This window comes from Plecotus auritus, assembly GCF_963455305.1.
Source record: "Plecotus auritus genome assembly, chromosome: 4".
NCBI classification, from domain to species: Eukaryota; Metazoa; Chordata; class Mammalia; order Chiroptera; family Vespertilionidae; genus Plecotus; species Plecotus auritus.
Genome location: NC_137775.1, coordinates 165,910,746 through 166,054,924, shown reverse-complemented (window position 1 = coordinate 166,054,924; position 144,179 = coordinate 165,910,746). Strand labels below are relative to the sequence as shown.

General features: G+C 40.5%; 2 protein-coding genes and 1 long non-coding RNA gene across 3 annotated transcripts in view; 1 reads left to right on the top strand and 2 right to left on the bottom strand.

The window, feature by feature from the left end:
• The window catches only part of LOC308247273, a 33,637-nt gene extending 2,108 nt beyond the window's left edge, over positions 1 to 31,529 (bottom strand). The window contains exons 1-4 of the long non-coding RNA XR_013960477.1: positions 31,314 to 31,529; positions 29,868 to 30,304; positions 2,370 to 2,508; positions 1,545 to 1,682 (exon numbers count right to left, since the gene is read on the bottom strand). This is a non-coding gene — a long non-coding RNA (uncharacterized lncRNA). The remainder of the gene's footprint in view (positions 1 to 1,544; positions 1,683 to 2,369; positions 2,509 to 29,867; positions 30,305 to 31,313) is intronic.
• PDK4 (pyruvate dehydrogenase kinase 4) lies at positions 31,017 to 43,643 on the top strand. Its single transcript, XM_080666149.1, has 11 exons — positions 31,017 to 31,549; positions 32,545 to 32,686; positions 34,111 to 34,182; positions 34,333 to 34,517; positions 34,691 to 34,777; positions 35,219 to 35,296; positions 37,116 to 37,192; positions 38,995 to 39,093; positions 39,293 to 39,403; positions 39,701 to 39,814; positions 41,245 to 43,643. Exons 1-11 carry the CDS (start codon positions 31,420 to 31,422, stop codon positions 41,386 to 41,388), a joined length of 1,239 nt encoding a protein of 412 aa, XP_080522275.1. The 5' UTR covers positions 31,017 to 31,419; the 3' UTR covers positions 41,389 to 43,643.
• A 29,947-nt stretch (positions 43,644 to 73,590) lies between these two features.
• ASB4 (ankyrin repeat and SOCS box containing 4) lies at positions 73,591 to 142,732 on the bottom strand. Its single transcript, XM_080663209.1, has 5 exons — positions 142,448 to 142,732; positions 131,825 to 132,124; positions 93,694 to 94,184; positions 75,909 to 76,022; positions 73,591 to 75,701 (listed from the first exon to the last, which is right to left on the bottom strand). Exons 1-5 carry the CDS (start codon positions 142,632 to 142,634, stop codon positions 75,513 to 75,515), a joined length of 1,281 nt encoding a protein of 426 aa, XP_080519335.1. The 5' UTR covers positions 142,635 to 142,732; the 3' UTR covers positions 73,591 to 75,512.
• Between the last annotated feature and the right edge of the window lie 1,447 nt (positions 142,733 to 144,179).

Sequence of the window (144,179 nt, the reverse complement as noted above, 5' to 3'; positions counted from 1 at the left end):
CCAGGTTGAGGGCTTGATCCCTCAGTCCCAAAGCCTACACCATCTAGGTCCAAGGGGACCCTTGGAGATTCACTAAAACTCTAAATCTCAGTTCCAAATTACTAGAAGAGAGGATCCAAGTGTCTCAGCTTTGGTCAGGTGTCAGCTCTGATCATTTTAGCAATGGTAAAGGTAGAGGGGTCAGGTATAACAAACAAAGCGGCAGAAACCACTACTGTGGACAGAGAATGAAAGGAATCCAAAGGAATGTCATAGGCTAGGCAGGAACCCTAACAGATGTCCATCACATATTTTCAGAAAAGATATGTTTTGGGCAAAATAGATACAAGAAAAGAATTCCAGGCAGAGGAAAGAACTGAAGCAAAGCCAACAAGTGTGGGTCCTATCTGGATACATATATATATATATATATATATATATATATATATATATATCTCCTATCTGGATACACACACACACACACACACACACTGAGTGGCCAGATTATTATGATCTCTGAACGCATAATAATCTGGCCACTCAGTGTGTGTGTGTGTGTGTGTGTGTGTGTGTGTGTATGTATATATATTAGAGGCCCGGTGCATGAATTCATGCATGGGTGGGGTCCGGCCAGCCTGGCCAGGGGGAGGGGACATGGGCGGTTGGCCGGCCTGACTGCTGGTCGAACTCCTGGTCAAGGGGACAATTTGCATATTAGCCTTTTATTATATAGGATATACAGAGTGGCCAGATTATTATGCATTCAGAGATCATAATAACCTGGCCACTCAGTATATATATATACATATATATATATATATATATATATATATATATATATATATAGAGAGAGAGAGAGAGAGAGAGAGAGAGAGAGAGAGAGAGAGAGAGAGATGGATAGATATATAGATGGATAGATATATAGATATATAGATATAGATATATAGATATATAGATATGATTTCATTTAGCTTGCAGGGCAAAGGTGAGGGAGTGCAATGCCAAATAAGATTGGACACAGAGATTCTATGACCTTTAGATCAAATCCCACTCTTCATCTTTGCCCCCTGGTTTAAGCAACCAGGTTTCTGTTTGTCCTTTTCTGATGTGTTCTGAACTGGTGGATTGCTTCTTAGAGGATTTGAAAACCAACCTGTTCAGACCTGTCTGCAAAAGCTTAGGGAGGTAAAGTAGTGAAAGGTTTATATGAGCACCCAATCTGTCTCCTACTTAAGATTGTACAAGAGAACAATTAATATCCTAAATCCTAAATTTAACTAGTTTCATAATTATTTTTCCAAGTGGAGTTCTACCCCCGTTTATAATTAAGAAGTGTGGATGAAAAAAGGCCACATGCTAACCTGACTAACTCAGGGAAGACGTGTGTGACAGCCTTGCAAACTCAAGAGACCTAAGTAACCACAAAAGATGGTCTGAAATGAAAGCCTTTTAATTAAAAAGCAGTTTATAGTGGGTAGTCATGTCCTAGGCCAGTATCTTCCCTGACAAAGATCAACTTCCATCTTTGCTGAGCCTATTGCCTTTTTGCATCTAACATAACATACCTGTGGAATGTCAGGGTAACTTGTAACTTCCCTTTTTCCGGATGGAGCACAGCAAATGGCACCAGGGTGCAGACCACAAATTCCCTCATTGTTATTGTTATCGTGCTAGTTGTTGACTGTTAACTATCCTGTACCCACCTGTGTAAAGGAAACACGTGTATCATTTTACTTTTTACCCAATCCCAGAGGTTTCCCCACTTTGCCTTCTCCTGTCTCCCTAATCTATCACCAGTGGATTTCATGTGACCCACTTACGTCCCCTCCTTTGATTGTAGTGTATAAAACAAGCTGGAAAACTGCCATTCTCCAGAGCACTATCTCAATACCTTGAGATTCTGCTTTTAGGCAATTGTCGATAGTTTGGCTCAGATAAACTCACAAAAGTTCTTTACAGGTTTGAATGTTGTTGTTGATGTTTTAGTGTGTTTTTTTGTGTGTGTTTTTTGTTTGTTTGTTTTTACGTTAACAGAAGCATGTAAAGTATTTGTGAGAGAAAAGGTGACTTTTTTTCAAGTGTCCAGTATAATATCAAATCCTAAATGCCATTGCTTGACAGAGGATGTGACTTTATAAGAGTGCAGGAAAATTTCCTGGGAAAATATCAGGGTAAAAATATATCAAGATTCTTTGACAAAACAAATAAAAATGGATAAATAACTCAAGGTAGTTATTTGAAAAGATGAAAAGACACTAATAAACAATATTAGGAATAAAATAGATGTTTCAAAGATTAAAAAGACAGTAAGTAGGCATTATGAATAACTTTATGTGATGCATTCGAAAACTCAGATGAAATGGATAAACCTCTAAAAAAATATGACTTACCAAATTTAGTTAGGGAGAAATGGGAAATATAAACAGTCATATCACCATAAAGGAAATTGAATCAGAAGTTTAAAATCTTCCTACAGAAAAGCAAAGTCCAGAAGACTATTTCCAGCAAATAGTCAGGGAAGAAGTAAGTCTGCAAACATAGAAGAAAAAATAATGTCAATTTTATACAACCTATCTTGGTGTATAGAAGAATAGCCCTACCTTCCTTTATTAGGTGAGTATGACTTTGATACAAAATCCCATGTAACATGAGAACAAAATCACAGATCAATCTGGCTCAGGATCACAAATACAAAAGTTAGAATATTAACAACTGCAATCCAGAAGTCTGTGCGTGTATGTTATGATATGCATCACTTGGTTGATCCCAGGAGTGCAAGTTTGATTTTACATAAGAAATCAATTAAATTAATTTCTAAAATAAAATTTTAAGAGTAAAAATTTTTATTTCAACATAAATTTCAGCAAAATAAAAACTTTAAAAGATATTTATAATAACATCAGAATTAGAAAATATCTAAGAATAACTATAAGAATTGTTCAAGAAATTTATGAAAAAAGTATAAAACTTTATAGAAATACAAAGATAACATAAATATACATCATTTATATGCATAAAAAGACTTGCTACCAGAGAAACACCAATTCTTTCCAAACTGATTGATAATTTTAATGATATTCCCATCTAAATTCTAACAGGCATTTGTGATACTTGACAAGCTGATTTAAAAATGTATATGGAAGAGCAAAGGGCCAAGAAGAAGAAAAAGAGGTACTTAGTTTACCACCCATCTTAGAATTATTCTAAAAGCATAATAATTATGGCAGAGGGGTCTTGTCAAATGAAACAGAATAGAAAGTTTAATAGCCGATCTACTCATATGTGGATCTTTGATATATGACAAGAAGTATATAGCAGGTCATTGAAGAAATAATGTACTTTTCAAGAAATTATTATGAACACTTGGGTATCCACAGATGAAGAAAAAATTCCTCATCACACATTGCACTTAAAAATCATTAAAGCTTTAGATGAGAAAGACAAAAAGCTAATGATATATGACCTCCATGTAGGTAAGAATTTCTTAAAACAAACAAAAAAAAACATAAAGGAAAATGTTAAATTCTCTAATTTCATTCAAAAGCTATAAAAATAATTAAAATAAAATATAGAAACTGAGAAAAGATATTTTAACTCAAAAACCTGAAGCAGATTAATATCCAATATATGTTTAAATCAAAACAAAACCTCCTGCAAATCAATTAAAAAGAAAACAATTCAATAATAAAAGGCAAAATCTTGAATATGAACATTATAAATAATCATAAGTGGCAATAAATATAGGGAAAGATGCTCAACTTTATTAGAAATGATGAAGTGTAAATTCAAAGTACAGTGAACTGATATCACACCCACAATGGGAATCAGTCTGGCAACATTACATGCTGGTGAGAATGTGGGAAAGGATAGATTTTATACTGCTGATAGGAGTATCCTGTAGTTGCTCTAACCATTTAGAACACAGTTTGTCTTATTCTACTAAAATTAAAGATGTGTATACCCTATGACCCAGTAATTCACTCCTGGGAACCCATGCACATATGCACCAAGAAAAATACCCAAGAATGTGCATAGTAGAACTATTGATTATCTCAACAAGTTCTGAACAACCCAAATGCCCATCAACAATAGGAAAGATAAATAAATTGCTTGTTACTATAGTGGATTGCTATGTACTTGTGAAATTTAATTAATTTTTAAAAATTCATGAAGTTTTAAAAAATTTTGATAAAAATATATATGGCATGATCATATATATATATATATATATATATATATATATATATATGTTTAAATCAAAACAAAACCTCCTGCATATATATATAAAGCTGTTTGCAGATTCAAGTAAAAGGTAATATTATGATGGGGAGAAATGAAATTATAAACACAAAATGCTGAATCATAGTTATTTGAGAAAGGAAATGGAATATGATGAGAAAGGGACACACAAGAAACATAAACATTCTTGGCAATGTTCTGTTTCTGGTCTAATCAGTGGATAAGTGAATATTTACTGTATTTATCCTCAATAACTTCTACATATTCCTTACATATTTTTATATTTACTGAACACCACACTTTAAAAACTCTTAAAAACTGTTTGAGTATATCAACCACAGTAACAACTTTTTCTGAGAGAGTCTGTGTCCTGGTCCAAGGATTCAACCAGCCAAAGTCTGCAGCAATAAAATTCCAAATGCAAAAATCAATGCATAAAAATGTTGTAGCCTGTCACACCCAGTCACCTCATCTAATTTCTCTTGTTTTAAATCTTATTTTGCCAACCCATCTCCCAATTATGAATTTAACATCCCACATGGATTTGCCCACAGGGAGAAAGGGTACCGATCAACAAACATGAGTCACCAGAGAGCTTGACAGCTCCATTCCTCGCTGTAATTTAAAGCTTGCATTCTGGCTGATATTTCAAGTTCTATAAGCACCCTCAGGGGACAATGTATGCCTGCCGAAGAGAAGATGGGAAGATGAATCATTCCAAGGACAAGTGGAGGGAGAAGCAGAGAAGGAGGCAGAAAAGCAGAAGGGAAGAACTGCCATCCAAAGCCACAATTCAGATCTCATTACATGAGACTTTATTATTAAAGGGCACTTAAGCTGATTGCAAGCTGAAATTTGAGTGTTGACAAAGCAAGTAGACGACTTATGAAGTATAAAGTAGCAAGTGTACTTTATTCTTTACAAAGCAAATATACAACTTGTAAAGCAGTAAATACCATTGTGGAAAGCAGCATCCTGTAGTAGAAAAAACAAAAGTTTCTAGAGTTGAATTTGACTCAAATTTTGGCTTGCTCCCTGATGAGGAAGTCTGTCTTAATATATCCGCCTGTATATAAAGATAAGATACTATACGGCAGCTCTTCTCACAGGGAGGCCATTTGGTAAAATGGAGGAGCTTGGATTTTGATGTTAGAACCCACCTTAATTCTGGCTTCCCTACCTTCTGGATATATGATCCTCCAAGACTCATTTTTCTCATCTATAAAATGGGGTGATGAGACCTATCTTGGGGATGTCATGAGACTCTGAGGTAATAAGTTCACTTAGGAAATGTTCAACAAAAGTGACATAATATTATTGTTACTGGATGTTGATTCTGTTTAAAAAGCAAGATCAGAGATGGCTAAGAATGAAGGCAGAGAGACTCTGGGACAAGAAGAAAATGTAGGTATAGCAAAAGGCCACTGTCATTAGCTGAGGCAGGTGGCAGAGAGGAGTAGCCGTCAATGGCCACCTGGGGCTGGCTAGGGTGAAGTAAGGAGGAAGTGCCAAACAAGAAGGAAACTGACCTTGGATTGGTCTGGTCCTTGGCATCAGTGACTCTAACATGGGGACTTCTACGCAAGGACAGATCTCCATTCACTGGAAAGGAGGACAGGAAAAAGTAGAACAGCCAGTTGATCCCAGAGAAACTTGGGGAGAGATGGGGAATCAGGATAAGGACTCTGCCTCAGATGTAACTGAGGGGCTGGTAAGATGGGGATCGAGATGGTGAAAGTGTGGCATAAGTCATAGTATATTTAGTCTAATTCAAAGCAAGAGACCACAGTATCACAACAAGGCTGGCAACACAGAGCTGTATTGCCGTATGATGTAATGACTATGTCGTTACTAGGTGATAGGAATCTTCCAGCTCCATTACAACCATATGGGATCACTGTCTATATTCGGTCTGTTGACCAAACATGTTGTTATGCAGTTCATGATTGTAATTATTCTCTCCTCTGCGAAAGGAATGTTCAGGAGCTCTGTGTTGACCTGGGGCACGATGTCTGGGGAATTCATGCTGGCAAGGGGATGAAGCATTGCTTAACCTGGGGCTACAGTATGTAGAGCAGAGGGGAAAGTTCTGGGAGACAGCAGGTTGGACAAAAGCTAGCAGCTGGCCTGCCACACCCTCCAGGCAGAGTCCTCGGCATTAGGACAGAAAGCAGGTTTGAAACTGAGGGTAATGCTTGTGTTAGCAAAGGTTTCTACAGATGGTATTTAATAGAACTTGGGGTGAAAACGTGAGGAATAAGACATGAAGGGAAACAATCAAAGTCACAGAATGTGCTTGATACCTCAATGCAGGGGTCTACAAGTCTCAGTTGCAAAATGAGGGGGCTTTATCTGTAAAGAGCCGGGCACATCCCAGCTTCAGAATGGCAGGGATTGGCAATAAGGGCCCACAGTGGATTTGATGCTTGAAGCGTGCTCCAATCCCAAACCCACACTCCTCAGCTTGAGCCAGTTCTCTACCAGTTATTAGGAATGACTATGCAAAATGCTATTGACGAAGATGGCTGCCCCCGAGTTCCTGGCTATGCTGGAGTTTGGTGTTTGAAGAATAAAAATAAATTTCCTGAAAGAGTTCTGTAGAAAACAGTGTGTCATTTCAAAGTATTATTAAGACTTTTATTGTTGACTTGGAAAATCACTTTGAAGGAAATACAATTGAATTCCTTGAATAGAAAACTAATCCAATTTCAGCATAACTTTTTCAAGAACATTTTTCTTCCTACTTTACCTCTCACTGAGGAGCTCAGAAATGTTCTAACACAGTAAATATTTCTTTGCAGCTGCATAGGTTTACTTCTTAACTTTAATTAACTTCAACTCATGCATTATGGTTTGAAATACAGATTGTCGCTTGGCTTAAATATGATCCCCTCCTCAGGACACCAAAGAGTGCTTACATTTGATAAGGACAGATAGTTCTTTCTGATTTCACTCATAATCTCTTTGATTAATCATAAGCATTGCCCAAAATCATCTCCATGCTTTTGAGCATTAATAACAAAGATCTGCTTTCCCCAATTGCCCTTTAACTTGAGAAAAACTAAAGCCTCTCAAATTATACTCCCCACACCAGGGGTAAGGGACTTATTTCATCATTAGTTCCAGTGGGGAGCAAATTCTTGGGCAAATAACTGAACTTTCTAATCCCAATGTAAAAGGTTTAATGTCTGAGTTCCTAATTCAAGACTTTAACGATACTGTTCGTGGTTCTTCTACTTACCATTTCTTTTACTTGGCTAAATACTCAATTTAGTCTAAAATGTCTATTTATTTCACTGCACATGACATTGTATTTTCTGGTGCTTGGTTCTCTCCAATAAACTGGGGCCGGGGGAAGGAAGTCCTTATGTCTTTCCTCTGTTCTAGCTTGGAGAGGAGCGTTAAAAATCCTCCATTAAAAAAATCTATTTCCACCAGCCTTAGCCTCTGAGTCCATCTCAAACCTTGATATTTCTGTGGAATATTCCTTAGGCTTCAAACTAGCTCCAAGCCTATTTTGAAGAATTGAACTTTTGTTTATGTATGAGGAAAATAAAATTGCCTTTTTTTTAAAAGTAGACACCCTGGAGCTATGTTCTGAATGAGTAGCAGAATTTATCACTTTTATTTGGGAAGATTTGTTTTGGGGTCTTATTGTTATTCTGTTAAAGAACTGCCTGTGGACTAGACTGAAAGAAATAGACCGAGGAAAAAGCAGGAGCTACAAATGGTGTTGCATAATGAAATTACAGGGATTTTTGAATTGCCCTAGAAATATGAGGACCCCCACATTTCGGGACGTCAGGAAATGTGAAGAAGTGGGCAGGTGGGAAATTGCAGAGCTCAGCAACCAGAGGCATTTGCGAGTGAAGAAAACGATGGCCCCTAATGGGTCCCTCAGTGTAAGGATTGGCCAAGCTCTTTACGAATAGTGAAGTCAGCCATCCAGCTAGCATCTTCAACTGTGCTTTGACCCCTTTATTATCCCCCAATTTTTATTAAAATCTTGTGACAAATAGCAACTTTGTGGAGGAGCTGCTTTGGGGACTGAGGAAAACGGTGGTTTGTGCACATTTGGTGCAAATATGAAGAAAGAAGAGGTCAGATAGCAAGTAAGCAGAGTGGCAAAACATGTACAGGTGACTGAGGCAGGGCCAGGAGAAGAAATTATGAGGGACAGATGACAAATAGCAACCAGAAGAATGTCTACATCTCCCATCCCAGGAGCCTCACAAAGTTTATAGGAGAGTAGCTACATGGCGTGGGGGATGTAGTGGATATAGGACATGCACCCAGACTCCGATATTGATGACCTGTTAATGTAAATGTCTTTTTCCTTTTTTAAAAAGTCAATATCACTTCACCTTCTGGTGATATTTATTTGCAAAACCCTCATTGCCATGCTCCTTATGGTTTACTTCTTCAATCCAAAGGAATTAGTTATTCTCTGCTAGTCCAACTCATAAAAGACACCAACAAAATAACTTTGCTCTATTTTACATCTTATAAAGTATCTAAACATTCTTATGAGAGAGAACATGTAGAATTAAATTGATTTCTGGCTATTTCATTAGCCACTCTCCTCCTTAACTCTACTCCTTTCAAAAATGGAAGCCAGGACAACGTTATGACTCTCTGTATCCAGATGATGTAAAACGAGGGTGAACTTTAAAAAATGCCACAACTTGCACCTCACAGACACTGGATTCTTTGCTGATAAGTCCAGAATCACCTTCTGTATTCTTAATACCAGACCCCCAGCAGCCACTATGAGGCAGCTAGAATGCACGCAAGATGTAGTGGACTCCTCCTATGCCCTGTGTCTTCTTCTTGGCTCATCTTTTACCGCAGACATTGCCACAGCCAGCACCTCTGGTCACAGGTGCATCTTGATAGCACTTCGCATTAGCTTCATCATTTATCTCTTCCTTTCTCACCTATTGCTTTTCTGCTACCCCTTGAAGGACTCTAGGAATCTGTCACACTCCCTCACAATTGCAGCCTGGAAGCATAAGTGAGTTAATACCCACAGGGCAACTCTTTTTTTTAAATGTCTAAAATTTTACATGTCTCTTTTCCCCACCCCCTGAGTGACATCCCCCCCCCCACCCGCCCTGTGCCATTCACACCCGTGAGGGCAAGACCCCACTGTCCCAGTGTCTGTGTCCATTGGTTATGCTAATATGCATGCATACAAGTGCTCTCTACCTGCCCCTGCCCCCCTCCACACAGATACCTCCACTGTCATTTGTCTCTGGATGTATTTTTGCTCATCAGTTTATGTTGATCACTCTATCTCACATATGAGTGAGATCATTGACCAATGGGGGAATGGGTCAAGTGCCAAATACCCCCTTTTCCATGCTCTGAGTGGTGCACTCTGAGGCACAGTCTACACTGCTTGTCAGAGAATCCCAGTTGCCCACAGTGGTGACCAAGTCAAGAATGCACCCTGTGCTGGCTTTGCCTCCTTCCCTCTCCACTACCCTCTGCTCCTGTTCCCTGGGACCACTTCCCAAAATGAACTACCTACATCCAAGCCCTCATTTTTTGAGGGGAAAACCAGCCTAAGTAAACTGTGCATTACCTAGTGAAACAACAGTTCGTTTTATATATAAAAGTAGAGGCCGGATGCACAAAAATTCATGCAAGAGTAGGCCTTCCTTCCCCCGGCTGCCAGCACCAGCTTCCCTCCGGCCCCTCTGGCAGGCACCCAGGACCCAGACGCCTTCCCTCCCGGCCCCCTTTGTTTGGATGAATGTCCGGTCTAATTAGCATATTACCCTTTTATTATTATAGGTAATTTAATTTTTATTTTGTTGTGCTTCTTTCATAGTCTTTCTTTCAAGAATTCCAGAGAGGATTTAAACATATGGTATGACAAATTGTCCTTTATACCTCTTCTTTGCCTGACATAAAACATTGTCATGCCAATTAATTTACTCTCTAATTAATTTCTTTCACATTTGCATTTTCAAAAATAATCCAGAGATGTTTAAAATAGTTGCCCTTGGTTTTGTTGCCGATGATTTAAAGTAAGTAGAACTTTCCACTTATCTATAATAATATAAGTGTAATATGCTAGTTAGACCAGACAGCTGAACGACCTTCTGGACATCCTCCTGGACAACCTTCCAGATGAAGCCGGGGCTGCGAGGGCCAGTTGAGGCAGGCGAGGTTGCGAGGGACAAGCCCCTTGCACAAATTTCGTGCACGGGACCTCTAGTCTTTTAATATTATTTTAGATCTGGCTTTACATTTATTCTTACTTAGTATGTTGACTTATTTTTACACTTGACACTTGTTTTTATGGGTTGTCCAAGATGGTTTTGATAGAACGTGTCCAGTTTACTGGAGTTGTCCCTGCCCTCTTAGAAATGCTGGCTGTTAATGCATGTCCTGTTCTCCTTATGCTTTAAATAAAAAAGGGAGAGTCTTGGATACCTTGGAACAATAAGACTTAGGTTTGTTCTCTGCTATGGCTGCCAAGTTTCTGGAAGTCCATGGAAATGCGAGTTAGAAGGTCAAAAGTAAATAATTATGATATAACCTCGGTAGCCAATTTACATTGCCTTACTATAAAATGTAATTTTATATGATGTAAAATTACACTGTAAAATTGTAATGTAAATCTAAATGTTAATGTCAATGTAAAAACTAATATCTATAACATTCCAATTCCAAATCTTAATATTAAAATATTGCCCTTCCCATCTGACCAGTGAAGGGAAGAATTCCAGTGACTTATATTTGTACTAGAGGCCCGGTTCACGAAATTCATGCCCTCGGGGGTCCCTCAGCCCAGCCTGTGCCCTCTCACAGTCTGGGAGCCCTTGGGGAATGTCCGACTGATGGCTAAAGATGGCAGTTGCACATCTTTAGCACTGCCGCGGAGGCGGGAGAGGCTCCTGCTGCTGCGCTCACCAGCCGTGAGCCCAGCTTCTGGCTGAGTGATGCTCCCCCTGTGGGAGCACACTGACCACCAGGGGGCAGCTCCTGCATTGAGCATCTGACCCCTGGTGGGGAGTGCGCATCATACCGACTGGTCGTTCCGCCGTTGGGCCAAAACCAGCTCTCTGACATCAGTCCCGATCGGCCAGACCCCAGCAGCTAGCTAACCTACTGATCAGAGCATCTGCCCCCTGGTAGTCAGTGCATGTCATAGCAAGTGGTTGAGCGGCCTTAGCATATCATTAGCTTATTACGCTTTGATTGGTTGAATGGACGACCGGATACTTATTAGGCTTTTATTATATAGGATTAGGCTTTTATTATATAGGATTCTATATAGCATATTAGGCTTTTATTATATAGGATTCTATACACACACTGAGGATCCAGGGATTATCAGGTGCCTAGAGCACAGCATTCTACCAGTTCTCTAAGCCCCTTTCCTCCTACTCCTTTTTCTTGCTTTTCCTTTTGGTGTTTTCTTCCCCCTACACCCTCTTCGAGTCATACCATGCACTCAGCAACAATTCCAATTCTTACTCTCAGTTCATATATATTATAGCCTGAATTATAGTGTATCAAGTTATTTCCATACATAAACACAGTGCTTTCCAATAAACTTTTCTCTGTTCCATTATACCTTGACTATGGGTAACTTAGTCAACCACTCTAAAAAACACAGTGAAAATCTCTCTATAAGGGAGAATTTGAGTATAAATAACATGGTTGGAAATGACTTCCGTCCTCTGACCAGCTCCTTCTCATTCAGGGAAAGTAAAACGTATTTGGATAGAAGAAGAACAGGGAAATAGCAGACCATCTCAAGCCATTTGGGGAAAGCAGAGAGAGGAAAATGGATCCCTGAATCCTGAATATTCTCCTGGCCTAAAATGGGCAACTAACTGGGAAAATTCAACATTTCAAACTTCAACAGGTACTCGGCAGTTGTGGATGGCACACTTGGACCCTGGAACTGATGGCATATCATGAATCATTCAATAAAAATGATCCTACACTTTATAGGACTGGATTTTCAGGCCTCACTTATATTATGGTGGGGGTTTATATAAATATAGAATGAGTTTTAAAGCCCTTTAATACATCATCTAATTGGATTTTCAAAATAACTTCCCCTTTTACCAGTAAAAGAGAAACACAGACACCTCTGAAGAAAGTAAGGGACTTCACAAATTAGTAGCAAGAGTTGGAACCCCTACCAGTTTTGATAACAACTATACTGATTTTTCCTGGACAGCATGCTTCCTTCCTCAGGAGACTTCATCAAGACTAGATAACAGAAACTTGTTTTTCCTCCAAAACACTTACTTGGATCAACACTCAATTAATTATCTCATGTTTCACCTGGCTTATGTCCACATGTTTCAGAAATGACGTGGAGCTGGGCCTTCCTATGGGTGGTCTACAATTGCAAGCTGGGTCTAAAAAAAACCCGGCAGTTTGGTAAATTCAATCAAGCAAGCAGTCATTTCAGTGAAATATATAGAATTTTTGTGATAGCATCAAAGTGGAAAGTGGGTAAAAACTGATTCTGTAGGGATCCACTGGCTAAGATATGGAATAATAACAATAACAGATGCTTGCTTACTATAATCCAGGTGCTATGCTAAACACATCATATAATTTAATCTCAACTGGAAACAGTTTTATAAATCTATTTTTGTCTTTTTCATCATAAATGAATACTTTTGGCCCTAGCCAGTTTGTCTCTGTGGATAGAGTGCTGGCCTGCCAACTAAAGGGTCTCGTGTTGGATTCTGGTCAAGGGCACGTACCTCGGTTGCAAGCTCAATCCCTGGCCCTGATCAGGATGCAACCAACTGATTTGTCTCTCTCACATTGATTTTTCTCTCTGTCTCTCCCCTCCCTTCCACTTCCTTTAAAGAAAAAAAATCAATGGAAAAATATCCTCTGGTGAGGATTAACAACAACAAAAAGAATACTTTTGCGTTGATGATGAAATAGCTAACTTAAAAACAAACCCTCTGGGCTTTGATGCCTACTACCTGTTGTAATGAATAGATGTGAATAATTAGGACTAAAACTCCCAGTATTATTGCCATGTAGAAGAAAAAGAGCCACAGAAATGGCTGTGACATTTAATTTAGTATTAACTTCTTAAACAAATATTGCAACATTTGTTTTCTCCATTTGTCTACCCCAGCGATTTTCAAGAATTATTAAAATATGTAATACCTGACTATTTAGTTAGGGGCACTGACCTCTTTTTTTTCTTAGATAGTCAAATAAAAAAAAAATGACAATGGCCAACATAACAATAGCCATCGGTGTAAATGCCCTTTCGTGAGCCATAGATATATTGGTCATATAGTAGAGTTGCATCTTATTGTTCACATCAAATAATAAGGGTATGTCAGATTGGTTAATTCTTGGTACCAGCAATCCTTATACACAAGTACTAGAGGCCCGGTGCATGAAAATTCATGAACTGGAGTGGGGGGATCCCTCAGTCCAGCCTGCCCCCTCTCACAGTCTGGGAGCCCTCAGAGGTGGGAGGCGACCCGGCGATCAGGGGAAGGCGATGCCCCCATCCTACCTCTGCTGCTGCCACTGCCAGCACAGCAAGCCTTGGGCAGCCGCTATCCGAGGCTTGTCTGCACCTCAGGCCAGCCCTGGGTGGCTGGGGGACTGAGGGGACTGGGCACTGTGGAGGCAGGCACCCTGGCGGGGCTGAGGGTACTGGGCGCTGCCATCTTGTGTCTGTGGGCACCGCCATCTTTGAGAGTGGGGCAGTTAATTAGCATATTCCCTTATTGGCTGTGGGTGCTGCCATCTTTGAGGGCAGGGCAGTCAATTAGCATATTCCCTCCTTATTGGCTGTGGGCACTGTCATCTTTTGCGACAGTGTGAGGGTCAATTAACATATTCCATCTTTACTAGATAAGATAGGCACCAGATTTTTTTTAAAAGTTGCTTTAGATAAAAAAGGGTAGGTAAATTCTATTATTATTTTTGTAACTCAACCAGAATTATACCTATTTTTGTCAGATTGGCAAAAATAAAATTTTTGATGTGCCACAGAATTTTAGTAATTACTTTATGTGTGCCATGAGATGAAAAAGGTTGAAAATCACTGGTCTACCTTGTGGGTGTAAGTGAATGTCTGTTACTTGTTAATGTTCTATACTGGCTACTTCTCACAGGACAGAAAATACTTATATGTCTTTCAGGAAACACCCTGTTCGTAGCTATAGCAAGTTTCACTATGATAATCCAGTGTGATTTGCCTGCCTGTGCATTGCTTTCCTTGTGTTCTCACAAGTAACTTCAATCTATCTTCTAGATATTGGAGAAGTTTCAGTCTTAAGGTTAATTTAGCATCATTCTTTGATGAGGACTTTTATACTTAATCCCAAAGGCACATAGTCTGTTGGTATGATCAAAAAGAGGGTTGGAGAACCAGAAGAAAAACATCGTCTATCAAATGACAGATTATATGTTGGCATTTTGACCATCGGCAGCCTGGGTTTGAATCCTCTTTCTGCCATTTATTAACTGTGTGACCTTAAACGTTTTACCTGTCTTCTCTAAGCTTTAATTTTCTCATCTTATAATGAAAATAAGCCCTGGCTGGTGTTGCTCAGTTGGTTGGGCATCATCCCGTGCACCAAAAGGTTGCCAGTTCGATTCCTGGTTAGGGCACATGCCCAAGTTTCAGGCTTGATTCTCAATACTGGGCATGCAGGAGGCAGCCAATTGATGTTTCTCACATCAGCATTTCTCTGTCTCTCTCTCTAAAAATCAATTTAGAAATTTAAATAAATAAATAAAATGAAGACAAGAACAGTGTCTCTTTCATAGGGTCAGTATGAGGGTTCAGGAAAATAAAACACATAGATATGTTAGCATAGTACCTGGCACATAATAAGAGTTTAATAGCTACTAGTTATTAGGACAGAAATGTCTCCCTCCTCCACTTCTTTGATACACAACTTTAGCCAAGTTATTCGCCTCTGTAATCTCTGATTTCATAAGGAAATACACTAGACCTACACAGGAACTTTAATAAAAGGAACCTTTTTACCTCATTCTACAGAATATACCTGATTTCCATAACTATTCTCTTTCTTTTAAAGAAAGTTACTAAACTTAGGCCCTGCCCACAGGCCAGAGCTCCCCTCTGCACCTTGCTCCTCTCCAACATGGCAAAAATGCCCAGCCCTACAGATTAAGATTTCTTAATCTTATTGGTGGCATGGCATTAACTTGCCATGAGGCCTTTAGCCATTCCCAGAAGTCTATCTAAGGAGCCCTTAGAGATGGCCTCCAGCCTACCCACTTCCTTTCATCTTCCCAATGATCATCATCTCCTCACAGATTACACAAATCCTGAGCCCAGTGTACCCACCACCCCATGCAGACACCCTCCTGCTGGTGGTACTAAAACATATTTTTGAAAGTCATACCAATAAAAAATAAAGTTACTAAACTTAATATATTAAAAATAATGCTTTTCAGAGTAATCAAATGTATAAGAGCAGTGAAAATGGTCTTTCTAAGCAGCCACATTTGCACATCTCTGGATTGTTTAGAAAAACTGGAATTCTTTAAGAGTTTGCATCCATATTTTCTTTTCTTTTGTAAATTATAGTTGACATCTTATGAGTTTTGGGTGTACAACATAGTTATTCGACATTTATATGCTGCAACTAAGAAAATAATGTTGATAAGCATATGTCAATGTCATTTTATTAAAATGATTGAATTTAAATGTGAATTTCAAAGCAAATAAATACCAGTGATTTAGTTCTCCAGGTCATTTATCAAGATGGAGTGTTCCAAGCCATTTATGATTCAGATGGAATGTTGGAACAGAGACCAGTGCACCGTAACAAAAAAGATAGATGAAAATCTCAGAGGATGACTGTTGACCTAATCCAAACAAAATATCTTCTGGTTCCACTGGCAGTTGCCAAGTCTCAGTAGAGAGCTAAGAATAAATATAGCACAGGAGTGGAAAGGGGTCTGCTTGTCTTTCTGTTTGTGACTGTTCAAGCGGATGAGTGATCGGACTCTGAGCTGATCTCTGCCAACTACAAGGAAGCCATCAGATCACTGACGTCAATGCTCAGAAGGTGGTATGCTATGAAACCAGTCGTCCCCCACAAGATAAAAGGGAAAAAGTAAACAGTGTGACCTGCAGAAGAGAATCAGGCTTGAGGCGATGAGTCAGGTCATTGAGCCAGGAATAATACTTAACTATACCAATAGTCACCATCCAGTGAGGCCCTGCTTGGACACCTGTGGGTTTTCCTGAGAGGAAATTGCATGGGAACTTGGTGGATGGTGTGAAGAGGCATTTAGCAGTTTAATATTCATAGCAGGAGAGTAATGACCCATGTATTATCTAAGTCTCTGAGTGAGGTACATTGTATAATTTACAGGAGACCTGTTTTCTCCAAAGTCTGGTCAAGAGTTGGCCATTTCATCTCATATTCAATCTATATATTGAAAATACTATGATTTTTTTAAAAGGCAAAAATCCACATTTAATAGTTGGCAGTGACTCTAGATTAGATGTAACTAACCACCACAACACTGATATACTGACTACATTATCTGCTCTTCACTTAGGGTCTAGCAGTCAGTGAGGGAATCACTCCTACTAGGAATAGAGAACAGGGAATGGGGATGAGAAGAGTGAAGTGTAAGACCTGGAGAATGGAGAGAGGGGGCAAAACTCATTCTGAGATTATTCATTGCTAGTGTATAGAAATACAATTTATTTTTTCATATTGATCTTATATCCTGCAGTCTTTCATTTGTGTGACCTCAAAGCAAGAAGGGAGAGGGAGAAATAGAAATACCAATGATGAGAGAAAATCATTGATTTGCTGCCTCCTGCACACCCCTCACTGGGGACGGAGCCAGCAACTCAGGCATGTGCCCTGATGGGGAATCGAACCGTGATCTCCTGGTACATAGGTCAATGCTCAACCACTGGGCCACACCAGCTGGGCTTCATACTCATTTTTAAAAAGATTATAAAACAATACTATATATGTAGCTACTGTGTTTATATATTTATACATGTTTTGTGGGTATTTTTGACAGGGGACAAGGCTACTGTCTATATAGATGTACCTGTACGTAAAAAGAAATTTAGAAGAGCAGAGACCACTTACAGTGATTATATCTGAGTGGTTGAATTTTGAGTGGTTTCTAAAAATCATTTTCTGTATCATATTTTAAACTTTTGTTATTGAAGCATAACACAAAGAAAAGGTGAAAAACATAAATGCACAGGTCAATTAATTATCACATGTAACTACCCATGTAATTACCAACCAACAGCCCCTCATGCCCCTTCCTACATGCCTCAGACCTAGACTTTTAGCACTAAAGTTTAGTTTTGCTGAATTTGATATTGATGGAATCATAGAATATGTACAGCCTGGGTTTAACTTCTTTCACAATGCCTCTTTTTGTCAATTGGGTCTTGTTTTGGTGGTGGTTGAAGCAGCAAAATTGTCCCAATTCTTATCCGTATTATCCGTACAAATTATTTGCAAATAACATTATTTTTTTTGTCAGATCATTCATATAGGTACACATGTTAGCCTCACAGAACTCAATGAAGCAAGTATTCCTGTCATCATTATCCTCAGTTTTTGAGGTAAGAAAACAGAGGTACAGGGTGATTAGGCAAGTTTCCCATAGTCTTAAAATGAATTATAGGTGGAGATGGAATAGGGTTCCAGACTCCCACCTCTGAGTCTAGACCCCTTACCACCATGCACAGCTACAGCCTCTCACATATTCAGAATAGAGCCTGACCCTCTAAGGCAGTGGTTCTCAACCTTTCTAATGCCACGACGCTTTAATACAGTTCCTCATGTTGTGGTGACCCCCAACCATAAAACTATTTTCGTTGCTACTTCATAACTGTAATGTTGCTACTGTTAATGAATCGTAATGTAAATATCTGTGTTTTCCGATGGTCTTAGGTGACCCTGCTAGTGATTCTCAACCTGTGGGTCGCGACCCACATGTTGAGAACCACTGCTGTAGAGGCTAAGACCATCGGAAAAAAAGTCTACCATGCACCATCCACTATTAATTAAAAGTCTACCATGTACCATCCACTATTCTTACTACCTACTATCCTGAAATAAATAAAACAGACATGGCCCAGCCTGCTTGACACTTACAGACTAGAAAACTATGGTCATTTGCAAACAAAAGAATCCCAAGTGCAATAAATATTGAACACATGCAGTGAACCTGGCCCAAATTAAGAGGTAAATGTTGATCAATGAATCCATGTTTGAATGAATAAACAAATGAAGAGATGGATTGACTGACCTTTAAGATTTTATAGCTCTGAGATTCTTACCATAGCAGGATAATTAAAATATTTTTCTAATACCCATTTTCTATTGCTATATTGCTGTGAGTGAAAATGTCGAGGAAGAATTAGGCTAAATCTGTCAGTCAAAAATCTTCATAAGAAAATCAATTAAGTAGCTCAAATCACTTCTGTACTTTCAGAAAAAAAAGGCAACTGCCTGATGATAATTTTAATTGAATTCAGAAGCTATTACCTACAAGAACCTTTAATTTATTCTTACCCAGTCAATCGAAAACAATTTAAGCAAAGCAAAGTCTGTTTTCTTCTAAGTTGCAACTGAGCTGAGAGCTGTCATGCCAAGTTTCACCCAGTGTGAATTTCAGCAGCTGAATGACAAACACCAGTAAAAGAAACCCTTTTCTAGAATGCCAGCAGGACAGCTTTAACCAAGTTTATGCTACTAGGCAACAATCTGAGAAAACCAATGTTCTGCTGCTAATTGCCCATCTAAAAGGCTAGAGAGAAAAATTACAGAAAGATGCACTCTTCTTAATAATTCCCCCATTACCCCATCCTGAATTATCTCTTACCCATGAAAGGGTGTAATAGAAGTTTCAGAGAACCCAAATGCTCATTAAAGTGGGGAAAGAAAGATTGCCTCCCTAAAGGAAGAGGGCTAGACGATTCTATACAAATACCTTACCCTCAGTATAGTATTTTTAAAAACTAGCTTCTTTTAAAAAGTGGTCTTAATGTTTGCTTATAGCACTAGTGGAGATCTATCATTTAGCAGATCAATTCACAAAATTAGAGATTGGAAAGCTAGGCAGTCATGGAGCTATCACAACCATAGCCCCAAAATATTCACTGGCATGGTTTTACTACACTTACTCTACCTGTCCTGAAAGATGCTCTGTGAAGAAAAAGTATCTGTGGGTCAGTAGGTTGTAGAAAGACTCAGCCTATCTATCTATTCACATTATACATTAGCATAAATATGGTTCTGAAAGTCCTGTGGCAAATAAATATTTATTTATGCCACCCTTTCTTAAGTTATTTGGTCACGGGATACCTAGCAGAACACGGTTTGGGAATTGCTTAATTAGCTGATCAATGTCACTGTGAAGAAAAGTTTCTTAGAATTTTTAATCATCAGCCGAAACTGGTTTGGCTCAGTGGATAGAGCATCAGCCTGCGGACTGAAGGGTCCCGGGTTCAATTCTGGTCAAGGGCATGTACCTTGGTTGTGGGCACATCCCCAGTGGGAGGTGTGCAGGAGGCAGCTGATCAATGTTTCTCTCTCATCGATGTTTCTAGCTCTCTATCCCTCTCCCATCCTCTCTGTAAAATATCAATAAAATATATTTATAAAAAAGAATTTTTAATCATCAATATTTATTTTAAATCACAGAGGAGTGATTCAGTATGTAGCATTTTTTCACATGTATTTGAGCCTGGTACTCTTTTTTTCAACTGCATCTTGCAAAATTGGTGTTATATTCCATTTCCTTTCGAAACCAGTTTTTAAGGGTTCTTCCAAAGAGCTGGATCCTTGATTCTATTCTTATAAACAACTTGGTCAAGTGGCAAAAGAGGATTGTCAATTTTTCAGATGACACAAACTAAAAAAAATAAATAAATAAAAAATTAAAAAAAAAAGATAGACAATGCTATAGAATTTTAATTTATTAAGAACAGGATAGGCAAGTTTGATGAGATTAAAAAGAACTCCATTTGCTTTGAAAATTCAATAGTTAAATGTATATGTTTTGTGTGGGACAGTGGAGAGCAGGCTTTGGAGTTTTAGTTGACAATAAGCTCAACCAGAAATATAAGGTTGCAGCATTAAAAGGCAATGCAACCCTAGTCTACACTATGTTAAGAGAATGGTGTCAAGAACAGTAAGAAGTAAGGGGACCATTAAGTACCACTGTAGATTTACAAGATGGTGAGAGGTCTGGGAATGATGGCAAAAGAAGAACACCTAAAGTCTGGGGAAAAGCATACACAAGCGTAAAGGCAGTTGCCTCTAAAATATGTGGGAAAATTTCATGGCATGTCACTCAGGCATCTTGACTGCTAGCGTCTAGCCTATTTTTAAAAGCTCTGATGGTGCCTAAGCAGTACTATCTTAATCAGAATGAAATGTTGTTCACAAACCCCTCAGGATGTGGGAGGATCGAGCTCAGAAAGGATGAAGGGAGCTCCCTGAGACAAGCAGCCAAAAGCCCTGCAGAAGTCACTATAAGTGACCAGCACCTGCCCCCATGTTCCTGGAGTTACAACACTTACTCAAGATACAAAACCCCATTTGAGAACAGTCAAGAAGAAGTCGGACCAAAATCACGTGGCCAGCCCTGGCAGGATTTATTTTTAGTTCTTCCAGAGATCAAAACAAGTAGTGATGAGATGTCCATTGGTCCGGGACACTGTAAGGATGTCCCTACTTGGAGAAGGAGTTTATATGACATGAACTCTTAGCAAAGATTCCTTGTCAGTGTGAAAAAGGCAACATTACTCATTCAGTGAGAACTTCAAATCAGTGATGGACAAATGAGATTTTAGAAGTAGAATGCACCTTACAGGTCATCTGCAACAACAATTAATCTTTATTGACATAGAAAGAGCAAATGATTTTTTTTTCAGGTTCTGTCGATGAGTCAATCTCAAAAGAAACACAGAACCCAGGGTCTTCATGCCTTCAACCTATCCTTCTCTGTTATAAAATACTGCTTCCCTTTTCAACTGAACATGCTCACTTCGTGGTAGAAATAGAAAATTTATTGAGATCCCCAAATCACATTAGTGTGAACACAGAACGGTATGGTCATGTGGGGAAGGGGAGAAGTTGATGGGGGAGGTAGAGACAAGATGAAAAATCTGTCCAAACCAAAATGAATTTATTTTTCTGATGTGACCTCTAATTTACCAACATGTCCTTGGTTTTGATGCTGACCTTTTCTGGTAATTAAAGTTTGAGTGTTTAAAGAAAAACAATGTCTTTGACTACTGCAGCCCTTAGGAAAATGTCACTGTGAAGGCAAATTATTTTTCATCTGCTTAGTAAACTTTTCGACTGATGAAAAATCAATACTTCACCAATTCTCTTTTCAGGTGTTATTCGTCTGGTATGTCTCCTATGCCACCTGGAAACAACAGTTTAAACACTGTTTTAATGAGAAAAAATTGCCCTTGGCTGGCCTGATATCCTCTTAAATGAATTTGTAGCTGACACCTGACTGATAAGATGTTTGCTTGAAACATTTTCTGAAGGACAAATCCATTATTTGTTGCCACTTTTTCTAAGGTCCATAGAGAAATTAGCCTTAATTATTCCTTTGGTTGCCAGAAGATAGCAAATCCTCCTTTCTTGAGAAAGAAGGATAAACACTACCAGTCACTGAAAGCAATTCTTTCATAAATCAAAATGTTGAAACTAGTAGATTAAACCACTAGACAGCTTTCTCTAAAGGAAAGGGCACATTATATTAATTCTTCCTCCTTGATGTAAAGGCAAATGAATAATAAGGGTTTCCTTAATCATTGTGTCAAGATATCAAGATAAAATGAGGAAACCTCAGTCATTTTGAGACTCTGGGCAAAAGTAGATTAATAATAATAATAATTAATAATACAATAATACAACTGTAAACCTCCTTTTGCCCACCCCTGTGTGTCTGTGGCCTCTCACTTCCTTTCAAATTGATGCTCCCATCCTAAAACATAGTGTCCATTAACAGCCAAGGAAGTAGCCTAACCCAGAAGCACTAATTTAAAAGAAAATCAAGATAAAAATAAAAATAAAATGAGGAAGAAAGGATGTCAATTAAGGGAAAGAGAAGCCACCAGAAAATTGGAGTCCCTCATCACTGTTACTATTCCCTCCATAGAATTTCTGGGTTTGCTCTTAAATAGAAACTCAGTGATCCTCTATTCTTTTGCTCAGCATCCTCAGTGGAGACGCCCCTTCTCCTCAGAGTCTGAGTCCTACCATTTGTCTGATTCTAGACATTGTTAGTGACAGCCCATTTGCCACCCTCTGATAACACAGGTCAGAAGGGTTTCATGGCTCCTTCTTTGCTAGCTCAGTTTTCTTCAAGTGGGCAAGATTCCATCAGACTTGTAAGCAAGCAACTTCTTTCTCATTAGAATTTTACCATTATTCACATTGGGATGTTTGTTGGTCATGACCACCCTTCACATCCCTGAAGTTTCAAGAGGAAATACTCCTACTGAACCAATTCTGGGAACCATCTGGGCGCAATAATGTTTACACAGCACATTTCGAAATAATATCATGGCAGGCTTCCCAATTCACAGTCACAACATCCGGTGGAATCAGCAAAACTGTTTACAAAGCCACTGGCCACTTTGAATTAGAACAATGCTGTGGGAGCTCAGGGCAGCAAAGCATTTATTTCTAGAATCTAGAATAGTGACCCTCTTACATCATGATCCAGATTCATCTGAAACAAAAGTCTGACTCCTTCCAAAAATTATCACTCAGCACCAGCATGCTTTTTTTCCTTCTCTATTCTGTCTCATTTTAATGCTGTCTGTGACCCATTAAACTGATTTCATGACCCATTAGCCCAAGACCCATAATCTAGAAAGCACTGCTCTAGAACATGGAGAATTTCTGTCTTAAACTGGAGTCATTTGAAACATCCATGTTGTAAAGATTCTGAAGTAATTCTGTTCTTTAGACCCACCTGCCTGAGATGCTCTATAAAAATTACGATGCCTGGGTCCCTAACTAGAGATTCTTATTGAACTGGTACCAAACACAAGTCATTGGTAAGAGCGCTCCAGGTAATTCTAACGTATGGCCAGAATTAAGAACCATTGCTGCAATTGAGATGATCATGTGATTTTTGTCTTCCAATTTGTTTATGTGATGTATCACATTTATTGATTTGCAAATTTTGTACCAGCCTTGCATCCCTGGAATAAATCCCACTTGGTCATGGTGCATGATCTTTTTAATGAATTGCTGAATTCAATTTGCTAATATTTTGTGGAGGATTTTAGCATCTATGTTGAACAGGGATATTGGCCTGTAATTCTCTTTCTTTGTAGTGTCTTTATCTGGTTTTGGAATTAGTCTAATGCTAGCCTCGTACAAAGAGCTTAGAAGTGTTCCTTCCTCTTAGATTTTTTTGGAAGAACAAAGTTGGAGAAATCATACCAGATATCAAGTTATACTACAATGCCACTGTATTCAAAGCCTGGTACTGGCACAAGAACAGGAATATAGATCAATGAACAAAACAGAGACCCCAGAAACTGACCCAAGCCATTATGCTCCATTAATATTTGACAAAGGAGGCAAGAGAATACAATGGAGTAGATAGTCTCTTCAATAAATGGTGTTGGGAAAACTGGACAGGTACATACACAAAAAATGAAACTAGATCACCAACTTACACCATATACAAGAATAAACTCAAAATGGATAAAAGACCTAAATGTAAGTTGTGAAACCATAAAAATCTTAGAAGAAACCATAGGCAGCAAAATCTCAGACATCTCTCATAGCAATATGTTTACTGATACAGCTCCTAGGGCAAAGGAGACTAAGAAGAAAATAAACAAATGGGACTACATCAAAATAAAAAGCTTCTGCACAGCAAAAGAAACCATCAAAAAAGTGAAAAGAGAGTCCACTCTATAGAACATATTTTCCAATGATACATCTGATAAGGAGTTAATTTCCAAAATATATAAGGAACTCATACAACTTAACAAAAGGAAGACAAACCCAATAAAAAAATGGGCAAAGGAACAAAAATTGACACCTCTCCAAAGTGGACATACAGATGGCCAAGAGACATGAAAAAATGCTCAAAGTCACTAATCATCTGAGAGATGCAAAGGTCAAAACAACGAGGTATTACCTCACACCTGTCAGAATGGCTATCATCAACAAATTAACAAACAACAAGTGCTGGTGAGGATGTGGAGAAAAGGGAATCCTAGTACACTGCTGGTGGGAATGCAGACTGGTGCAGCCACTGTGGAAAACAGTATGGAGTTTCCACAAAAAATTAAAAATGGAACTCCCATTTGACCCAGTAATCCCACTTCTATGAATACATCCTAAGAAACCTAAGACACTGCCGAAACCGGTTTGGCTCAGTGGATAGAGCATTGGCTTGCGGACTGAAAGGTCCCAGGTTCGATTCCAGTCAAGGGCACGTACCTTGGTTGCGGGCACATCCCGAGTGGGAGGTGTGCACGAGGCAGCTGATTGATGTTTCTCTCTCATCGATGTTTCTAACTCTCTATCCCTCTCCCTTCCTCTCTGTAAAAAATCAATAAAATATTAAAAAAAAACAGAAACCTGAAACACCAATCAGAAAGAATATATGCACCCCTAAGTTCATAGCAGCACAATTTAAAATAGCTAAGATTTAGAAGCATCAAGTACCCATCAGCAGATGAGTGGATAAAAAGAACAGTGGTACATTTACACAATGGAATACTATGCAACAGTAAAAAAGAACTCTTACCATTTGCAACAGCATGGATGGGCCTGGAGAGCATTTTGCTAAGCGAAATAAGCCAGGCAGAGAAAGATAGGTATCACATGATCTCACTCATATGTGGAATCTAAATGAACACAATAAACTGTTGAACAAAATAGATCCAGAGACATAGAACCATGAACAGACGGATGAATTTCAGAGGGAAGTGGGAGTAAGGGAGAGAGATTTACCAGGGAATTTATATACATATATGCATAGCCCATGGACACAGACAATAGGTGGCAAAGGCTTGGGAGGGGTGGGTGCCGGGAGGAGGGGGTCAATGTGGGGAAAAAACAGCAACAATAAAAAACAAAGCGGACATCTGTAATACTTTCAACAATAAAGATAAATTTAAAAATAAATAAATAAAACTGTCAGTTAATTTAAAGAAGAAAAGAAAAAGGACCATTGCTGTAGTCTAGAGACACTAATAGCAAACCATCTAGTTCCTTTACTGCAATACACTTTTTAAAAGAATCTCTTCTTGTAAAGCTGTTTTCCATAACATAAATTTTCCAGTCACCAGGTTGTTTATCACGGAGCCATAGTCAGTACAGGATGATCTTTAAAGCACTTTATGATCTGTTTTTCCACTTGAGCAGCAGAATTCCTAAAGGCCCGGAAACCCTCAGGCTTGGCCTCTTGCCTTGGACACAGCCTGGCTTATTATAGAGCTGGGTAATCACAGAGCTGCCTCTGGTCTGTGTGACCTTTCCCCTAGTGAGCTTTATTTCCATGAACAGAAACCACAGGTCTGAGAGCTCCTGGGTGGAAAAGAGACCGCTTCATAGCAATGACCCTTCACCTACTAAACTTCCCCTCCTTGGCTCCACCTCCAGGCAGTGCGGCCCAGCTGTGGGTGTGGGACTGACCTTTCACTCACTTTGCCTGGCCAAGCCCAGCATCTACTTAGCTCTTACAAGACGAGCTAAGTTTCTTCCTTCCAACACAATGTTGATGAAAACTGTGCGAGAGAGAATCATTGTATTGTTATTTTTAACCAAGAAGTGAATCTATGAATTAGTGCCATCGCAAAGGAAAACAGCCCTTTATTCCCAGACACAGTGCATGTTGAGGTGCCTCTTTGTTGAAAAAAAGAGGTGGGCAAATCCTACCATAAAAGGGGTGAAGAAAGAACACAGAAGGGGAGCCCCACACGTTTCCTCTTTGGACTCAACACCAACTACCAAGTGACAGCCAGGCCCTTCTCATCAATTAAGAACATAAACATGTTACCAAACTCAGCAATGTCAGATCCTCAAGTTTATTTTCAAAATGGAAGGAGTAAGCGGGGGAAGAAGTGTCTTTTTTTTGTTATTACTGTAAAACCTAAAGATAGTCTAGTTTTCTCTCTAAGTCTCACTGTTGCCCTATGTATGAGGGGAGCCCGGGGGGGTGGGGGGGGGCGGCGCAAAAAAATCAGTGTTCTTGAAGAAACAAGCTGTTGAGTTCCCAGCATCTTTTTGGTTTGTTTTTAAACTCAGCTTCACACAGTGGCCTGGTTTTGGCCAAGAAGAGGAGTAGGCATTCTGAGTTCTAAAGTGTCTGTAAGGCTAAGAAACAAATCTTAGACTTCCCCAGCCTCAGAGGAGTGTGCCAAAGATCTATGTGGAATCTGAAGAGTAGCTGTGTGATTTAGGGGACTTCATGGTCCTTTGCCTCAGTTTTCCCTCTGCAAGTGGGAGCGTTGGATTGAATGAATGACTTTCCTATTTGCTGGTAACGGTCTCACTAAAGGCAGTTCAGGGGATAATATGGAGGTTTGGACCTGCAGCCCAAGAAAAACAGGAGTTTGCATCTCCCAAACCGGATTCACTGACTCACTGATCTCCAGAGTGCTTATGTTGAGAAGAATCCTGAGGCCAAACCAGACGGAACAGGAGAGGATGTTACCATCTGTTGGTGGTGGCGCCAGCCACAGCTGGAGAGGAACCAATCACTTGCACAACATGTACTTGCTGAAACTAGTGTTTTCAAACAAACAGAAGATTTTAGTGTAACATCAGTGTATCTGCCCTTTTATTGCTAAGCATATGGACAAACTGAGCATTGCACATTCTAATAGGCTAGTATGCATGTGTCGATTGAATTCACCAGACAGTAAGGGATGTTTGCACTAGTATAAGTGACTAAATTTTTCTATTTTTAAGTGGATATTCAGTGGGATGGAAATACAGTTTGACCACCCCCTGCACTGGGTTAAGCAAAGAAATCACCAAAGGAAGTAACCTCTAAAATTGCCTTCCAGATGACCTGGTGCCTGACTGTGTTTTTTATTATATAGAACACCAGAAAAGGTTGTCTAGGGCAGCCAGTCAGTGTTATACAAACGAAGGCTGGACTTGAGCAAAATTTGGAATTTTCAAAGTAAGGGATTTCTATTTGGAGTGTGTGTGTGTGTGTGTGTGTGTGTGTGTGTGTGTGTTCAGGAGGAAAAGAAATGTTCCACTTGGTGATAATCTCAGGAAATCTAGGCAATGATCAGCAATCAGAGAACAGGTAAAAGCCACAGAACTGTTTCAGCTGACAGGTAGCTCAATGTCAGTCTCCAGAAGACAAAGGCAGGAATGATAAGGAAGAGAAAGACCTGATTTCGGGCTCCTCAGGTCTGGAGTCTCCAAGCTTCTTGGTATGCCCAGAGGGGTTACAAACAGAAGGCAGAAGAGCAACTGACCCACTTCCCTGTCCTGATTCTGCCTTACAATTTGGTCAAAAGCCTGTTTTGAATAGATATCTGCCAGATTCTTCTGCCTGTTCTTTTGCTACATCTATTTTCATTTTAACTTTTGGAAAAAAAACATTTATTTTCCTTATAAATAAGAAGTTATACATGTTTAATTCTTTAACATTTGGAAAAGCATAAAAAAGCAAATATAAATACTGATAATTTTACCACCCAAAATTACCACTATGAACATTCTTGGCATTTTCTTTCTACATATGTTATGCATATGTTTGTGCATATAATATTCAAATTATTAACCATATGTGTTTCCTGGCAATATTTCCTATAAAGCCATGACCCCCTCCCTCATTTGAGCAGCTAGATTATGACCCACAGAAGAAGCCAAAAGTGTTTACACAAGTTTGGGAAATCTGAGAAACTGAGATATAGGTTTTCTGTTTACTCAGATCCATGAAACTTACTTACAGTTCTATGACCCATACACTAACCCCCTCTTAGGGTTCATATGAGCTATTGTCAAGTTTCCTTTAACTTTTATTCTCACCCTCACCCCCAAAACCAGAGAACTCTTCTAGTTTGAGAAGTAAGGTGGCAACCTTGATGTGTATATTAACATATATTTTTAATTGCTTCGCTGAAATACGTTCCTACAGGTGGAAAAGTTGAATAGGTATCTCTTTAAGGGTCTAGATGTATTTTATCAAATTGCAAATGCCCAGCCCTCTGGCAAAAATGCGACTGGCATTTTTAAAACTCTACCAGTGGCCTTATGCTACTAGATTTTGCCAGGCAAGCTGGGTAGAATTCATTTAACACTAGGCACGCATGCCCCTGAAAATTTCAGAAATTGGGTGCCTCTAGCAGAGATGCTGCATAAATTGGGTGCCTCTAGCAGAGATGCTGCATTGAGCACTGTGTACAGGGGGGAAGCTTTAGTACTCCCCCCTGACCATTAGCACCAAATCATTTGATAGTCCTCTCATGTTTACCTTTACTCAAATGAATGCACAGATTTGTCCATACCCATTGCCCCCAAATAACTCCCTTTGCTTTATTTCTGTAGCAACTGGATCACCTCCAAGATCTGTGGCCAGCCTGAAAATATATCTCTTCCTGGTCACACGCTAATCATGGCACAGGTTTCCCCCGCTACCCAAAAGTAGAGCATTTTTTTGAAAGCTGAAGTGGCATAAAGCAAAGAAGCAATTACTGTTAACTTATATGGAAAAATCTTTAAGAGTTCCCATACCCCAAAATAGCCTACCAAATCCACTTCATGACATCCAGTTTTACGCTAAGCATAACACCCTTATAAGCTCTCTTAGGTTTTTCTGGCACCTTAGGACACATCTTCCTTGCAGATGTACAAAATAAATTAAGGTTAAGCACAGATGTTCACAGACACAGTTCAGAGTGATGGCAGCTTGATGCTGAGATGCTTAAGTGTAGTTTCTGGGGAAATTGCTCCGGGTACGTGCTGCCTCTATACAGCTTGCTAGGGAGCAGACACGGAATGCTATTTTTGCTTTTCCCTTTTTCTCATAAAAGTGAAAATCCTCTTCAGATTTCTTTCCGTTAGAGAAAACAGGTACAGGTCTTTCATAAAAACAAAGTGACGTAAGACGAACTTTCGGAAAGCAGGGGATATCAGTAATACATAGTGTTTTAGCCAACTGGGTAAACCATTTGACCTGCTCTTCCAGTCCAGCTACCATACATGTTGCCAATTATAACAATAGTTGCCATCACGGGAATGACATTAAAGAATGGAGCTCACAGTGAGAGTAACCTGATATTAGTGGATGGGATGACATGGAGACACAAGTTTGGTGACGGACCGGAGTTCACATTTAGCCCTTAGCCATCTCTGTGAACATCATAAGACTTCACCTGACCTTTAATCATCACCCAACACACAGGGCAATAGTGCTGGGTAAGCCAGGCCAAGAACTCAATGGGGTTTTCCTAAAGTAGAACTCCTATAATGTATCATTTCCACTGTCTTTCCTCTGCAGATTAAAGAGTATAATTCTTTATAATAAATATTTTTGCCTACTCCAGATCCCATACACATGGCAAGAAAAAGCAAATGCATACTTTTCTATTACTTCTGTTCTTAGGATGTAATCCAGGAAAAAGAAGGGATTTTTACCTTTACTTTCCTCATCCAAGAGAGCTTTATTTAGTCTTCTGGCTCCTGGAACACATTTTTTTTTTCTTTATCATGCTGTACAAATATGTCACAAAGGATTCAGAATACAAAAATATAAATCATAGCAGTATCAAGTCCCTTCTCCAAGTGGAGGTGCAATTTGGAACTTCCCCCATGTTTCCCAAGCTTGAACAGTAGGAATCACAAAGATGTATTCAGCATAGTCCCAACCCTAATGTCTTTCAGGGGGTGGGGTCCAGGCTGGAGCAAGCGGTGTGTCGCAGTCGGTTGAGCATGGTGTTCCATTACTCTAGAGGTCTCTAGTTTGATTCCCAGTCAGTGTACATCCTACCTGATCCCCTGTGGGGGCGTGCAGGAGACAGGTGTTGGATGGTGATGGTTCTCGCTCATCAATGTTTCTCTCTCTTCTGTTCTCTCTAAAATCAATTTAAAAACTTTTTTAAAAAGAACATAAATAACTGCAATATAATGTTGCAAGCGACAAAGGCCATATTTGGAAGGGCGGGGAGAAACAATCAGGGAAGATCTCATAGTTTGTGCTGGGCATTTAAGGCTAGAAAAGAATGTTTTGGGCAAAGATTTGGATTCAGGACATTTCATACAGGGGAACAGAGCCAGCAAATTCCTGATGGGAGAAAGAAAAGGGGAGTCAAACTGACAAAGTGATTCCTTTTTATGTTGTTTTTAATCAACAGAGTTAAACCTAATGGGGAGAAACAAATTAATGGCCTTTTATTGCCGCAAGGAAGTTCATGTATTTTGGCAGCTTCTCAAGCCTCAGCTAAAAGCACTTCCAGTTCCAGACTCGTGCTGTTCTCTTGCTGGAAGAACTCTTTAGGTTGCTTAGACCTATCGCTGTCCAATGGCAGAGGAGCCCATACTTTTGAACGCAGCTCACTGGCTACTGTAAAAGCCCGCTCTGAGCAAGAACCAATGAGCTCCCAGAACCCAGATTCTTGGAAATAGTTTCTGGCTAGGAATGCGTGACATTGAGACAGCCTTGCACTTGTAAACAAGGACGAGTCTGGGCAGGCCTCCAGCCCACGCGATCCGGGGCACTGTCCCAAGTGGCTGATCTCGAGCCTGCTTACCTCCAGATGCCCACGTAGCCTTCCCCCTGCCCCTCACAGCCTGGGGCACCTGCGCCAGGCCACTCCGCGGGGACTCCGCAGGGCACCGACCCAAAGTTCTTTTTCTAAGCGGATTGGCCCGGTCCCAGGCCCGGGACACGGCTCCAAGTCCCCGTGACTCCTCCCCTTTGGGGTTGGGGGGGCCGTCCCGGGAAACAAATAAAACCGCCCGAGGAGGAGCCGGTGGTGGCAAGACGAGCTCTAGAGTCTCAAGCCACTGCTTCTCTGATTCACTCCTCTGCTCCGAAACCCCCGATCTTCAGCCCACACCCGGTGCACCAGCCGGCTCGCTCACCTGCGCTCTCGCCCGACGCGCCCGGCCGCTCCTAGGTCCCAGGCTCTGCCCCTCGCAGCCTTCGTGCTCAAGCCAGCCCAGCCCCCCAGACCCGGTGGGCATCAGGATGAAGGCGGTCCGCTTCGTGATGCGCGGCGCCAGCACGCTGAGCCGCGCCAGCCTGGTCCCCCGCGAGGTCGAGCATTTCTCCCGGTACAGCCCGTCCCCGCTGTCCATGAAGCAGCTGCTGGACTTCGGTGAGCGTGGACTCAGGGCTGGGGCGGGTTGGGGCGGTGGTGGGGGGTAGCTGGGGAGCTGCCTGAACTTTAAGTCCGGGTGCTGGGAGGACTGGTCTCACTACTTAAAAACAACTTGGGGCCCCTTTTCCTGCTGCCCCCTCACCCCCTCGCCTGCGCACCTTGCCTTTTCTACATCTGGCTTCTTTCTGACAGGTTGTACCTGCCTACAGGTAGAGGCCACTTGCAGCTTCGCTGATGCTGGATGTTTTGAGCTCCTCTTTCCTCTTCTATCCGCACAAAGCTTCCGTCAAAATACTTTTTGCTTTCAGTCAACATTTAACAATGAATGAGGAACTTTCACAGTACTTCTTGGAGAAGGGTCCTAATATTATAAAATAGCCTCAAATTAATTGAGATTTTATCCCTTAGTCACCCTCCACAGGGTACATCTCTGCGTTCCGAACAAATTTCTTTATCAAATTAAAGTTTGTCATATATTTGCATTACTGCTGAAAATATTTACCGACTTTCTGCAATAACCTTACAAGGAAAATGTCAAGGATTTAAATGTGGTATTATTTATTATTAGTCTGGAAACATCAGGACGTCCACCCCACCCCCTTATCTCCCACTCCAATTCTATATCTAGAACTCTGAACATTGTGGTGTTGACTGAACGCTGCATTCTTTTATGAATATTAAGAGCTGTGGGATAGTCGGACTTCGTGGAAGTGAATCCTCTTCCAAAACTAAACAATAATTCTCATATTGATTACTTTAAAACTAGAAAAAGACCAGAAGGTCTTTTTTGAATTATTTATAAACAGTATAAGAATTATTTACTGTTTATAAATAATGAAATTTTTGAATTATTTATAAACAGTAAATGAAATGAGGGTGAAATATAATTTTATAATATATGTGTATATTTAATATTGTATAGTTAATGCTATTCAAATATATCATTTAGTCATACTCATTTCCAAATGCTAAATAAGTGTTATTTATTACAGGTTCGGAAAATGCATGTGAAAGAACTTCTTTTGCATTTTTGAGACAAGAATTACCTGTGAGGCTTGCCAATATCCTGAAGGAAATTGATATCCTCCCTGATCGATTAGTAAATACCTCTTCAGTGCAGTTAGTTAAAAGCTGGTAAGTAGTGAACCATTCTGAAACGGTCTCTAGTTTTAAAACAGTTATCTAAGTATGAATTCTTATAATATATTAACATCATAGTTGAAAACAGGTGATCTGAATAGTAATACTTTTGAAATATGTAAAGAATTGTTTAATAATTTAAAGTAAGTTATCATAAGGGCAGTTATAAAGTGATAAAAGCAGAAACAGACATTTTTATCGTGAAAAAGATTCTTTCACAATATAATTTTTACTTTCAGAAGAAATATGAAAACGAATTGACAGTTACCACTTGTTTTGTATTTTAAGTAATAAAAAACAGTTTGATCCTGTGAAAGGAATCCTATCCTAGTAGATATGAATGACTACTATTCAGAGAGGGCCTACTCTTTTTTATTTACAAACCAATTAACAGAGCAGGCTCTGAGTTCAAATCCTGCTTCTGCCTTTTCCTCATTGTGGAATTCTTGGCAAGTGTCTTAAATTCTCTAGGCCTCGATTCCCCCATTTTTATTGAGGAGAATAAAGCATATGCCTCAGAGGGATATTTGAGTGTAATTAAACGAGGTAATCCATTAAAAAGCACTTAGAAAAATAGCACACAGCCAGCACTCAGTGTCTATTATCATCTCATTTTATAAATAAGGATGTTGAGGCTCAGAGAGGGTAGATAACCCAAAGGAGCAGATTTTCAGAGAATAGAGCCAGGATATGCACTGAGGCAGATATGCATCAGAGCCTCACGCTAATCACAGAATACACAGCTTTTTGTTCATTGAATCAAGAAAAATATATATTTCCCTACCTGGTTTTGCTCAGTGGATAGAGTGTTGCCTGCAGACCAAAGGGTCCCAGGTTCAATTCCAGTCAAGGGTACATGCTCGGGTCGCAGGCTCGAGCCCCAGTAGGGGGCATGCAGGAGGCAGCCCATCCATGATTCTCTTTCATCATTGATGTTTCCAACTCTTGCTCCCTTCCTCTCTGAAATCAATAAAAAATATATTTTTAAAAAATATGTATTATATGTCCATTAAACAAACACAATCTAAAACACATATTCAATCCATAGTATTTATTGTGTTCAAAACTTCTAGTCACTTATGAATGGAGTAGGAAAAAAATACGAAATCTCTCTTTAAAAGTTGTTTTTAAATCCTTTTGCTATTAAAAATAATCCAACAGTTGCCAAACAAAACAAAACTGAATATTGATCTGGAATACTTAAAAAATATATAAATTTTACCTTAGATAGTTAAGAGTTAAAGTTGTACCCCCCCCCCCCCTTTCTTCAGAGATATTGTTTTCCAAATGTCCTGGAGATTTTAATTTTAAACATAATACTCTCTCTTTTCAAATTATTTGAAAAAGCTACTATATTTTCAGCCACTTGTATCTGACTATTCAATTTAAAATCTTAAAGCACACCTGTCACTTTACAGGTACATCCAGAGCCTGATGGATTTGGTGGAATTCCATGAGAAAAGTCCAGAAGACCAGAAAGCATTAGCAGAGTAAGTTCTCTGCCTTAAATAAGTGTCTAAAACTTTGACTATTTCCAGACATACTCCTCTAATAAGTGATATGTACACTTATAATCTAAAATATATAAGTGACAGAACCTTATTTGAACTTTCACTAAATATAAATGTGTTTTGCCTTAGATTTGTAGATGCTCTCATCAAAGTTCGGAATAGACACCATAATGTAGTTCCTACAATGGCACAAGGAATCATAGAATATAAAGATGGCTGTGCATTTGACCCAGTCACCAATCAAAATCTTCAGTATTTCTTGGATCGATTTTACATGAACCGTATTTCTACCCGGATGCTAATGAACCAACACAGTAAGTTCATGATTATTCATGATATACAGACTTGAGGGCAGACTATAAGCCATACTCTAACGTGATGTTTTACTATTTGGTGGGTCACATTCTTTGTCAGTGGTGTTCTAATCATGATTGTCCTGGTTTTTATATAATATTATATAATGTTTTTTGTATTTATTTTTCAACAGTTCTTTTATTTAGTGACTCAGAGTCAGCAAACCCAACCCACATTGGAAGCATTGATCCAAACTGTGATGTAGCAGCGGTGGTCGAAGGTACTTTCTAGATTTCTTCATTTCCTTTATTGCAAATGTACACTCTATGATTGACATATGGTTGAGGTGACTCTATGAATGAATTTATATTCAGAGTTTACCCTTTATATTCTTATAAGTACTGTCATGGAGGTCCGTTGCTTTTGAGGGTCAGGGGTTTAAACACTCATTTACAGTATTATAAAAAAAATCCAAATATCAGTGGTTAATGTATATATTGCATTTGATCTCTGACGTGTGCATATTCCTGTTGTTGTAGCTATATCTTAAACAGTGTCATAATTCTTTCTTTAATAAAATATTAACAAGGTCCTTTTGTATACAAACATTGCACTCTAATGAATATTTTAGGTTAAGGGTAGTGTACACAGTGAAGATCACTTGACAATTGTACTTGGCAGAAATTCATTTCATCATTATGAAAAAAACCTTCTATTCCAGATGCTTATGAGTGTTCCAAGATGCTTTGTGACCAGTATTATTTAACATCTCCTGAATTAAAACTCACACAAGTGAACGGTAAGCTATAAATAAAATACAGTTTAATCTATGGAAAATTCACTGTTCTCCCAGTATGAGTAATACTGTAAATACAGAGCAACTTGTTGTGTTCCATTTTCCCCTTCTGAACATGCCTAGAGTTTGTACACTTCTTTTTTGAAGCTAAGGTTCTCTTTATCTCAACTGGAAAGTTCCCATTGAGCACATTCAGTTGCTACTAATAATTCATAAAGAAGAATAGTTTGAACCAACAGTTTGGAATATAGAGTAGCAACTTAGTTCTAAGATCAAAGAAAGATTGCTCACTATAGAAAAGGGGGGATAGGAGACTAGATCTGGGAGGCACCACTTGGTAGTGGAGATGCCCTCCTAATTCTAATAAGGTTACTCATAAGGCCTGGAAACAGAAATAATTTAAATTGCACTTAAAAAAATAGGGCAGTAATAGAAGGACAAATACTGCATGATCCTACTTACATGAAATATTTAAAATATCGCAAACTCAGAGAAGCAGAGAGTGGAATGATGGTTGCTAGAGGCTGGGGGGCAGGGAAAAATAGGGAGTCACTATTCAATGGGTATAAAATTTCAGTTATGCAAGATGAATAACTTCTAGAAATCTGCTGTACAATGCCTTGCTTATAGTTAACAATACTATACTGTACACCTAAATACTGAAGAAGGTAGCTCTCATGTTAAATGTTCTTACCAAAAGAGTTTTAAATTATACGATAAATATATACCAGTTTTGGAAGCAGAGCACACTTTATTTAGTAGCTTCAACTGTAGGGAGTACCTGAAAAAATAATAGTCTTCCCACATTGACTGAAATGATTGCATGAGGAATGCAAGGCATTATTTTTATTCTATTCCATAGTTGCTTCTCAAAACATGACAGTAAGTAACATTCTCCTTTCAATTCAAAGTAGACATCTTTTCCAAGTAATAGTTACAATGTTTGTTGGTGGTGAGAGTGAAAATCAAGTTGCTCAAATTCTGGGTAGCCTAATTCATGGGTTGGAGTTATGCAAATGTAATTGATTGCTAGACTAAAAATAGAAGTACAAATAAAGATTGAAAAATGTCTCTAAGCATTAATAGCATTGTTGCATAACTTGTAGATAAATTGCTTGAACTGTTTGATAAAATAAAGATGGCATTGAGTCAGACCTTGTGTTTTCTGATTCAAACTTTGCCAAGGCCTGGCAAACCAAAGAATAATTCTTTTATTTTTCTTTTCAAACAATATGATGAAGTTTTTGTTTCTCTGTTTTCTTTAGTCTCTTGGTGAAATTTGAGCATATTTAGTCTATAAGATTTAATGTTTGGATGATAAAAATGAAGAATAATCAGAAGTGTTATTTCCCCATGTATCATTGAGAAATTTTCCATGTGTTATTTCAATTTCAAAATATGAAGATTATAGCTAGCATCAATTTTGATGTTATACTACAGACAAATTAATTTTTTCTTCCTTACAATACATATAACTTTAATTCTGAAATTGTCCAGTACAAAACTTTTGAAAATAGAAACAAATAAGCCATATAATCTAATTTATAGCACCCCTGCTGAACATTTCATCTGCTTTATACATTTGTAAAGAAATGCAAAACTTAATTTTAGAGCTCTAGGTAGCAACTGTAATAGCATATTGAAAATAAGCCAGTTGTGTTTTCAGATTAAGAAGGAAGGTTCTAAGGTAGGATTTTGGAGTGAGGAGGATGGGGAGTATTCCAATCCGGTTTTAAGTCTGAAATATTAGTTAAATAGATATGGAAGTTTATTTTAATGAAAGATTTATTTACCAATTCTAATGAGTTTAATTTTCTTCTAGGAAAATCTCCAGGCCAACCGATTCACATCGTGTACGTTCCTTCTCATCTTCACCATATGCTTTTTGAACTATTCAAGGTATGACTTCACAATGATTGCAATTTTGTTTTGTTTTTAATGTTCTTTATCATTTCTGACTAAACAGGAGCATCACTATCTTCTCCCAAGCAAGCTTCTGTGCTCCTAACAGGAGGTTACAGTTAATGTTTGAAAGGGTACACAGAGTTCCTTGTAGTATCAGCATGTATTTGAGAATGTACAATATGATTCATGATGTCTCAAGGGCTCCCTAGTCCCATTATTTGTTCAGGTGTCCAACAAAGCACTATTCATTCATGCATTCATTAAGAAAGTTCATGGGGTGAATGCTTCACGGAATGAGGCCTTGTTTCTCCCACCCCCACAGGCTGGTCCAATTCCAAATCCACAGGTTCAGGTTCAGAATTACCATAAGTGGCAGGATCTCAATCTGAGTCAGAGGACAGTCCTAGTCCATTCCTTCAGTGATCTACTTTAATGTGCATATGAATCACCTGGTGGTTTTGTTAAAATGCAAATACTGATTCAGGGGGTCTGGGCTGGGGCCTGAGATTCTGAATTTCTAGTACGCTAACAGGTGTTGCTGCTGGTCCACAGTCCGCGCTTCATGGCAAGATTGGAGGGCAGTGCTTCTTAACCTTCCCTGTGCTTTAGAATCACCTGGAGGGCTTGTGAAAACAGATCCTTAGGCTCTGTCCCAGAGAGAGATTTTGATTCTCTAGGTCTGAGAATCTGCATTGCTATCCAGCTCTCAGAAGATGCAGATGTTACTGGTCTGGGGTAGCCAGGTGCTGGAATCAAATCCTGTCCTGGGTTCTAAGACCAAACTACAACTTGGTACTTACACCAAAAGATAGGAAACACTTTGCGATGCTTCTTCCAAGAGTCCTCTGGACTGCAGAGGAGGAGGCCTGAAAAATGTGAAATTTGCTTCTAATTCTGATATAACTCTTCCCAAAACATACTATTTTCTAACTTATGTTAGTAATGTTAGTACAGTGGTTGGCAAACTGGTTTGCTGCTCTGTTGACTAATGAGTTTGCCGACCACTGTGTTAGTACAATGAGGTATTGATTATACTGCAAACATCTGACCTATTTTAATTCACATTAGCTAATGATTAGAACGTCATATTAAATAGAAACCAGAAAGCAGATAATTTTCTGGAAAGTTAGAGAGGAAAATGGGTGAAATAAACCCAAACTGTATTTGTATGAGAATCATCCAGTTGTCTGAAAACTTGAGTTTCTTCTCTGTTAAAGGACAAAAGATACTTTTTTGTTTGATTGATTTACTTTTAAATTGAATGGTCCAACTCTTATTTTGCCATCATTGGTAAAAGTTAAGATGATAATCACATGTAAATTGAAATTTAATTTAGAATTGTTTACTATCCTTTTAAATAGTAACAATCTTTTCCCAGCAAATTTTATAAAAGCCAATAAATTGGTTCAATGATTCACTGTTCCTTTGTGATGTAATAGTCTTTGGTGTTTGGATGTAAAATGTAATGGAAAGACAGAAAAGAGAGAACCAGGAAGTGGGCTATAAAAATCAATTTTACATTTAAATTAAGTTTACAAATAAGAACTTGACAAGTAGCAGAATTGTCTTCCTATTAGGCATTACTCCCAGGAACTATATTACAAGGTAAATGCATATTTTTCATTTTATACCCTACATGGCGCACTCATAAATAGCTACTATTATAACTACTAACTTAAAAGAAATGGGAACTTTGAGTTACCCTCTGTGCTGCTTTTATTTTAAACATAAAAAACAGGTATTTATTGTTCCTCATTATTCTGCCATTCAATTTCTTATGTTTTTGTTTTCTTTAGAATGCAATGAGGGCAACAGTTGAACACCAGGAAAACTTGCCTTCCCTCACACCAGTTGAGGTGATTGTTGTCTTGGGAAAAGAAGATCTTACAATTAAGGTAACCATCCTCTATTTATCTTTTGAGTATCTCTTGAGAGAATTTTAAAAATCACCAATAATAAAGCTCTCTGCTTTGAGCAATAGATCAAAGCCATACACCAGGTGACTTTCCAATGAAGGAAGGACATGTTTATAGAGACGAATGCACGTTGTTTTGACTGTGTGGCTCTGATGACTTGTTTGTTTGTTTGTTTAAGATTTCAGACAGAGGAGGCGGTGTTCCCCTGAGGATCATTGACCGCCTCTTTAGTTATACCTACTCCACTGCACCAACGCCTGTGATGGATAACTCCCGGAATGCTCCTTTGGTAAGACCAATTATATGGCAAAGTTCATCCCAGCCACCTAGTTCTAAAGGGAGAGCCAGGATTACAAGGAAGTGTTTAGGCCAGGTCATCAGTTTAAATTGGGCATGGGGGCTATGAGGAAGAATGATAAAGCAAGCTAAACGGGGTGAAACAATTCAAGGGGCCTCTGATTGGAAGCAGGAGATATTGATCTAGATTCTAGGACATGAGTGTCAAGCACAGTAGTAACACCTTCCCAAATTTGTATTTCAATGAGCATGTCCGCCTCTTTACCAATAACTGATCTTTCCTCTCCAGGCTGGATTTGGTTATGGCTTGCCGATTTCTCGTCTCTATGCCAAGTACTTTCAAGGGGACCTGAATCTCTACTCTTTATCAGGCTACGGAACAGATGCTATCATCTACTTAAAGGTATACTTTAAATTCAATAGAAAAAAAAATCTTTTTTTTTAAAAATTGCTTCGTGTACAGCCCTGACTCTGTGGTCCACAGTGAAAACCCCAAACTGGGTTCATGCAAATAATGACCAGAAGTAATTCTAGTTTGCTATGTGTAAATATATTGTTCAATATTTAATATGGTAACTTACCAACAAGGAGGTAGAGCTAGGCTACGTGCCTCAAGTGAAGCAAAATTGTTGCCCAAGAGGCCAGGCTTGTGTGAAATTTTTAAGGCAACTCCTTTGGCATCTGTGAGAAGAGCTGTACTTTTGTTTTACTTCAGTTTGTGAGAAAAAGATGTTAATAATGTTCCAGCCTCAAAATTAACTGATATTGAGTTATTCGAGACCTTAAGCTGACATTAGAAATCCAGGAAAAGACAGCTGACTGCTCACAAGTTGTCTGAAAGATACCTGGCATTTTCTGTTTAAAATTTAAAACTTGGTAAATGTTTTTCTATTGCTGATAAAGCCTCAATTTATTTGTTAAGGTCACTGTCCTGATTCTGTTTCTCATTTGCCAACTATTTCAAATGAAAATATATTTACAGATATTAGTAACTAAAACAGTAAGCTTCTAGGCTCCTGTTCTGTGCCAGGGAATTATTTACCAAGTGGTCTTTGACCATCTGAAATAACTAATGCATTCCTTTAAAAAAAAAACAAAAACAAAATCACATATTATTTTGTGATTTTCCAGAGTTGTTTTTTTCTAAAATAGTTTATTGATTTTTTTTTTTTTTTTGAGAGAAGGGAAGGGAGAGGGAGAAGGAGGAAGGGAGAGGGAAAGAGAGAAACATTGACATAAGAGCAAACCATTCATTGGCTGCCTCCTGCACACCCCCGACCAGGGACTGAGCCTGTAACTCGGCCATGTGCCCTGACCGGGAATTGAACCATGACCTCTTGGTGCACTGGATGATGCCCAGCCAATTGAGTCACACTGCCTAGGGCACATTTATTTCTTAAATAAGCCAAAGTCTTCATAGTATTGGGAAATATTAAGAGCTCATAGGTTTATAGTGTCAGATTAGAACTCTTTGTCACAGATATAAAGGTTTTCCTTGGACAGGATAGCTTTGCTATTCAACTCTATCATATTGGTAATATCCAAACAAAGGATATGTGGGAATATTGATCACAAATTCTATTCCCTAATTTAAATTGTACATATTCTATTTCATCCCCTATAAGGTAAAGATATTATTTCCTTTTAATTTTCTTTTATACAGTGCCTGACATACTATGGGCTCTGGTAGGCTCTTATTACTAAATTAATTAAAGGAAGGTATTTGAATGGTTGACAACTTACCTCTGAATTTATTTTGAATAATCACTTCAAGTACAAATGAGGCCTTGCATAGTTGCTTTGGTTTGACTTGTTTCTTCATTCTCTTTTCAGGCTTTGTCTTCTGAGTCTGTAGAGAAACTCCCGGTCTTTAACAAATCAGCCTTTAAGCATTATCAGATGAACCCTGAGGCTGACGACTGGTGCATCCCAAGCAAGGAACCAAAGAACCTGGCGAAGGAAAAAGTGGCCGTGTGAAGAGGGACGCTCAGGGCACTTGAAGGGATCAAAGTGGGTCTGTGCCAGTGCTGCTTTCTGAATGTTTGCATGCGGACTCTTCTCCCTCAGACAACAGCAACGAAAGCTCCTTGACCAGGACACTGAGGGGAAGAGGAACAAAGCTCATTCCTGTGACCCAGGAGAGCACAGGGCAGGACGACAGGAGTTAACACATGGCCAGCTCTTTATTCTTCAAATGGAGAATAATGCTTGGGTTTATATCAAAACCCGAATAAGATATACGCCTCAATTTGTCATCTCTTTATCAACAGGAATGGGAAAAGAAGTGCAGTGAAGATATAGGCTATCAGTTTCAATAGACTGATGTTTTAGAGTTTAGACCTTTGGTTAATGTCATAAGATATTAGTATTTATTGTACATCAAGTGTCAATTATAATAGTATTTTCCTGCCATTCAAAGGAGTGGGGCTTGGTTTATACCATATTACTAGAAATGTATGTAAATGTACATTTTGTTTATAACTATACGCTCTAGGGAGGAAAAACTGGTGACTAAAATGACATTCACTTTGACAAATAAGTCAAAACGTTTCATTAAAAGCTGCAGCCAAGGCTTTGAGCCTCTGTAAAAACGCCGAAGATAGCCTTTTCTGGTAAATACAAGGCCTTTATTATGCTGCTTTCCCTGTTCACACCTCACATAGTAAGTGAGCTTATTGCCAGGTACCTCGTCTTGGGCGAATTTTAAAATATGCACTGAATTCAGAATGTTGGTGGTGGGAGGGGGAGAAGAGTTGCCAAAGTGAGAGCAAAACTATCTCTCTTGTTGGTAAATAAAACGGTAGATTGGAAAACTGACATTAGGGAAGGAAATCATGCATTCGGAACCTAATTCAGAGAGAAGGCCTTTCTCTAACCTGCAGTAGTGGCATTCCAAAGACATCCATTTCCTAGGTTCTAACAGATGTGTTTTTTTATGTACTCAATTATACTCTACACTCCAGAATTAACGTGTGTGTAAAAAATTCCTAAGTATCAGATAATCTAAGAACATTACAATTTAAATACTTCTTGGAATGTTTTTAACAAGGAGCCTGGGAAGAAGAGAATTTCATGCCTGAATATTTTCGTTTCGAATTAATGGCATTGAGAGCTAATGAATGCCAGCTGCAATGCGTATGGAACTTTTGGGGAGTTCAGGTATAGTATGCAGGTTGACAGGGCACTCCTTAGAGAAGGAGTGAAAAAACAAAAGAAGGAAAGGAAAGGAAAGGAAAGGAAAGGAAAGGAAAGGAAAGGAAAGGAAAGGAAAGGAAAGGAAAGGAAAGGAAAGGAAAGGAAAGGAAAGGAAAGGAAAGGAAAGGAAAGGAAAGGAAAGAAAGGAAAGGAAAGGAAAGGAAAGGAAAGGAAAGGAAAGGAAAGGAAAGGAAAGGAAAGGAAAGGAAAGGAAAGGAAAGGAAAGGAAAGGAAAGGAAAGGAAAGGAAGGGCATTTTGCTATATCCCCCACAAATGACTTCAAGAAATGGTTCATATTGGCAAAAGGATGAATTGGTGTCTTTCAAAACAATATGACTTTTTAAAAATGGCTCTCTCAGTTTTGCAAGATACTAGTTTTTAATGAGATAATAAATTCATGTCAAATTGAAGTTTAAACTGGGATATAGAAAAAAAACTAGACTTTTCTGTATTGGAAAAGAATCAGTACTATCTATGCGTTGAACGTAACATTTGTACTTAATTTTGTCATGGCCTGGTCTTGTGGTGCTTCTGGTAGTAGCCATAGAAGCATCAAACCATTTGTTTCAAATTTCAAATTTCATCATGAGAAGTCCTAGGTAGGGATTTTTCTTGATGATGGGATTCTGGCTCAAATATTTATTACTTACACAAAACTATTTGCAATAAATTATTTGAATATTCAGTTTTTACTGAAATTTAAACATTTTTGCATGAAAATACTTATGTTTACCAAAGATTTAAAGCAGTTGATTAATTAATTAACCCAAACACCGTGAACTATCATTAAAACATTAGAGAAAAAGAAATGTTGTTATCTCAATGACATCAACTGTGTAAATGGAGTTCTATAAAATAGAAATAGACGACATTGGTATTTGTAAAATTTACAGACGAGCTTTAGAATTCTACTGAATAGATACTGACTGCTCAGACCCACTTAAATTATTAATGTATAAATTGTATTTTTGCTTTTAAGTTATGTACAGAGAAATGTGATAATTTTTATAATAAATATTTTTATTATAAGAGTAGACATCTTTTCAAGTTATTTTCTCAAATTAATGGCAAAGTACTAAGAAGAATTTGAAGCAAAGGTTTTTCCTTACTTTACATTCAATGCTAATTTATCTACCTATTGAGTATAGCCTTTAAAAATTATTGAAAGCAATTTAAAATCTTAATTTTTAAACAAAATATAAGTACTTTATAACAGTCCAGAAATTTCTAATTGTTCTTTGCTTTCTTGTGTATGCCCCAATAACACATAGTACAATGTATGTTTATATACATGGATATATTCAATAATCACTGTTGCAATGCATATATTCTTTATATATTTTTGGTAAATTTACTTTAAAGTTGCACTTAATAACTGTATTTACATAGCAAATACAGTAGAGCACTAAAATAATCACTTAGGTAATCTAGGTTCCCAAATAACTTCTGGATTAAATATCTGAATAATACATTTTCTCCTACTATACTTTGAGGTATTGCACTTACACTTAGGTGTGTCCAATAGTGCAAATGTAAGGTAGCAATAGGATACAAATGACTAAATTAAGTGGTGGCACATTTTATCTTTGCTATTTTCACACAGTCACTAATTTAATCCTACTCTATCTTAGACAATATCCTTTGCCCACCTCCACAATGCCCCTATTGGTAAAATTTTGCAAAGCAAAAAAAGGGGGGGGGCGGGGAAGAAAGAAAAATGATAGGAAGGAGGGAGAGTTGGAAGAAGAGGAAATTAGAATAAAATAAAAGTAGTGAAATGACTTGCCATAATTAAATCATAAAAACTTGTCAGCATAATTGTTATTGGAATAAAAAATTCCATCAACCAAGATATTAAACCCTAAAGAAACTACACTAAAGCCCTTCATTGAGGACACTCAACTGCAGCTTGTCTAAAGGAAGCGCATGCACATATGCATATACACAGGCAAGCCTGTACACACACAGGGGGTTTAATTGTGAATTTCCTTGAATTAAGCTGTTTAGGAGGTAGGGAATTCGTGTACTCCATAGATTCAGAACCTTCATCCACATTTGCATAAAAACTAGAAAACATCAAGTACTACATGCCTCCATTTGCACACACCTATCTTTCTAACACAGTTAAGGTGTGCACTCCCAAAACTACTAATTTTCAAGTCCAACAAAGTGGGCTGAATCAAAACTATCCCTATACTGTTTCTCCTAAATTCCAAATCTAGTGAAAAATGGTAGAAGTGTTTGATCTTAGCTACAATGACACGTGCAAAGACAAAGAGAGAGAAATCATTGTGAACTAGTAGCTTGTTTGGACATTGACCTTGATAATTTCTTTAAATATTCTCCTACTATACTTTCAGGTATTGCACTTACACTTAAGTGTGTACCAACAGTGCAAATGTGCCTGGCCTTTCCTGGTGAGAGAATTGAGGGACTTTCATAATTTCACAGGAGCTTATGTAAAAAGTTCCTAGGCCCCCAACTATGAATTTTAGAGCAAAGGTATGCTGTCCCTATTAGCATTCTATCCATACATATCTTTTTTGGATTTTTCATTTTTCATCTTATATCACAGTCACTTAGGCACTCAATAAACATTCCTTGGGTAAATACCTAAATAAATACATAAATGAACGTTTGCCTATAGACCAACATCCTTACATTTAAGGGCAGATTGGAACTCTGTGTTAAAAGATGCACATCAAATTTTATAAGATTTTTTGCTTTAAATGGTAAGGAGTCTTACAACATTGTAGAAACTCTGGAATACTTTTCTAAACCAAGTTTTTCCAAAATTTAAATTTCAACTGATTTTTTTATATGTTGATCTCCATTGGTGGCCTTTGGCCACTGGAAATGATCACATATTTCAAAAGAAATTAAATAATGGATAAAAATTATTAGTGGTAAGGAAATTTCTTGAGCAAATGGGTTGGTTTTTCAGGTTTTATCACTATTTTTCTCACTGTTCACCTTGGACTACTACTATCCATATTTGATGGTGGCTTAATGGAAATGAGCAACTGTCTTAATTAGATTTTTCAGTTCCTACCCAAGTGCAAATAAACATTAAAATCCACCAAGATCAACAGAAATGTCAATAACCTTGAAAACATGCTGACTTTATTAAATGATGTGAAAATGATGTAAGCTGTCTTAGTGATAAATCCAGCAATAAAATAATAGTTTATCAATGAATTATGAGGCATCACTTTCATGTTTACTGCTACCATTTAACATAATAAAAATAACACAAGACTGGTTATCAAATAATGCAATATAAGTAGGAATTATTTATTAGCAGACAATTTTCCATAAATTAAAAGGATGCTTTAATATCTAAGACAAATAGCCTATTGAATGGCAAAGTCTTGAGTTTTTTAATCAATTCCATTAAAACTATGCCCTTTAATGTGTTTCTAGCCCAAAAATATACTTCAGTATCTCATAGTGTTGCCCTTAACTCAGACTTTTAAACTCATTTTTAAGGTTAACAACATGTTTTTGAAATTATACATTTGTGATCTAAAAATAAAATAAAATTTAAAAACAAAAAGAAAAACTTTATACCATGTTCTTAAGCAATTTTCTTTACCTATTTGAGTTCCAATTTTCTCTTCTACCTAAATGAGATCTAGTTGTTTAAGGAAGGCACTTCCAATGCTAAGGTTTTTAAAATCTATTTACTCTAATGAGTCTTTACTAAATACCCAGCCTTCAATCTCTCTTCAGTCCAAAGTAGACTTCTTATACTTACTATCAAGCACAAAATCCTTTGCTGGCTTCCCAGGGTCTAAGACTGATACTTAGTTTTCTACAAAACAACCTACATGACCAACCTTACAACTTACATTTCATTACTAAACTATTCATTATATTGTCCTCTAAACATAGAACAAACATATTTCCTTTTGCTCATTGTAAATATGCCTGCCTGAAATACCCTTTCTCTCTTCTCTGTTTTTTTTTTGTTGTTGGTTTTTTTTTTCTTTCTAAATACTGCTCAACTTCTGGACCCAATTCAAATTCCACCCCCATAGACAGAGCATCCCAGTTTAAAGTGCCCTCTCTTTCAACTTCCTCCTCTAACCTCTCACATGATCAGGACCGTTTTAGTATTTATCACATAATTCTTAAGGGTGCTAGATAAATGTTATAGAGATGTAAAATCCAGAAACTCAACTAGATTGCATGTTCCATGCAATCCAGGACCATGAATTACACATACCTAATAAAACCATAATGTTAAGCCTGTTTCATGTAGAGTAGACATGGAACAATATTCTTTGATTAATATATTTTTGATGAGTTGGAAATACAGAAGATAACAATGGAACAATTCCTAAGTGAACAGATGATTGTATTGATCTGAAACCAAAGCAATCCATATTAATAGTATTTTTAATGACCCTCATCATTTCTCCTCAATCTGGGAAAGATTCATATTTATTTCCAGATGGATCATGGCTGCAATATATACATGCAAACTACATTAAGCATTTTATTTCAGGCTTAAGACTAGGTCTTTGCCCTCATGCAGCTCAGAGTTCTATTAAGAGTTAGAGAGACACAAATATGTGAGAAGTTAACCAAATATTTTAATAGCACTGCAAATCAACAATAGAGGAGATGCCATCATTTCTAATATACATAGTCAGGAAAATGCACTGTCATTAATTGCTGTATAAATTCAAAGAAAAGAAGTAATTTCAGGCTAACGTGAATAGGTAGAAAGAGGACAACTGATGTGCGGGAAATGCAAAGACCATGCAGAAAGTGTCTCAGGAGAGGATGGGAAGGGTAAGTTGGAACTCAACTGAGAACAGTTTGAATGTCTCAAGGTGGTACCTGGGGCATCAAGGAGCCATTTACTGGGATAGGAAAGGGATCAAGACAGTTCTGTTTGTTAAAATCTTCAGATCATGTATTGTGCTATCAGTTTATTTAAACAGTGCAATGCAGCAATTAACACAATTTTCTCAAATGAGAAATCAATAGTTAAATGACTGAAGAGACCATCTGTGGTGTGTTGCCTGATGTGTGAAAACAGTGGGTTTCACCTTAGTGTCACAGTGGTCAGACACATAGACTCTGCAGCCAGACTTGCCTAGATTTCCTTCCAAGCTCTGACACTCAACAGCCATGGAAAGTTACATAACTTCTCTCTCTGTCTTAGTTTTCTGATGTATGAAATGGGGATAATATTATAGCATCTTTTTTATAGGGATGCTGAAAAAAATTAAAATGAGTCAATAAATGTAAAGCATGTGTAACAGTCTTTCACACATAAAATTTATATAACTATTAGCTATGTTATCAATCGTGTGATTTAGGTATTAAATGCTGGATTCTAAGCTCCTATACAAAGTTGATAGAAATAAAAATCAAGTACCATCCTTCAGGTATGAATTCATACAGTGTAAACATGCAATATCACTGATAACACATTTGCTCTAACATGCCCTCTTGCCCAATTATGACTTCGAGGTTAGACTTTTCGGTCAAAGTATGATCTGTGACCCGAAACCGCTGAGCAAGGCTAAAACCTGTTCAGGCAGAGGTCAAACTCAGACCTTGATATCTTTGGTAATGCTGTCCAACCAAAAGCTGGGTGGATGGTGGTGCCATGTGTTACATAATGAGATTTATGAACTCTTCTAGGTCCCTTTCAGGACACTGCACAAGGCTGTACCTCCCTGAACACCGAGGAGAAGCTGCTGGCTCACTGTACATTATAAATCAACACATAGACAAACACAGCACTTTGCCTAAATAATTATTTGTCAAATGGATAAAAAGAGACTTAAGCTATTAAAGAAACAATAAGGCTTCAGTTGCTCCTAGACAGCCTCTTTGCCCTTGTAAATATCATATTTCATCTTGTGAAAACAGGCCTCCAAATGATAACAAAAACAAGCACAAAAACATGAATTTTTAAAAGCCTTTGAAAACAGTTCCCTGGCTTGTTGGAAAGTGGAGAATGTTTTCTTACTTTTTTTAAGAATGTCTGACAATAGTTCCTTGTAACTAAAAATACACCTGTATTTTTAGTTGTATAGAGTCAGATGTGATTCTTATTTTTCCATAATCCAGATAGTTCCAAGAAAGATTTTACTTACCATACACTAATTTGGGGGAGATTATTTTAGGACTGAAACTTACCATTGAACTTGAAGAAATAATTTCTTAGACAAAGATAATCTATGGGTTATAATGTTGACTGATTTTCAAACTATAGTTTTCATTGGACAAAAATAGGAATTTCATGTATTAGAATAGAAAATGGTTTCATTAGACTTCTTCTCGCTAAACCTTTTTAAAATTGAATACTAAGTAAGCAAAAAAAAAAAATCTATAGAATCAATTATGTGACAGGTATTTTCCCAAGGATTTTACATCAATTAATTCATTTTTCCCTTACAACACATTATATTAACTCCTTTGCATAAATGCACTTCTTTTATCCTCACAATATCTGTGATATTGTTATTTAACCCATTTTACACACAGGAAACTGAACCACAAAGAATCTAGTAAATTGCCTCTATCCAAGGATGAAGCTGGGATTTGATCCAAGGTGCCATATACTCCAGTGGTTTGCTGTATACTTTGCTCTGAGAACGCAGTACTGCTTTGAGAAATGTAAAAAGCACAGCAACAAATCAGAGCTAGATCATACATATGAGGAGCTCATAACTAATCTACAGGGACAGGGAACACTGCTACTGGCCACATCAGCACCAAGCCTAACCAACCAGTTGTGGCCCCTGGATGCTTCAGACAGTATGATCAGACTGTCCTAGCTGCTTGAGAGCCATCAAAGCTATGCATTGTTAAGCCAGCTCTCCCTTGCTCCTGACGGAAACTTTTCAGGCATTGAGGCTGTGCACAAAAAGGGGTTCTATGGAAAGTAACCTTATAGGGTGACCTGATCATAAATTCCTAACTGGGCAGGTCTTGGTGGGTAGTCATGCCCCTGGCATATAACTTTTAGTAAAAGGCCTATCTTTGCCTTAAACAAGCCCTGTCACTATTTCTGTGTATCTAGTTTAGAGCCCTTTTGAAATGCCTCTTTTCAGACCCCTGCTTCTAAAAGTGACCACCTAGAGAACCCATAATCTAATGAACTATCCTGTCATCCACTCCATACCTTGCTTTTTACCACCTTCATATAATCTTCCTTATATTTCCTCCTTAATTTCAAATGCATAAAAGAAACTGCAAAACTGTTATTCTTTGGAGCACTTGTGATCTTGCACCCTGAAATATGTCATCAATTGGCTCAAATAAACTCATAAAAATTCTCTACAGGTTTGGACATTCTTACAGCAACAAGGCAATTCGCTTACTTATTCAACAAGCAGCAACAAAGGTTTCTTAAGCACCGCATGCTGTCAAGAACTGGAAATGCCATCATGAATCCCAAAGATTTCCTTGATCAAGGACATTATAGTTTATTTGTAAACATAGATAAGTCTTAAATGATATGTTTTAATATCAATATTTATTATATTATCCTGAGAGTTAGATACAAGACTTCTGGGGGCAGGGACAAACTCTTTGTACTAACTTGTAGTAAAATTTATATCAGTTCCCTTGGTTCCAATTTCTCCCTCTTCCAGGGTGATGCAGTGAGAGCCAGATGTAACCTTATACTTACTGGGGTCTGTACTAGGGGTGAAGAAACCCTCAAAAATCTGAGAATTAATATAGAAGAGGGATGGCTGTCCCGCCTTTCTCCCTTCCGATGACAGTAAGAGAAAACTTTGCTCCCTAAGGCACACGAACTCTCTTTTGGAAGAGAATAGGAAGGATCCTTTGTTCTTTATCCTTTAGAATACAGCACAAGTTTCTCTGAGTTTACAATTCTTAGAATGTTTCCAAGCCCCAAGGTTTTATCATCCCTTGAAAAAAGCACATATTTCCAGAGAGGTAAGTGCTATCTATTAAGTTTCAAGATCTGTCCTTTAACATAGGTCCTAGCCAAATTTTCCCTGAAATCCCTAACAATGCAGACACATAAAGAGATTCACTTCCTGACAGTTATGAAGACTGTGACCATCACAAAAGAGACATCCAGAGTGCTGTGGAAAAGTAAAATGAGATAGGATCTGTTCTATAATGGGGAAGAGGTGAATCATGGGAGATATCCCTGATGAGTGACATTTAGCCTGAGGCATGGAGAAGAAATTAGAGTTGGAAGCTAGTAGAGGTGGGGTAGGTGAGGTATAGCACAGAGGGTGCAGCACATGAGATGATTAAGGCTGATAACTGAGTGGTGGTTTCAGGGAGATGAAAGAAGAGCCGTGTGGCTGATAGCTGGAGTAGAAATGAAATTGGTAGGTAATGAATTAGGAGACATAAGGAGAAACCAAACCACGAAAGACTTGGTAAACCTTGAACATTTCTTTTACAATCTGGCAATAAGAAGTCAGGAAAGTGTTTAGGTGGGGATAGCGGCATCATTTCTGGTTGTTATTTTTAAAAGTCAGATGGAGCTACATTGTGTAGAATGGATTTGCTTGAAAACAGAATGAAAAATGGGGGTGAGGGCAGTTAGCAATAATACATTTGTGGTAGTGAGAATAAAGAAATGCAGCCAGATTTGACAAATGTGTGGCAGTTGGAATAAATAAAGTTTTAAAATAGTCCGAAGTTGGAATATGTGGGTGGATGGTCCCTTTTACTGAGAGGAAGGTATCTTGAGGAGAGGCAGGTTTCAGAATGGAGGTTATGAAATTGGTTATTTTTGTGTTGGCTTGAAGTGCTTATGAAGCATCCTGATGGGCATGTCAAAGAGGCAATTAGATATGTGAAAGCTAAAACTCAGAAAGAGAGATCTGACTCAAGATCTAAGTTTGGGCTGTCCAGCTGGAGTGGCTCAGTCGGTTGAGCATCGTCCCATGAACCAAAAGGTCACAGGTTAGATTCCTGGTCAGGGCACATGCCTGGGTTGCAGGCTTGATCTTAGTAGAGAGCGTGCAGGAGATAGCCAATCGATGCCCCTCTCTCTTTCTCTCTCTCTAAAATCAATAAAAACATATATTAAAAATACCTAAGTTTGGGAATGGTCAGAATAAAGATGGGTCATAGAAACCCTGGGGTGTGGGTCAAGAAATTCTGTGGGGTGAAAAGAGAAGGAAGCATAGGAACCAAAAAAGGATTTGTAGTTAGAAGTTGAGTAGAGGAGTGGGAGGCTGTGAGAGGTAAGAGAAAAATCAGAAGAATCCAAGAACAGAGAGCATTTCAAGAAGGAAAGTGAGGTTAATGATGTGAATCAGATCACATTTCTTCCCAACAAAACCCCTGCAATTCTTTCCCATTTTTCTTGGAATCAAGTCAAAACTTTTTGCTATGTTTTGAAAATCTGGCCCAACTTCCTCTTCAGACTGACCTCCTACCACCTCCCCTGGACTCCTCCCCTCTAGCCACACTGGCTTTCCCGATGCTCCTTGAGTGGGCCAAATTCGTCTCCACCTCTGCATGTTTCTTCAGTCTTTACTCTTCAGATGGGCCTTTCAAGCGGAAAAGATAGTGTAGCCTTCTCCAGGACAGTGATCAGGCCCCGCTTTGGTCAGATGCCTTTATAAACACAGGAGTGGAATATTACGATTGTCCAAGGCTGGTTCATGAGCCTCCCAGTGGGCTACAGTGGTGACAGTTGGTCCAATTTGAAGCATATAGACTGAGCAAGATAACATGAAATGGGTAGAGATATTTCCCCGTAGGCAAGGATGGCGGCAAATCAAAAGAATGTCACTAAGGCAGGAAAGGCTGAGGTCAGAGTGGAGGCGGGGAGGGGGGGGGGGCCGGGGGGGGGAGGGCAGGTGGGAGGGAGTTCCAGTAGCTTTGGGAAGAAACAATGTTCTCCTTTACAGCAAGAGGAAACAATGTGAGTTGTAGGTGGATCATATTTTTGGCTGTGAAGCTTACTTGTAGAGAAGGGAGAAGATGAGAGGATCAGAGGTTTGAGGACAGAGACTTACTCCAGAAATGCAAAGCTGGTACAACATGAAATCAATCAATGTAATCTACCATACCCACAAGCTAAGGAAGAAAACTCATGTAATCATATCAATTAAAGGAGAACAAAGGTGAAGGACTCATACTACTTGGTTTCAAGACTAAAGACTCTAAAGCTATATTAAACAAGACAGCATGGTATTGGTGAAAGCATGGACACATAGATCAATGGATCAGAACAGAGAGCACAGAGAGGCCCAAACAAATATAGTTAACTGATTTTGACCAACGTGCAAAAGCCATCCCATGGAGAGAAAAAAATTATCTTTTCAACAATTAATGCTGGAACAATTAGACATCTGTATGCAAAAAAAAAAATTGTAAGACAAAAATTTTACAGTTTACACAAAATTTAATTCAAAGTGGATTATAGACATAAACATAAAACAAAACTGTAAAATGATTAAAGGAAAACATAAAAGAAAAACTAGGAGGCTTTGGTGATGAGTTTTTTTAAGTATAACATCAAAAGCTTAATCCATGAAGGAAAAAAATTGATAAGTGCGATTTTATTAATATGAAAACTTCTGCTCTGTGCAAGACTTTGTTAAGGGAAATCTAATGAGCATACTCTAGTATGACAGCAACAGAGAGGGGTTTCTGGGATGATAATAATAGAGATTAATGGAAGATAGCAAAAAATGGGGAGATTGGCAGGAGCTCAAAGTTATAGTTTTGTTTTTGTTTTTTTAATGAAAGCTGGGTCATGTGCCCAGCTGTGGCATGAGGAAATAAGGAAGACATGGATCTTGGAATCACACATTCTAACCCTGAGATATCTGTGTTATGAAACCTTCAGGAGAAGAGATTTGTAAATGTCAAGTTTATATTAATTTAATAAAGTAAAGGAATGTTCACTTAACTGATGTGTTGGGCCGAGTTTCAGAAGACACAGGAAAGAGCTTGGAAAAGAAGTAAAAGAAGTGATATTGTCAAAAGAGATGAGTATTGTGAAGATGATAAATAGAGGGTCTTGCATCAAAAGCTTACTGAAGAAAATAGGCTTTATGAAGAGTTGTCATTGATCAGAGCCTGGAGACCAGGTCTCACAGGATTCAGATCTGGAGAGAGGAGGAGGAGGCACGACAGTGGGGAGGGCCGCTTCCTCTTTTCTTGGTCCACAGGGAAGGTGATACCGTAGCTATGGTGGCTGCCAGTGAGCCTGATTGCCTTTGCCCACCCAGCAGAAGGGTGTTTTTGGACATTTTCGGTAGCTTGGGTTCTTCATATAAGGAAGTTGTGCAGCCTTCCTGTAAGTCTTTGCTGCAGCCCTCTACAGAAAGGGGAAAAGGGGGCTATTGAAATTGAATGTTTACGCCGAAACCGGTTTGGCTCAGTGGATAGAGCGTCGGCCTGCGGACTGAAGGGTCCCGGGTTCGATTCCGGTCAAGGGCATGTACCTTGGTTGCGGGCACATCCCCAGTAGGGGGTGTGCAGGAGGCAGCTGATCGATGTTTCTCTCTCATCGATGTTTCTAGCTCTCTATCCCTCTCCCTTCCTCTCTGTAAAATATCAATAAAATATATTAAAAAAAAAAAAGAAATTGAATGTTTGTTTATGTGCCCAGGACTGTGAGAGATATAAAAAAAGCTTAAAAATTATAATATAGCCTCTAAAAGATTAGAGAGCACTATAAAAATGGTCTTTAATCAAGCACTGGATAGTAGCATGGTTCATAAGTAGCAGGGATAATTGAGATAAATGTTGTCAGAGCAGCTTCCTACAGGGACACAGAACTTCCTAGAAGGAAATAGAAGTTTTAAAGAAGTTTAAAATCTGGCTAGGAGAAGAAGAAATAAAAACATATGAGGAGACATCAGAAAAAGGAAAAAGTATCAGTAAGAATCCCATGGCCAGAATATGAAATATAGTGTGTGTGTGTATGAGACAGAGAGTATTGTGTGTGTAAAACCATGTGTATTGGAATTGACAGGGGACTAAAAAGCAGTAAAATAAAGGTAATACATTTTATGATGGGGAAATGTGAAATAAAAATTTGGGAAAGATAGAGATTATCAAGAATCTTGGAAAAAAAAAAGAATCTTGAAAAGTATAGACATGATCTGACACACAGTAAAAAGCTATAATCAATTTTGACCAAGGAGCTAAATGATCAAAGTAGCATTTTATAAAAATTAGAAATGCATTTGTATACTGGAGAGTCTGGGAGGGAGACAGGCAGTTTCATAGCTCAAAAGTGTCTTTGCAAGTCAAAACATTTTTCAATCTTTGTAGAGCTAAATTAAAGAATTCCCAACAACATATCATTTTCTTTCTTTCCTCTCAAAGGAATGTTGACATAGTGAGCAAAATAGTTTCACCACGTCTTTGTATCTTCTTTTAAAAGGGAATATTAAAGAACTGCATATGTTATTTTTATCTGAGGAGAAACATGTGCCGAGACTTTAACTTCTATCTAGAAATTTTACTGTGGAAAATTTTCCTCTCAACATGCATAACTAGTTATTCCTACTTGATGCATTAAAAATTTATTTCCAAGTGGTTAGTTTATATATTTTTTATATTAAACTTTTCTCACCCTTGGGATTTTTTTTTTAAATTACATTTACTAGGGTCACATTGGTTAATAGGATCGTGTATATTTCAAGTGTACATTTTTATGATACATGGTCTATGTATTGCATTGTGTTCCCAGCACCCAAAGTCAAATCATCTCCCATCACCATATATTTGGCCCCCTTTACCCTTTACTACCCTCCTTTCACTCTGGTAACCACTATACTGTCTTTTGTGTCTATGAGCTTCAGGTTTATATCTCACATATGAGTGAAACCATATGGTTCTACGCTTTTGCTGACATTTCACTTAGCGTAGTATTTTTAAGATTCATCCATGTTGTCACAAGTGGCAGTATTTTATCTCTTCTTATGGCTGAGTAGTACTCCTTTCTCCAATCCTCTATCAAAGGACACTTTGGTTGTCTCCATGCCTTGGCCACCCACCATAAACAATGCTGTAATGAACATAAAGGTGTATATATCTTTGTGTAAAAACATTTGTGAATAAATATTTCAAGTTTTTCAGGTAGATACCCCAAAGAGGGATTGCTGGGTCATACAGTAACTAAATTCTTAATTTTTTTAGAAACTGCCATACTGTTTCAGTGAAAAGGAACCCTCATTCACTGCAGTTGGGAATGTAAATTGGTACAGCACTATGGAAAACAATTTATATCAGAACATGGAGAAATTGATGCAGGATCCCTCCCTACGAATTAAGATGACTAAAAGTTGAAAGCCAAAACCTTTGCCGAAACCGGTTTGGCTCAGTGGATAGAGCGTCAGCCTGCGGACTGAAGGGTCCTGGGTTCGATTCCGGTCAAGGGCATGTACCTTGGTTGCAGGCACATCCCCAGTGGGAGGTGTGCAGGAGGCAGCTGATCGATGTTTCTAGCTCTCTATCCCTCTCCCTTCCTCTCTGTAAAATATCAATAAAATATATTAAAAAAAAAAAAAAGAAAGCCAAAACCTTTAAGATGAGAAGAAATAGGGTTAGTTTAGTAAAGACTGGGAAATAACTTAAAACTTTTTCCCTAGTGGACATAGATTTATTTTATCACAGTTTTTATCTCTAACTAAAGATAATGCAAGAACAAACACTTTTTTTGAACTATGGTTTCAAGGGGCATCCCGAAAGAATTTTCTTAAAGTAAGTGATTAGCAAGGAGAAAATTCGGAGACATGCTAATTTAAATTACAGCAGGCCTGAGGGTGGAAGAGATAAGAGAAGTGGATCAGTAACCAACTGTGGGGAGTAAACAACAAAAGACCGCTTACATTTCTGAGCGTAATTTGGAATTAATTTCCAAGTGGCTATTTTTGCAGTCACCTAAAGAGAATAGCCAGACACCGGGGAATGTCAGGTGGTTCCGCTTCTTGCTTACGCATAAACTTTCTGGACTGTTGCCCCCAACCAATCCAAAGGAACAAACACTTCTCCCTTGTGGATGATGCACCTGTCCCGTAACTATCCCTGCTTCATCCTCTCACAGCTCCTTTACCTATAGCCCATGTAAATTGTTTCTAAGCAATTTACATCTTCCTTCCTCTACGTGATGTGTAAAAGAGCCCATCAACCCCAGGACCACAGCTGTGTTGTCCCCTCCATCTAGCCCTACTGCCACTGGTTCAGACTTCATGCCCAATGACCTGGTGCTTCTCTGGCCAGCATATGGCTCAATAAACCCTTTCTTTTGGGAAGGCTTTGGGCTGGGAACAGTTTTGTTTAACATGATACACTGGAGCGAATCTTTAAGGAATGTTACAGATCTTCCCCGAAGTGTTTGACTAAGGTTGTGGTGGAGGTCCAATCTGAGCTTTGGTCAAACTCAAGGTTGGCAGAGGTATAGGGAAATTAGAGTTAAATTAGATACCTATTTTAATATTTAAAAATAAAATACCTTCTTTGGCTTTTACATTTAAGAGAGACTCACATTTATCAGGGATGGACGTCAGAAAGACACATTCTGCGGGATGAAGCTAGAGGTAAAGTCACTTCAGAAGTAAGGATCCATGGAAGGGGAAGGCACGATTTTGAAATTTTAAGTATAGGATGTTTTCTGTGCCTCATATTTGTTTTCTAGCTCTGTTACCAGTGAATAGATTTTTTTAAAGATTAAAAACTACTACAAGTGTGAGTTTCCAGGGAATGTGGTAAGAAAGTACCACAAACTGGGTGCCCTGAGCAATAGAAATTTATTGTCTAACAGTTACAAAGTCTAGAAATCTGAAATTAAGGTGTTGACAGTTGATTCTTTTTGAGGGATGTGAGGATCTGTTCCATGCCTCTCTCCTACCTTCTGGTAGCCTTGGGATTTCCTGCACTGGGAGATGTCATTTCCCTGCATCTTCACATGATCTCCCTCTTTCTGTGTTCAGTGTCCCTTTATATATGGACACAGCCATATTGGATTAGGGCCCACCCTAATGACCTCATTATAACTTGATCATCTGCAAAGACTTTATTTCTCAACAAGGTGACATTCACAGGTACTCTGTGTTAGGACTTCAACATCTTTTGTGTGGACACCAGTCAACCTGTAGCATCCAGCATCATCTACCTCACCCCTCACCATAATGCAACTTTGGCCCCAAGAAAGTTCCAGTGTTTCTCAGGTGGAGCAAATTCAAGTGTGGGGAAAGTGTCAGGTGAAACAGGAACAGACAATTTCTGGCAACAAATTCAAATTCTTAAAAAACATTGGGTGATCAGAGCAAAGTTGGCAGGAGCTGAAGGTAGTGGAGATTTTGTTAGCTTGTATAGGATCTTGAATGTTATATTAAAAATTTGATCTGAGCCCTCGCCTGTGTGGCTCAGTTGGTTGGAGCATTGTCCTGTACAATAGAAGGTTGTGGGTTTGATTCCCAGTCTGGGCACATACGAGAGGCAACCAATTGATGTTTCTCTCTCACATCAATGTTTCTCTCTCTAAAATAAATAAATAAATAAATAAATAAATAAATAAATAAATATCATAAGCATATCCTTGGTGAGGATTAAAAAAATTGATCTGATAATTATTTTACTTATGAATCACAACTACTCTATTAAAATTTGAATTATAGATTTAAAAAATTGGATAGATTAAACTTTTTGGTGGATATCTAGAGACTATCAGAGCCCACCAGTTTGAAAAGTCTGTACCTGAATTCTGGCAGACCCAAAATACTATGGCTGCTACTTCTCTTATAATGTTCCTATTTTCTTCAAGGGACCTAAATGTGACTTTTAAAAAAATCCTTTATTTAAAATATAATATGAGGAAATTGGTCTTAATCCAACTTAAAATTTTGTTTTCCTTGAAAAAAAAAAAAAAAAAAAAAGGTGTTATGCCCAGATTTCGTTGATCCCCAAAGACCACGAGGGAGCCGATGCAAAAGCAAAGAGCCTTTAATCGAGCTAGCTCGAGCTCAGTCTTGCACACACACACCGGGGCAGCGGCGAGGTGGAGAGAGAGAGCCCCAGACCCCAAACGCGCTGATTTATAGGGGGCCTGGGAGAGGTCGGAGGGGTGAGGTAGTGTGGCCTCCACTGATTGGTCGGGGTCAGGTTGCACATGGGGGCAAGGCGCGGCTTACTTTCCTCTTGCATTTCTATTGGCTAATTCAAAAGTGTGGGTTGGGCTCTTGGAGAGGTTCTAGGGCGGGAACCTGACTCCACGAGGTGGAGGACATGGAACAAAGGGAACATGGAGTTGGTCTCTCCCCGCCCTTTCAAAGGCTGTTGCTTTAAAGGAAATCTTGTTAAAGCTTTAGCTTTCTTTTTCATCCCAAAAGAGAAAGAAAATCACTATAGCAAAACTATGCTTCTGGGAAGACATTGTAATTAAACTTAATTTATAGAAAACAACAAACAGCAAGAAAAACACTGGATCCTCTAGAAAGTTTTATAAAACCTCATATACAAAGAAAAACCTCCAGAAGTGAGTCCATTTTCCTCTTTTTGCCAGAAAAGAAGGCACTGGGAATTGATACTACCTTGTAAGAAGAGGAGCCAAAGACATTTCCTCTTTATTAACCCACATCCAACTTCTCCTCAAAATATGGCTCAAAATATCCCCCTCCACAGGAATCCATACTTCACTAATCATTTCATCACTGTGGTGTTGGAGATGAGATGTCCATCCACCCTCTAGCCCTTTACTGTGTTAAAGAGAAAACCACAGGCCCAAAATGGCATCACTCATGCTAAATAAAGCCCATGATACCAAACCTAGATTTAGTACCTGACCTAATTGTAGTTTCAGCTCATTCCCAAAATGTAATCTTAATCAGCCAATCTGGAATTTTCTGGTCAGCAACACTGAGGTAATCTGACCAGGGTTCCCTCCATCCCCCAGGGGAAGAAGGAAAAATAAAGAGTCCTGCCATTGCCTTCCCCCTCAAATAAGAAGACCTGGCCTAAAAACACCCTTTCTTTCATTTGTTAATAGATCCCTTGCCCCACCCATCTTCTTATAAAAACCTTTTATTTGTACAATTCCTTAGGGCAGTGGTCGGCAAACTCATTAGTCAACAGAGCCAAATATCAACAATACAATGATTGAAATTTCTTTTGAGAGCCAAATTTTTTAAACTTAAACTTCTTCTAACGCCACTTCTTCAAAATAGACTCGCCCAGGCCGTGGTATTTTGTGGAAGAGCCACACTCAAGGGGCCAAAGAGCTGCATGTGGCTCACGAGCCACAGTTTGCCCACCACGGCCTTAGGGTATCTCTCTACTTGCTAGATGGGATGCTGCCTGATTAATGAATCCTATATAATAAAAGCCTAATATGCAAATCGACCAAACAATGGAATGACCAGTGGAGCAACTGTTCACCCTGACACGCCCTGACCACCAGGGGGCAGACGCTTATGCAGGAGCAGGCCCCAGGCCAGCCAAGGCGGGTGCCAGCAGGGGCCCCTTGATCACCCCGCCAGTCAGCCCACAGATCAGCCCTGATTGCCGGCCAGGCCTAGGGACCCTACCCATGCACGAATTTCGTGCATCGGGCCTCTAGTCATTTAATAAAGCCAATTAGATCTCCAAATTTACTTGGTTACTTTCCTTTTAAACACCTGACTCCATCAACATTTCTTCCAAGTGCACTTTGCCTCTAGGAGGCAGCCCAAGGTGTTCCAGGGCCAATCTGCTATACCTCCCTTCTCGGGTTCTATCCTAAAATCATGATTATGCTCCTCCGTACACGTTGTTTTCTTTCCCCTGTCCAACCTCAGAAAAACAATGGACTTGATCTGGGTCCCTTTCTCGACTACTTGCTGATAAATAATTTATGCCAAGTCATTAAACAGTTGCCTTAAATCAATGTGGACTTGCTCTAAAAGTGGGATTTAGACACTATAGTCACTTAATGGAGGAAAACTTCCTGAGCCAGATGGTTTTAATTAGTGATTCAGTGTCAGTTTTCAATATTCTAGAACTCCAGTATAGCCTGCCATTAATTAAGTACCAAAGCACCGATATTTTTGTTGGTGTTAAGGGGAGCAATTTGTTTCCCCAAAATATGCTTGCTTGGAATATTGATTATTTTAAGCTGGTTCTTCTTTAAGAAAGAGAAAACTCAGGAAGAACCCTTCTTCCCCCTAAATGCCTAAAAGAATTTAGATAGAGGACCTGCTCCAGGAAGAGAGCTATTGCCATAAATAATGTTGACGTAAGAAACGGCCAAACCTATAGAGAATTTTTAGAGTTTATTTGAACCAAACTGATGACATATTCCAGAGAGCAAGATTGCAAATGCTCCAGACAACAGCAGTTTTGCAGTTTCTTTCATGCATTTGAAATTGAGGAGATATAAGGGAGATGATAGAAAGGTGGGGATCAGATTACAGGTTAGTTAAGATTATATGCTCTCACACTTCAGAAGCGGGGGGTCTGGAAGGTGTGTTCACCTAGACACACACAGACAGTGGACAGGACTTGCTTAAGGCAAAGATAAACGTTTTACTAAAGTTATATGCCTGAGGCATGGTGGTAATCTACCATGACCTGTCCAGCTAGGAATTTATTATCAGAACACTGTGCAGTTAGTTACTTTTTATAGAACCCTGTTTTCTCCCACATAACTACAGTTAAACATGACCTCAGTGAGCAGACAGGGAGGAGTCTAGCCAGTCTGTTTTTTAGACTCCTGTCTGTGTCCTGGTGTTTCTGGTTGACCCCGTGAGAATTTGCTCACCTAATGTTTGATCCTTCTCATCCTACCTGTAAATTGTCTACCTTCCCTTTAAAGCCCAAACCACTGTTCCCTTTCTCCTTAGCTCAAGATGCCATATAAGCGTCAACTGTCTGATATGTCCCAACCCCTATATTCTTATGAAACCCCCATATGTACATAGGTAATGAATTTGGTTATTTTCTTTAGTTACTCTGTCTCAGGTCAATTTGATTATTAGAGCTACCAGAAAAACTATGAGGGAAAAGAAGGGAAAATTCTCTGTCCTCATAGTGTGCTACCATTATTTTGGTATTTTAAAAATCTGAAATCTGAAATATGTATGCTTTGAGAAGTACCTAGAGAGTTAAACCCAACATTAAAAGGGATGCTTTATAATCTCTTAAGGTATTTGAGTAAGTGAGAAAGACTGGACCACTAACCCAGATTTTCCCATATCAAATTCACTCTAGTTCCTCTTCTTCAAAGAAGTTGGGATTTTTTTTTCTTTTTAATGTCCCCTGAATTTGTGAAGAAAGAGAACCTCCCTAAAAGAGAATTATAAAGAACAAAGACTTAGTCTTACCCTTGAGATATCTGCACTTCCAGTGGTGTCAGTTTGATAGGGAACATAATCAGTGTCTAATAGTGGAAACTTCTTATCTGTCAGATTGATTTATTTTGTGTGTTTAAACAAAGGCTGCTTCATAGCACAAGCTAAGAACCAGGCATCTTGCAAATGGACTGCTGGGCCTTAGTAATAACAAACATGATAGCCAATAAAAATATTAAAGTCTTTAATAGAAATAAAAATTTCCAAAAGATTGCCTTTATGGTATCATATGAGATTATTTATAGATAAAATTTCAAAGAAAAATAGTTGGATTTAGTTTATATTTATCCCCTCACTATTCCTCCAATTAGCATAAAATATGCAAAAGCTTTTCTAGTGGTTGAAAAAATTTGCCCAAACACTATGCTCACCACCCAAGATAAGCCATTGATACACATTGTTCTTGCAAAAAAATTTTAATTCATTTTCACTTTTCAAGACTGTCTTCATTTTATGTAATGTTTAACTTATTTTGTATACTTATTTTAATTGTTTTTCCCTACCATAAATTAGAATGATAATATGTTTAATATTTATTTTTTTAATTTAATTTTCATTCAGTGTTATATAATATATAGTTATTTTATATGCAAAATATATCAAATATTTCGTTACAATAATTAAATTTTTTCTAAATCCTGAACACTGTTTTTAAATAAACTATGGGTATTAGTACCAGGATAGTAATACATTATGAAATAAATGCAAACATACCAGTATGTGGTCCTGGTCCAATAGTGTCCTGATTTTCTATGGCTCCTTTTAATAATGTCCTATAAATGACCCTTAGATGAATTAGCAAATGAATGGTCAGTATATTTTTTCTGATGCTCTCCTCCCAACCTGGGGGTATCTTTTGACCCTGCAACCTTAGAAAGGGGAAAACAGTTATTTCTTGACCATCACCTGTGTGCCTAGCCCTGTGCTACATGCTTTACATAATCATTTCATTAATCTTAACAATTATTCAATGTGGTCCTTGTCAAAACTCCCATTTTACAGTTGAGGAAATGGATACCAAGCAGACTGACTAGCACATGAAACATGCATTTGTTCTTCAATATTTAAATATATGTAGATATTTTCTGAATATTTATTCTCTTTGGGTGACTAGGAATAATAATATCTTCCATTTGTGTAGTACCAAGTATTTATTTGCTAAGCATCTCCATTCGCCAGCAGTTTATTAAACACCATGAACTCCTTCCCAAGTCTTTATGACATCTCCAGCAGATGCCAGTTTGCTGACCATCTCAGGTTGTAAAATATATACTCCAGTGCCATCCGCTTCAGTTTTTCATCCAAATTAAATGTCCCTTTCCTCCCTTAGACCCAGGGACAGCCCTGAGGCATGGATGTGGGTAAGAAGAAGGGACTTCTATCAATGCTTTCTCCGACCCCTGCATCTTCTGGGTCCCTTTCTATGTCAAGGACAGAGAGAATTCACAAAAGAAGCAGAAATGCTTTTACTTACCAGTTGCCATGTGGTCTCTGACCTCCCCCATGGCAGCCATCCCAATGCCGCCGCTCTTGGGAGACACCTGATGATCCTCTGGCAGGCCCTTGGGAGGCCGCCTTCCTGCACAGTCACATCTCATAGCAAATCAGCTCCAGTGAACCTTTCCCAATCTCCCTCAGCTCCCACCCTCATATAATCCACCCTGCAGACTTGCTGCTGTGGTCTCTTCTCTGAGTGGGTCACGGTTTAGGGTGAGGCTTTATCACAATAATTCAAGCCTCCAGTGGTGTCCACCTGACCTACAGGAAGACCTATGTGTGTGTTTTCCTGCCAGATAATGGAGTGTGCCCTATCCTGAGTTGTCTCTCTAAATCTCTTTCCCTTTCCTGAAATCAGCACTAAGGGCAGGTCAGCAAGTCCATTGCATAAATTGGTGGCCAACATAAAATCAAAACTCCAGGCTTAACCTCTTGCCAGCACCCTCCACCACCATATCTACAAATCATTTTCTTAAAACACCCCAATAGCTTAATTTAGAAGGAGCACCCCCCAGGAGTGGAAGGAAAAGACAGGAACTCTTCTGGAGGCTGAGGATTACAATACATTCATTCCCTCAAGATTAGTTCAGTGAGTAGAGAGGAATAACTGGGGCAGTGTAATGAGCTCACCTCTTAATAAACCCGAATCATCTATCTATCTCCCACTTTAGAACCAAGTTGTCAATTCTGAGACAGTCAGAAAAGTCGCACTCAGAATCCTTTCACATGTACTGTGTACTAAACTTCACACCACTCTGCATGACAGTTATTGTTACACCTTAAGAAAGTGAAGCATAAATCATGTTATGTTCTGAGGGCAGGGGAATTTCTATCACATCACATCATGCTTGGCACTTAACAGGGCTCAATAAATATTATTGAATAAGTATTGAATAAATAAATCATATGAATGACTAGCCCAAGGTCATGCTTTGGAAATGTGAAATAGCATTCATACTGAGTTCTTTTTGACCATCAATATCTCCCTGAATGAAGTGCCATCCTCACCCTGACACTGATTATAGCCACAGCCCAGTGTCATAACACCTCCTTCAGACATATCTTCCAGTGAAATATTTCATTTCTCTCCCCATATTAGAATCTAATCCTGTGAGGGTTCCAGCTACATACATGTGACACCAATTAGCAGGTCCCAAACCCAAAATGAGCTTATCCTGCCTGGGCTTGACTTGCTATATTTTGCGGTTGCCTATGGTTGGTGAAATCTCCCCATGGATGAATCCTTAACATTTACACAGATCATTCTCCCCTGAGTTTTTCTATTTTCAGTTGCTTAATAAGCAAGAAGGGTCTATGTGACATTTGTCATCTGTTAATTACTGTAATTTCTCAACTTTGAAGGTATAAAAGCTGGTTAGTTGCTTGTAGGGACTTTAAACTCAAAAAATGTTGGGTGGATGGAGTGAATGCCTACATTTCAGGTAGTTAACACCATGTGAATGCATCCTGGTTTATGTCAAGTTCATAAACCAAAAAAGTAGTTGAATCTTAGAAACTTAACTATGCAAACAGTTTCAAACGAGAAGCTATACCTTATACAAATACAGGGAATATGTAAAAAATGTAAACATTTTTTTATTTAAGTTGACCCTTGATTCTTACTATTATTAAAGAGGAAGGAATATTTCTAAATATTTGGCTTTAGAGCTGGGCCAAGGTGGAGACACTGAGGATTTAGAAAGTCTGGGTAACTGATGGAGAGGTATCTAGTACCTCCGAGAGATTAAAGTTTTCTCTCTGCTTTGCCTGCACTGGCAGAATTTCAATTAGCCTTTGTGTTCCTTGCTGAAGCTAGGGCAGAGGCTAAGTTGGGAGGTCAGCAGCGCAGACTCTGCTTGGACCTGTTTGAAATGGGCAAAGATAGTGGTTATTGTCCTTAGGTGCTACCTCCAAGCTCCATGGCCTGAGGCTTTGAGGTGCAAAACAAATAAACATAGAAGGAACATATTTGCATTTGGCGTTAGCCAGCGTGATTACATAAATGTATAGTCATCTCTAGTAATCATTTAAAACCTCACCGAGGGGTTGATAAACGCAGGGAAACAGTCTGTACTCTTGGGGTGGAAGGCTAGAGGAGCAAGGAGTGGCTGTGGCAACCCAGCAACACACAGTGTCCCCTCCTGAGGCAGTAGAGAGGCCTTGGTATCTATTCTTGGCATTGATCTACCTCTCTCATAAGTTTCTGGCAACCTCCCAGAGAACAGCATGTTCCTGCTGTTTGTGTATGCAGCCAAGGAGGAAGGGCCTGGCTTAGGCCCTCTCCGTCTCCCACAGCCTCTCCTCCCACAGCCTGGCCTCTCCCAGGTGTCAGGAGGAAGTCTCGGCTCAGCCCTATTGTGCAAGTCCTCACAAGTTGGGCTAGCCCCCCGGTCTAGGCTGTGTTTCTGAGATGACCATATAATTGGTGCAGAAATCAATTTTTAGGGAACCCAAATGTCCCTGCAGACCATGGTCCAAAAAGATATTGTGTTGCAGGGAATAAATATAGATTGAGTTTCAGCTAACCTCCTGTATGGTCACAAAGGCCTCCTTTGGAAATTTGCACCTGTCTTCCAGGGTTAGATCTCGCTAGGCATGATTACTCACCCTGTGAGAGCTAAGATAACACAGATTAACACCAGCTCTGGGTACTGCCAGCTTGAAGGGACTGACTCACTCCCTTCTCCTCACACTACCTTTTCAGGAGAGTGAAATCAGAGCGGAAGGAGGGATTAGTCAGCCTGGTTTGAGGGGCCCCTGAGGGGGATGCTGAGGTTTCCAGGAAATAGAAAAGGGGTTGTCAGATGACCATGAGCTCCTGGGCCCTATGGGCAGGCAACCTAGATCTACTTGTCTGGAATTCTAATAGGAGCCAAACATTGTGGAGTGTCTATGGACAGACTTAGAGATCATGATTGCACCATTACAGACCTAATCTTGTGGACAAGGTAGGTCCATGAAACAAATGGGTCATCATAGAACTTTCTGAAATCAAACCAGTAGAATTTCTCCATTTCTAATGTATCCAGCACTTTCTTCAACCATTCCTAACACACCTTTTCTAGTATGGTCATATACTGAGTTGTAGTTTACTGCGTACACAGTCTTATACACACCTCTACCCCTGAGTAACTCTCTCCAAAGTGTCATAGTTTTACTGGACTTCTCTATCCTGTTGTCCCATAAGCCCCTCAAGTTCAACATGATTAAAATTAATCTTGCCATAAGAGACAAAATAAACTAATGAACAAAGTGGAGATAAGTGGAGACAGTCTCATGGATATAGAGAACAGACTGACAGCTGTTGGGGGGTGGGGGGAGGGGCGGGGACAGGCTGGGTGAGAAGGGTGAAGGGATTAAGGAAAAAAAAAAGATTCATGGACACAGACAACAGTATGGTGATTGCCAGAGGAATGGGGAAGGGGTAGAGGGAGGTAGAAGAGGGAATGGGGAAACAAATGGTGACGGAAGGAAATTTGATTTGGGGTGGTAAACACACAATACAATACACAGATGAAGTACTGTAGAATTATATACCTGAAACCTATGTAATTTTATTAATCAATGTCACCCAAATATCCTATCTAATAAAAGAGTAATATGCAAATTGACCATCATCCAACACACAAGATGGCCACCCCCATGTGGTCAAAGATGGCTGCCCCCATGTGGACACAAGATCGCCACCACAAGATGGCTAGCAGGAGAGGGCAGTTGTGGGTGATCAGGCCAGCAGGGGAGGGCAGTTGGGAGGGATCAGGCCTGCAAGGGAGGGCAGTTGGGGGCTATCAGGCCTGCAGGGGAGGGCAGTTAGGGGGGACCCAGGCTTGCAGGGAGGGCAGTTAGGGGTGACCAGGCCAGCAGGGGAGGGCAGTTAGGGCAATCGGGCCAGCAGGGGAGCAGTTAGGCGTTGATCAGGCTGCCAGGGGAGTGGTTATGGGGGTGATCAGGCTGGCAGGCAGAAGCAGTTAGGGGCAATCAGGCAGGCAGGCAGGTGAGTGGTTGAGAGCCAGCAGTCCTGGATTGTGAGAGGGGTGTCCAACTGCCCATTTAGGCCCGATCCCACTAGGGATTCCAGATTGGAGAGTGTGCAGGCTGGGCTGAGGGACATTCCCCCTCCCTTGTGCACAAATTTTGTGCACTGGGCCTTTAGTATTCAATAAAAAGTAAATGTTAATAAAATGAAATACTCAGCAATATAAAAGATGTTGCATCAAGAAATAAGAAGAGTAAAAAAAAAAAAAAGCTAAAATATGAAATACAGAACTTGAGAATCCCAGAATTGAGCAGCAATTTTGGCAGTTAATAATCAGGTGACCTTGGTCAAGTCACATAACTTTTCTGATCCTCATTTCTTCGCATATAAAATAAGAATGGTGTTAAAAGTTATCAGTTGTTGGCTGCTGTGTGTCAGGCATTATACTCAGCACTTATAAGCATTATAAATAGAGATTTAATAATCTTATTAGATTAATCACCACTGACAGATGATATAACGTTAATTCATTCATTCAATAGTTATGTATTGAGCGACTACTAAATGCTAGGAGTTGACACTTAAAATGTAACAAATTGCAAAATATTTGAACAGGTAGTCCAACAGAGAAGATATACAGATATCCCATAATCACATAAAAAGCTGTTCAACATCTTTAGTCCTCAGAAAATTAAAATTAAAATTACAAAGACATATCACTACACACCCATCATAATAGCTAAAATTGAAAAGACGGACACCATTAAATGTTGACAAGAATGTACAGCAACCAGAACTCTCATAGATGGCTGATGGAAGTGAAAAAATGTGCAGAACTTTGGAAAACTGTTGTGTGCTTCTTTATAAAGTTAAATGTATGTCTGCTGACTGGTTATTTTATTCCATTCCTAGATATTTACCCAAACGAAATGGAGACATGTCCACAAGAAGACTTAAGCAAGAATGTTAATAGTAAGTTTGTCTATTGTATCAGCCGGGGTTCTTTAACAACACAGGAAATGTCTCAGGAGATTGTAGGGGCAGGCGGGCAAGCTGGAGACCCAGAGAAGAGTCAATATTTCAATTGTGAGCCCAAAGGCTGTCCGGACACATGACTCTTTCTTCCTTTGGGAACTCAGTCTTTTTCTTGTAAGGCCTTCAACTGATCGGATGGGGCCCACCCATGTTATGGAGGGTAATCTGCCTCCACAATATGGAATATTATGAGTTAGAGTCAATTCAAAAGCTACTGATTTAAATGTTAATCACTTCTAAAAAATATGTTCACAGCATCATTTAGATTGGTGTTTGACCAAATATCAGGGGACCATAGCCTAGCAAAATTGACATTTAAGATTAACTATCAAAACCATCATTACCTCAAACTGGAAATAACTCAAATGTCTGTCAACAGGAGAATGAATAAACATATTTCTGGTACAATAGAACAATACTAAGCAATAAAAAGTTACAAACTACTGGTAAAAATATGGAGAAATCTCCAAAATATTATGTTAAGAGAAAGAAGGCAGACACAAAGGAGTATATACTAACTGTATAATTCCATTCCTATGAAGTTCAAGAACAAGTAAATCTAACCTCTGGTGATATAAAATAGTACAGTGTTGCCAATGGGAGGTGAGAATTTCCTGGAAAGAGGCAGAAAGCAACATTCTGGGGTAATAAACATGTCCTTTATCTTAGAGTTTTGATTACACAGATACATACATTTTGTAAAAATTTATCTAATTAGATATTTAAAGGATGGGCATTTTGCTGTATGTAAATTTTACCTTAATTTTAAAAAAATAAAATGGAAGAGATTACAGTTCCTTCCTTTAAGGAGGTTCCAGGCTAGCTGGGAGACAGACAGGCAGACAGACATTCACAACATGATGTGATGAGAGAAGCATTTCACCTAATTAGCTTATTAAGGTTTTTAAAAGAGTAGGTAGGGAGTGGACACTAGTATATGTAAGCTATACAGAGGCAGCACTTGTTCAATGAGTCAGTTAACCCTGTGTCAAAGCAGAAATATATATTTAAGGACTATTAAAAAGCAACTCAAATATCACACATTGCAAGAGGGCCTATCTTGACTTATTTAGATGTTCCCAGTATCTTCAAATGGGCATATTTCTTCCTGTGGGCTACAGCACACTGATGGCATATCACTGAAGAGATATATCCATGCATTCTATTCACATCTGTTTGCTAGATGTGTGTGTGTGTGTGTGTGTGTGTGTGTGTGTGTGTGTGTTTAAACTTCCCGGGAAAGTGTGGGTCTGTCAGCCATTTATAGAAATCTAGAATTCAGCTGAAAAAATCAAGCAAGATGGGACTATAATAGCAACTTATTAAACGGTAGCTATATGCCTGGCATTGCATTCAGCATACTCAAGATATTTTATTTACTCTCCCATCAACTCTACCAAGCAGCAACTATTGCTCCTCATCGCAAAGGGGGAACCTGTCTCAGAGGGAGTAAATGGCAGAGAGGGATTGGAACTCTGGCACGGCTGACTCCATTTGTGTGCCTGTGCGACCAGCTATTTGTCTCAGAAAACCTACCTTACTGATAGATTTTCTGACTGTGTAGCAATATGTGGGACACCAGGAACTCAGATCAGATGCGGGCACTGCCAGGGCGGACGGAAGCGTGAGAGCCTCGTGTTGGAAGGTTTCCTCCTTGTTCCCCTCTGGTAGTTTTTGCTTCTAGCTTGGCAAAAGCTCTCACCTGTAATCTACTGCTGAAAAGGAAGCAAGCTCTTCCATAATGTTGTGGCTTTCAGACTGAGAACAAAGAAATAAAAGAATGAGAGAGGGAGATAGGAACACACAATTTCCCAGTTTCTGGGTGGCTTCAGTGTCACCGTCATGCATCCAAAGCAAAGTGTTGCAGAACACACTGGTGCCATCAGTCGTTGGCAATCCCCAGGAAAGCACCACCAGAGCCTCTGCATTGCTCACACTGAGGTCCTGGCCGGGCAAACAGACAAAAACAGCAGCAACAACCAAAAGAAAAACACACAGAGACAAGACAAGAAGGGAGAAGGAGAGGAAGGGAAGTAGGATAGAAAGAAGGGAAGTTAAAGGAATGGGGTGACTGATGAAGTTGTCTATTTCAGTGCTCCACAGAAAGAAACTGAGTTGTGGTTTTTGTTTTTTTCTTCCAAATTATGTAACCACAGGATAAAACCCTGTGATTCTAAGATCTCTTCCTGATTCCTAGATCTCTTCCCAGTGGAGGGCAGAGCAGAGTTGTTTGAAACTGAAACCAGGACATTATGAAACTAGCCCACAGAATACCTTTTTGCCTTTCTTGAGCTTTCCTGTTTAATTTTCTTCCAGCCTGCATTTCAGAACGGAGAGGCCAGTCGCTCCCCAGCTGATTCACGGCAGGCAGGAAGTGCTCCTACACTGCCTCCTTCAGGCCAAACTGCCCAGCGCCCATAGCTACTGACAAGTCAGCTTGCCACAGTTTGCCTCAGAGAGTTTGTACCACAGGAAAGTCATTGTAGTCCAAACACAGTAGAAAGCACAAGTCACATCTCTGTCCCAAGCCCACGAATGTGTTAGAAAACTCGATGTTTACATAATACCCTCACATACCACACATAGGTGCCATCGGAGCATTTCCTGAGGTTCACCTACACACAAGAAATTACTTTAGATGCTTTACTTAGGTCATTCACTTAGTTAGCAAACGACCGTGTAAACCAGGTAGTTAATTATTACTATTCAAATAGAGATTGACACTTGGGTTAAGAAACAGGCCCAAGTTCACATAGATATTAAGTGGCACAATCAGGATGGAAATCCACACTGTGGAATCTCAAAATCCATAACGTTCCCCCTGTGCCACACTGCCTGGCTTTGCAGTTTCTTTGTGTGTATCTCTATCCGAGAACTAGCCACAGGTTTCTTAGAAACAATTTGCTTCTGCCTAAGCTTTCCCTAATGGACCATCCAAGAAGAGGCCTGTCATCGTCTCTCTGAGTTCAGCAGCGTTGGGAGTCCCCGGGCCCCTGCAGGACTGCAATTATGTCAGGGCTTCTGTAAGCAATTTGTCACTTGAACACTGCCCTGGCGAGACTTATAAACAGTCCTAGGACTCCAAATTTTGCCTCTGTTCCTTCATCCTCCAGGGCAGTGATTTTAAACTGGTGTGCTGCAATAATTTTTAAAACATGCAATATCTGACTATTTAGTCTAGGGGCACTGACCTCGTTTCCCTTAGACTGTCAAATAAAAAATGACAACAACCAACACAACCATAGCTGTCTAGTGTGAATGAATCAAAATTATACTTTTTTTTTGTCAGATGCGCAAAAAATATATCTTTTTTGGTGTGTGGAGAAGTTTAGTAATTAGTTTATGAGTGCTATGAGATGAAAAGGGTTGAAAATTGCTGCTCTAATGTACTGGATGAGAGATTTCTTTTTTTCCCTTCTTTGTGCAATTAAAAAAATTCTTTAGCTTTTGATATTTTTAAAAATGCAAGATTATAATCCCCCCTTTTTTTGCTTGAGGCTATCAGTCCGTATGATTGGAGTGTTTTAGACGAGAAGAAAAGGGTTAATTAATGTCATGATTAGATATCTTTTTCACAACTAAATCTTCAGAATTATATATATATTTTTTGCACGGCAGAGAGTGGAGGGTATTGGGAAACACTATTATCTATATTAAGCATCATGGAGATGCTCTGAAAATTATAAAATGCTGTATAAATATTATGCAGTTTTATTGTAATTATTATTCTATGGGAAGAACAACTGGGAGACGTTCAAGAAAATCAGTTCTCAAACATCTCCCATCTCTAACTTTCTTGAACATCTTCCATCTCAAACAATTTGGTTCTTGACCAAGTTGTTCATGGCAAAATGTCTCAGTTGTTAAACAAAGACTTTGGTCCTCATCCCAACAAAACGTTCGTGCTGATAGCTGTGTGACAAAAGACAGAATGTGCGAGTATGAGTCAGTTTACTACTAAACCTGGCGTTGTTAACATCTCAGGAAATTGTGCTGTGAATATTTGTGTATGTTTTTTGTTTTGGTCTGGAATGAATTCATTCAATTTATATTATTTCTAATGGGGAAAAATGATTCCATTTTAGAACAGCCTTCTGGAATGAATTATGTTTGAGAACCTTCCTAGGGTCTCAAATAAAACCATACTTAGTGTCAGAAACACGGTTTTGGAAGGCAAGCACTATGAATGAGTCAGCACCTGTATGCTTGCCCCTGTAATTGGATTCTTTTTAAAAAGTTTTGAACATGTGCCAGTTTAAAACTTCATGAAGTTTTCATAAACAATCAGGTGAGTAACAAAAACAAGGCTCAGCTGCTTTTTCCCACATTGCTAGCCCACTGCAAATGGCTTGCCGCTTCCCTTAGCTCTATAATCAGCTTTGACTGCTGTGTTTTTTATTAGAAGCCATTGGGTTCAGGAGGGCAGGGCAAGGAGCAATGTAACACTAGGTAGTTAAAAAATTGAACACAAGTGTGTCTAGATAGACTCAGCCTTGGGCAAACTACGGCCTGCGGGCCGGATCCGGCTGTTCTATCCGGTTCTCTTGCTCTCCCCTCCGCTCCTTTACTTTGAATTTATATTAGTTCACACAAACACTCCATCCATGCTTTTGTTCCGGCCCTCCCGTCCAGTTTAAGAACCCATTGTGGCCCTCGAGTCAAAAAGTTTGCCCACCCCTGCTAGATCCTGAGAAGGGGAGAAAACCAGATAGGTGATCTCATATCCAACAAAGGTGCTTTCTCACATATAACTTACAAAAGAGGGACTTTTTTTTTTTTTAGGCCATTAAATGACTGCTTATAGAAACTAACAAAAGCATCATGAGGATATAATTTCCTCTGTTGCTATGGCCCTGGGTTGTGTGAATGGTTAGAATGAAGGGAAATGAAAAACCCAGGAGGAATGAGATGGTGATAACTCAGGAAAGAATGACCCTACAATTTCTTTATTGTTATTAAAACACTCTTGTTCCTATCACAATAGCTTGCATTTTTGTGTTTGCCCTTTTCTTTCTTTTGAAAACATTATTTATTTCCAGGAGCATCTCCTTATTCTTTTTTCTTTCTGTCGAAGAAAACCATGAAACATGTAGAGTTCTTCAGGGCAACTGCTGAAAAGTCAGTTAGGAAAAGATCTCAGTAAATAAACAACTCATGAAGATGAAAGGAAACAGAAGAGCTTTATTTAAGTCCTCTGAATAAAAGTTCAAAGGTGAGAAAAAAGAACTTTAAACCCATGAATAAACAATTTGAAATAGGTAGTCATGTATTATAGCCGACGTTTCAGTACAAGCAAGCAGACTGAGAAACTGCGTTTTCCCATGGAAGGAACATCATCTCTGTTTGTCCGCAGCATCAGCTTTATTGCCCAAGTCAGTGCATCACAAATGTGTCCGCCAGAATATTCCTGAAGGTGGAGGCCAGCATGAACCTGCCTGCACTCAGTGTTCTGCCCTGTGGCCTAACAACTTGATGTAAGCAAACTATCTTCTGAAGGATTGTCTTTTATATAAACAGTTCAGACAAATTCAGCATTCTATTCCATAATATAGGTCTTGTCTTAGTACAAAGTATTTCTCCCAAAATTTTGAGTAAAACTGATACTTCGAAAAGCTATGATTTTCCTACAGGGCGCCTAGACTATGAGAATCCCAGTTTAGAAACACATGCTAAGTGGGTTGTTTAATACCATCTCTACTCAAAACTCGAGCATCTAAAGTTAAATAAGATGGAGAACCGCACAAATGAAAGAAACCTGCTCACAACTGGCAAACTGATTTGTGTGTGCTTAATTACTTCTGCTCTGACATCTCAAAAGCATTACTAAGGGATCAGCAAGAAAAAAAAAAGAAACAAGTTGGCCTCATAAACCATGAGGTCCAGACGTTCATCATCTATATTTCTCTTTCAGCAAACCACTAACAAGCCTGTCTAACATACGTTTCTTTTCTTTCCAACATTTTCAAACTTTATCATTTTCAAAAAATGTCTTTTTCTTTGCTTTCTATAGCCAGCCATTGCGAGCAAAGCACTCCTGACCGTCTAGCAAAAATGCTCTGAAATGTCAGTCTGTTACATAAAAGACCAATGTAATCAACTTAAGTCTTTCCCTTCACACTAAACAGGAAATCATGCTGAAATAAAACAATATCTAGATGGGTGGAGAAACTTAAAGTGATTACATTTCCACTCACAGCAGCAGGATACCCCTCCCCCCTCCCCACGTCACACAATTCCTTCACTCTATCTTCATGCTTAAAAGAAAACCACACTTAGTGTCAGAAACACGGCTTTGGAAGGCAAGCACTATGAATGAGTCAGCACCTGTACTCTTGCCCCTGACATTTGACCTTGCACTTCCCTGCTTGTATGTCCGGATCCACTGCTAAACGGTGAGATCCTGGAGGGCAGGAGTCCTTGCTTCGGGCTCATCTTTGCATCTCCAGTCTCTGGCTCAATGAGAGTGTGTTGAAACGTCCATTTCTGACTATTAAGTGGACTGCCCTTTGTTTTTCATTTCTAAGGTGAATAAAAGGTCTCCCTGTTTGGATTACGTTCACATGCTTTCTTCACTAAGAATAAGGTGAGGAGTTCGGTGTGGGTACAGGAGCGTGCAAAACTAGTAACTAGTAATATCTGCTAAGTGGAAATGGGGGAAAGGCACCAAGATTAAGAGGCTGATCACAAAGCCTGCTATTTTGCCAAATGAACAGTAATGTAAACTTATCACTGATAAGGGAGATTGGTTGTAGGAAACTCTGGGTCCCATTTCAAATGAGATAATATAGGAAAATTTTACAAAAATATATCAGGCACCTAGTAAGAGCAACTATTCCTGTTAGTTATTATTGTTCTGTCTGTACCTTCTGGATACATTCTTGCCTTTGAGAATGCCTCAGCTTTGCTTCTTTATCTCCCCTCACCATGAAACCCTAGGATCAATGACATGACATAGTGTTTGTAAAGTGTTTTGAAATCCCTGAAGTGTTATAATCAACCCAAGTACCATTTTATTTATGTAAACGGTGTCTACCCAGCGAGTCCACTTAAATATCTGGGATTGGGAACCTCTGTCTCATAAGGCTTAATAAATGATTCCCTCTGGCTCTAAAAGCAAGTACTTTTTCAATGACAATGGGAGGGAAAGCAGAGGAATTACTCTGTGACATCTGTTGTGTAACGTTCTTCGGATGGCGCATCTCGATAAATGCATGAGAGTCCTTGGAGAGTTACTGCACACAGTGAAGAGAGAGTGGTAAAAATCCCAGTATCTCTGGAAAGGAAGGGAAGGCAGGTTATAGTCAGAAAAGCCCCACTGTTGCCATCCAAAGAAATCAACATTGATGATTTTAGGCCTGACTTTCTACATAATGGCAGCTTTCTAGGGTCTCTGATGGTAAGACAGATAGTTTTCTGTACTTGCATTACAGCCTGGAAGTACTTTATAGTGAAAACCAGAGGAAGTGAATTGATTCTTTACCTCCAAGTCATCATCAGGGATAGCCCGTTTCCACTTTACATTCCACTTGATGTGTTCGTAGGCATTGACGACAACTTCGATTGCTTTGGGACAGGAATGGCAAGCCTGTATCACCTGCAGATGAAGCAGAGTTCCGTTTATTTAATGCACATATATGATTCAGTCATTCCACTCACAGAGACTTCATGAATGTATTGACCTATTGGGCTCCTTGGAATGCTGAAATGCTTTTGAGAAGGCTCATGACTTTAAGTATCCACACACTGCCAGCCTCCATGGCGGATGGAAGGATTAATAACATCAGACTAATTTCCTTCACCATCCAGAAGTAAGTGAAAAAAGAAGTTCTAACAAAGAAGGTGGGAGCCTGCTGAGATGCATGCCCTGCCCTTACAGCACTCACACCTCCCAACAGCTTCTGTGACCACCAGAAGACCTCTCGCTCCCTTCTGCCAAGATAGCCCTATCTCTGGAAATCCTTTGGGTGTGGCCTATTTTCATTTCAAAGTGACCCAGCTGGCTCTTCAATGTGACCTACAACTGGTCCACAAGAAACCTGTATCTCTGTCCCATCAGCAGCAGCAAAAGCACTCATGATTCCTAATTTTGTCACCTTCATTTCCTTTGCCAACAGGCAAGCTGCTTCTGCCATGGACTTTCTCCTTTACATTTTCTCATCATGACTTATACATCAATTTCATTTTTCCCTTGAACATACAAGCTCTCTGCAGAGTTCTCTGAAAAGCCTCTCTCACTGGACGTGAGATGAGGAGGAAGCCCCCCAACCCTACAATTGTAAAGAAGGCATGCCTCTGCAATTAACTTTCTCCAAAGAAATTTCCCCCTTATTTCCAAGTCCTTCTCAATCTCAACCTATTGTCATTGGGAAGAGGTCACAAAACTAGTTTTCCTGACCTCCTTTACCAGTCTTTCATAGGTGGTCTGGTATTGCATTTTTCAATGTGCTAGTAAATACCTAATGTCTTGGGTTCCTGGACAAAACTGAGACAGAGATTTTAATTTTAATACCAGTGTGTGTGTGTATGTGTGTGTCCATCCAGATCACCTGATTGGAGGTCAATCTGAATGGAGGGCCCATGTCGGGGAGCAAAAGATAAGAGCAAGTAAGATGGAGCCAGTGGACAGTACACCTGGAATGCCAGTCCGAGGAGCTAGGGATTGACTTAACAGGCAATAGGAGGAGGTTATTACATATTCTTGACCCAAAAAAAAGGGTTATATTCAACCAATTCATTGCATTGGAAAGCCTTCTTGGGCACTCTGTTAGGACTATGGCACTAATTCTGAAAAGTTCATGACCTGCTTTTTGTCATTAAGGAGTTTGCAACCTACTTGAGGAGAAAAGATATAGATATTGGAAGTTGGAGAGCAATATAAGCCAGTAAATAATAAGGGACTAGGATGAAGATCATCAAGTGTCCCTTGAGCACCATGAGCAAAGCACAAAGAAGAAAAACAAGGATATCAGGGAAGAGAGCAGGGAAGAGGCTGAATGGGATGCACCCAATGGCTTCTCAGCTGGTCTCACTGTTAATCATGAGAATAAAGGGTAAGTGAAACTTTGAGAAAGAATCCGGGCTTAATGACTAATCAGATATCAGGAATAAAGAATGCAACTTTGACGTTTGAGATCAAGGAATGAGGAAATTGGAAGATCAGACTAATTTGGAGATGGGCAGATGAGGAGCAGGAGAATATTTCATATGCAGTGTCTTCATGGCAGTCAAAAATGTACATGGTAGATGCTCCTATACAGGCAAGGTGAAGATGGAGATTTTTGTACCATCAGAGAATGTGCTGGCTAAACCTATGAGGCTCAATAATACTATACGTGGGTATAAATGGAAAAGAGAGAGGACCATGGTATGAGGAATTTGAAGCTAGCAACATGAGGTCACTGAGTGTATGGTTGGGAAGAAATGTGCAGTAACATCCTTATATAGTGTTTCCACCATACAGACACAATAGATGCAAATAACATCAACATTATAGATATGTAGAGTAAAATAACTAAGAGCTAACAGGTTTTGAATATTTATTACCTTTGTTTTTAGTATACTTTCTTTGTTGGTTTATATGATTTAAGTTTGCACAATGCTTGTGTTTAACAATAAGCTTACAAAATTTAACCACCAGCTCTCATGAGCTACTGTAAGCCAATGCCAGCATACAGCTGCTTTTGGTTGTGCCTGCCTTTAAGAAGCACAGTCATAAGCCATTGAAACTAAATGTATATATTAAAGCTCCAAACCAGTGAAAGCATTAGAATCATCCTGTCCAGTGGCTGGGTACAAATAAGCACTGCTGGAGGCTAAAACCAACAGTAGTTAGCATAAATGGAAAAGACCCATTGGAAGGCCAATGGACTTTGATATTCAGCAGGGCTGAAGATCAGCATAATATTGCTCTGCTGTGGGCTCAATGGCTGAAGGCAATTCCCCAACCTGATAATCAATCCTTTTACTGTTTACCAAACTTTACCTTTGATATGCCTGTATGCATTCCTAAAGGGCAAATGTGTATTCAGGTGAATAAAAGCTGACAGGCCCAGGGTTTCAGAGAGCTTCTCCACTAGAAGCCTGGCCGCCCCCCCCCCCACCATGCCTTCTAAATTCATATTTCTTGTCTAGTGTTTTCATTTGTGCGCAGCCCCTTCTCCAGATCCTGAACCCTAGCTGTAAATGGATGCAGCAAAGCACAACATGTTTAATGAGAGGTTCCATTCACATACATATTCTGGGCACAGAACACAAGGCTAAGCTGCTGAGCATGACTTTTTCAGCCAGGTCTAAACAAATAAAGGATAATCCACTATCATCAACCCATAGCGGGTATGCAGGTGGGCTTGAGCCGGAGATCCATTGCTATGGGACTTCTGAAGAGACAGTATTTCTGAGTCTACAGAAAGTGTAACTCAAAGGATTTCTATCTGGGTACATGACTGTCAGGGTAGGCAGGTAATTGTCCAGGATCTTGATCTTGAAAAACTCAGGCAAATGGGCCTGATTTTTTTTTTTTTCTGTAGCTGAGATGAGGATGGCATATATGTAGCTCTATGCAAAAGAGACTGAGAAAACTTGAGGCTGACTAATTGCTAGTTATAAACTACCATCATAGTATCATAGAATGTTAGAGTTGCAAGGAACCCTAGAGATTATCCAATCCCCCTAATTTGGAGATAAGGAAATTGAAACCCAGAGAGGTCCAAATTAAGAGGAAGCATAGTCTTGTGTTTTCTTCATCTGAGTTTAGTGCTCTTTCAATTACATTCTCATGATCTTATTTTAATCCTTAGGTAATGACTGGTGAAATAAATGGTTGAGGACACAAATCCCATTGCAGAGACATTTTAAAACAAGAGAGACTGTCTTCCATAATTATTTTAGGTTGGACCTTTGTGACTGCAAAGATGTTGCTGGTGATAAAAAATAACATCCATTCAGACCTCCATACACATTGTTCTCTAAAGACCTTCAGACGCATCCCTTCTGAAAGGATGAGCCATGGTGAGAAGTATGTTGGTAATTATTTAAGTAACCCAAAATAAAGATTTAAATTTAAGAGTTACCAGTACAGGGATGATAGCTGAAATTAATCCAAGGCCTGAATCAAGCATCTACTTATACTGGAATTATAAAAACAAAAAAGCATGAAGAAGTCAGAAAGTTTATAATGAGGCTCTGCACATGGCTTAGTCGTCCACTCAGAAAACTGAGCCCTATGCTCTGCGTCAATTTCCCAGGCCACACTCATTCTTCATGAAAGCCACACTGGATATATTTAAAGACAGAGTGCCCACACCCCAACACAGGTACTTTGTCCCTAGGACTTCCTTACCTCTCCCTTCTTGCCAACACTGAGGACACAGAACAGATGTGGATGAAAGTTACTCTCCCCTTACAACGTATTACCTACTTCTCAACGAGGGTTTCCAGATTTAGCAAATAAAAAATAACAAAGGCTGTCCAATTAAATTTGAATTTCAGATAGACAACAAAGAATTTTTAGTATAAGTATATCCCAAATGTTGCATGGTCCACATTTATATTAAAAATTACTTATACTTTATCTGAAATTCAGATTAACTGAGCATCCTGTTTTTTGTCTGGCAACCCTATTTCCAGCCCCTATTTAGAAAGTGTTCAGACTAAGTTATGGATACAGGAACGGACTTCATTCACAGGTCAGAAGCCTCACTTCACACATTTGGTGCTTCAATTTGCACCTGGCCTACTCCCATATATCACAGGGAGATAACTTCTCACTTTTCATTATAGTAAAAAAAAAATAAATCAAATAGTTCTTAACCTTCAGTCTTTAGATGCACAGACTCCAAAGCTCCCACTGCTGTCATTAGGTTTTGCTGACACAGATGGCTAAGTTTTCTGCTAACAGAACACAGGGCCCGCGGCAGGAAAGGCTCCTTTAGCCTGACAACCCTCCAGCTATCTTCACTGGCAGGTCGGGCTTCTTACAGGATTAAGACAGCTAGGCACACCTTCTTCAGGCCTCAGAAATTATTTCACAAAGCAGTAACAACAACACAAAAGACCCTTAAGAGACAGCAAACTCTAAATCATCACTAGATGCCGACTCCTGGGAACCTTGACCACCACATGAGGAAGGACTGGTCTGGACTTAGAAGCGAGAAGCTTCTGCTGTTTCTTCCTGTCTGAGAAACAGAAGGTGCCCCATGAACTTCACCTTCTGTGTGTCTCTAGTCATCCTTCTGTAAGACCCCCAAAGGGACCCTTACTCTATCTCACGGATCGGCGGCAACCCCAATCATCCGCAGGAGGCGTCACTTGATGCAAACAGCAAGAGGCTTTATTCCAGCGCGCTGGGGCTCAACTCCTGACTCACGCGAGCGAGGAGTAGCGCCCCGAGCAGACAGTCTTACAAGTATATATAGGCAAAAACTATACATCGGGGGGTTACACATGTGAGGGGGAAGAGAGGACAAAGCCGCCAGGACATTCCAACAGGGCTCGTTAATAACATGTTTAATGACAGGGCCTAAGTTTTCAGTCAACAGTCCCATCCTGTAATCTCCTGTCCTGCTTTTCTTATCTGTCAGAGCACTATTTGCTTTATCTGCTCTTAACTCAGTGCTATTTTCCTGAGACAGGTCCAAGGGTCTTGTTCCCACCACCGGCGAAGGGGGAAGACCTTGGAGTTTTAAGATAAAACGGACAGCTGTAAGAAAACTTTACTCTTTCAGTTAGGGTTTGCTTTTTTCCTGAAGCTCCATTTTCCATTGTTGCTTTTTAATCTCTGGAGTTAAGAAGTTCAGGATTTGCCCAGATAAGATAAAGTAAACAAAATTCTTTACCTTTCATTCCCCCATTTGCTTTTTGGTAAGTTCTAATCATGGAACTTCTGTCTTTACATACTCTTCCCCAAGGCTGTCTCCCTGTCGGAGTGACTGGTAGTGCTGCCTGAGCATTAGTACCTGTACAGCACTTATTCTCTCCCTGATGAAGGTGACTAGGCGATTTAAGATGCAGGGTCCAAAAGTGAGAATTAAAAGCAGTATAATAAGGGGACCCATTAGGGAGGATATGAGGGTGGTGAACCAAGGGGACCGGCTGTACCAACTTTCAAACCACCCTTGATGTGCCTCCCGATCTCGTTGTCTCGTTTCTAATCTTTCTCTAAGTTTGGACATGGAATCCTTTATTACACCGGAGTGATCTATGTAAAAACAACATTCTTCTTTTAGTGCAGCACATAATCCACCATCCTTGAGGAATAGGAGATCTAAGCCCCGCCTATTTTGTAGTACCACCTCGGATAAAGAGGTCAGCGACTCTTCTAATTTTGTGATTGATTGCTCTACTGCTCTTAGATCTTCATTTACAGCTGCCCGTAACCCCTCGATATACTGAGGAGTCTGAACGAGCGCAGCCGTCCCTGTTCCTACTCCGGCCGCTACCCCCAGACCTAGCAGGACGGCTAAAGTGAGCGAGACCGGTTCCCTCTTCTGTCTACGGGGTCGTAGGTCGAACTCAGCCTCGAAAGAGCCTGCCTCATGGTAGATAACTCTGGGCACCAGCTGTACGAGGACACAGTAGTCTTTGGCGGTGTTGAACACCGATGAGGAAACACATGGGGTCAGCCCTGTACTGCAGGCCCACCATCCGCCTACGGGGGGGACCAGATAGTAGTTGGTAGTTGTTTGGGGGCTTCCTATGGTCCGGTTACACAGATGCTTACGGTTTATAGGAACTGTACCTAAGCAAGTGCCATGCCCAGAGACTTCTGTAAGGGTGAGTTTACTGTTCGACCCCCAGTTACAGGAGTCATGGGAGGTGGTATTGTTAAAGGTCCCTGAGAAGGCAATCCCCTCGTAATAGGGAGGGCTTGACACTAGACATAACCAGCAAGACTCTGTCAGGTTAGGGTTGGAAGCATTGAGAGCGCTGAAAGCTCCCTGTATCAGATTAAGGAGTCTCTGCCCTGTGCTCGGTATCTCGGGTGTATTTACTAGGCCGGGGACCGAGGCAGCAGGAGGCCCCGGTGGGTGGCGGCTGCAGCCCGCAGTCCGGGGACTGGGGAGGCCAGTAACTGGGTTGAGCTGAGCTGTATTATCAGGCCTATTTGTTGTGACTCGGGGAACGGGCGGTCTGATATGGGCGGTTGGTGACCGTCGTTCAGATAGTACTAGGTTAGGCCCTACCTGGACGGCGGCCGGGGTTTCAACCTTAAGCTTGATAGAGAAGGTAAATCCATTGTCATAGCTTGACATATAGAAACGTACTCCCCAAGTTCTCCCTCTAATCCATTCCTGTGATTTCCTTCCTTTCTCCGTGAAGGAGATGTTTAGGGGATTGCACCACCCTTGATTGTTACAGTTGGTGGCCGTAAGATTTTTCTGTACCTTTATCAGATCCCACGAGGAGGTGGGATGCCAATAAGTATTTCCAGTAGTTTCACAGCCCCATTCTGCACAATAATAATGGTCTTTTTCTCCACACCTCCTTGCCTCGTTCCTTGACCTCCCATCCCGGGGGCAGACATAGAAAGGAGTCTGGCTTAAAGTGTCACGGGAGCGTGGGTAGCTACAGCCTGGGTCATACCCCTCGACAAGGCGGTATTCTGCTCCCCCAAAAGGCCTGTCTGAGGGTACCCAAGGGTTGCGAGCCTCCTCGGAGGTCACGGTGGGGATATCCCAATTGTCTAATCCAGCTACTAAGGCGCAAATGTCTGGGGTTAAGGACGGCCACCAGGTCCAAAGGGGGCTCTCCTTGGTGGTGCTCCATATTACATCTCCAGTCTGGGAGAGGACCTGCCATGTTAGTCGTTGGGGGGCATGAGGGTTAGGACTACTTATCGGCGGGAGGTGCGCCAACAGGAGCAGGAACACGGTGAATGCGGAGCTTGAGGGGGTTGTCCATTTTCTCCACTTTCCACGCTGGGTCTGGTGGTGGCGCGGGCTTGACATGTGAAGCGTGGATCCAGGCGGCGATGCCATCGACCTTCACTGCAGTCGGTGTTGTGAGCAGCACTATGTATGGTCCTTTCCACCTCGGTTCCAAGTTGGCCGCACGGTGGCGCCGAATGTACACCGAGTCTCCGACCTGGAACTGATGAGGTACTTGCAGTTCTCCTGGCTTGTAGGCCTCGGCCAAGCGACTCCACACTTCCCTTTGCACAGTCTCAAGGGCTTTTAATCTGGTGTACAGAGATTGAGAGGAGTAAGATTCTGGGGAAGGGAGGTGCTGGATGGTAATGAGTGGGGGGTGAGTCCCATAAAGAATTTCAAAAGGAGTTAGCTTGAGGGAGCCAGGGGTATTGCGTACCCGAAACAAAGCAAAGGGAAGGAGGACTGTCCAGTCTGTTATGCCAGTCTCTAAGGATAATTTAGTCATGACCTCTTTTAAAGTTCTATTCATTCTCTCTACCTGTCCTGAGCTTTGGGGCCTATAAGCACAATGTAATTTCCAATCAAGCCCCAGGATTTTGGCCAGTCCCTGACTTACCTGGGCAACAAACGCAGGGCCGTTGTCTGACCCGATTACCTTGGGCACCCCGAATCTCGGGAAGATGTCTTCTAGTATTTTCTTGGCCACCACCTGAGCAGTCTCCCTCTTGGTAGGGAAGGCTTCAACCCATCCTGAAAATGTATCTATGAATACTAATAAGTATCTGTATCCATACCTGGCTGGCTTTACCTCAGTGAAGTCTACCTCCCAGTAACTCCCAGGGCGGTCTCCTCGGAGCCGCTTGCCCCGAGATAGCTTGCTGGGCTGGGCGTTCACCATCTGGCAAGGCTTGCATTCTTTTACAGTTGTATCTGCAAGCTCCCCTAGTTTCATGATATAATACGGTGAAGACTGGACTATAGTTTTTAAATGTTTTGGGCCCAGATGAGTTAGCTTATGAAGGTGTCTGAGAAAAATGATAGCCTGTTTTTCAGGGAGGATTCTTTTTCCTTCTGTAGTTTCCCGGATCCCCTCTGGAGTCTCCAGGCGAAATCCTAATCTGTTCATTCCCTCAAGGTCTGATTCTGAATATTCAAAGTTCCTGATAGAGGGATATACCGCATCCTCAGGGTGAGACCTCGGTTTTTCCCCAGACAAAGATAGGACGTTGAGTCCCTGAGCTGCCCGCTTGGCTTCTCTGTCAGCCCTTTGGTTCCCTTCTGCAACCCTGGACCCACCTTTCTGATGTCCGGGGCAGTGAATAATTGCCACTCTCTTAGGAAGGTGAATGGCCTCTAACAGGCGTAGAATTTCTTCTTTATTTTTGATTTCCTTCCCTGCCGAGGTCAGTAGCCCCCGCTGCCGGTAGATGGCCCCGTGGACATGGGCAGTAGCGAAGGCATACCTGCTATCAGTGTAGATGTTAATCTTCTTCCCTTCTGCCAATCGCAGAGCCTGAGTCAGAGCTAGTAACTCGGCCTTCTGAGCCGACGTCCCTTCGGGTAGGCTGCTTGCCCAGATAATTTGCTCATTATCCACTACCGCCGCCCCGGCCACCCTTTTACCTTCTATTATGTAGCTGCTTCCATCAGTGAACCAGGTCAGCTGAGCGTCTGGCAAGGGCTTGTCTCGGAGGTCCCTTCGGGTCCCCGTTTCTTCTGCCAGTATTTCTTGACAGGTATGCAGCACACTCTCCTGGGTGGACGTGTCAGGTAGTAGGGTAGCTGGGTTGAGGATGGCAGGCGGCCCGAACTGGATCCTGTCTTCATTCAGTAGGAGACTCTGGTAGTGTGTCATGCGGGCGTTGGACAGCCACCGATCAGGGGGCTGTCTGATGATGCTCTCCAAGGAGTGGGGGGCAACGACCGTTAGCTTCTGTCCCATAGTTAATTTGTCAGCATCTTTCACTAATACTGCCACTGCCGCCACGGACCTCAGACAGGCAGGCCAACCACTAGCAACGGGATCTAGCTTCTTGGAGAGGTAGGCTACTGGCCTCTTCCATGGCCCTAGAGGCTGGGTCAGCACCCCTCGGGCTACTCCCCTTCTCTCGTCCACAAATAGGACAAAGGGCTTTGCTACGTCCGGCAATGCCAGGGCCGGGGCTGACAGTAAAGCCTTCTTGATGTCATCAAAGGCTTGCTGTTGGCCGTCACCCCACTCAAACGGGGCACCCTCTCTAGTCAGAGGATAGAGGGGAGCTGCCAGGGTAGCGAACCCGGGGATCCACAAGCGGCAAAACCCCGCAGTCCCTAAAAATTCTCGCACCTGGCGGGGTGAGCGAGGAACGGGTATCTGAGTCACAGTTTGTTTTCTGGCCTCCGTTAGCCATCTCTGCCCCCCTTTGAGGGCATACCCCAGGTACGTTACCTCCTTTTGGCAGATCTGGGCCTTCTTGGCGGAGGCCCGATATCCTAAGCGGGCGAGTTCTTCTAGCAGTAGTCCCGTGCCTCGTTGGCACTCTTCCTCAGTGGCCCCGGCCAGTAGTAAGTCATCTACATACTGCAGAAGTGTTACCTGGGGATGGCTGGCACGGAAGTGGGCTAAATCTTGGTGAAGAGCTTCATCGAAGAGGGTCGGAGAATTCTTGAACCCCTGGGGTAGCCGGGTCCAAGTCAGTTGTCCTGTGGTCCCAGAGTCAGGGTCCCTCCACTCGAATGCAAAGATGTTCTGGCTGGAAGGGTGTAGTCGTAGGCAGAAGAAAGCATCCTTTAAATCCAAGACAGTATACCAAATGTGATCCGGGGGGAGAGAGCTCAACAAGCTGTAAGGGTTAGGTACAGTGGGGTGGATGTCCTGTACCCGCTTGTTCACTTCCCTTAAGTCCTGTACTGGGCGATAGTCTCCTGTGCCAGGCTTCTTAACAGGTAACAGGGGAGTGTTCCATGGCGACTGACACTTCACTAGGATGCCCTGCTGAAGGAGGCGCTGGATATGGGGCCTAATTCCTTCCCGGGCCTCCTTAGTCATGGGGTATTGGCGTACAGCCACAGGAGTCGAAGTGGCCTTAAGCTCTATGACTACAGGCGGCCTTTCTGCAGCTAGTCCTGTTCCAGCTGTCTCGGCCCACGCTCCCGGATACCTGTTCAGCCAGTCATTTATGTGACTTTTCTCTGCTCCCTGTTCCTCAAAAAGTCTGTGTTCATCATCTAGGCGTATGGTCAGGGTGGTAGTCATTCTCTTGCTTTGGGTCACCTCCGGGCCATCAGGGGTGAAGGTAATCTGGGCTCCCATTTTGGTTAGGAGATCTCTCCCAAGTAGGGGCGCAGGGCACTCGGGGATGACTAGAAACGAGTGGGTTACCCGTCCCGTTCCTAAGTCTACCGTTCTTCGGGTAGTCCATGAGTACTGTTGGTGCCCTGTGGCTCCTATGACCCACGATTTCTTGTGGGAGACGGGTCCAGACGGTTTGAGTAGGACCGAGTGTTGAGCCCCAGTGTCTACTAGGAACTCAACTGGCTTCCCCTCCACCTTTAGTGTTACCCTAGGCTCGGGGAGGGGTTCCGAGCCCCGTCCCCGCTAGTCTTCTTCTTCCTCCAGAGCTAACACTTTCTTGGAGGACCCGTTCTTCTTCTTCTTAGGGCACTCTCTAGCCCAGTGACCTTTTTCTTTGCAGTAGGCACACTGGTCTTTGTCTAATGGGGTGCGGTTGCCCAGGTTACCTGACTTTTTAGCCCTGCCCTGGGTCTGTTCCTGGCCTCTCTCACCTACTACTGCGGCCAAAATCCGTGTCAGGTTCTTCTCCTGTCTGCGATCCCTTTTGCTTTCTCTTTCCTCTCTTTCCTTTTCTTTTCTTTGTTCTTTTTCCTCCTCAGTTTCCCTCTTATGATATACTTTCTCTGCCTCCTTAACTAAATCCTGCAGGGTATAGTCTTGTAACCCTTCTATTCTCTGCAACTTTCTTTTAATATCTATTGCTGACTGCCCTATGAAAGCCATGGCCACGGAAGCCCTTTGCCCCTCAGAGGTAGGGTCAAACGGGGTGTAGCGCCTGAAAGCTTCCATTAAGCGTTCAAGAAATACTGACGGGGGTTCCGTGGCCCCCTGGATAACCTCTCTTACCTTAGCCAAATTAGTGGGGCGTCTCGCTGCCCCACGGAGGCCGGCCACTAGAGTCTGGCGATAGACTGTCAGTTGCTCCCTACCTTCTGCCGTGTTGAAATCCCAGTCAGGTCTGGAGAGGGGGAAGGCAATCTCGATGATGTTAGGGAGCTGGGTGGGTCGTCCATCTGCTCCTGGTACATTCTTCCTTGCCTCCAATAAAATCCTCTCCCTCTCCTCAGTAGTGAAAAGGGTCTGCAGTAGCTGCTGGCAATCATCCCAGGTGGGCTGATGAGAGAACATCAAAGACTCCACCAGCCCGGTTAAGCGCTGGGGGTCCTCTGAAAAGGGAGGATGATTAGTCTTCCAATTATACAGATCTGCGGAGGAAAAAGGCCAGTACTGGAGGGGCTGAAGAGGAGCCGGTCCACCATCCGTTGCCGCTGGCGGGGGCCCGTAAGCCCTCAGGGGGAGGGCGACGGTGGTGTCGGGAGTCATTCCGCGGCGGCTCCTGGTGCCCTGTGCAGGCCCCGGCAGAGACTCGTTAGGGGGAGCAGAGGGGGCAGCTGCAGGAGCCAGCGGTGCTTCTGGCTCTTCCCGACCCCCTACTGGAACCGGGGCAGGAGGATACGGGGGAGGTGAGTCAAGGAGAAGGAGGTCAGACTGGATTTCTGGATAAATCTTCTTGGGGGGGTCCGAGTGACTGGATTTCTCCCCAGAACTGGGAGATTGGATGGCTAGAACTTGAGTGGCCGGCCGGGGCTTGGGTTTTACAACCCAAGGTCGAACCCAGGGGGGTGGATTTTGCACCAGGTCCTGCCAGACCACGATGTAGGGCTGCTGATCCGGATGGGCTCCAGGTTCTTTCTGAAAAACAATTTCCTTAACAGCAAAAATAACAGATAGGTCAAAGGTTCCTTCTGTTGGCCATCCTATATTAAAAGCAGGCCATTCTGAGGAGCAGAAGGTCCGCCATGGACCTTTCTTGATCTCAACTGATAGGTCGCGACCTCTTCCCTTAACTTCAGTCCAATGGTCTAAGGTCAGACTAAGAGGGGTTGTCATAGTCTGTCCCATCGTCAGTTCGTACGTCGTCAGAAACACAAATAACAAAAATATTACAGACACAAGGACCCACTTACTCCACCTTGTCCGCCACAAACACGCAACAGAATCAGACGGGCGTGATTTTGACAATCTCTGATCCAACAGTAGAACCCGATCAGCGCCCTTACAGTAGGAGACTACCAGGCGTCCCTGGCTCTCCTCCACCCTTGGGGCGTCCCCCAGGGCTGCAACCTGTGGCCCTCCAGGCACGTCTACCAACCACTGTTCGGCCACTCTCACGAGTCGCCGAACGGCTGCAAAACCGAAAGCGCGCACACAGGACCAGACTCACTAGCAAAACACAAGACAAAGACAGACAACCTCGGGGTACCCCTTCTTACCTCCAAGGTCGACTCCGCGGATGAGGGGGGTCGTCAGATCCCGGACGAGCCCCCAAAAATGTAAGACCCCCAAAGGGACCCTTACTCTATCTCACGGATCGGCGGCAACCCCAATCATCCGCAGGAGGCGTCACTTGATGCAAACAGCAAGAGGCTTTATTCCAGCGCGCTGGGGCTCAACTCCTGACTCACGCGAGCGAGGAGTAGCGCCCCGAGCAGACAGTCTTACAAGTATATATAGGCAAAAACTATACATCGGGGGGTTACACATGTGAGGGGGAAGAGAGGACAAAGCCGCCAGGACATTCCAACAGGGCTCGTTAATAACATGTTTAATGACAGGGCCTAAGTTTTCAGTCAACAGTCCCATCCTGTAATCTCCTGTCCTGCTTTTCTTATCTGTCAGAGCACTATTTGCTTTATCTGCTCTTAACTCAGTGCTATTTTCCTGAGACAGGTCCAAGGGTCTTGTTCCCACCACCGGCGAAGGGGGAAGACCTTGGAGTTTTAAGATAAAACGGACAGCTGTAAGAAAACTTTACTCTTTCAGTTAGGGTTTGCTTTTTTCCTGAAGCTCCATTTTCCATTGTTGCTTTTTAATCTCTGGAGTTAAGAAGTTCAGGATTTGCCCAGATAAGATAAAGTAAACAAAATTCTTTACCTTTCACTTCATGGAAGAACAATTGGTCAAAAAAGCTCTTTCTTCAGTGGTGGCAACTGGAGAGAATTTTAGATACTTTTGCCTCATCATTCTACACCTAAAAACATAGATTATAGAACAGATTCAAGATAAATCTCCTATCATCCTTCCAAGGCAAGTGGCACCTCTTAAGTCACTTCAGGAAAAAAAATTCTAAAGCTACTTCTGCCTTTTTATGTTAATATATTTGTGTGCAGAAAGGTACTTTATAATTAAAGAGATGTCTTGTACCCTGGGCATCATATACAGCACTGTTCAACAGCAGAAATCATCCTTACCTCCCCAAACCCTCACATACCTTTCCCTCCACTAGAAAAATGTCTTTCTTGCCCTACCAGAAAACCCAATCTTGGATCCCTGGGGTGTCACTGCTTTTTGAATTATGCTGAGAGGAAAAAAATCAAATGTCCTTTTGTACCCTGGAAAGCAATTGCAGACCATATAATTCTTTCCCCCACCTTATGTAATTTATACATTGGCTTTCGGTGAAATACACCCTCTGCAAATGTGCTTTGTATTTGGAAGACAGCATCTTCAGCTCTCTGACCTTGTTCCTTGTAAATAAGGAAACAGAATTCCCCATCCACAAGAGAACAAATCATTTTATCTTCTGTATAAATGAGTCAGTCAATTACTTGTTGTAAAGATGACTTTCTCTTTGGAAAGTTGGGCTGGTTAGTAGTTGTTCTAAATCACTGTGAAGAATCTGCATAGTACCAGTAAATTGAATAGTTTTTCTTCAGTTTTCCTTTGGAAGGGGGCCAGTTCTGTTGGGTAAGGACAAAATGTTTATAATACCAGTCATCCACCAGTGGCCAACTCTATCCTAAATCACTTTAGTGTATGGCCAAACTAGAGGAACTCAGAGGAGCAAAACAGAACTGAATAAGAACATGCTAATGATGGATAAAGTGTTCCTTGGCACACATAACTGTGTGCCTATTTTACAGGCTAGAGGAGCCATCAAGACTAAAGGAAAGACTCTTTCACTGGACCAAGTGTTCACTTTGGGAAGAGGAGGAAAGGAAACAATTTTGTTGAGCAGCATTACCAGGGTCAATGATGTCCATGATTGACTCACATACTCCTTAGACTTCCTGAAAAGTTGATATTTTTACCTTCATTTTTCAGATGAGAACATTGGGATCTAAAGAGATTGAGGAGCTTGTTCAGAAACCATACAGCTAGTAATGGCCAAGCCAAAACTCATGCCCCTGGTTACTAAGCTGCTGCCCCTAATCCTTCTCGTTGGTCCCTCTCAGAGGACTGCTTTTGTGAAGAGGATCTGGGGCCTTCCTCACATTCACAAGACTTCTTTCTGGAGGACAGAAACTCTGTTTAAAGGCTCATTCTCCCTAATCTGGCTCTTGAGGGAGAATGAGGAGAGGGTCTTTTAGTTTCTCAGAGACCTGTTTCATCCATAATCAATCAGCAGTGAGTTTCAGAATAATTTAGTCTCTAGACAGTCTCATATTTTGTCTCTCCTGGTTGGAAAGGCCCGTGTGAGTAAACCAAACCCAGGAGCACTGATTCTACTACTCAGTGGACATGTAGTAATAACAATACATATAGCCATCATTTGTTCACTGCATCTGGCTTCCTATACCATAGTCATGATGAAGACTCCCAAGTTTGTACCTCTGGTCAGGACCTTTCCCTGAACACCAGATTCCTACATCAAACTGCCTACCTGACATCTCCACCTAGATGAATAGTAGGTATCTCAAGCAAAGCAGAACCCTGATCCTCTCTTCAAATTCAGCTCCACCTGCCTTGCTTCTATCTCAGGAAATGGTCCCTTGATTCTTTCTATTACTTGGGCAAAATCCTTGAAGTTATCCTTGACTCCTCTCTATTCCTGACGGCCCACAAATAATCAACCAGCAAAACTCATTGACTCCCTCTTCAAAACCTGCCCTGAATCTGACCATTTCTTAGCACATTCACCATTTCCACTGTGGGTCTAAGCCACCCTCATCTCTTATCTAGATTATTGCAATACCTTTGCCCCCCTAGAGCTATTCTCCAACAGGCTGTCAAAAGGGTCCTTATGGAATATAAATCAGACTATGCTTCCCAGCTCAAAATTCTTCAGTGGCTTCCTCTCTCCTTCAGAGTGAAAAACCAAGGACATAACCATGGCCTACGAGGCCATAAATATGGTCTGTAAACCACCCTCATGTACACCTCTCTGACTTCTCTTCCTCTTACTCACTCCACTCCAGCCACTCTGGCTTCCTGCTTTTCCTCAAACATGCTTAGCTTTCTCCTACCTCAGGATCTTTGCATCTGCTTTTCCTTATACCTCGGCTGGTCTTCCCCTAGTTCAGGTAGTCACATGACTTTCTCCTCCCTGTCCTTACTTTCTCTAATCACCTTTGTAAAACAGCATATATGTAAACACACAGGTGGAGATGTCAGGACATTCTTTTATTTTCTTTACCTTGCTTTTTTTTTCTCCATAGCACCGAACAGATCAGAGTATATTTATTTGTTTGTTATTTTGTTTTGTTTTTCCTGTCTCCCTAAAGGAGAGTATATTCCATGAAGGCCTTTTTTTGTTGTTGTTACTGCTGTTGTTTATTGCTTTATCTACAGCTCCTAGAACAATGCCTGGCACATAGTAGGTACTCAGTAAATATTTTTTAAAATAAAATGAATAAACTTGACCACTTACTCTCTGTAACTTTAGGAAAATATCTCAATGCTATTACCTTTTAAATGAAGGTAATGCCCATGCCTATCTCAGAGGTTATTATAAAAATAAAATGAAATATGTAAAAAGCCAATTGAGAACTCAACAAAGGACATTATCATAACATTATTTTTACTTTTTTATTCGTTTCCATCATAATCATTTGAAATTTTCTATGAAAAATTATTAAGTTCTAGAACATTGTGAGTATTACATATAATTCTAAAGGGAAAATTATTTAATTGTCCATTGAAATACTGACAAGAAACAAATCCCTTATGAGATCAAAAAATTCACTGACATCATATCTACAGCTGAACATTCCCTGGGTTGTCCATGTGGAATTTTCCCTGACTGGGTACACTCCCCTTAAATTCTTTAGTGGAACTTTTCTTCCAATTAAGCCTCACAGTGCAGGACTTCAGATCAGTCCCTGATACTTTACCAATGCAGGAAGTAGAACTTGGCTGTGAACTTAGTAAGACTGTCAGCTGGCTTTCTGTGGTCCTACATTATTTAGTTGCTTTATACCTGAAACTCCTCTGCTTCTTGTTAATTTTTTTAGAATGAGTGAGATCCTAGGTATGGTGTTATGTGATTGATTTTAAGGTGAAATGCATTTTGGTTTCCAAGTTAATTACTGTCATCAACCTAACTCCTCTATGGTCATTTACCATGGCATATTAAAATTGTCTCTTTATGTGTTTGTCTCTCCCACTAGATTCTAAGCTACCTGAAAGTAGGTACTGTGTCTTAGTCATATCAGCATTGTTAACATCTGGCCCCTGCTAGCCCATTGGAGATTATCAATAGATATTTTTTAAAAATAAAGGCTATGCAGTGTGATATTGCAAGAATAGACACTAGACCAAATGATGTAAGGTTGAATCCTGGCACTGCCACTGTGTGAGATCAGGCAAATTGCTTAACTACTCTGTGCCTCCGTTTCTTCCTTTATAGAGTAAGGATCATATTATTGTTTCTCTCATAAGGTTGTGATAAGAATTAAATTTAAAAATGCAAAATGCTTATAACAGTGTGCTTAATAAATACAATTCACTATATATAATGAATATAATTATTAGTACTCAATAAACATTAGCTTTCACTAAATGCAAAACTGAGTGGCCCATTCATGCCAATTAATTCCAAAGCAGTTTCAGTCATCTTTAGATCAGACATTCTGCTCAAGAGATAGCAAGTGTACGCCTGTCTGACCCCATTCACCTCTCCTGCAGACTTAAAGTGGCTTCTGATCTTTCTCAATTCAGTCCCTCCAGAAGCTACTGCCAGTTCACTGGTGTTCACCCAAGACATGGAAGATTATCTGCCCCTCTTCTGCTCATTGCCTGCTCTCATTACATGTGCAAACGGAAAGCCAGGTAGAGGATCAGAAGTAGTTAACCCAAAGATGCAAGCCTCAAGCTTGAGTCGCTTGGGGGAGACACAGCCTCACCTTATGGAACTGTGGAGGGTATATTCGAGCAGCCCCATGGTTCAGTAGTAGCTGGTAGCAGATCTCAGGCTGGGCGGCAGGCCGCACGGAGGTGACCTTCAGCACGTACTGGATGGCCGCACAGCCATTGATGTCCATGAGGTTGGCCTCAGCGCCCGCTTCCAGCATCATGTGCATGAGCACGTGGTCACAGTTCCAGGCTGCCTTGTGGAGCGGAGACTTGAAGTCATCATCCCTGGCGTTGACCTCCGCATGGTAGTCGAGCAGCATGCGGCAGATGAGGTGATGCTCCCTGCTATACTCCTGCTCCTTAAAGCGGAGGGCCCAGTAGGTGGCGATCGCCAGGGGCGTCTCCATGTGGGCGTTCACGCTGTCCACTACGGCCCCGTGCTCCACGTAGAAGGCCACCAGCTCCGAGAGGCCGAAGTGGGCGGCTGTGTGCAAGGGGGTCTCTTCATCCTGGTTGTTGGTCTTCATGTTCACGTTCGCCCCTAGGAAGGGAGATTGAGGAAGCCGGTTATTTAAATTTATTTTGACCTTATACCCAAGGTTCATTAAACAGGACTTTTCCTTTTAACCTCTGACTGCCATACATTACCCCTTGTGTCCCAATTCTCTTTCTGGGCCCCATGGAAGCCACTCCTTTGACACAACAGCGCCATCTGCTGGACAAGCAGCAAATGCACTAGGGTGGGGCGTAAGGGTGGTGGGGGAGGGGAGTGGAGAGCAAAGGATTTCAGGTTGTTGAGTTTTAGTTCTTACTTTTAGGTAGGTTGGGAAATACAAAGTGGTTCCTATAACTAATCACTTTTTATCAATAAAATAGCAAACATCATTGAAAGTTTATACCGCAATCTTTGAAGCTCATACAAGTAGTTTTAAAAATCATCAGTTTCTTTTAATGTTTCACAAAATCATGTTTTTCTTCTTTCCAAGCAGAAAAGCCTGAAAGTTTGGTCCAGGCAAACTTTAGTGGCGTGTTTGACAGACAGTACTAGAGCCGCCCAAGGCTGTGAGGCTCCCTTGGAATACAGTGGGGGGGGGGGGGGGGGAACAACCACCACAAATACTTTGACCTCCAAACTAGCCTTAACGTCATGTTTTCCATCGAAAGGGGTGGAAGCCAGTAGTATAATGGAAATACCCATTGGAAGAAAGACAAGCCCAGTGGTGAGGTTTGGTAGTTGAGCATCCACATAAGAACCAGGCCACCGGTAGATTCCCAGTCAAGTCACATGCCTGGGTTTCCGGCTTGGTCCCCTGTTGGGGGCATGCAGGAGGCAGCTGACTGATGTTTCTCTCTCATAAATGTTTCTATACCTCTCCCTTCCTCTCTCTTAAAATCAACAAAATATATTTTAAAAAAAGAAAGACAATGGCTGTTAGAAATAAATTTTTAGTACTTGGAAAACTCCTTAGGAATTATTTAATTCAACCCACTTATGTAACAGGCCAGGAAACTGATGTGAGTTTTACTTTTCTGATAGGAAATGTTAAGAACTAGAATGGTCAACTTGAAAAGCTGAAATTTTCCTTCTCTGCCTAATTTAAGGGGGTGAACCAAATGACCCTTTGGGGCCTATTATATTATCGATTCTACTGGAAATTTATATAGCTACTTTAAGTATAAATCTTGAGATATTTATTATTATTATGCCAGCAACAAATATTTATTAAGCACTTAACATGGGCAACATTATGAGCTAAAAGCTTTTCATATGTCGCCTTATCGAATCTTCCTAGTATTTCTTTGCAGTAGGTACAATTTTTAAAATATATATATTTTATTGGTTTTTTACAGAGAGGAAGGGAGAGGGATAGAGAATTAGAAACATTGATGAGAGAGAAACATTGATCAGCCGCCTCCTGCACACCTCCTACTGGGGACGTGCCCGCAACCAAAGTACATGCCCTTGACTGGAATCGAACCTGGGGCCTTTCATTCCACACAGGCCGATGCTCTATCCACTGAGCCAAACCAGTTAGTGCAGTAGGTACAATTTTTACCCTGATTTTATAGCTAAAGAAATTTGTACTTAGGCTAATAACCACACCAAGCTAAGAAGTAAAGAGGTTGGAAAACACAGCCTGGTCAACCAAAGGACTTGTATGCAAGCATATAAGCATAAGCGATGGACGCAGACAGCAGGGGGTGAGGGTGAGGGCAGGACTGGGGTGGTGGGGGGACAATGGGGGTGATAAGGACACATTTGTAATACCTTAATCAATAATAATAATAAAAAAACCAGACAGCCTGACTTCAAAATCTCTTACCACTGTTCTATTCTTTCCACTTAGTTATTTTTCTAGAAAAATTTTCCGTACTTTACTCTTGATATTGAAAACTTGAAAGTAGTATAGAAATCATGTTGCATTTTTGTTAATTTTAAAATATCTGTTCTCCAAATATTGCTCCTCTAGGCCCTTTTTTATGGCATTCTCTGATCATATAGATAGAACATATTTGAGAAAAGCAAGACTCCTACAAGTGTGCTCGGTATTCTATACAAAATCAACCCCCCGTGAGGTTTCTGAGGGCACATTGTTCCATAAACTCTGAGACTGTCAGTAGCCCAACTAGCAGAAAGCGGAATTATAACCAAAGATTGTCGTGCCCGGAGCCATCTGCGTTCATCAGTATTCTGCCCCAGGGAAGTCCCGGGTCAGGTCTCCTTTCAGGTCAGCCCTTCTTCTCTCTGGAGTGCAAAGCAATGAATAAGACTGTCTTCCCAGAAGCCTTACTCAGGGTCACCGGAAATGCTGGAGAGTTTCCAGTAAGGAAGGGAATCCAAGGGTCAGGATGAAAATTTTACGGGCCAAATCGGAACAAACCACATTCTTTATTTTTAAATGTACTTGGACATTTGTAATTGATCCTTGACCTCTTGGTACAACTAGACAGGCTGCACAGTTTGCCTTTCTGAACAGAGGGTCCTTATTTTTATAGTATTTGGATTGTGTCTTTGAATGCTTTATATTCCCAGGGAATATGTAAAGTGGGATGATTTGACTACTTTTTAATTCTAGATTTGGGGGAATTTTTAAAAATATATTGTTAATGCAGAAATACAATGCATTAGTGTCCTAGAACTGTTGTGACAAAGTACCACACACTAGGTGGCTTATTTCATAGTTCTGGAGGCTAGAAGTTTGAAATTAAGATATGGGCAGGGCTGGCTCTTCCTGGCTCCTTCTGAGGGCTTTAGGGAGAATCTGTCTCATGCCTTCTCCTAGCTTGTGGTGATGGCAGGCAATCCTTGGTGTTCGTTGGCTTGTAGATGTCACTCCAAGATCTGCCTCCATCTTCACATGGTGTTCTGTGTCTCTGTCTTCACAGGCCTGTCTTCTTATAAGGACACAAGTCCTACTGCAATAGGGGCCCATCTTGCTCCTATCTGTCTTAACTAATTACATCTGCAGCAACCCTATCTTCACATACTGCAGTATTAGGGATCAGGACTTCCATATACCTTCTTTTTGACGGGGGTGGGGAGAGAGCACACAATTCAACCCATAACATATAACATGCATTAAATAATTTATAAAAATACATATGTGCAGTTTAAAAATATTGTAAATAAAACCATCTCCCATGTAATCATATCCCAGGTCAAGAAATCAAACACTAAAAGATAAAAAAAGAAGAAGAAATAAAACACTATCAGACCCAGAGAATCCCTTTCCTATCTATCTTTCTCTATTCAACTCCTCCTTCTTGCCAGAGATAATTATTTTCCTGACTCATGATAATCATGTCTTTGTAATTCTTTATAGTTACCACCTTTGTTTATATCTTTAAATAAAATAGTTTGATTTCATTCATTTTTTAACTTTATAAAAATGGATTAATAAGCACATTCTTTTATGACTTGCTTCTTTCACTCAACATTATATTTGTGAAAATAATTTGTATCGTGATGTTTAACTCTCATTTGTTCATTTTATTGTGTTCTACTTCATAGCACGAGTAACCCATAATTCATCCATCCTACTGGTGCTGGACATTTCTAGTTTCAGGTTATTCCAAATACTGCTGCCAGAGCGTTCTTGTAGATTCTCGAACCCTGGGACATTTGGCAGGGTTTCCCTGAGTCCCACACCTATGAGAGGAACTGCTGGGGCATTGGACAGCCTTAGAGGATATAAAAAAAGGTGTTTTACCAGTTTCCACTCCCATAAACCATGAGTGAGGGTTCTTATTGTGCCATATTCTTGTCAACATTTGGTATTTTCAGTCTATTTCATTTTAATCCATCTCGTGGGTGTGTAGTGACATCTCATTGTGTATGACTGTTTGTTTTCCTAGTTAACAATTCAGTTAGCCATATTTTAATATTTTTATTGACCAACACTGCCTTTTGTTTACTATTATAAGCATTTCCATGTTGTCATATAATCATTTTAAATATCATTTAAAAACAACTACGTAATATTCCATAGAGTAAGTTTTCCTAACTATTGGGTACATGACTAATGCTACAATTAATAAATTCATAGGTAAATTTCAGGATTATTTCTTTGGCATAAATTACCCCCAAAATAGAGTCATTAAGATGAACCATGAACTATTGTAAGGGGCTTAATGAATAATTGCCAAATGTTATGTTTATATCTCTTTCATTGATATGGAAGAGTGCTATTTCACTCACCAGTGTGTGGTTATAGATTTTTTAAAATGCTTTGTTAGTGTAGAAGTAAAAAAAAAATGGTCTTTTTTTCTTTTTAAATGTGAATTCATTTAACTTTTAGATTTTGAACATTTTTTCTGTAATTATTAACAAGTGGTATTTCTTCTTTGGCTAAATATCCAAATTTTTGTCCTTTTATACATTGAAGCTTTTCTGTTTTGTTTACATATATATGAGACCTTCATTAAATTAAGGTGTAACCCTGTGTTTTCATAATTGTTATAAAATTTTAAAGCAGTTTACTTGCATTTCTTAAATACAATGATGCTAAAGAGGGAAAGAGAGAGAAACATCGATGTGAGAGCTTAGCATCGATGTGAGAGCTTAACATCGATGCCTCCTGCAGGGATCGAGCCTGCAATCCAGTCATGTGCCCTGACCAGGAATCGAACCAGCAACCCTTTGGTGCATGGGACAATATCCAACCAACTCACCCACACTGGGCAAGGCCAAACAAGTTTGTGTGTGTGTGTGTGTGTGTGTGTGTGTTTTAATATTAGAATGTCCTACTCCTCTCAGAGGTTGCAAAACTATCCAAATTAATTAAAATTTAGTTTTATCATAGATTTTTAAAATGTTTAATATTGGACTCATCTGGAACTTATTTTGGTGTAGACATCAATTTAGGAAGAATTGACAGTCTTACAATATAAAGTCTTTCCAGCCAAAAACATGATCTGTTTCTCTAAAAGATTTTCTTTACGTTCTGTAAACTATATTACCCCACCGCCACCCCCACCCCCCATTTTTATTTTTTTTTGCAGTAATTTTCATTCTACAGGAGCAGGGTAAATTATTTCTGAGACAAAGTAACTTTAAATGAGAGAAGGCCTTTCATGAACCTTTTAATTCATGCAAGATGGTCTCCAGAAGTAGTCTGGAATGGTTGCAAGTGAATGCACTAAAAATTTTAATTTGTACTGTTTAATAAAAAACAAGGACTTTCCAGATTTCACCAGTAGGCAAAAGAGACATGGATTGGTGTGCACCAAGAATGGGATGAAGAGAGGAGATAGAATAACAATGTGAACAGAAAGTGGGAGTTGGCCACAAGAAATGGTACCTGGCCAGCGAGGCCAGGCCAGGCCCCCAGAAAAGATAATCCTGAAGCCAGGATTGCTGAGGGACACAGTACCAGTCAGTATTAATCGTTTTTTTCTGTTCTCTCAGTCTGTGCGATTGTCTCCTTTCATTATCCCTCATTGGAGAATAATTTCACGAATCCTGGTGACAAGACCTCATATTCCTTATTTCTTTCCAAATAAAGTTAAACTGCCTCCCAGCGCCTGTTGTTAGGTTGGAGGATCCTGGGTGTCACCATTGTGGCTCCATCTGCTGGGCTTTGCTACTCCCTGCAGGATACCAGTTGGCCCTCAGAGCCGCCCAAATTCCATTACCTCAAAAGCTACGTGACAGTGCGAGCAAGCGGAGGTCTCTGACTCTGCAGAAACTGTCACCAGGCTTGCTTTAGTTTTCTTTCTTCCAAGATAAAATTTTACATTAAAAACCCAGCCCATTTCTCCTTTCTTCCATCCCTTTCTGTCTCCACAGAGATAACTACCAAAGTTGATTTTTGCCATTGTAAACTTTTGTTCTTTTATTACTCATATATTTATCCACAAACAACATATACTATCATTATATGTTCTTAAAAACTGTGTAAGTGGTATCTCACTTTTGCAATCTGTTTTGATCAGTCACATTATGTTTGGAGTGGGGAACTGATTTTTTTTTTATTTCAACTGCTAAATAGAACGACATTGCATAATTAAGCTTCAGCTTAAGCATTCCTCTGCTAAAGAAAGTTAAGTTTTTTTAGCTTTTTTCTAATAACAAGTACCTTTCAAATTGTGCAGGAGTTTCTTGAGAGAGAGAAATAGAATTACTGGGTAGTAGTATATGGAACATTTTTAACTATATAAAATTATACTCATCTGTGCCTATATCAATTTATATGTACATCGGTACAGTTTAAATACTTCCAACCCTGCATACTGTCAAACACATTAGTGTTTGCCAATTAGATGGTATGAAAAGATGTTTTGATTTAGTTTGCATCCCCCTGGTTACCAGTAAAGTTGAGCGTCTTTGCCTATGTTTACCGGCAACAAGATTTCCACTTGTATAAACTGTCTATTCATAGCCTCTATGCACATTTCATTGGGATTTTTGTGTTTTTCTTATTCATTTTTCAGGATGTACATAAGATCATTATTGAGAAAATAATAACCTTATTGAAGTGAAAGGACTTAAATTTAAATAAATGGCAAGCTTTGCTATGTTCATGGATAGAAAGATTCACTCCCACAAGGATGGCAATTCTTCCTGAATTGATCTATAAATTTAATGCAATTAAAACATTATTTTCACAGAATTTGTATAGAATAAACAGCAAGTGAACCTTAGAAAAAAGTGGAAAAAATGAAAAGGAAAGAAGAGATGGTGAAGAAGGGGTACTTACCCTATCAGATATCCAAGCAAACTATAATTGAAGCACGGTGATACTGATGCATAGAGAGACAATTAGACCAATGAAATATAATGGAGAGCCTAGAAACAAACGTACTTACAAACAGCATCTGTAATGACAGATGGGGCAGTACCAACTGGTGGTGAAATAATGGACTATTTAATAAAAATATTGGGACCAAACGCTATCAGTTTCGTACAAGCACAAATTTGAGCTTGTGTGTTGAGTGTTTGTGTGTATGTGCCTGTATGTTAAATTTCAGATAAATCAAAGGCGAGTGAAAAGCTAAATAATAAACTTCTAACATAGAGACTTATCCAGGGGACCACTTCGTAAGTTCTGTAAATGACTAAGCACTGTGCTGTCTGTACGCCTGAAACTAATATAATATTGAATGTCAACTGTAGTTGAAAAATAAAAATAAATAAAACCTATCTAATAAAGAGGGAATATGCTAATTGACCATCACTCTATCACAAAGATGGCTGTACCCACAGTTGAAGCCAACTTCCCTTAAAGAGCCTTAATGAGCAATCAGCAGGGACCTGAGGCTACGTCCTCCCCTGCCCCCATAGGGCTTGACAGGGGACCTCAGGCCACACCCCACACCCAAAGGGGCTTGACAGGGGACCTCAAGGTGCGCTTCCTGTTCTGGTGCTGGGCTAGGAGACCTCAGGCTGCTCCCCCCACTCCAGCACCAGGCTGGGGGACCTCAGGCTGCGCCCCCCACCAGGTAGGGCTTGACAGAGGACTTCAGGCCACGCCCTCCACCCCAGCACCAGGCCGGGGGACCTTAGGCCACACCCCCCACCCCAGCACCGGGCCAGGGGACCTGAGGCTGCACCCCCTGCCTGGCAGAGCTTGACAGGGGACCTCAGGCCATGCTCCCCACCCAGCTGGGCTTGACGGAAGACCTTAAGGTGCACCCCCAGTGCTGGGTCGGGGGAACTCAGGCTGCGCCCTCCCACCCAGTGGGGCTTGACGGGGGACCTGAGGCTGTGCACCCCCTGCCTGGCGGGGCTTGACAGGGGATCTCAGGCCGTGTCTCCCACCTAGCCGGGCTTGACGGGACACCTCAAGGCATGCCCCCCGCCCCATCTGGGGGACCTCAGGCCCGCCCCCGTCCTAGCACAGGACCAGGGGACCTGAGGCTATGCCCCCTGCTCAGCGGGGCTTGACAAGGGTGGGACTGGCCGGGTCTGGATCTAGCCCAATGCGGGGGGCGGGGGGGGTGGGCGGCAGGGTCTGGGTCTCACACGATTTTGAGGTGCATGTGGGTAAGCGGGGACTTGACTTTGGGTCCCCCTTTTAATGTGCACAAATTTCGTGCACCGGGCCACTAGTAAACATATAACAAGTTTGGCCCAGAGGGGAATGGGCAGCCCGCCATATATGGTCACTGTGTTTGCAGAGTACCCTCTCAGTTTCCACTGAGGCAGTTTTATCCAGGACTTCTCTTAGAACTACCTGTTCCAGCCCGTGACTAGATCTAAAACAGAACCCTCCACTTCTCTGACCTGCCCTTCTAAAAGAATTTTAACTGCTGCATTTGATTTTGTCATCACTAAACTACAGTTATTTTCACTATTTCTGTGCACTTATTGGGTGACAGTGCTTTCAACATCTACCACCTCCAGAAGGTGGCCCAGCTAGATTCCTGGAAGATGGACCTCACCTTCTCGGCTGGTCTCTCCTTCCTTTCCCTCGCACCAGCTCTGCAGGGGCCGGAAACTGCCATTCGTAAGATGGATAAAAAGGAATCGAAGCGCTGAGTGCGAGAAGAAGGGTACGCACCTTCCCCCACTGCATGCTTCCAGTCTGCAGCTGACTTGAGCAAGGGAAGAGGGGAGGATCCTCTATTTTAAATCCAGCTTGAATTATTTGCCCTGGAAGTCCAACTTTTGAATGGACACTCACCTGCGAAACTTAAAGTGACTATATAACTTTTCCTTACCTAAGCATTACCAGAGAAGACATCCCCCCACCTGAGTTTTCCTCCCACAGTAGAGGAGAAATTAGATCCTCTGAACAATTTAAAGAGATACTGGAAAACAAAAATTACATTTTGTAAATGAATACAATCCATGTACTTTGCATGATCCAGTTAATAGTCACGTGTCTAGTAAATTTTTAAGGGAGGGCATCTTTTGGCAAATTTTATAAAAACACAAATACCTGAGACTATTTTTCTAGTCATCCTGCATTAAAAATCATATTTAAAGAGTGTGGAATTTCTGGGTGATTTTATCCATAATTTTCCATAAGTTTGTTCTACTCTTTTCTAATACTGAAAATTATAAAGAAATGGAAGTCCCCCAACATTTTGGTCCTTTACAAGCAATCTACTTTTTATTTACTCATCTGTTTGTATACTTTTACTATTTCTATTGCTGAAAATTGATATTTTATTAAAGATTTATCTAGGTTTATATATTTTTAACTTATTTTGCCAGGAACCAAACCTGCTCAATTCATCTCCACATGATGTGTGTTTCTACACACTAAAACATTGTTTACTGCCCTGTTTTAAAATATTGGTCAGATTCAAAAAGAAAACAGTGTTTTATATAGTGAAGACTGTAAAACCTCTTTTTGCTTAATTGTCCTCCCCCACCAATTACCGAGTCATAGTCATTGAAAAGAAATCTCCTCTTACAATTTTTTAAGCTCTAATTCTCAAATGCATGTGTGAAAATATGGTCAATTACTCAGGGTTTTAATTTTTAATGTCACCTTAAAAACTTACAGTTTTCTTAGAAAAAGCACTAAGATAGGATGAAAAGTATTCAGTCTCCTTGGTTATAATGGCCCCCAATATGTGAGAGAACATAAGGAGACATGGGTTATTATCATGGGTTATAATAAGAAGAATTTGAGAAGACATTTGGTTCAACTTATTAACTTGAGTAGTAAGTTAATAAGTTTGAGGTAAAAGTTTAGAATCTTCACTAGCTCCTTGTTTTGTCAGAGATGTCTTCATTCTCAGCAGCTTTAACTTCAACTGCCTCCATTCAAAACCGTACTCGTATAGGCTTTTGTGCAGGTAAAAGACAGCACATTTGTTCAGCGTTCTTTTGTGAAAATATTCATAACATCTGCTATTTTTCAAGCCCTCACGAGGAGTTTTACATATATTGTCTCGCTTGTTATTAACAGTGAGCATTCTTCAGAAACATCTATTATTCGAAGATTAGACTTTTTTTTTTCTTCTCTATTCAGGGCCTTTCATTTTCTGGGATTGTTTCTCAAGTCTGCTTCTTTGTCAAGGATGCAATTCTGTGCAGTGTCAGGTTTGTTATTAACTGTCACCAAAGCATATTTTCAGTTGGCTGCTTTGTTCTAGTTTCAATTTTGCCCTTTTCAATCTACAATCTTTGGCAAATATATTGCCCTGTATCTTTCATAGTCTTGTCTTAAATGAAATCTTAAATGAAATCCCATTTCCTCTAAGGCCCCATTTTTCTAATTCTCACATTCTCCTGGGTCTGGAGTTGAGAACTACCCACTTCCAGATCAACCATGGTGCTTTGGAACCATTGCTTTGCCACCCTTGTGTACACCCCTCATCCGTGAAGGCTGATGTCACCCAAGAGGTTACTCTTGCTCCCTTCTTATCTACGATCTTGTAAGCTCTTAGTCACTCTCCCATTTTCTCTGAAGACACAGGTATCTGGCGCAGTATCTCTTTTATCTGTGTCCTGACATCATCCTGTAATACCTCTGCAGATGACCCATCCAACACATTCACACTCAGAATTCTGAAATCTGGGGCAGATTGTATTACCATTACCAAACATCTTGATCTTATTACCAAACAAGGGCTCACTGCCCAACGTGCATAGAAGATAATCCTATGACACCAGCTTTTGAGAAAATAAAAAAGCTTTTATTGCAAGGTCGACTGGCAAGGAGACAGGAGGCAAGGCTCAAGTCTGTCTCCCCGATCCAGGTTCCCAGAGAGATTTTTAAGGGGTTTCGTTGCTGGATCTCCCTGGACAATGAGCCCTTTGCTCAGGTTTTGTGCAGACACCGACATGCCCTTGGTTATGTGTTTCCTGGACTGCAAAGACCTTCAGTTTTTTTCTTTGACTGACTGCCTTTACTCATCCTTCAAGTCAGCTCCATGTCATCCAGAAAACCTTCCTTCACCCCGAGGCTGTCTCTCCACAGCAAAAATGTTATTATCACTCTAAGGAATAACAGGTTTGGGTGTCTTCTTTCTCCTTTTTTTTTTTTTTTTAAATATATTTTATTGATATTTTACAGAGAGGAAGGGAGAGGGACAGAGAGTTAGAAACATCGATGAGAGAGAAACATCGATCAGCTGCCTCCTGCACACCCCCCACTGGAGATGTGCCCGCAACCAAGGTACATGCCCCTGACCGGAATCGAACCCGGGACCCTTCAGTCCGCAGGCCGACGCTCTATCCACTGAGCCAAACCGGTTTTGGCTTCTTTCTCCTTTTAAGATCTTTCAAAACAGCCCTGACCGTTTTGGCTCAGTGGATAGAGCGTCGGCCTGTGGACTGAAGGGTCCCAGGTTCGATTCCAGTCAAGGGCATGTACCTTGGTTGCGGGCACATCCCCAGTGGGGGGTGTGCAAGAGGCAGCTGATCGATGTTTCTCTCTCATCGATGCTTCTAACTCTCTGTCCCTCTCCCTTCCTCTCTGTAAAAAATCAATAAAATATATTTTTTTAAAAAAAGATCTTTCAAAACAGATGCTATTTCTATTTGTCTTTGTGTCCCTTGTGCCTGGTACATTCATGCAATCAACAAATGTTTGTTGAGCCCCTACTGTGAAACTATTGTTCTAGGCTCTGGAATACCACAGTCAATAAGCCAGACAAGGTCCTTAATTTCGTGGAATTTACATGCTAGTGAAGAGAGAGACAAAATAGATTTTATATATATATATATATATATATATATATATATATATATATATATATAACTCATATATATATAATATGTTAATATATGTAAAAAGGTCGTGAGTGATGTTATATAAATCACGTGTGAAGAAAAGTAAAGCTGAGTAAAGTGATGGAGAATGGTGAGGGAAGAAGATGACACCTATAATGTAGTGGATGTGACCTTGGTGCAGCAGGGAAGTAACCCTCTGAAGATAATGGGAAAAGTCTTTCCTGGCCTGAAGGAAATAGCAAGAGAAAAGACTCTGAGGTAGGCAGGAGCAAGATGGATGTATTCAGGAAATGCCACAAAGGCAAGCATCATCAGAGGTGAGTGACAGAGGGGGTGGTTAGAAACAGTATTGGTGAGGCAGGCAGGGATCAGACGATGTCAGGCTCAGAAGGTCACGGAAAGACTTTAGACCGTATTTTAAATGTGAGGGAAACATTGGGGAGGAAAATGATCTGATTCACCTGGCTGTGTGGAGGGTGAGCTGTACGAAAGGCAAGAGTGAAAGCAGAAAAATTATTGGCAGTCTATAATTGTAGACCAGAAAGAAATGCATGATGTGGGCAAGGGCACTCTCAGTGTATGTGGTATGAAATTGTCTGACTGGAGACACACTGAGTGGCCAGATTATTATGATCTCTGAACGCATAATAATCTGGCCAGTCAGTGTACTTATGTGTAAGGGAAAGCTTGCAAATCTTGATATGTCAAGGGACCAGGAGATAGTGGCCCCCAGCCTCTGGCTAGTAAATCCTCTGCTTCTTTCTAACTACCCACAATGCAGCTCTTATACATGGAAAAACCTTATTTTAAAATCCCAACTCTGTGGTCAGTCTACACTGAGTGGCCAGATTATTATGCGTTCAGAGATCATAATAATCTGGCCTCTCAGTGTATATTTTAATGGCACCATCATGTCTTGCGGGGGGGGGGGGTTGAGGTGTGAGGGAAAGTGATAAAACACAGATGCCTTCTAGGTTTTTGGCTTGAGCACCTGCAGAAACAGAATTGTCATTTATTAAGATGGAGAGCATGGAGGCAGGGACAGGAAACCCAGTTTCAGTCTGGACGTGGTAAGTGTGAGTGGAGATAGGTTTTTATGTAGTTGGGTAGAAGAGCTGGAGTTCAGAGGAGAGGGTCAGGCTGAGAAAATATGGGAGTTAACACCATTTGGTGAGATTTGAATTGATAGAACCAAATAAGATCACCAAGGTGAGTTTAGATGAGAAAAGCATATCTTCACCTGGGACCCACCAACTTTTAAACGTAGAAAAGAGAAACAAATCCAGGAAACAGGGCTGAAGAAAAGCCAGTGAAGGGGTAGAAAACAGCTTGCTCTACAAATGCCATTAACTCAAGCCCTTTTTTCACATACTCTGTTCTTCTAGCAAGTTTCTTCTTTGATAGCCGCCTGTATTTTTTTAAAACATATTAAAACCATGAAGCAAATATCACAAACTATTTCCTTCTGTCTCCTGAAGCAAATCTTTTTCATATCAAAGCTTATCGCTCAACTCCACAGAATATTGCTTCTCATCCCCTGGGATACAGCCTCTTTCTCATACAGCTCATGTGTATTTATTCTTCTGTTTGTTTTTAATTTACTCAACCTAAAGGAAAAGCTATCTTTCTAGACATGAACAATCCACATGTAGGCACTGAGCTCAGTCACCTTATACTTATTTTATTTTTTATCTCTTCCGTTAAAAAAAGAACACCCTGATTAAAATTTAGTAAAGCAACCACAGATAAGACCGATTAACTCAGACTTTGGAAAATGTACTATTTAGCTACTTCGTGCTAATCTTGTTAGTGCTCACAAAGTCAGACCATATCTTATGATTGGGACAGTGTTTGTGCTAAAGAAAATGAATGTTATTATTGTCATCCAATGGGGGGGGGGGGGGGATTTAATCCTGGGAAGATTCCTGTTATTATCCTTTTTTTAAGGTCTTGAATTTGGCAAAAGAGAATAATGGCTTCTTTTTCTACCCAGGGACAAAATTCTGTCTGTTCTGGACCCAGACCAACGGGTGGCCAAGATTGAATGGCCCTTACCACACAGGGGCAGGTCTAGAATGAGACTGGAAGATGATGAGGTATGAATGGGAGTGATACCGCCAGCCAGAAAAGGATTCTCCAATTTTAAGGAGGTGGGCCCACTTGGATAATCCAAGGTCATCTCTCCATCTCAAGGTCCTTAATTTAATTACATCTGACAAATCCCTTTTGTCACATAGGTAACATATTCATTTACAGATTTCAGGGGTTATGAAGTGGACATCTTTGGATGGTTATTATTCTGCCTACTACAGAAAGATAAAATTTGCCCTCAGATGGGAAGCTGGAGGAATGATTAATGTACACAGAGCTAAATGCAGTTCTTGCTGCACTAAATATGTATTCCATTTCTAACAATATGCTCCCATTTCATTCTTTTAAGCCAATATTTCTGTTCTGTGATATATTAGTACTGTAAGAGGCATAAAAAATAAAGGCTCTGTAGCCCAGGCTTGTTGCTCAGTGGTTAGAGCGCCGGCCTGAGGACCGAAGGATCTCGGTCAGATTCAATTCCCAGTCTAGAGCATGTACGTGGCAGGCTGGGGTTGGGGGGGCCAGCGGTGTTTGCTTCTCAGCCCCAGTTGGGGTGGGTGTGGGAGGCAACCGATTGCTGTTTCTCGCTCATATTGATGTTTCTCTCTTTCCCCTTCTCCCTTTCTTTCACAAAGATCCTTGGGTGAGGACTAAAAAAAATAATAATTTAACCAAATTTGTGCATTCTGTGTACCTTTGTATACTTACAATTTACATTAACATATGAAAGATTCGGAAAGTACTATGGTAAGGAAATCTGTCTAATTTAACTTGGGTTTTCCCAAACTTATTTGACCTAGGAACTTGCTTTTTGTAACACCTGTCAACAGTTCTAGAACCAGTATTTAATCTAACAGACGTTGGGAAATGCATTTCTAGACTATACAAAAGTAAGACATGGGAAAAGAACCACACATGAAGATCCATGAGTTCTTGCTTGAGTTCCCCAGAATAGGTTTGGATTATTATCAGTATTCCCATTTAGTAAGTGAGGGTTAGTATTCGAAGAGGTTAAATCTTGTGCTTACTCATGTAGATAGTGATTGGGGATGGGAGGGGGGGGAGGCAGGATTTAAACCCAGGCAAGCTTACTCAAGTACCTATCCTCTTAAACACTACATTTGAATTAATCTTTCATAGCAAGCCATATTGGAGCCCCTTGGGTCGAATATGGCCCCTGATCTAATCAGCTGTGGTGGGGAAGGACCCAGTGTTACAGAACATAACAACCTACACTTTCCCTTCATCAAAGACTGTGAACAAGGCAGTTCTAGAAGGTGAGCCAATGGCAGTTTTATTGACGGATACACCCAGTCTATAATGGAGAGTCAAAGGCCTGGGCAACTGGGCAGCGCTGCGGGGATTCTAAGTAGCAAAGGAGAGGCAGTACCACCTAGTGGCAAAGGCCTCGCTCTGCATCGAGGTCAATTTGCATTCAAAACCTGGTCTTACCATTAAACAATTTGTCTACAACTCAGTGTTTTAATCTGCAAATGGGGATAATAGCATTAATCCCACAGGATGGTTGAGAGGATTAAAAGAGGATATGGATAAAATGCCTGGCATGCAGTAGAAATGCCATTTGAGGTTATTAGTTTTATTTTTTTAATATATCTTTATTGTTGAAAATATTACGATGTCCCCCCTTTTCCCCCTCCATTGACCCCCCTCTACCCTGTTCCTGCCCACTTCCCAGGCCTTCACTACACTATTGTCTATCTAGAGGTTATGCATAATTATTAAGTCCAAGCAGACCTTTTCTGGGACTTTTATTCAACCTTTTTCTCCTGCCCGAACCCAGGTTAATTCAACTTTGCTTTAAGGAGTGAATTTCCTACCTGCCTTTACTACTCAGTACTTTGGTAGGTGCTGAGGTCTTAATTAGCATGCAGGCTGCAGGGACTTCTGTGGCTGCTGCTAACAAAGGCAAAGGAGGCTCTGGGGCCTCCCTGCAGTATTTAGCCCTCTGTGGCTCTCAGTGGGGGGGGGGGGGGGGGGGGGGGGGAATACCTCTTCTGACTGCTACTGAGACGTTTTATCTCAGAAAAGAGAGGGTCCTCTCTGCTTCTGTTCCCATTAGTGTTCTAATTAGTAGAAACTTCAGGAAGCTGGGTTAAGCTTGAATTTTAGCCTCCAGTTCTGGTGCTTTGGTCACTTCCCCTATTTGTGTTATTTTCTTGGTTAGCTAAATGGAAAACTGAGATGGGGCCTCAGGCTCTTGTTTGATTCACCTCTTAATCTGGGCCCTTGAGTCTCCTTCTAAAATTGTTTATTACTTATGGAGATTACAAAGAAAACACTTGCATTTCTGTTTATAAACCTGTCTTTGGCTAAATGGTGTTTAAAATCTTCAGGGGATAATAAGATCCAAGCTCCTCTAAGTAAAAAAAAAAAAAAAAAAGAGTGGTGCAATAGAAGAAGCAGAAGAAGGAGGAGGAGGAGAAAGAAAAGAAGGAAGAAGAAGAAGAAGAAGAAGAAGAAGAAGAAGAAGAAGAAGAAGAAGAAGAAGAAGGAGAAGAAGAAGAAGAAGAAGAAGGGAAGAAGGAAGAAGAAGGGGAAGGAGAAGGAGAAGGAGAAGGAGGAGAAGGAGAAGGAGGAGAAGGAGAAGGAGAAGGAGAAGGAGAAGGAGAAGAAGAAGAAGAAAAAGAAGGAGAAGAAGAAGAAGAAGAAGAAGAAGAAGAAGAAGAAGAAGAAGAAGAAGAAGAAGAAGAAGAAGAAGAAGAAGAAGAAGGGAAGAAGGAAGAAGAAGGGGAAGGGGAAGGGGAAGGAGAAGGAGAAGGAGAAGGAGAAGGAGAAGGAGAAGGAGAAGGAGAAGGAGAAGGAGAAGGAGAAGGAGGAGAAGGAGGAGAAGGAGAAGGAGAAGAAGGAGAAGAAGAAGGGGAAGGAGAAGGAGAGAGCAGGTCCAAGAAAATTTCATCCTTTAATTTCTCATTTCAGAGGCTTCTAGTTATAAAGCAAAGATAACATGTCCAGACTGAAAACTCACAGCACAAATCACACATGGCCTTTGATCAGAGAATTGACAGTAGGGGGAGCCAGTGGGAGCAGGAAGCCTATCATACTAAGGGGGAGAGAAGGCTGTAATTAACACTCCCTCTGAAAGAGCACTTGGGAATCCTCTGGGCAGCAGTAAGCAACCCAAATTTCACACAATAGACCTGGGATAGTCAGATAGGTGAGACCAAAGCAATTAGTTTGGGATTTTTAAAAAGTTGTTCACCTAAATTTAGTGTCAGGGATATTTAACTTGCACTTCTTGCTTCTACTTATTTTAATCTTTGCTATATCACATTGTTAGAGGTAGAAATTAGAAATTAGAAAATTAACCAAAGTGTTGCTTTTAATTAAAGAGTTTAATTTTAAGAAAAATTAATTAATGGAATTTTAATATATCTTGTTCAATCACTTAGCTACACCTCTGTTGGAGCAAATCCAGAAAACCCAAATAAAGGCAGAAGGAAAAGATCAGCTTCTGCGTTGAGGGTCTGCTTTGCAACTCCAAACCTTCTAGGTACCAGAAAATGGCAAAGTGGGGATAAGCGATTGCTTTGAGGGGGACCCATTCTGGGAAAAGTATTGATAGTGCTTCACATCTTTTAAATAAACTTCGAATATACCCAGAATTACTCATAAAAATACTCATACTTTTTTTTAAGAAAAACCTTTAAAAACATCTTATGGTAGTGAATTTTTTAAGTTAATGGAATTCTAATACAGCATTTAAACTGCTCTTTTCTGTAGGCACTGTCAATTTAGCACAAACTTTCCTCCTACTTTTTTTAATTAGCAGAATGCCCCAGAAGGATAAGCAGTACACAATATTCAGCAAGACACAGTAGGACCGTCATGGACGCAAACCATACAGAATAGGGCCTGCTTGCATCCCACCAGCAGTGTGAATGAGGGCCTTATTGAACTTCCTCTGAGTTCTGACTCCTCACCTATAATATTAAGAGAATAATATGTACCTCACATGGTTGTTGTAAGGATTAAATGAAACATTTTATTTTAAAGTACCTGACATTCCACATCCTAGATGCTTAACATACATTATTTTCCTTTTCATTTTCCCCTTCAGATGCATATATACCAGCAACATCAATTTCCTTTGTACAGAAAGCCAATGCTGTTAACTTTATTAGGCTAAATTTTCCATTAAGCATTTATCCTTATTCATTAGCTAGAGGACTGACGCACAAATATATTAAATTATTTACTCAAGTTTAATGAATGAAATTGAAAACCTTTTTCCCTGCTTAACATGAATATGCCCTTTTCAGTATGCAGAGCTTTGTTGCATTTATTCAGAAGCTATCGCTAAGTGCTTAGTTTGGAACACAGGATTAATGAGCCCAGAGACAGGGCGCTCGTCACTATGGCAACCAAACTAGCTTTGCCCTGTTCCAAGCTCAAAGAACGGATGCAGGATGCTTAACTCTGGCCTGAGGTATATAGCTGGGTGTTCTTTTTCATATATTTGACTCCCCGTTGCTGCCTCCAATTACTCCCTAATTCTGTTGAAAAGAAAAGAGAAGAAAAAGAACATCCTTGCTTCTTTGGGGCTCTACTTTTTTATCTGTGCCACCTGCCCTCCTTCCTGAATACATTTATCTCCCCATCCCTTTCTGAAGATTTTGGCACATTATGTCTCTCCATACCAATTCTAGATGACCTTAAGTACCCATGTCCAGGTCTCTCAATGTCTGGATCTTGTTTTCTTCAGTGACTTTTGCCTCCTCTCTGACCTGGTGACTCCCACCCACAGTCATACCAGGACTGAAACACTACCTTCCTTCACTTGGGCAGTCTCCAGAAATTACAGATTTCCACATTCGATTCTCTGCCCATACTGCATCTTCACATCTTGGTTTTATTAGAACCCCCCTGTGTTCTCATTGTTCATTAGATGTACTACTTTCCTTCCCTACCTATCCAGCTAAGTTCCATATTGCATCATTTCAAAAACTCTTTTGCCCAGACCTTCCACTGCCTCCCACTTTTCATAGCACCTACCTGGTTCTATGCAGCTGAGAGATGTATGGCAAAAATTACTCTACAGGTGATGTGCCATCTGTACAAGGCTGGTACCACTATAAAGTCACACATAAAAACTCAACTGGGTCTTCAAGACTGCTCAGCAACCCATTATTTCTCTGTTTAACTTATCCCCTCCCTGTCAATAATAATTATCTCAAACCTTTTTCACTCCTCAATCTTTTAACCCTTCTCTTTGTTCACTCTCAGACCTCCTCACATCTTACTTTACATAGACAATACATTTCCTGCGGAAACTTCCTTAAAGCCTTACCACCGCACACATTAACTCCTGCCCTCTCCTTTTTTTGCCTCCAGCTACACCAGGACAAGTGATCTCTCCAGAGCCAATTCCTCTACTTGGTTCTAGATCTAATTTCCCAAATTTCTCAGAATCCTCACACCATAAATCAGCCTTCCTTTCTGTCTTCAATGTCTGTTCCATTAGTGGATTTTGCCACCTTTTTTTTTTTTTTTAATGCTCAGGTTTTTGTCATTAAAAGTAAGACATTTTCTAAACTGCATTTCCCTCTTCGTCTACCCTATTGCTTCCTCTTCACAAACACTACTTGTTCACCCTCATAGACAACCTCCTTTTTAGTTAGCCATCCCTCCCCTTCTGATTTCTGTATCCATCACACAACTGATGGCTACAATCCAAGTCCTTTTATGTCACTAAATCCAATGGAAACTTTTTAACTCTCAACTTACTGGGTTTCTCAGTAGTATTCGACACTTCTGATGTCTCCCTCCTTCCTGACATACTTTCTTCATAGCAGAAAAGAAGCAATGGGTGCAGTAAACCATAAACTCAGAGTCATTTTTCCAGTGATGGTGATGAAATTGCTCTGGTTCAACCACACACTCTTCCCTAGCTCTAGCATTTATTCTTTTTTTTAATCTTTTATTGTTGAAAGTATTACAAATGTCCCTCCCCCCCACACCACTGATCTCTTCTAGCTTGCTCCCACCCCCCACCCCAGGCCTTCACAACCCTATTATCTGTGTCTATGGGTTATGTATATATGCATACAAGTTCTTTGGTTGATCTCTTCTCACCCACCCACCCTCCACTGCCTTCCTCCTGAGGATCCAAAGTCTGTTCCATGCTTATCTTCCTAATTGAACATTCAATAAAAATTCAAAAATCAACAACCCATATGTACTATGCACTGGACTATGAGGAGCAAACTCTGTTCTAATGAGATGGATAGTTAAGTGAGGGAGAAAAGTAATCAAAGAGTTAAACAAATAAAGTGTTGTGTGACACAAAGGAAATGTACAACATGCTGCAGACTACAGGATAACATAGGGACCCACCTTGGTTTAAGGGAATTTGGGAAAACGATCTTTGAAATTGATGTCTGAACTAAAGCCTTAAATGGGAATAAAAGTTCAGTCAAGAGAAGAGGGTAGAGCATTCTAGAAAGCATTTACACTACATTTGCATTCCCATTCCCTGCCCCAACTTGGCACCTAGAATACTGGAATCAGGGCTTGGCCCTTCAGGGAGAAGCCTGGTAGGGTTTTCTTACCAGCTAAGAAAGAAGATCTAAGGTTACTATGTCAGGGATTTATCAGATAAAAGGTAGAACCACATCCCCCAAAGTGAAGCTAACCCCACCCTTACACCTAACTTCCAAATCAGCTTTTAGTCACTCAGTCTTAAATATCAGCAGACCACCAAGAATTAATAAAACACCTAAAGATAGATTTAGATGATAGACAGAGACAATGAAAAACAGAGAAAAACAATCTGGAGTAAATCTCCCAGAAAGTAAAGCATAAAAATAAAAAAACAAAACTGAAGAGACAATCTAAGGCATTAGAGCAACAGTCCAGGGGTTTAATATCTAAATAATAGCAATGCAAGGAAGAGAGCATACAGAAAATGGAAGTCATGCAGTAAATACAGGGTGGGGCAAAAGTAGGTTTACAGTTGTTGGTATGGCAAGTAATACAATAATTAATAAATAATAATATAAGAATAAACTCTGTGTTTCAAATACTCACAACTATAAGCCTACATTTGCCCACTCTGTAATCCAGGAGCATTTACTAGAACTGACATGCAAATTTGGGGGTTGATAGGATCCAGTACAATGGATGCAAATAAACGCATCAAGGCACATCATCATTGAATTTTCAGAACATCAAAGACAAAATGCAAATTCTACACACACACACACACACACACACAACCATTCCTCGCCTCAGGGTAAGATAATAGGTCACTTAGAGAGGATGAAGAAATGAAATGGCTTCTGATTTTTTAGCAACAGTGCTAAAAACTGGCAGGCAATGGATGAATGCCTTCATCATTCTAAAGGAAAATGACTATCAATCCAGAATTCTATGCCAAATCAGGGGAGAATCAATGGCTTCTGGAGCACGTGTACTTTCTTGCAAATTTTCTCAGAAAGAGGATGCACGTAACCCAAATAGGCAACAAAGCAAGATACAAGAGGACCCTGGATCCAGGAAACAGGAAACGCAACACGGCAGGGAAGCACAGGGAATCTCAAGGTGGGCTGGACGGGAATGGAGTTTCCAGGATGAAAGTGGTTGAAGCAGATCTGAAGGCTCCAGAGGAACTTTTGCAAGAAAATCAACTGACAAAATAACTGTTGAATTAAATATTTTCAGAAAAGATTAAAACTACTGGCAAGGAGAGGATCCAATATGGCGGCATAGGTAAACACCTAAATTGCTGCCTCGCACAACAATTTCAAAACTACAACTAAAAGACAAAACGTCTATCACCCAGAACCATGGGAAAGCTGGCTGAGTGGAAGTTCTACAACTAGAAGGAAAGAGCAAACAGCATTAAGGGGTGCACAAGCGCGGAAAAGCTGAGGTACGGAGACGCGTGAATCGGGAACACTGCTGTTTTCAACCCGAAGGGATAAGCTCCCGATTACTTCGAACTCCAGTTTCTGGGGAGACGCGGGGGACCCAAACTCCTACGGGGAGAAGCTGGACTGTCTGCCGTGGGGACAGAAAGTGAGGGAGGCTTGCTTGCAGGGCTGCGCGCAGGAATAATTGTTTACTGTGCTGGGCGAGGGACAGAGGGACATGGTCGGAGACTCAGAGCCGCAGAGCCGGCTTACTGGCAGCCATCGCTGTTTGCCACGCCCTAGCCTAGTCACACCCTGAGACCCCGCCCTGCACAATCTACGAACCCACCCAAGCTCCAAGCAACGGCTTTAGCATATGAATGGCCTGCCCTATTGCAGCTTAACCTAGCAAACTTGCAGCCCAGGTCAGACAGCTCCAAAACCTCCAAACCCCAAGCAAAGAGGAGAAAACTGCAGTTCTCACTGTAGCGCCTGCTGGGTGGCCTCAGACAGTAGCTGACCTGCACCCCATTGGAGATCCAGAAGCCAGTGTACCTAGTGGTCAGAGTGAGACACCAGATTTCAACTCCTCACATCCATAAGTGACACATTCAAGAGGCAGACTCAGTGAGCACCAAAACCCCACTGAAACAAGTCCTGCACCATAAGCGTGTCTCCAGCGCAGCAGTTCTTCCATTATAGACACAGCGGGTCCTCACAGCCAATTGGCCTGGAGGTCAATTCCTCCCAGTGTACCAACAGCAATCAAGGCTTAACTACACCAAGACTTTGCACTCAGCCCACAAAGGGGTGTACCAAAGGCGTCCACCTCAAGTGATTGGGGAGGCTGAGCTACTGGCCCCTATAGGTCACCTACCACACAAAGCCACTCCATCAACACAAGGAAGCAGCAAAATGCGGAGACCAAGAAACATGTCACAAATGAGAGAAATGGAAGAAAGCAAACTACTGGACGACATAGAGTTCAGAACCACATTTATAAGGTTACTCAAGAATCTTCTAAAAACCGCTGAGGACCTTAGTGAGACCTTTAAGGATCTTAATGAGAATACCAAAAAAATGGAAAAGGACCAGTCAGAAATTAAGCATACACTGTCTGAAATAAAGAATATACAGAAACTCAACTGTAGATCAACTTACCCCAAGAATCAAACCAAAGATCTGAAATATGAGGAAACAAAAAACACCCAACCAGAAAAACAAAAAGAAAAAATCCAAAAATATGAAGATAGTGTAAAGAGCCTCTGGGACAACTTTAAGTGTACCAACATCCGAATTTTTGGGGTGCCAGAAGAAGAGAGAGAGCAAAATATTGAAAACCTATTAGAAGAAATAATAACAGAAAACTTTCCCTACCTGGTGAAAGAAATAGACTTACAAGTTCAAGAAGCACACAGAACCCCGTACAAGAGGAATCCAAAGAGGACCACACCAAGACACATCATAATTAAAATGCCAAGGGCAAAAGACAAAGAGAGAATCTTGAAAGCAGCAAGAGAAAAACGGTTAGTTACCTACAAGGGAGCACCCATACGACTGTCAGCTGATTTCTCTGCAGAAACTATGCAGGCCAGAAGGGAGTGGCAAGAAATATTCAAAGTGATGAACAGCAAGAACCTACAACCAAGATTACTCTACCCAGCAAAGCTATCATTCAGAGTTGAAGGTCAGATAAAGAGCTTCACAGACAAGAAAAAGCTAAAGAAGTTCATCACCACCAAACCAGGATTACATGAAATGCTGAAGGGTGTTCTTTAAGAAGAGGAAGAAGAAGAAAAAGGTAAAGATAAAAATTATGAACAACAAAATGACATCAAATACATACCTACCAACAAGTGAATCTAAAAATCAAGTGAATAAAAAATCTGAAGAACAGAATGGACTGGTGAATATAATAGAATCAGGGGCATAGAAAGGGAGTGGACTGACAATTCTCAGGGGGGAGGGGGTGTGAGGGGTGTGGGAAGAGATTGGACAAAAAGCTTACACCTATGGATGAAGACAGTGGCGGGGGGTAAGGGCATGGGGTGGGGTGGGGAATCAGGTGGAGGGAAGCTATGGGGGAAAAAAAGAGGAACACCTGTAATAATCTGAACAATAAAGATTTATTAAAAAAAAAATAAAAAAAAAATAAAATAAAACTACTGGCAAAAGGTTGGGGATTACAATAGTGATTATACATAGAAAACTAAAGCCTAAAGCAAAAAAAAAAAAAAAGACAATTAACTGTAGGGAAAAACAAAATGTTGTAAAAAGAAGGAAAAGGCATCCTAGTTTAGTACAAACCGCATAGTTATAACTCCATTGTGAGAATGGAGGGCAGGAAAGGTACCTGTATGGGGGCAGGTGGGGTGTGGGGGGTGGGTGGGGAGAAAGGAAGAGAAGCCAGATCCTCACCTTCTATTATGATGAATCAATAGATCATCAGAAAACTGCTTTTGTTGCTACTTATTCTTTTCAATTTTATGCATAGAAAAATGGTATTTATTTAGCAATATGGAGATAAATATCGAACTCATCAGCTAAAATAAGTGAAAGTGATTGCCTCTGAGGAGGGAGTAATCAAGAACTGCATTTTTCATAATAAACCTCGAATATAGTATCTTCTTAATGTCTTCTAATCAATTTTTGTATTTTTTCCACCCTTTTGTTGAATATATTTTCTGGGCCCCTTAAGTTTGTGTGGTATTATAAATCTATCTTTCCTTGCATTATAATTTCTTGCTGCTTGTTTCTGGCATGTAAAAATGCAATTGATTTTTGTATATTGATCTCAAATGCAGTACCTCTGCTAAACTCAATTATAAATTCTAACCATTTAACCTTAGAGTTTGTTGGTTGTTGTTTTTTTTTTTTTTCTGTAGACAAACAGTGTGTGTGAAATAATGGCAGTGTTACCTCCTGCTTTCCCATCTTCATATATTTTATTTCTCTTTGGGTTGGCTAGGACCTCCAGGACAGAGCCCAGGAAATATGGTGAGAGCAGCAAACTAGTTTCACTTCTGATTCTAAAGGAGATGCTTCTAAAATTTCACCCTTAAGTAGACCATCAACTTCACAAAGCATTGCTTAAGGCAGTGGTTCTCAAAGTGTGCTATGATTTTATGTGGAACATTCTTTACCAGGCAGGGGTACCTGCTGCCTGACTGGGTGTATTACAGTGTATGCAGAAGAAAAACACCAATGACAACACAATTAGAGAGAGTTAATAGATATGACAGACAGACACAGGTGATCTAATGGAGACAACTATAGTTAATGATAAAATACAAAAAATTTCCCTGAACTGCAGAAAGAACTGAATCTAGAAATTGAAAGGGTACTTTATTCCACAAAATCTATTACACAATGCTTAATGTCAATACACATCTTAAATTAAGCTACTAAATTTCAAGAAAATTAAATCTTTAGGAATATCACCTTGGTGGTATTCCTGCCAAGAATATTTAACTTGAATGTAGTAATGAGAAAACAATCAGGTAAATACAAATTAAAGGACATTTTGGAAAACTACTGGCTGGAGTACTAGAATATCAATGCCATGGAAGAAAGAAAAAGACTGGAGAACTGGGTGGAATTAAAGTTGGCTAAGGAGACACGACTGTGTGTGATCTAGGATAGGATCCTGGATGGGGGGAAAAATAGATATAAATGACAGTATTGGGACCAGTGGGGAAAATTCAATATGGACTGTATCCTATATAATAAAATCCTAATATGCAAATCGACCAAACGGCAGAATGACTGGTTGCTATGATGCGCACTGACCACCAGGGGGCAGATGCTCAGTGCAGGAGCTGCCCCCTGGTGGTCAGTGCACTCCCACAGGGGGAGTGCCGCTCAGCCAGAAGCTGGGCTCACAGCTGGGTGGCAGGAGCCTCTTCCGCCTCTGCTGCAGGCAGGCAGTAAGGAGCGAGGGGTCCCAGACTGTGAGAGAGGGCAGGCTGGGCTGAGGGACCCCCCACCGTGCATGAAATTTCATGCACCAGGCCTCTAGCATTATACAGTATAAAGTGTTATATGTAAAAAAAAAAAAAAAAAAAAAAAAAAGAGGTGGCCTTTAAATGAACTGCAAGTTCACTTATTCACAGCAGAATGATTGGAGACAATGCTTCTAGAAGCATCAGCGACCAGAAGACAAGGCTTTTTAGGATCATTCTCTGCCATCCAAGAGACGAGGGCCTTGGCCAATGGAAGTCAAGAATTTACTTATTATTTACTGTTACTATTACCTTCTATGTACAGCAAAGGATTTTGCCATCATTTTTACAGTGATAAATTAATTTTTATAATGATATAAAGTTTTCTTTAAAATTAAACTTAGTAAGTAATATCAATTTGAAGACAATATTAAATTTCTATTGTATAGGTGATACTAACAATAGAGCAGATGGGCAAAAAATTCTCCAAGTTGTGTGTAAATGAGTAGGGTGGTCAGAGGTGTGCTATTACGAGGGATAACGTAAGTGAAGATGGGAGGTGATGGGTGGTGAGACAGGTGTCTGTCAAGCCAGCATATCCATTGTTTTACTAACAGAGAAGTCCAGTGACATCTTGCCTTACTCTGTCGTCACCATTAACTAGAGACTTTCCTAACATGCTGATAACTTGTGTCACTGTCACACCAAGAAGCAGGGACAGTCTTTGAAAAGGCACGGTCTCTTTTATATTGCCCTCATGCTCCACCAGGAAACATTTGAATTTTTATGGCTCTCCTGCAGGACCAGATTTTGCTCCCACTGTCAGGATTTGCTTCCTGCAGAGTAAAGCAAGCAGCTTTTATTTTCCTCTGGCGAAAGGAAATAGGTAGAAATAATATGCTGCTTTTCAGCCAGCTAAACCTGACCTGACTCTCTTTATTGGTAGGAAAATGCAGGATTCAGAGAGAGGACATTTTCATTGAGGTAAATAAGCCCTCTCAACCGGTGAACACTATTATACTAATACCAAAGGAAACAAAGGCCAGGAGATGGGGAGCATTAAGTAGAAAGGCCAACAGAAAATTAGCAGACAAAAATACAGCATGGGGACAAAGCAGGCTCTGCAACATTGAAAAAAGAGAGAGAGAGAAGTCCTTTAAGAGAAAATTGCATGCAATTTTTTGGCCTCAATTAGCCTTTTCCACAAAGAGCACTTTTCCATAAAGAGGCCATTAAATAGCAAATGAAATTACATTGGTTTTCAGTTGCCATGGCATTGGTTTTTCCGCTAATGGACTTCTCTGGTCCTGAGTTTAACGTTAGCCTGACTTATTTTTCTTGTCTGTAGGTTGTTTCAACTCTCTCTGTCCGGCCATGAAGTGATGTATGGGACTTCTCCTCAAAGTGCCTACCACATAATCCAAGAGAGAGAAACTCCATCCTTCAGCTCTCTCCCTGGAGATTGAGAGGGTAAAACTGACCAACGGCAGCATTTCATTAACCATGAAATAACCGTTTCCGTGTATTAGATGGCATTCATTCCCATCCATGTACCCAGGGCTCCTGGAGCCATTCTGAGATCAGTGAGGGACCGTTTATTGAGTACTCCCCATATACCGAGGCCTGCCCAAGGGGCTGAAGACATAAAATACAAAAGAAAGGATACAAGATGCTCACAGTCATCTAGAGTTTCCAGACCAGCAGACTCAGCTCCAAGCATTGACCTTCCCCCTTTCTCTATTTATCTATTCATAAAATGGGTAAAAATTTCCCTGATTATCTTATTCACATTAAAAAAAAATACCAGGTATCACTCTCAAAACACACGTATATTATCCTAGGAATAAGGATCTGAAATAACATTTCCTTTTTCATGTTGCTTTGCTACAGCTAACCATTAGCTATAGTATCAAGTTTGACTGTGATACTTTGGATACTATTTTTCAGTATGCATAATCATATGTAAATTTTCAAAAAGTAAGTTTATTCAGTTCATATTCTCCTATAAACTTTTTAAAAAAATATTTCCATGTCAGTGAATATTCCTGGACAATATCATTATTAATGTCTGTATGGTGTGGAGGTAATACAGCTCAAAATTCTTCTATTAGCTATTTAAATATTTTTTTAGTTTTTTTAATGACTTTTCAAGGGCAAAAGAAATCAGACAATTTTTTGAGACAAAATATATTTTTAAATAATAAATGCCAATATACCCACTTTTAAATTGTGGTATATTTAAATGTATACTTTAACCAATCAAACGTTCTAATGCAAAAATATATAATAAAATACACTATAACTACACTGTTTTGAAGACTATTATAGAATTAGGAAAATGTCTCCACTTCTAGTGTATTATATAGATCATGTGACCTAGCACAATTCTGTTACGTGATAAATGTCTTGCTTTCTCATCAGTTATCTCTTTGAATCAATGTATAACCTGGTTTGGTAATAATCCACAGCCTGAATTTGAGGCTCTACACAATTGAAAGCCCTGAACCAAAGGGTCTCAGATTAGTATCTCATCCCTGAAGTGAACTTTGAGTGAAAGAAGGTTTTAAGCTTTAAATATTGCCCCCCACCACCACCCAGCTGTGCATTTACACTCCATTAAGAGTATATGAAAGCACTTCCTAATAAGTTAGTCATCATACGAGTTATAATCTTTTGCATCTTTGTTAACGTAATAAACAACAATAAATTATTATTTTAATTGACATTTTACTGATTACCAATGTAGGTGATCATTGTTATCTTTATTTGTCATTTTTTCCCCTGAAATATGTTTTCCTGTTCTTGGTCCTTTTGCTCTTTCTTTAAAAATTTCTCTTAGTTGTTAACCTCCTTCAAGTTTTAATACTTTTCTTTATATATTGCCCTGGCTGGTGCTGCTTAGTGATTAGAGCACCAGCCCACACACTGAAAGGTCTCGTGTTCAATTCCCAGTTAAGGGCAGGTATCTGGGTTGCAGGTTCAATTCCCAGCCACAGTCGGCTGGGGGGGGGGGGGGGAGGAGGCAACCAATCCATGTGTCTCTCTTACATCAATGTCTCTCTCTCTCTCTCTCCCCCCTCCCCCCTCCCCCCTCTGTCATGTAGTCTCAAATATTTTTCCCATTTTATAATGACCTTTTAATTTTAAGATCTGTTTGCCACACAGACATTGAATATTTTTGCTTCATCTAATTTATCTTTCTTTTCATTATGGCTTTGGCCTTTGGTGCCATGGCTCTAAAGAGTAAGTGTATCTTTAATTGACTTCCACTCTTTCTCTTTGTTATCAGCCTAATCCTTCCAATCTCTGGGTAGTCTCCCTATGTGGACAGGGATAGAGGAGATGGGAAATAACTGTGTCTTCCTGGAAAGGTGTGTGGTAACACCTCTGAGGAGTGACAGGGATGGCAGCTTTCTGTCAGCCAGTGGTTGATGAAGGCACTGATATAAAAGTCAAGAATTAAACAAATATATAATTTATTAACCATCTAAAAATAAAAAGCTTAAACGTTTAAGTTCATTAATTAAAATCTAAATTGAAACTAAATCCATAAGTAAATGTGAAAGGAGGTGATGGCCACATGCAGTCAGGTGGATAAGCTCCCACTGATGATACCTACCATTCTGCAGGTGTCTCTGCACTAGGCCCTTCCTCCCAGGGAGGGCAAGAAGGAGCACAAGCTGGGCTGATTGTTTTCTCCTTAATTCTCACAGGTTGAGAAGGCCATGGAACCCTTTAATAGTTCTCCCATCATTTCCCCATGACTTTTCCATACCTTCCCCTCTCTCATCAAAATGTTCACCCTTTATGCTCTCATTTTTGGCCGATGACTTGGCTTCATACATTATTCAGAGGGAAAAACCATCAGATACTGTCATCATACTACAACCAAATCTATGAATGCCTCTGGCACTTAAAGCAATCTTGTACTTCAGCCCATCTGTTAAAATTGAGGATATGTCTTATGGTCTCTGGATTTTATCCTGTCTCAACTTCTCTAAAATTTGGACCTTTCAGTTATCCTGTCTAATGCATCTTCAACTGTTTTCTTCCTATAAATCATTCCATTCAGTATACAAACATTTTCTTTTCTCTCCAACTATAGGTAATACTCTCCTGTGACCTCCTAACCCCCTTCAGCAATAATGCTATTTCTTTTTTTTTTTTAAGAGAGAGGAAGGGGGAGATTTGATGATGGTGGCCTAGGTAAACTCCTGTACCCACCGCCTCCCACAGCCACATCAAAATCACAACTAAAATACAGAACAAGCATCATCCAGAACCACTGGAAAGCTGGCTGAATGGAAGTCCTCCAACTACAGAAGTAAAGAAGAAAGCACACTGAGACTGGTAGGATGTGCAGGGGTGCGAAACAGGCTGGGCTGGCACCCACGTGTGCCACGTTTTTAATTGGGAGGGAGATCGTCTCTGCAGAGGCTGCCCAGAGGAGCAGCGGTCCCAGCCCCACACCAGACCCCCAGCCCAGGGTCCCAGAGCTGGGAAAAGAAGTCCCTATGGGCAGTAAGAATTATGGACTATAAAAACCAGTGCAGATTGTGGCTCAGTGACACAGAGGCTGCTGGAGACCCAGCTGTTCCTCTTAAAAGGCCAGCACCATGAACTGAACTTACAAGGTCCCACTTCCTCTGAGCTCCAGCACTAAGGCGAGGCTTTGGGGGACATAGACACATATGAGGAGGAACTGGAATGTCTGGCATCGGGGCAGGAACTCAGGGGCAGGTTTCTCCCATATGGAGGTGCTTGCAGGGATCATTGTTCCTATGCTGGGACCTCCCTGGTCGCAGGGCTGACTGGCAGCCATTTCTGTTTGCTCTGCCCTTGTGATTCCCTAAGACCCCACCTCATCCAATTTACAACCTCACTCAAGCTGTGTGCAGCAGTTTTGCAAATGAATGCCCTGTCCTTGTTCAGGCTAAAATCTCAAACAAGCTGCAGCTGGGTCAGGGAGCCCCAAACCTATCAATAAAAGGCCCAAGACCCAGCACCAGCACCAGCCTGACTTGCTTGACAGCTGGGCCTCACCTAGGCACTTCCAAACCCAATACAAAGAGGAGGAATCTGCAGATCTCTCTGTAGCTCCTGCTGAGTGGCCCCAGGCAGTGGCTGACTTTGCACCTCCCTGGAGACCCAAGAGCCAGTGTACCAGTGGTCAGATTACAACTCTTCACATCCATAAGTGACACACGCAAGGGGCAGGCTCAGTGAGCACCAACGCCCCTCTAAAGCAAGTCCTGCTCCATAGGGTGTCTCCTTCACAGCAGCTCTTCCACTGTAGACACAGCTGGTCTGGACGTCAATTCCTCCCAGTAAAACCAATAGCAATCAAGTCTCAACTACAACAAGACTGTGCTCACAGCCCACAAAGGGGTGCACCTAGAGCTCTCAGCTCAGGTGACTGGGAAGGCTGAGCCACTGGGCCCTATAGAACACCTACTACACAAGGCCACTCTACCAACTCAAAGAGACATAGCAGGTCTACCCAATACATAGAAACAAACATAGGAAAGCAGCCAAAATGCGGAAACAAAGAAACATGTCACAAATGAAAGAAATGGAAGAAGGCAAACTACTGGATATAGAGTTCAGAACCACAGTTATAAGGTTACTCAATAATCTTCTAGAAACCTCCAAAAGAATAAAAAAGGACCAGTAGGAAATTAAGCATACACTGACTGAAATAAAGAATAATACACAGGGATTCAAAAGTAGAGTAGAGGATTCTGAAGATCAAATCAATGATTTGAAATTTGAGGAAGCAAAAAACACCCAACCAGAAGAGCAAAGAGAAAAAAGAATCCAAAAATATGAAGATAGTGTAAGGAGCTTCCAGGACAACTTCAAGGGTACCAACATTCACATTATGGGGGTGCCAGAAAAAGAGAGAGGGCAAGGTATTGAAAACCTATTTGAAGAAATAATGTCAGAAAACTTCCTTACCTGGTGAAAGAAATAGACTTAAAAGTTCAGGAAGCACAGAGAGTCCCAAATAAGAGGAACCCAAAGAGGACCATACCAAGACACATCATAATTAAAATGCCGAGGGCTAAAGACAAAGAGGGAATCTTTTTTTAAAAAAATATATTTTATTGATTTTTTACAGAGAGGAAGAGAGAGGGATAGAAAGTTAGAAACATCGATGAGAGAGAGACATCGATCAGCTGCCTCCTGCATGCCCCCTACTGGGATGTGCCCGCAACCCAGGTACATGCCCTTGACCGGAATCGAACCTGGGACCCTTCAGTCCGCAGGCCGACGCTCTATCCACTGAGCCAAACCGGTTAGGGCCAAAGAGGGAATCTTAAAAGCAGAAAGAGAAAAGCAGTTAGTTACCTACAAAGGAATGCCCATATGATTGTCAGCTGATTTCTCAACAGAAACTATGCAGGGCAGAAGGAAGTGGCAAGAAATATTCAAAGTGATGAATAGCAAGAACCTACAACCAAGATTGCTCTACCCAGTAAAGCTATCATTTAGAATTGAAGGTCAGATAAAGAGCTTCACAGATAAGAAAAAGCTAAAGGAGTTCATCACCAGCAAACCAGTATTATATGAAATGTTGAAGGGTATTCTTTAAGAAGAGGAAGAAGAAGAAAAAGATAAAAAATATGAACAACAAAATGGCAACAAATACATATCTATCAACAATTTAATCTAAAAATAAATGAATAAGAAATCTAATGAACAGAATAAACTGGTGAATAAAACAGTATCAGAGGCATGGAAATGGAACAGACTGACAATTCTCAGAGGTAAGGTGGGTGGGGTGGGGTTGGGAAGAGATTAAACAAAGATCTTATATGCATATATGCATTATCTATGGACACAGACAATCGGGTGGCGAAAGCCTGGGGTAGGGCAGGAACGGAGTGGAGGGGGGCTATGGGGGAGAAAGAGGGACATCTATAATAATCTCAACAATAAATATTTTTTTAAAAAATGAGAAAGAGAGAAAGTGGGGAGAGAGAGAGGGGGAGAAACATGAATGTGAGAGAAAAACTTTGATTGGTTGCTTCCCACATGCACCCCGACTGGGAATCAAACCCACAGCCTGGGTATGTGCCCTAACCAGGAATTGAACCTGCCACTTCTTGGAATGTTGGACAACACTCCCACCAACTGAGCCACACACTGGCCAGGGCAATCATTCTATTCTTATGCTCACTTTTGCAGCCAAGCTTCTTGTAACAATTATTAACATATGCCATCTCTAGTTTCTAACCTCCTATTTATACCTTATATCATTCTAATCTGGCTTTAATACCCACCATTTCATTAAAACTCTTTTTGTCAGTGATAACTCTGTCACTTAATTTAATGAACATCTAATTAAACCTCTAAGTAGTTATCAGTACAGCTGACCACTCTCTCCTTCTTGAACTGCCTCTTTATTAGTCTCTGTGGTGCCAAAATATTCTTGGGCTTTCTCCAGTTTTATTTACCAATCCCCTTTATGCTCATTTCTTGGCTTCTCTCCATTCCATAACATTTAAATGTAAGAATTTATCAGGGTTTGGTCCTAGGTTCTCTTTTTCACTCTCTACAGTATTTATCTAGGTGATTTCATTGATTTATTTAGCTTCAAATATAGTCTATAGGCCAACAATTTCTACACTGACAGCCTTAGTCCAGAGCTCTTTTCTGAAATCCATATTTTTATGTCAAGTGCATTTTTGACTTAGTCACTTTGATGTCAAAGAAATCTGAAACTTCTCATGTTCAAAACTAATCTGGGAGGAGTCATTGCTAGATTAGAAGTGACTTTGAGAATTAGTACAAATCTATAGCAATCAAGTCAGTGAAGCATTATCTAGAAAACATTATATATATATATATATATATATATATATATATATGTATATGTATATATATATATAAAGTTTTAATAATAATAAAGGCAGTGTTTATTAAAATATATTTCAGTTTCAAAATTGAGCTATCTCCGTTAAAGTTTGTATATCTATTTTGTATATCAAACCATACATATATACATACATATATAGAACTATACATATTTGACCAATTAATTTTTTTAAAAAAAATTTTATTGATTGGCTTGAGGGGGCGGGGAAGAAAGAGACAAACATCAATTTGTTGTTCCACCTATCCATGCATTCATTGGTTGATTCTCATATGTGTCCTGATCAAGGATCAAACCTGCAACAGTGGTGTACCGGGAGGATGCTTTAACCAACTGAGCCACCCGGCCAGGGCCAATTGATTTTTCATAAAGATAAAAGGCAAATTCAATGGTGAAAGAATTGACCTTTCAACAAATGATGTGTCAAAAGAATTGGACATCTATTTAAAAAAGACCCTCAACCCTTACCTTATACCCCTAGAGGCCCGTGCACAAAATTTGTGCACGAGGGGGGTGTCCCTCACCCCATCCTGCACACTCTCCAATCTGGGACCCCTCAAGGGATGTCCGACTGCCCGTTTAGGCCCAATCCTATTGGCAGTCGGACATCCCTCTCACAATCCAGGACTGCTGGCTCCCAACTGCTTGCCTGCCTATCTTCCTGATTGCCACTAACCACTTCTGCCTGCCAGCCTGATCACCCCCTAACCACTCCCCTGCCAGCCTGATTGATGCCTAACTGCTCCCCTGCCAACCTGTTTGCCCCTAACTGCCCTCCCCTGCAGTCCTGGTCCTCCCAACTGCCCTCCCCTGCTGGCCTGGTCCCCCCAACTGGTCTCCCCTGCAGTCCTGGTCCTCCCAACTGCCCTCCCCTGCTGGCCTGGTCCCCCCCAACTGGTCTCCCCTGCGGGCCTGGGTCCCTCCCAACTTCCCTTCCCTGCAGGCCCAGTCACCCCCAACTTCCCTCCTATGCTAGCCTGGTCACCCCTAACTGCCCTCCCCTGCAGGCTTGATCACCCACAACTGCCCTCCCTTGCAGGCCTGGTCCCTCCCAACTGCCCTCCCCTGCTGGCCATCTTGTGGTGGCCATCTTATGTTCACATGGGGGCAGTCATCTTTGACCACATGGGGGCAGCCATCTTGTGTGTTGGAGTGATGGTTAATTTGCATATTACTCTTTTATTATATAGGATATACATAAATAAATAAATAAATAAATAAATAAATAACTCAAGATGAATGAATCAAAGACCTAGAAGTAAAACCTGAAATTTTAAAACTTTAAGAAGAAAAATATTTATTTGGATTAGTCAAAGATTTCTTAGCTAGAACACAAAAAGCACAAACCATAAGAGGTAAAATGATGAACTGAATTTACCAAAATTAAATAATTTTGTTCTTTTAAAGACACTGGTAGGAAAATGAAAAGTCAAAAAATCAGTTTAAATATTTGCAAACCACATATCTAAAGAAGAGCTAGTATCCAAAATATGTAAATAACTCTCATAAATCAATAATAAGAAAACAAATAACCATTTTTTAAAAAAGGATCTACAGATATGAATAGACATTTCACCAAAGTGAATATGTACCTGATAAATACATACATGAAAACATATTCAATAGTTTTAGTCATTAGTGAAATTCAAACTAAAATCATAATGACATACTATTATATACCTATTAGAATGACTAAAATAAAATTTTTTTAAATCTGACATTACCAAGTTTTGGCAAGGATGAAGAGCAACTGGAACTCTTATACGTTGCTGGTGGGGATGAAAAATAGTAAGACTCTTTAGAAAACAGTTTAGCACTTATAAATTTACCATATGATCCATCATCCCACTTCTAGGTACTTACCCAAAGAAATGAAAACATATCCACATAAGAACCTGTATGTAAATGTTTATGTCAGCATTTTTTCAAAATTGCTTAAAACTGCCCAGCTGGTGTGGCTCAATGGTTGAACATCGACCCATGAACAAGGAGGTCATGGTTCGATTCCAGGTCAGAACACATGCCCAGGTTGTATGCTCCATCCCCAGTAGGGGGCGTGTAGGAGGCAGCTGATCAATGATTCTCTCTCATTGATGTTTCTATCTCTCTGAAATCAATAAAAACATTGAAATAAAATAAAAATTGCCCCAAAATAGAAGCGATAAAAATGTCCTTCTTGTGAGTAAACTGTGTTATATTTACACCAGAAATTCTACTCAGCAATAAAAGGTCTAATTTACTGGTCAGTGCAACCACCTGGATGAATCTCAGATGCATTATGCTAACTGGGAGAAACAAAACTCAAAAGGCTACATATTGTATTATTTAATTTACATGACATTCTGAAAAAGACAAAACTATAGAAACAGAAAACAGATCAGTGATCACTGGAGATGGGGTAAGAGTGAGGTGATTAACTACAAAGGGCATCAGGGAATTTTTTGAGATGATTGTGGTGATGTTTTCACTACTATATGTTTCTCAAAAATAGTGAATTTTACTGTATGGAAATTATGCTCATATAAACTTGACTTAAATAAACCACCTGATATAAAGATTTTCCCCATATACTGCTTATTCCTTAAGTTTCCCTATTTTAAAGAAATGACATCCCTATCCACCCAATTTCTGAAGCTAGAATCATACAGTTACTTTCACAACTTCCTTTTCCTTCACTGATCACCCCCGAACTCATTTCTAATCCATCTCCAAATCACATCAATTCTGCATGTAAAACATATTGCAAACGCATCTTCTAATCTTCCTATTGAAGTTTGCCCTTCTCAACTACACTATTGCAATAGCTTCTCTGATCGTCTCCCAGCATCCATTCTTGGCCTCCTCCAACCCTATCCTATATAATAAAAGCCTAATATGCTAAGTGTCTGGTTGTCCGGTTGACTGGCTGACCGTTCAACCAATCAAAGTGTAATAAGGTAATAATAAGCTAAGGCCACTCAATTGCTTGCTATGACATGCACTGACTACAGGAGGCAGATGCTCCAACCGGTAGGTTAGCTTGCTGCTGGGGTCTGGCCAATTGGGACTGTGCAAGATGGGGCTGGACAAGCCCTGGAGCTCTCCTGTGGTCCCTCCCTGGCGCCAATAGTGCACTGGTGGGGCCCCTCGGCCTGGCCTGTGCCCTCTCACAATCCGGCCCCCCTCAGGGGATGTTGGAGAGCTGGTTTCAGCCCGATCCCGCAGGCCACTCCCCTTGAGAGGGGACTGATTGGGCACGAGCCCACTGCAGGCACAGTGGGGCCAGAATGAGCAAGAGTGGCAGGTAGGAGCTGCAGGCTGCATTGGACTGTGGGTTTCAGCCTGATCCCCACAGGCCACCCCAAGGGACCCCACCCATGTACGAATTCATGCACTGGGCCTCTAGTTTCTACATAACTACAGAATGATGAATTTAAGTGAAAATTAAACCATGTCATTTTATTGCTTAAAACTCTTCAATGGCTCCATTTCTAATCACCATACCTTGGCCTCTAGCAGGTCATATGTGGTCTAACACATCCAGTGTCATCTTGTGACACTGCGTTCTATGCTCTTGTCCTCCCATCCCAGCCCCATAACCATGATACCCTGGCCTCACTGGCCTTCTTACATTTGTTGAATATTCCAAGTTTTTTGCTCTCCTAACAACTTTACACATACTATTTTCCAGACCTAGACTCTTCTTTTTGGATGCATTTCTTTTTAATGGCTAGCTATCTCCCATTATAAAGGTTCAGTTACATATCATATCTTTAGAAAAGTCTTAAACATTTTGTAATAGTTCCTGCATGACATTCTTTTTCATAGTGCCTGTTTTGCTCTTTTCCCAATTGATAATTTTATATTTATGAATTTATTTTTGTAACATTTATCTCACCTACTAGAATATAAGCTCCTTAAAGGCAGAAACTATTTTTTCTTTTTCACTTACTTAGCACATTACCTGATACATCATAGGAGCTAAATAAATACTTGTGTAAGTTAATAAGCCTCCAACAATTAAAAACAAAACAAAACAAAACAAAACATTATTCCAATGAGATCATCACTGAATGGCCTGCACCAACATAACATTATCTATCTATCTATCTATCTATCTATCTATCTATCTATCTATCTATCTTTCTATGTATTTTGGGGGGCCCCTGACTTATGCTTAATGTATGAATATACCTACTACATTGTCTGAGATAAGACAGGATCACCAAGTTTCAAACCCATGAATATGCAAATAGATTACAATGTCAGCCACCCAGAAAGGCTTACCTCTCCAAACCAATTGCTTGGCACACAGAATGGAGCTTGGAGTTGTACAAAAGTGTAAAGCTGTGTGTCCACTTAAGGAGTAGCTATTGAGCTTTGCTCCATGGTCACAAAGGATCTTAACACAATCCAAGTTGGCCATTTCACAAGCCACATGAAGAGGAGTTTTCCCATTGGGTCTACAGTTGATTGTAGCATTGTGGTCCAGTAGCACCAAAAGACATTCCACGTGACCAAACAAGACAGAGAGATGCAGGCCTGTTGCCCAAGAAGACTTTAACTTATAACTAGGCAACCAATAACCTGAAAAAGAAAGGGAAAGAAAGTTTAGCTTTTTGGCCTAGGACTTCCCCATGTTTTACGAGGACTTTTAGAGTATTTTACTTTGGTCATATTTATAAAATTGGGGCAGGGAGATGATTCAGAAGTTGTAAACTAGACTCTGACTGATTTGGCTCAGTGGATAGAGTGTCGGCCTGCGGACTGAAGGGTCCCAGGTTCGATTCCGGTCAAGGGCATGTACCTTGGTTGCGGGCACATCCCCAGTAGGGGGTGTGCAGGAGGCAGCTGATCGATGTTTCTCTCTCATCGGTGTTTCTAACTCTCTATCCCTCTCCCTTCCTCTCTGTAAAAATCAATAAAAATATATTTTAAAAAAAAGAAGTTGTAAACTAGTAACGAATGGGTTTACAAATGCTTAGTTAAGTGTCATATTTGGATGTACAAAGGGGGACAGGTGCTCTTGAGTACTTACTATTTCTACCAGCCTCTATTACTTTGTTCTTTTACTTACTTTACCTTCCTGGCTCTCCTAGGCCTTTGAGTTTGAGACTTTCATTTTTGTGATTGTGTTTTATTTTATATGGTAAGTTACACAAGACTCATCTATATATATAAAACCCTAATATGCAAATAGACCAAACAGTGGAACAACTGAACAACCGAATAACCAGTCGCTATGATGTGCGCGGACCACCAGGGGGCACACGCGAACATGGCGGGCATTGGCAGCAGGTGGAAGAGCATGGAACATGGCGGGCATCAGCTGAGGTGGGATGGTGAAGCAGGTGAGCAGGGGCGCCAGACCAAGGCGGGGTAGTTACTAAAAATTCTTTGCTCCTACATGCCACAGTGCCGCCGGGCGCTCGCACTTGCTGCCAGTGCCGGTCCCGCTTGCACCTGCTGCTGGCACCAGAGACACCACTCACACCCACTGCTGGCGCCCAGCACCAGCCCTGATCACTCAGCACCATCAGCAGGTGTGAACGGCAGCTGCTGGCCCCAATCATCCCTGAGAGCTTCTTCACCTCCCCCTGCTCCTGAGGGGCGATCGGGGCAGCAGCTACTGCTCGCACCCACTGATGGCACCAGCCCCACTTGCACCTGCTGCTGGTGTCGGCCCCAATCACTCCATGCCATCAGCGGGTGCAAGTGGGGCCGGCACTGTCAGCGCGTGGGAATGGCGGCAGCAGGAGCAGGTCTGCCAGCAGACAGGAGACTGGGGCCATGGAGGGAGGGGCCAGGTGGGGGTGAGGAGGATGGGCCAAGACCCACCCCTGTGCTCACTGCAGCCTCGTGGCCCACAGTTCCTTTCAGGGTGCACAAATTCGTGCACTGGGCCCCTAGTATTTAAGAATTTTTAAGATACCAATCATTGTCTTGAATGATGTCAAAGATTTAATTACAAGCTTAAAATTTTTATTCCATCGCAGCTCTTTTCCAAATAGTTGTTGCTGTTGTTGTCAATCTAAGGTGTGAATGTATTTGATGTCTTTACAAAATTTGTCACACCAAGATTTTATTTGCCTGTTTGTCAGTTTACACAATACCTTTTTCAAAAGAAGAATTTAAGGCAACTCACAAATTTTACACTAAATTTTTTAATAACCTAGAAAATAAGTGCAAAAAAATAAGGTAGGAAAGTAAAAAGAGGTCAAGGGTAAATAGGTACACAAAATTCCCACCATATCTACACACTAGAACTGTACTGCAAGTTTGCCTTTGAACTTCCTGGCAGGAAATAAACAGCAAAACCTATGCTATGCAATTAACTATGCCCACCAACTATATACAAATTAATTGGTCAGGAGAAGCATAGTTGTTCCTAGAAGTGAGATCTTAGATAAATTTTTCTCATTAGTTGGAAATGTTTTTTTCTCTCTCCTTTTCCCCTCTATCTCTGACTTCTGAACACTGGGCTAGTTCTTTTTATCCAAGGCTCCAACAATTGCCATATTTGACAAACTATAACAAAAATAACTTGATGAATCTTCTTTCAGTGTCAATACCTAGAGCCATGGCATTAAGCTCACTATGAGTGGGGAATGAAAATAGGTACAGAAAGATGAAAGATAGATGGCAAGATGCAGATGCAGAGAGAGTTCAACAGCATAGAAGAGAGTCTAGGGCTGAAGCAACAAAATGCATTTTTGAAATGTTTTTTATTGGAGAGAGAGAGAGGAAGGAGATAGGCAAATAGGGAGAGAAGAACATCGATTTGTTCCATTTATTTATGCATACATTGGTTGATTCTTGTATGTGCCCAGACCAGGGATTGAACCTGCATATTGGGATGATGCTCTAACCTACTAAGCTACCCAGCCATGGCTCAAAATACAATTTAACATGGATAAATCAGAAGTTTGCTTTCAGGTTGCAAAAATTCCACTATACACATACTAGGTAAGCAGACTATGATTTAATAGTAATTTATTTGAGGGAAGGCCTGTGGATTTGAGTTGACAGTAATCTCAAAATGAGCCAACAGGGGGATGGAGCTGCCAAAAAGTTAATCCAATCATAAGTTTTATAAATGAAAAATGTAGGGCCCAGAACAAGTGAAGTAAAGTTGTATTCTTCCCTGATTAGAATGAGGTCAGAATAAATCTAGAATATGTGATATTTCTGAGGATCTGGGGGCACTCAGAGGATGAAGACCAGGGGATCAGGTATTAAATTCTCTCATTTTAGTGAAAAACACTACATATGTGCTCCTCCTGGGTATTTATCCTACAAGTATAATCACTCAGTGTGAAATGTGAAACTCTTTGTGAAGGGTATGAAGTTCCCAGGAGTTATGAATCCTGGCCGCCTGGCCTGTGGACAGAAACACGCACTACCACATGCACTACACGACAGCATTGTTCTCGATGGCTAAGGATCACGAACAACCTCAGTGCACATAAATTATGGTACATCCATACAATCTAATACTACGGAGCCATTACAAAGAAGGGGCACTTCTGTGTTTACTGATATGGAAAAATCTCAAGATATAGTATTTAGAGAGAGAGAGAGAGAGAGGCAGGAACCTGAACAGTGTGTATAATACGCCATCATATGTGTGTATATTTATAAACACCTAGAACAAGAGACTGGTACAGTGGTGGTCTCTAAGAACTGGGGGGTCGGGGAACTAGGCCATTGATTTCCTTGTCCTTGAATGCCCTCTTTGAGCCTTTACATTTAGGGCCTTGTGGATGTATTCTTATTTATAAAAATAAATAAACTATTGTCCCCCTATCCAGAGGGGGGAAATAATTTAGTTTAAAGAGGCCATTTAGAGGGTCATGCATAATGCTCATTAATTCTGAAGTAATGAAGGAGCCCAAACTAAAGTTTATTTTTCTGCAGCCCACCTTCTAACGTATGTGCATGCACACACACACACACACACACACACACACACACACTTTAATCTCTTTTTCATCCCATCAGAATTTTAGGGCCATTTTACTTTCTCTTCTTCCCAAATCTTCCATTATCTAAATCTTCTCTTTAAAAAGCAATACAAAGTTAATTCACACTAAGGTATAATGAACTGAGGATGGTTTTAAGAGTGACCCTCTTAGGATTATCTGAATTTGGGTAGAAATCTGTATTCAACAAATAAGAATTAAGTTCTAAGATACTAATTTGAGATTATTGTCGCTGAGAAGGAAAAGTATTTGGTGATATGGACTTTCCCTGGCAGAGACAAATAGTATCAGATAGCTGGGGAATGCCAGTCCTGTGCCTGTAGTGTGTGTGTGTGTGTGTGTGTGTGTGTAAATAAATATGCACACATAATCTATGTGTATATACCCATTTATACATCTTTATGTAACTGTGTACATTGCATCTGTGTTCCAAACAGAGTTGTTAAACTATATGGTGTGCAACCTACTTTTGATAATGAGTGAATCACATTTAACATTAATACTCAATCAGTCATTTTAATACTCAAACTTCCTCAACAAGCAATTTGCAAAGGCAGTCTTTTCTAACTGTCTTGGAAAGAAGCTGGTTCCAGATCTGAAACCTGGGGTGTGTTTTGCCTGCCGATTAGCAGCAAAGATTAGACAGCTCTATGCAGCCACTGATTGGAAATTCATGCCTGCTTCTGCAATGGGAAGAAAAATGATCCCTGAAAGGAAGCAGCAGAGAGCTGATTAAGAAAACACCATTTTGATGTAAAATCAAAGACACACAGAATGTTAGCGCTGGAGGGAAGATTATCCAGTCCAAGTCTTTCATTTTCCAGATGAGAAAACTGCCACTTTCTCAGACTGCTGGAGCCATAAGTCTCCTGCCTCAGTCCAAGCTAATGGACTCAGGATATCTGCAATGCAGGCTTTCCATCTGTCTTTGTCTTTGTGGAAGCAGAATAGGTTTAGCACCAAGCCTGCTTCACAAATCACGAGGAAGGAAAGAAGATCCCAGATTCATCTATAACATGTCACATCTCTGATTTGGAAATGCCTTTGCTTGTTGATTTCTTTCTGCCTCTTAAATTCCCAGTAGCACCTAGAGACTCTATCCTGCCCATTTATTACATGCATCCATCATCCTTGGCCTCTCAGTCAGCTGTATCTTGGTGTCCTATAATAATTAACTGGTACATTGGGCTGGGACAGCCTTAGGTCCTGGAATTCAGCCGACCCCCTGCATGGAATAGCGCACCTCCCCTAGATGGGGATGTGTGTAGGTGGGTGGTGCCCCCAGGTGGGAGAAATAGGAAGAGGTCAGACTGGTGGAGACGATCAAGGTCTCCTGAAGTGTATCTTGGAGCTGGGTTGCAGAACTTTGGTGGTGGTGTGAGGGGAGGGTGTTCTGGATAATTCAATTGTGAGCATAGCAGAAAAGCCTGCTGCAGAGACAGGAGCAGCCCATATCCAAGAGGCCGCCCAAATACAATCACCACCTTAAAATGAGGCTGAGGCCACAGGTCACTGTGTACAACCGTGTGCTTTCCACCACACCTGCCCTCACTGAGGATCAAGCCTGAGGCAAAGCTGTCTTCAAAAACCCACAGCCACGCAGCACCTATTAACATACTGGTGTCCATGCTGCTATGTCAAGAGATCTGAATTTGTCCTCCAAAATACCATCACCCACAGGCACAGCCTGAGAGAAATAGGGTGAACCAGGCAGAGTCATATTTTACTCCCTCCCTTGTTTCCACAGCAGAATGGTCCCAGGGCTTCAGAAACTAGAATGTGATTTATTTTTAGCGTTTGTCTTGGAAAGGGCCCCTCTGCTCACCTCTGCAGGTGCTCAGAGGGCAGGAAGGACCGGGTGGAGCAGAACCTGGGAGCAAAGCCATTGGGGGCAGTGAAGAAGCTGCTGCCTCTCCAGAATGTCAACCACACACACGCTGGCCCCAGGTCTGCCGTCGGTGCAGCGGCTGCTCCTGGCAGAAGACCTCTGCTTGAGCAAGGAGCTTAACTGAGGATACGCGGGCACAGGTTCCTTCTCTGCAAAAATCCCACAGGGAACTTCGAATCCAGGCCACAGCCAAGTGGATTTAAAGTGTTTAGTTCCTTTTACCTTTCCCCAGACCATGACACATTATCCGTGTCTGTAATTCCCCTTCTTAATCTCAGAGATTATCAGCATGCACAGGATTTAGAGAGGGTCTTGACAGAGCCTCCACTTTACAAATAGGATATTATCTTTTTTTTTTCCTTCTTTATTTGTTATTCCTCATTGGAGGATTTTTTTTTTTTTTAAGATAGAGTGGAAGGGAAGGGGGGAAGGGGAGAGAGAGAAACATCAATGTGAGAGAGAGAAACATCAATGTGAGAGAGACACATGGATTTGTTGCCTCTCACACGCAGCTTGACCAGGGCTGGGGATCTAACCTGCAACCCAGGTACGTGCCCTTCACCGGGAATCGAACCCAAGACCCTTCCTTCAGTACGTAGGCCAACACTCTAACCACTGAGCACCACAGGCCAGGGCTAGGATAATATCTTGTATAGATTAAGTAGCATAAAGTTCGAGTGTCTGAGTAACTAACAGAGGCCAACTCACATTCTGGTCTCCCCAAATCTTAACTAGCCTTCGGTACTCTGAAGGCGACATTCAGTTCACTTCGAAACCAGCGTCACTTGTAGGTGACAGATCTGAAGGAATGTGAGAAGTTTGACCCCCCCAAAAAAAAATGTGCAGACTAACCCCACGTGTGTGTAGTTTATATCAGAAACCAAAGAGAGCTGCCGGCGTAGCTGAGTAGGCCCCGGGCTCAGGAATCCTGGCAAGGAGCGAAGGGCTCAGCCATCCTCGGGAAGAAGACTGGATCCTGCTGCAGGGTCCGTGGGATGCATGCACCTCACACCTCGGGGAAACCTTCGGCTAAGCCTGAGCTCTGCAGCAGTTACCAACTCTGATGTTATCCGAGTCCGAAGAGCCCACACCCAAGAAGATTCCGCTGTTACAGCCAAAGATTACACGCCTTGCTCGTGGCTGGATTAGCAGACATTTGCTCCAACTGTGTCCATGTATTTACACAGTCCTGGAGGATTAGAGACCGCAGCACAAGCCTTGGCTATTTGTTAATAGCTAATATTTTTGGGATAAATGTCAGAGTTTTCCCAGGAGAGAGAGAAGGGAAAAACGTAAGCTTGACAAGTAAAATTGAAAAGAAAAACAATTTGAACACCAAGGAATGGAAAAGAACCCTGCGAGGATCTTAGGAGAGCTGGAAGAGTGAATTTCTGGCAAAGAGGAAAATTAGGTGAAAAAGAGATTATTCATGAAGAGAGTGGAAATAAGAGCGTTTAAGATATCTGGATGGCAGGTGCTACTTAGTAAAGTAGATAGAGTACCCGCCAGAAAGATTTCCAGTGAAATCATTCATTGGTTATTTTAATTAAAAATACCACTACTGACCAAAGAACCTGTGGCTGAGGCCATAAACAGAGGACTTAACTGCATTACACTGATTAATAAAAGGACTCTGGTTAACCTTGCTAACCAGGGAATTTCATCCCAAAGAGATACGGATGATATTCTGCCCAGATCACGTACAAGCCAGGACTCCGACATCTGAGGGAGAATCGAGATGTGTAGTTGGGTAAACCTTTGGAAACAGTTTTATGGATGTTCATGCTTGAGTTTTCTTAGAGACCCGGCTTTTACCCTATATACTGTGTTCTTGGAATATAATAAACTTTATATCATTGACATCCCTGGGCGATGCAGCTATTTATTGCATTTAGAAGTTAAAAAGTTGTTCGCGTGTTTAACTTTTCTTCCCATTTTAAAGTGATCGTCTGGGAGATGTCATTTTGCTTCCTGGTGTTTGCTTTTAAGACCCATATCTCTGCCCTTCTCTAGGACGTATCTCAAATGCCAACTGAAATGTTTTTCAATGTTTGCTTTACAAAGTGTGAGAGAAGTTTTTTAAATTAATAAAACATGACTTTATCTGAAGACTGAATTATGAGGTTTAAAAATAACTTGACCCAATAAGACAAGATCTAACTTTAAGAATCATGAGTAGGTGCTGGGGCTAGGCAGGTCCCACAGTGTGAGCCTGAGCTCTGGACGCTGGCCTCTAAGTCTGTTCTCTATCACACGGGAAAGAGAAGTGCATTTTCAGATGCTTTGTTCTATATTTGCTCAGGAGGTCAACTTTTGATTGCTGGTGTACCAATTGGATTGTGGATTTGGGGGAACAATGTTCACATCCCAAGTTGATTTCTTTGCCAATAGAATTCTGGGTTACCTTTCCAAAAATTATAACCTCATTTTCATCCTGGCTTTAGACATACTATCTTTAGAGGGGAAATGTGGTCACTCTTAGAAATCCTGTGAAAAGTGCTATGATGTGTCCCAAAAGAAATAAACATGGTTTGGGATTAATTGTGCCACTGTTGATTTTCCCCAGGACAATCGGATGTTGAAGATAGATTATATTATTAATGACACAAGCAAATTTAGAGGTAGCATGGTATCTGTTACAGGTTTTACACATTGTCTTGCTTACTAAGACAAAAATAACAAGCCTGAGGGAAGATTCTTACACTTTAAAAGTAAACAAGCCATGTTCAGCTTCTTCATCTGGATGCTGGAAACATAGGATTGTTTATTTTGTGAAAATTAATTTGGCTGCACTCTTATGATTTGTATACTTTTCTGCATAGAGCTTTCCAAAGTGCTTTAAAAAAGCCAAAAACTAGTACATAACAATTCCACATCCAGAAGTCTCCTGTGATTTAATAAAGCCTCACAAACTTGAATCTTGCACAGAAAAAGGTCTCATTAGAATTATTCAGAAAGGAACTAACTCTAACTAACTAACTAACTAACTAACTAACTAACTAACCGACCAGTGTAGCCTGCTCAGCTGTTCCCTAGGAATTCCTCTGTGGCTTTAAGAAATTGAAATAACCACTTAGGTCTATTTTGCTTGGCTAGCAACTGGGATTCTATTTATCACTTCCACCATGACTAAAATATTAAAAGATCTGATAATTAGGCTGGAAGAAGTGTGAAAAAGTTTGAGGAAACTTTGAAGAAAAAGGAGGCTTTAATTCAGGTTTCAGATTGCATAGTCTCATACCCATATTCATATCAAACAGAGAGTGAGTGTATTGCTTTCTATACGCACACAGACACATACAATTTCCTGCATCAACCCTGAAGATATGACCATAAATCCTATTATTTCTGTACATACATCCATCTGGAATACATAAGAACAGAACTGTTCCTTTCCTTTCCCAGAGGGTGTAATTTGCTGTCTCCCTAATTGAAAGCCACATCACATAGTCCTAACACTATGAAAATACCCATTAGCATGAATGAAAATGTTTGCTCTATGAGGACCACAGGAGTTGGCTCAGAGTGACAGAAAGAATTTAAAATTCTTCTCATTTAGGGGGATGACACCTTTGGAAGCAAGAGAAACAGCACCTTTCTTCCCTGGAGCTTGCCCCTAAAACTTCCTTTCTCACAACCTCAGAACCTCCGCATGCTCAGGAGATAAGAAAAGGCAGTCTTTACAACTCAGGGTCAGGCAAATTATCCACTGACTTAGACCCAAGTTATTTTACATTGGGCCCTAATGTAAATTTTTAAAAAAAACCCTTAAACATGTATTGAGCATTCAGATCGTCTTTCACGGAACAAATCCATGTGATGAAAGTAACCTCATTTTACAGTATCCTCTCTTTCTGTTTAACAGAACCCCCTATTAACTACTTTTTAAAAAACAGACCTCATTTTTATCTTCCAATCAAATAGCAATGTTAATTGATTATAAAGCCTGCAAGTATTAATTATAAACTGGCCTCAGCTATTCTACCCTTCAGAACTCATAATCAGAGTACAGTAAATTAATGTAGAACTATATACCCTTAGCATTAGTTGCTGAAAATTGATGGTGTTGATGATTTATATATGCATGGAATGCATTTTAAACATGAACTAAGAATGGTTGTCTCTCTCTAAATGCCACATACAAGACCTTATCTATTTTATTAAACAGAAGTGATGTTGAACATGGTATTTGTTTGCAGTCCGCTCACCAGATGGCCTCGCTACTCAAGTTCCCCCATAACTAGCTGATTTGGGAAATTAGAAGCTGTACTCTTCTAATTTATTTCTGATTCATTAACCATGAGTTCCAGAAAGTCCCTTGATTAAAAAACAATCAGTTCTGATTTTTTGTTATCCTTAGTTCTTCAGAACACAGATAATCCGTGTTAAGTACATCTACAATTTTGATCTATTATTCAAGGGGAAAAGTTAACTTTTTTTTTCTGGTTCAACTTTCCTGACTAAACTGAAAACTCATTAAAATGATGAGAACCATCAAGATGCATCAAGGCACAACCTTATGCATTCATTAACTCTCCAAATGGGGGCAAAATCCACTTGTTGATAGAGAGGGACATAGAGATGACATATCTTTAAGTGGCTGTGTTAAAAGAGACTTATCTGCCTGTCCCCAAGCCACTCATACCATCTGAACAGTCTCTTTAGCCATAATCTAGAGATGTTTTCTTTATTCTATGTCATTATAGGCAAAAGAAAAGTTAGAAATAGAAGGAAAGTGCGCTACTCAATATGATTGGCCAGGATTTCAAATTCCAAGTACAAGGATAGAGAAAGAAAAAAAGGGAGACCACAATTTTTTTTTAAAAAGTACATATATATCTCCATGTTGCAATCTATTTTAACGAGAAAGAAAAGATTAAATTAGAAATACTTTTTTAAAATATATACTTAAAGAAACAATAGAGTCATTGATTGAGAGTGGGTGACTGACGCTGTGCATTAAAAAACTCCATCTTCTATCGATTTTACCAATTACACCTAAAACTTTTACCAATTACCAACTACACCTATAATTTTTACCTTGTTTATAAGATGCCAAAACCATATTCTGATCTTCAACTTCAAAAACTGTGTCCACATCTATTTGCCTTTGGATTAAAATGGCCTTCAATTTTCCGAAGTCATTTGACTTTAGAGCCTCAAGGAAATTTCTCTTAACTAGCTTGGCAGCTGCGGGTGTACTGACAGGGAGAGCGGTGCCGTCCATCCTTCCTCTTCCTCTGGAAGCTTTGTTGTGATTTATCAGGAGAGCGGCACCAAGCAAACAGGCACATGCTGGAGAGCCCACAAAGTGTCGGCTAATTTTATCCCAAAGTTATGCTGATCCGTTCTATTTATATAGGGATCATTTCAAACTTCAAAATATCCTTCTTGGCTGTCACTGCATTTTCAGGTCTTTAAAACTGGTTCTATACTAACTGATTCTTGAATGATACACAATGCCAATATGAAGGAAAAGCCTCACGATACGTTTCAGAGGATGAAATGTGACTATGATCAAAGCAATCCTGTGAGATTTAAAAGCTCTTACTGCTTCTCTTTCCCTCCGTAAAAACATCTGGGGCCCAACTGGAGATCCAGTGTCTTGCTCCGTTTAACCAATAGCCCCAACTGTAAATTTGTTCCAGTTGCTGATACGTGTGCTTCTGAAAAGCTATAATACTTTTGTAATATAAGCCTGCAAAATCAAGCATGGTCACACACTTTCAAAAACAAACAGAGGGGTTTCAAGTGACCTAAACTTGAAAATGTTCAATGTCATAAAAGGAAGTGTGGTGGGATGCTGGTGGCTGAGGACTGTTTCAGATAAAGAGAGACTAAAGAGACAAAACAGCTACATTCAGTGAGTGAATGAATTTATTTAATCATGGATATTTTTTTTTAGTCAGTTAGAAAAGATCATATTGGAATAATTGTGGAAATATGAATATGGACTAGATATTACTTGATACTATGAAATTATTGTTCATTTTTAAAGGTGTGGTAAATGTATATGGCTATTTAAAAGAATATTCTTATTCTTAACTTATATTTTAGGAGTAAATTATCATGATGTCTAAAACTTCTTTACAAAAAGTTCAGAAATATAAAAATAAATATACATATATACACACACATATACACATATAAGTATATGTGTATATTTGTATGTGTGTAAACAGAGACAGAAAGAGAAAGCAAATTTAGCAAAAAGTGTAAAGTTGGTGTCCACTATATTATTCTCTTAGCTTTTTCTCTAGATTTGAAATGTTTTCAAATAAAAAGTTAAAGAGGAAAATACTCAGTTTTTTTAAATGTGTAAATCATGGAAAATTAGAAAATGATCATAACTATTAATTTGAAAGCAAAAATCACATTTTATATATTGTTGATGAGAGTCAAAACTTAAAATAATAGCATTTAATTCTTAGAATTTACCAAAGGACGTAAAACATGGATGCAAATTGTAACACAATTTTTAACTTTTTCATTGACGTGTAACATAAGTACAAGAAAGTAGAAGGTGACAAGTCAAGTCTACAGCTTGTTAAATTTTTACAAAGTGAAATCAACGCCCATGGAATTCTGTCCCCTTCTCTTCAGGGGATACATCCCAAGACCCCCAGTGGATGCCTGAAACTGGGGATAGAATCAAACCTAACTAAATGATGTTTTTTTCCCTATACATACATACCTTTGATAAACTTTAATTTATAAATTAGGTACAGTCAGATAAACACAACTAATAATAAGATAGAACAATTGTAATAAT

Excerpts from the sequence above, each read along its gene's own strand:
- PDK4 (XM_080666149.1), top strand. The coding sequence starts at position 31,420 with ATGAAGGCGGTCCGCTTCGTGATGCGCGGCGCCAGCACGCTGAGCCGC. Across the intron at positions 34,518-34,690 it reads GATGCTAATGAACCAACACA|TTCTTTTATTTAGTGACTCA; the intron begins GTAAGTTCATGA and ends ATTTTTCAACAG. Across the intron at positions 34,778-35,218 it reads TGTAGCAGCGGTGGTCGAAG|ATGCTTATGAGTGTTCCAAG; the intron begins GTACTTTCTAGA and ends CTTCTATTCCAG.
- ASB4 (XM_080663209.1), bottom strand. The coding sequence starts at position 142,634 with ATGGACGGCACCGCTCTCCCTGTCAGTACACCCGCAGCTGCCAAGCTA. Across the intron at positions 94,185-131,824 it reads CAAGCAATTGGTTTGGAGAG|GGGCGAACGTGAACATGAAG; the intron begins GTAAGCCTTTCT and ends CTCCCTTCCTAG. Across the intron at positions 75,702-75,908 it reads TCCCTGATGATGACTTGGAG|AGATACTGGGATTTTTACCA; the intron begins GTAAAGAATCAA and ends CTTCCTTTCCAG.